At 31.3% G+C, this 105,736-nt stretch overlaps 12 protein-coding genes across 20 annotated transcripts; 7 read left to right on the forward strand and 5 right to left on the reverse strand.

The window, feature by feature from the left end:
* The first annotated feature begins 2,256 nt into the window (after positions 1–2,256).
* LOC109799803 (remorin 1.4) lies at positions 2,257–6,326 on the forward strand. 2 transcript variants are annotated; one of them, XM_020360439.3, is made up of 6 exons: positions 2,284–2,434; positions 3,624–3,692; positions 5,433–5,477; positions 5,560–5,647; positions 5,803–5,884; positions 5,983–6,326. In XM_020360439.3, exons 1-6 carry the CDS (start codon positions 2,371–2,373, stop codon positions 6,181–6,183), a joined length of 549 nt encoding a protein of 182 aa, XP_020216028.1. In that variant the 5' UTR covers positions 2,284–2,370; the 3' UTR covers positions 6,184–6,326. The 2 variants fall into 2 exon arrangements, with proteins under 2 accessions (XP_029127768.1, XP_020216028.1); XM_029271935.2 differs by lacking the exon at positions 3,624–3,692 and having other exon boundaries at positions 2,257–2,434.
* Positions 6,327–7,013: 687 nt separating this feature from the next.
* LOC109801214 (LIM domain-containing protein WLIM2b) lies at positions 7,014–9,032 on the forward strand. The gene is made up of 5 exons (XM_020362229.3): positions 7,014–7,316; positions 7,691–7,790; positions 7,897–7,919; positions 8,100–8,189; positions 8,279–9,032. Exons 1-5 carry the CDS (start codon positions 7,182–7,184, stop codon positions 8,660–8,662), a joined length of 732 nt encoding a protein of 243 aa, XP_020217818.1. The 5' UTR covers positions 7,014–7,181; the 3' UTR covers positions 8,663–9,032.
* Positions 9,033–10,924: 1,892 nt separating this feature from the next.
* Positions 10,925–17,388, forward strand: LOC109800869 (Nucleic acid-binding, OB-fold-like protein). Its single transcript, XM_020361779.3, has 14 exons — positions 10,925–11,290; positions 11,388–12,014; positions 12,100–12,236; positions 12,325–12,445; positions 12,524–12,622; positions 12,740–13,039; positions 13,142–13,249; positions 13,357–13,428; positions 13,641–13,727; positions 14,449–14,520; positions 14,666–14,755; positions 15,671–15,778; positions 16,277–16,345; positions 16,946–17,388. Exons 1-14 carry the CDS (start codon positions 11,078–11,080, stop codon positions 17,018–17,020), a joined length of 2,178 nt encoding a protein of 725 aa, XP_020217368.2. The 5' UTR covers positions 10,925–11,077; the 3' UTR covers positions 17,021–17,388.
* A 3,115-nt stretch (positions 17,389–20,503) lies between these two features.
* Positions 20,504–24,833, forward strand: TET10 (tetraspanin10). 2 transcript variants are annotated; one of them, XM_020362004.3, is made up of 11 exons: positions 20,517–20,829; positions 21,707–21,819; positions 21,914–21,968; positions 22,075–22,130; positions 23,039–23,086; positions 23,307–23,355; positions 23,443–23,526; positions 23,607–23,674; positions 24,042–24,167; positions 24,263–24,338; positions 24,510–24,833. In XM_020362004.3, exons 1-11 carry the CDS (start codon positions 20,776–20,778, stop codon positions 24,573–24,575), a joined length of 795 nt encoding a protein of 264 aa, XP_020217593.1. In that variant the 5' UTR covers positions 20,517–20,775; the 3' UTR covers positions 24,576–24,833. The 2 variants fall into 2 exon arrangements, with proteins under 2 accessions (XP_020217595.1, XP_020217593.1); XM_020362006.3 differs by lacking the exons at positions 24,263–24,338; positions 24,510–24,833 and having other exon boundaries at positions 20,504–20,829; positions 23,607–23,678.
* Positions 24,834–25,268: 435 nt separating this feature from the next.
* On the forward strand, positions 25,269–29,617 carry LOC109801244 (DEA(D/H)-box RNA helicase family protein). Of its 2 annotated transcripts, XM_020362264.3 has the most exons (10): positions 25,272–26,146; positions 26,501–26,607; positions 26,805–26,860; positions 26,947–27,171; positions 27,376–27,582; positions 27,673–27,759; positions 27,974–28,069; positions 28,148–28,363; positions 28,669–28,851; positions 29,085–29,617. In XM_020362264.3, exons 1-10 carry the CDS (start codon positions 25,416–25,418, stop codon positions 29,313–29,315), a joined length of 2,139 nt encoding a protein of 712 aa, XP_020217853.2. In that variant the 5' UTR covers positions 25,272–25,415; the 3' UTR covers positions 29,316–29,617. The 2 variants fall into 2 exon arrangements, with proteins under 2 accessions (XP_082925249.1, XP_020217853.2); XM_083069123.1 differs by lacking the exon at positions 26,947–27,171 and having other exon boundaries at positions 25,269–26,146.
* Positions 29,618–34,935: 5,318 nt separating this feature from the next.
* On the reverse strand, positions 34,936–37,944 carry LOC109801464 (Stress responsive alpha-beta barrel domain protein). 2 transcript variants are annotated; one of them, XM_020362537.3, is made up of 10 exons: positions 37,738–37,943; positions 37,562–37,664; positions 37,355–37,482; positions 37,082–37,221; positions 36,900–36,968; positions 36,485–36,623; positions 36,122–36,184; positions 35,987–36,030; positions 35,214–35,315; positions 34,936–35,137 (listed from the first exon to the last, which is right to left on the reverse strand). In XM_020362537.3, the coding sequence occupies exons 1-9, from the start codon at positions 37,826–37,828 to the stop codon at positions 35,229–35,231; spliced, it is 864 nt and encodes a 287-aa protein (XP_020218126.2). In that variant the 5' UTR covers positions 37,829–37,943; the 3' UTR covers positions 34,936–35,137; positions 35,214–35,228. The 2 variants fall into 2 exon arrangements, with proteins under 2 accessions (XP_020218126.2, XP_020218127.2); XM_020362538.3 differs by lacking the exon at positions 35,214–35,315 and having other exon boundaries at positions 37,738–37,944.
* A 688-nt stretch (positions 37,945–38,632) lies between these two features.
* LOC109799827 (transcription initiation factor IIE subunit beta) lies at positions 38,633–41,963 on the reverse strand. 2 transcript variants are annotated; one of them, XM_020360462.2, is made up of 5 exons: positions 41,875–41,963; positions 41,427–41,735; positions 40,303–40,434; positions 40,093–40,209; positions 38,633–39,265 (listed from the first exon to the last, which is right to left on the reverse strand). In XM_020360462.2, the coding sequence occupies exons 2-5, from the start codon at positions 41,667–41,669 to the stop codon at positions 38,924–38,926; spliced, it is 834 nt and encodes a 277-aa protein (XP_020216051.1). In that variant the 5' UTR covers positions 41,670–41,735; positions 41,875–41,963; the 3' UTR covers positions 38,633–38,923. The 2 variants fall into 2 exon arrangements, with proteins under 2 accessions (XP_020216051.1, XP_020216052.1); XM_020360463.2 differs by having other exon boundaries at positions 41,427–41,669; positions 41,875–41,931.
* Positions 41,964–51,825: 9,862 nt separating this feature from the next.
* On the forward strand, positions 51,826–59,797 carry LOC109801417 (uncharacterized). Of its 4 annotated transcripts, none has more exons than XM_020362478.3 (8): positions 51,826–52,047; positions 52,421–52,819; positions 52,923–53,024; positions 54,175–54,534; positions 55,146–55,241; positions 56,110–56,244; positions 56,652–56,715; positions 56,856–59,797. In XM_020362478.3, the coding sequence occupies exons 2-8, from the start codon at positions 52,736–52,738 to the stop codon at positions 59,504–59,506; spliced, it is 3,492 nt and encodes a 1,163-aa protein (XP_020218067.1). In that variant the 5' UTR covers positions 51,826–52,047; positions 52,421–52,735; the 3' UTR covers positions 59,507–59,797. The 4 variants fall into 4 exon arrangements, with proteins under 4 accessions (XP_020218067.1, XP_020218068.1, XP_020218064.1 ...); XM_020362479.3 differs by having other exon boundaries at positions 52,506–52,819; XM_020362475.3 differs by having other exon boundaries at positions 52,620–52,819.
* Positions 59,798–61,384: 1,587 nt separating this feature from the next.
* On the reverse strand, positions 61,385–63,245 carry LOC109799921 (elicitor-responsive protein 3). The gene is made up of 5 exons (XM_020360579.3): positions 63,099–63,245; positions 62,936–63,001; positions 62,651–62,777; positions 62,443–62,557; positions 61,385–61,545 (listed from the first exon to the last, which is right to left on the reverse strand). Exons 1-5 carry the CDS (start codon positions 63,163–63,165, stop codon positions 61,480–61,482), a joined length of 441 nt encoding a protein of 146 aa, XP_020216168.1. The 5' UTR covers positions 63,166–63,245; the 3' UTR covers positions 61,385–61,479.
* Positions 63,246–69,818: 6,573 nt separating this feature from the next.
* On the reverse strand, positions 69,819–70,702 carry LOC109801239 (protein P21). Its single transcript, XM_083069125.1, has one exon. It carries the CDS (start codon positions 70,651–70,653, stop codon positions 69,985–69,987), a length of 669 nt encoding a protein of 222 aa, XP_082925251.1. The 5' UTR covers positions 70,654–70,702; the 3' UTR covers positions 69,819–69,984.
* Positions 70,703–85,654: 14,952 nt separating this feature from the next.
* Positions 85,655–88,446, forward strand: UGE1 (UDP-D-glucose/UDP-D-galactose 4-epimerase 1). Its single transcript, XM_020381491.3, has 8 exons — positions 85,655–85,965; positions 86,043–86,178; positions 86,460–86,561; positions 86,685–86,912; positions 87,330–87,411; positions 87,557–87,639; positions 87,809–87,900; positions 88,133–88,446. Exons 1-8 carry the CDS (start codon positions 85,721–85,723, stop codon positions 88,215–88,217), a joined length of 1,053 nt encoding a protein of 350 aa, XP_020237080.1. The 5' UTR covers positions 85,655–85,720; the 3' UTR covers positions 88,218–88,446.
* Positions 88,447–104,343: 15,897 nt separating this feature from the next.
* On the reverse strand, positions 104,344–105,177 carry LOC109816458 (protein P21). Its single transcript, XM_020381488.3, has one exon. It carries the CDS (start codon positions 105,151–105,153, stop codon positions 104,485–104,487), a length of 669 nt encoding a protein of 222 aa, XP_020237077.1. The 5' UTR covers positions 105,154–105,177; the 3' UTR covers positions 104,344–104,484.
* Positions 105,178–105,736: the final 559 nt, after the last annotated feature.

The following is a 105,736-nucleotide window of genomic DNA, read 5'->3' on the forward strand; positions in this document are numbered from 1 at the left end:
TAATTCTTTCTTTTTTTAACGCCAAACTTCGTTGCGAATGGATTTACATCTTCGACTGCACAAATTCTAACCTTTCAAAAGATTTATTTTTCTATCTATTTAATCCCCTTCAGGCTTCAGATTAGAATTACATTGCATATACAGTTACTATAAAACAATGGATTGTGTTTTACAATGTGCCCAATTCCCAAATTTACTTGTTTATGGCTCATTGTCGGTGTGAGTGTGAGACTCATACGCTTGTCTATGACAAAATAAACATTAATTTAAACATTTTCTCACTATTAGTGTCTCCTTTGTTACTCATGTCATGACATGTCTGAAACCTGAGACGCATGTTAGTGTCTCGTTTGGATGGTGGGGACTTTTAACATATGCCTTATTATGGGAAACCATTAGGGAAACCTTTGTCATCCGTTAGACATATCTATTCAAAAAACTAAAGTATATATTGAAAATAAAACACTAATTTATTGTATATATAATTAAAAAAAGAGGATGAATTAAGCTTGGGAAGCTATTACAAAACTTTTATCGAAGACGTGAAAGATACGATTCTAGAGTATTGTTTACTAGGTTAATTTGATAACTACCGAAGATAGTAAACACTCTAATACCTAATTTTTGCGACAATATGGCACGACATATAAGATATGCAAAATTCATAAATAAAGTAAATTACTCATATTAGAAAGAGGCCTAGAGAATGATGCATATGGGATTTATCCTGATTTGGTGACCTTAACACCAACCATTCTTGACCTTTATCGGTCCTAAGTAAAGTTGGAGGTTTTCTTCTACACTTAGTTTAATTTATAGAAATTATTAGGATTGTGCTAGTGGTGGAAGGTTAAGGTAATATGCACGAATCTTAAGTTCTAATTCTAATATTATTATTATAATTTTTATGAATAATAAATAAAGAAACAAATTTGAAACTTTTACCTAACATATAGGTCACTGTAAAAAAATTTGGACATTATTTATTAAGTTGGTATAAGAGTACAAAAAAATTCATATACAAATTTAATTCAAGATACAACCTCTATATGCTTCATCAAAAGAAATAGGACATTGTTAAAGGCTGAAAATAGGGATGTTAATGGGATGAATCGAGTACGAGTTTCATGATATTCGTTCTATTTCTGTATCCGTATCCAGCAGATATGAAATTTTCATCCTATCTCTATCCCCATCGGGTATTGGGTATACCGTACCCGTAAAAAATTAATTATTTTTTTTTGCAAAAAAATACATAATATTTTTAGCTTATTTTTCTATTATATTATAATTATAATTAGGTTATTTGTCTATTTCATATTTTAATCAAAAGACTTTTTAATAATTAAACAACTACAAATGTTTTGCATCATAATAAATAATCACACATTAAATATTAAAATTCTTTAAAATAATCAAATCAGGAATAGATATTAAACTGGGGATGAAGATGGTGGTGAGACGGGATGGATAAGTATATACCCATACCCGGTCAAATCGGGTATTTTTGTCAAAATCGGGACAAGTTTACGTATTATTCACGGATATATATTTATTTGTCATCCCTAACTGAAAGCCTCAATAATTTAAAAAAGTCCTCATTAGTAAACAAAAAATTACTATTAAAATACCATATTATAACTAAATTAAATTGTATGATTAAATTAGATTGATAATCTATGTTTTTAAGATGATAGCAAAATTTGCTTTAATGATTCTTATTCTTAGACCACTATTGCATTATCCTTAAATTTTTAATCTTACAAACTTCACATATCCATTTTATAAAATTGAATTAGATAGATTTATTATTCACAAATCAACGTTTTTTTTTTCTTGAAAAAGGAATGTTAACACCGTGATCATTCATTCACCAAAATACAAAATATGGTGGTTATTTTTTATTTATAAGATATAGATATTATTTATTAATTGTAATTCGGTTTAGCGAAAGCTGTTGGGGTGGGGGAAGAGATAGGTTGGCATTGTCAATAAGTATTAATTATTATTTTCACAATTCCCTTCCCTTCATTCATCTCATATGCTATAGTTCATTGCATAGAATATTGTTTGGAAAATGTTGCACGAAAGTATTCCAGGTCCTGGCCATCACTTAATACCAAGAATACAGAATAGATATGCACCAACAGATATATATAGTAAAATTATGCGAGAGAATTATAGGACAAGAGAATGTGTGTGGGCCCCACTTGAAAGATTACCCACGTCTCTTACGTATACCAGCGAGATCATATCATTCATGAACACCTTGTTATAGCCAACAAAGAGTGTTGTTGCTATATATATATATATATATGTTCTGAGTTTCATAGAATAAATGTGTTTAGTGTGTACTCCGTTGTTGCAGAAATGGAGAACGCAGAGAGTTCAAGCGGTGTTAGACTGGAGCGTGCCATTTCTCCGCGCGATCTAAGTAAGTTTCTCTCGCTTATCCACTCAACCAAAACTCTTACTAACATTTTCAACTTAATTAATCTCATCATTAACTAAATCATCATACTCAATAACTATTATCAACATGCACTACTTTTCATCTCATTCCATCAAAGTATTAAATAAAACCTTAAATTTATGGAATTTTGTATCTTTTAATAAATTTTTATTTAATAAAAAAGTGTTAAAAAGTATGTTGTTAAACTTATTTATAATATACAAGTGTACATATACAATATTTGTTACACTCTTAATTATAGGCCGAGTATTTGCAATATCAAAACTGAGACATATTGTATTATATTATATTATATATATATATATACTATTTAATCGAGACATTTGTATTTCTATTTATTTTTTATATAAAAAACTTTGCAAATAATTATGTAATATACAATTATATACTAAAACTTTTCATTTGCAACAAAGTGTAATATATAATAATTTAATAGAAATTTTATTTAAAATATAAAATATATTCAGATTAAAAATGAAGATTAAAAACAATTCTATTATATATATATATATATATATATATATATATATATATATATATTAATGCAAGGATTAGTTCTCGTTAGGATATATCCGAAGTTCACTCAAAATATTAATATTTATAATGCGATATTAAATATTTATATCTCAAGTAAATTGTTGAAAATATATATATTACTTTAAATTTATTTCGGTCTTTCGCATATTTTAAAATTTTGCTTCACTATTTCAATATTTCATAGTTATTTTACTTTGATTAAAATTTATAACAATTATTTCATTCTAAATATTGTTATTTTATCCTTATTATTACATTTATATTTTAAAATTTTACGTATTATATTATATACTTATTAACTATGTAGTACACGGATCACCAATTCACCATGCTAGCATAACACATATTCACTCTAACCATGGTTAAATTAATTTACTTTGAGTAATTTTTAATTAATTTTGTTTCTGTCTCTTTTTTTTTAAGCTTGGGTTGTCTTTAAACTAATTAAATAAAAATGTTTTTATATAATATAAATTTCATCGTATGGTAACGTTAATTAATTAACATTTATGAGTGAAAATACTTTTATTTACTCAGACAATCTCAGTCAATCTTTCTTATTTTTATCCCTTACGAAACTTTAATTTCTTTTTTTCATGTTTCTACTTTCTAGGTTTGTTCGCCATATGGAATCAATTTCGTAGTTTCTTAGTGATTTTGTCCAAAAAGGTCATAAAGAAAGGTGAGTTATGTTTAGGTTTTAAAAGTCAAATTTGATTAAAACGAGGGGAACAGAGAAGAGGGCACATAAAATTAAAGTAAAAAAATTAAATTAAATTAAACATGAGAAAATCTTTTTACTACTTCATAAAGAAGATATTAAATAAAAAATGAATATATTTAATTAATGTTTTAAACTATAAAATGTGGTTTTGACATAATGTGTACAAAGAAAATCTCTTGAAAATATAAAATATATTTAATACTTATCTTATAAAAAAAATAGGAAGAATAATATTAATATATATATATATATATATATATATATATATATATTGAGGGGATTTAGAATTATTCAATTAAACACTAATGTGGTTAGGGATGAGAAGTTCGGTACCTGACTTGAAACTGAAAAAATCAAAGAAAAAAAAGAAGATAAACAGATCGATAGATTCGAATGAATTACCAATTTAAACAAGTTAAAAAATAATTTAATATGCGTAATTTTGATCATCTTGATTTTATTTTTTTTTGGATCTATAGATATCCAAACTTGACTAGAAAGGAGGAAGGAGTTGGATTAGTATAGTTGGAAAGGATTAGATTGGGAAATGAAGAAGATTGTGAACTAGAATGAATGAAATAACATATGCTTATATTTGTTTAAATGCAGGTTTCTTTATATATATATATATATATATATATATATATATATATATATATATATATATATATATCAAAGCTTAAAATTTATTAATTGATTCCACCTATTTTATTATAGGCCCAATCTAAAGTAAATCATTCAACCCAAATCATAATTGAACCAATCCGAATCTAACCTAAATAAAAAATTTAACGGTTGGTTACAGGTCAATTTTTTTAGTTCTATTTTTGTTAGATTAGATTTTTTAGGTTTGGATCCATCTGAATCCGCCTAATGATCAATCCTAAATGTGGTTTTATTTTTCTTTCTATAAATGTGGTTTTATTTTTCTTTCTCTCTTATCTTTTTTAAACTTTTCAACCAAATAAATAGTTTTTTCTCTCCCTCAAAGTCACACACTATCTCTCTCTCTCTCTCATTTTTTTCCCTCTTCAATCAAAATATTAAGTAAAAAAAATCAATTATTTACCTATAAGAATGTTGATAATTGAATAACTCGATAGATTCAATTATTATCCACCAAAATAATTTGTTTTGCTTTTAAGCAATTTAGTTATATTTTAATAATTTATCTATATTTACAAATACCCATTTAATAATTTTTTAACATATGTTAATTGGTTTATATTAAAGTTAACAAATGTCTTTTTTATTAGTTAGGATTTGGGTAACCATTGGTCTCATGACACATGTCCTATATATATAATTACTCTCCAACATATTATTTTGGAGAATAATAATTAATAATTATTGATGAAAAATTAATAATTAATATTTCAACCCATCTATAATTTTTTAAAAAAAAAATCTATAACTAAAATTGATGGCTGTTTTTTATTTTATTTTTTATTAATAACTAAAATTACTTAACTTTCTAAAATGAGTCGCTTATTTTTTAAGAATCAAATCCTTAGTTTTCAAAGTTACTTGTAAGAGGATTTAAATTTACTTTTTTGACTTCCAAATCATCTGATTTTTGTTATCTATATTTCAAATTACATTGATAAGGCATCCATGATTTTGCATGCGTTTCTTTCAGTAACGCGACTCTAATTACTCAAACCATTGTGTGATTGTGTTTCCTTATTGAGGTTGCAGTTCCTACTCTTACTAGGACGGATACAAAGGATTCAGTTGACAGAGGTTATTTTCTAAAACTTCTGCATTTAGTCAAGTATAACTATTTTAAGAGATAAGCAAGTAACCCATATATAGTTTTCATCAGATGCTGTGCTTGCAAGAGTTGAATCAGAGAAAAAACAGGCTTTAATTAAAGCATGGGAAGAAAGTGAGAAGACAAAAGCAGAGAACAGGTAAATTAAAAAAAAAATTTTAAAATCACATAGTTTGTTAACTTTGTTTTAAACCATTGCTATTCCAAGAGCTTTATTATTACCAAATAATAACTTGCTAAATTCCATTATCTATTTTGAGTGCTAAGCTTGATAAATGTGAAACTGTCACACAGGGCATATAAGAGGCACAATGCAGTTGTATTGTGGGAAAATAGTAAGAAAGCATCTGCTGAGGCAAATCTCAAGAGAATTGAGGTCACAATGTCTTCACTTAATGCATCAATGTGAGTGTTTTTTGGACGTCAGTTATATGAATGACCCTAATGTTACATGAAACCTTTGTGTGTTAACAGGAGAAATTGGACAGAAACAAGGCCAAGTGTGTTGAAAAAATGCAAAATAAAGTGGCTGAAATTCATCGTACGGCAGAAGAAAAAAGGGCAATGATAGAAGCTTACAAGGGGGAAGAATTTCTGGAAATAGAGGAGAAAGCTGTCAAGCTTCGTACCCGTGGCCATACGCCCAGGAAATTCCTTCCATGCTTTGGCAGTTAAAGGATTTTCACACCAAATTATCATTGCCTTTCTTTTTTGTTGTTAAACGTTTAAAATTTTATGTGTTGCTTATCTGTAATAAGAGACGCACATTCATATTTGCATATTAAATGCATATAACAAAAACTCACTGGTTAATCGAATGAATTGGTATAACTAAAAAAAAACTTATATTATATTATATATATTACATTTGTCAAATATTATTGTGTACGTGTAAGTCTATATATAAGAAAATATCATTAAGAAAAGCCTTATTAAAAGAAAAGAGGAAGAACCATTAGTTGAGCCAATAAGCCTAGAAGGAGATTATGTCTTTAACATAATTAGGAAATATGGTATGATTAATATTTCTTCTAATCAATCCATATATTTATCTTATTTATAGAAAAATGTTATATTTTTTATTTATCATATTATAAGTATATGAAGTATTTATTCTCTTTATTTATAACTGATCTCCCATAAAAAAATAATTAAAAAATCTCTTATTTTGATCTTTTACAATTTTTTTCTTGTTTATAAAATTTAAACCCAAAATACCTTGGATAAATTTAGTCTTGTTAAAAAAGTTAGTTATGGCTATCAATGAATGAAATTTGTTGCCTTTGTGGTGAAAAGATTATTTTTGTTTAACCCTCTTAAATTAAGAGTTGGAAGGAACAAATTTAGTGAAGGATTTGGTCAGAGATGCATATGCGTAATAGAATTGGAGGCCTATACTTAGAGAAGGGAATTAGTGTCCAAAAGAAATTAAAGGTTCTTCTCCACACATTCCAGCCCTTTGGCACGGGACAACAACTACAAAAGGGCGTCGAAGAATGATAGCAGAATCAGATTTCCTTTGGTGTGTTTAGCTGAATCCTCTTCACCACCATATCTTGCGTGCTAGCTAGCTTAATTCCAATTCCCAACAGAAGCAAATTCTGTTGTCGATAATACATTTCGACTAGCTAGTACGAAAAAAGACAAAATAAAAATTATATCATAAAAAATAAATGGCATTCAGCGGGACCCAACAGAAATGCAAGGCTTGTGATAAAACTGTTCACTTCGTCGAAGGTGTAACCACCGATGGGACCACTTATCACAAGAATTGCTTCAGGTGCAGCCATTGCAATGGCCTTCTCGCAGTACGTCAATAACTTTTTTTCATTTCTGTTTACATTTACAATAACATAGATAACTTTATCATTTAAATATCTTGTCAGTTGTCACATATGACAAATTATTTGTCATAGGAAATTAACCCCCTAAACAATTATTCTAAATGCATGTTATGGTAAAAATCACATCCATTTAACACAAATTAAGTTTGATTATCGAAGGATTAGTTTTTGATTGTGAAATTTGGAGCCTTATTTCAAAGACTGTTTGATTTCTAATTCAACGTGAAAAAAATCATATTTAATGTCGAATCAACAAAATATTGTTTATTTTATTTCTTATTCGAATGTCAAAAAGAGTCCCAAATATGTACTAAATCTTAATGTGCTTTTCATAATAGATAAGCAACTACTCATCCGCCGAAGGAGTCTTGTACTGCAAGGTACACTATGAGCAGCTTTTCAGGGAAACTGGTTCCTACCCTAGAAGATCCCAATCCTGTAAGATCCCTTTTTTTTTTACTCTTCTTCACAAAACTAGAATAAAAGGTTGTTTTGTGATATTTTTTGAGGCTAATCATGATCTTGTTTCATAATTTTCAACCAGTTGGAAAGCCCCCAAACGAGCTGGTATGCATTCTACCCAAACGATACACCTTTTACATGTTTGTCAAAATAATTCAGTTACTCAATTTTATGTCACATGAAAATTGATTAGAATCATGAACATGTTGTAATACTTGGTACTACTAGACTATCAAATAATTTCTCGGGTTTATATTGTTTGATGACTTGTTTTATTAACTACAGACTAAGAATCCAAGCAAACTTTCTGCCTTCTTCTCTGGGACACAAGAGAAATGTTCAAAATGCAAGAAAACCGTATATCCATTGGAAAAGGTTTGAAAGAGAAATGAAATTAGTTCTTTGTGGTTGTCACCCATGCATGGTTTAACTTGTTTGGTGATTTTGTGAATTGGATTGTGTAGTTGACAGTGGAAGGTGAGTTTTACCACAAATCATGCTTTAGATGTGCACATGGAGGATGTTTCTTGACCCCTTCAACCTATGCTGCTCTTGATGGATATCTCTACTGCAAGCCACACTTCTCTCAGCTGTTCAAGGAGAAGGGCAGCTACAGTTATCTGTCCAAGCAAGCTTCACTGAAGAAGAGTACTGAAATGCAGCAGAAGCAACAAGAACAACTAGAGGCTGTGAAGAAAACTGAGGAAGATCTTTCAGAATCAGAGGCAGAGGCAACAACTGAAAAGGAAGCTGAACAAGCTGAGGAACACTCTGAGCAAGAGGAAGAGAAAGAGCAAGAGAAGGAGCATGAGCATGAGCATGAGCATGAGAAGGAGGAGGAACACTGATTCTGCAAAGGGCCTTCTCTTGTGTTGTGTGTCTTTGCATCATTGGTATATCTTTTTGGCTACAATACAACCCCGTTAATTCGGGACATTTTGTTCGTGGAAGTTACTGATTCACTGGGTGGTGTGGTCTTGTGTCCCTTGGAAATATTCCCACAAAAGGGCTTTTATAGTATTATTCTTAATTGTGTTCCACTAAATTTGCAAACAGTATAGAGGTTAAGCATTTTTGTTCTTTTGGTTTGGGCATGTGGATGCCTTCATGAAGCCAACGTGCATGCATGCATGCATGCCCCACTCATTTCCGATGTACTTCTTTCTCTGTGTTAAGCAACAGAGATCAGAGTAGACCAACAAAATTTTATTATCTGAATTCATCATGACTTACAATACCAATCTCTTTTCTCTTTTATTTATATATATACACTTTACCCGATTAACTACCATAACTAGCGTCCACTTGATGTTACAGAAATTAACTACCAAATGAAAATCATCTTATATCTTGCACTCTGTAAAGAAGAACGTCATATCAAGACCAAGGTCCCACTTCTAAAATCCTAAAAAAAAAATTGAAATTCTTTTGTTTAAACAAATTATTTAGTCACACACAATTTTGGATACCAAGTTCTATTCTTATGAATGATAACAAAAAAAGGAATTTATTTAAGAATCAATCCATAAAATTAAATCTATAAAAAATATAACAATAATAATGATATATATAAGAGTGTATAATAAGAACTAAGATTGAGTGATTTTTTTATGTGTAGAATTGAACATTAATAAAGAGATTTATAACATTCACGTACGTGTTCAATCATAAGGATGAGTGATTATTTTATTTATAATAATTGATTTTTAAATGGGTGTTACCCATCAAAAGATTATTTTAAACTTTTTAAAATTACAAATTGAGCAAAAAAAAACACAATAAATAATAAATTACACACTAAATAATAAAAGTTACAAATTATAAACAATAAAAGTTTTTTTTTTCACTAAATTTGTAATTTCTGCGAGCCTATAACTTTTATTACTTTGTCTAACGTTTATAATGAAATATGTAATATAAAGAGAGAAAATACTTTTGTTTTTGGTATAAAAAAAAAAGAGTTAATTATTCATACACTGCCGGTATAAAGTTCTTTTATAATGACAACCAATCATATCTTTTATATTATTTTATGAATTAATTACCTATGCACGGCTAATGTAAAGTTTTTTTACACTGACAACCAATCATATCTTTTAATAGTGACATGTCAGTTGCTTATTTAATGAAATAATAATAAAATAAGCAATTTTAAAAGATATGATTGATTATCAGTGTAAAAAACTTTACACTTACACTAGCAGTGTAAGGATGATTAACTCTTATTTTATTTTATTATTATTTTATTAAATAAGCAACTGATATGACACTACTAAAAAATATGATTAGTTATCCGTGTAAAAAAATTTTACGCTGCCATGTATAGATGATTAACCCAAAAAAAATTGTATAACATTACAAACTCATTTTAAAAAAAGTAGTTTGATACTTGCATATTAAATAGAGTACCGAATTGAATCTCGACAGCTTATTATCGTTTTCATAATATCGTTGTTCAAAAAATTAAATAAAATAATATATTTCAATATATTCTCAATCTATTTCTTAAAGTTGAACAAACAAATTATAGAAAAATATACAGTTCAATACAAAAACATAATTTTTACTACCTGTATACACAAATTATACTAGGGAAAGCATAAGTTTCCAAGAAAGCATAAGTTTCCAAAGGGGACGTCGCAAATATTATTCATACATCATATTTTTATAACTTTTTCATAAATCCAATTTTTTGTGTGTAGGGTTTTGGATTTATTTTTACTCACAATTTTTCTTTCTTGTTTCTTATCTCTCTTGTTTACTTAAAAATTACTGATCTTGTTGGCTGCTGTTTTAGTTATACAATAATTTAGATTTAGATTACACTAAAATATTGATTTAATTACTCAATTCTCTTCTCCCGTGAATTAATGTCCAATCGTAATTGGGAGTGTTATCTTGTTCATAATCACATTCAGTGCGAGCTTTGATGCCAAATTAGCCTCTTGAACACTTATTTATGTTTCTGTCCCTTTGTAACAAAAATATACAAAATTGCTTAAAATGAATGTAATATAAAAAGTTATAGAATTAAGAGAGTTTTAATTTGAGTTTTTGTACAAAATTATTCATTATTGATTTAAAAAAGAGGGTAGAAGGCACGTGACTATGGTCCATGGGGATAACCCTTTTGGTTCTGTTCCCCATTCTTGGCTATCCAGTTTCTTACTCTCTACTCTCTACTCTCTGTGACTCTGAGAAGACAACTAAGAATCAAACCCTTCTCAATTCTGATTATAATAATATCTGAAATTCAGAGGAAAATGGGGTCTCTTCCTATCACCGGTAAACCATTCTTCACCCAGCTCCATTGCTTTTCATCAAACAGAACCATTTCTCTGAATCAGAGACTCAAGGTCTCCGCCTCACGATCACGAGAAGGAGACGAAGAACCCCCTAAGCTCGACAGCTACGACCTCATGGAACTCAAGTTCGGTCGCTTACTCGGAGAGGACCCCAAACTCACCCTTGCCAAGGTATAACACTAATTATGGTTGTTAATTGGTTAAGAAAGGCTAACCCTTGTTAATTGGTTCCATACACCATTATCATGATTCTTGTTACTTGTTTTAGATAATGGGAAGAAAGGCTAACCCTGATGCTTCTTATCTTGACATTGAGAAAGCCTTTTATAAGAGGCGTGGTAAAGTTGTGGAAGTGGAGGAAGTTCCCTTTGAAGGAGGGAAGCCATCAAGGAAATTGGATGACCTTGGTTTGGTGCGTCCTGTTCCTGTTAAGGGGTTCCAATTCAAATCTGATGATAAAAAACCTGCATTGGAGATTAAGAAACCCGTCAGACCCGAATATACCAAAGGGAGTGCTGGGAAAAGCAGTGTTCCCAATGTTATTCTCCGAAAGCCGACCGTGTTTAAGGAGGATGGCGATGAGGGCACGCTGTCGGGGTTGAGAATGAGGCCCAACCTGTCGCTGAAAATGGGGGATGAGCAAGTTAAGGAGAAGTTTAGTGACATGACACTGTTGAGGAAGCCTGGGCCAATGGTTCCCAAGAATACCGATGCCATCCGAGAGCCTACTTCTAGTGTGGATGACCAGGGGAAGGATGATGGTGAGTTGGAGATGTGGAATGAAGAGCCAGGTGGTGAAATTGGTGGCTTTACATTGTTGGAACGCCCGCACAAACCAACTGCGGAAAAAGAAGAAGAGAAGTTTCGAGAAGTGAAGGCCGTGGTACCAAATGATGTAGGTGCTAATCTATGTTGCTACTTGCGATTAGAAGTTAGTGAGGAAGGCTAGTTTTTAAATAATTTTATGCTTGATTAATTAGGAACTGGAGCAACATGAGCAGAGAGAGCTGGAGTTCCATGAGGAGCCTACTGATTTGAGTCAATTGTCTGATTTAAAGTCAGTTGATTCTAGTGTGGAGTTGTCTGTGGAAGCTTCGTTACAGGCAAAGCCAAAAAGGTATGTGAAAATAGTTTTATGGTTTACTTTATAGTTTATGTCTGCAATTCCAGTTTTAGTTCATTACTTGAATGTATTTCTTTTATAGATTAGATCAATTTGTGAAACAAACCTCGAAATTTGTTGGAGAAGAGGATGCTTCCCTTAATCTTGGAGATAACACAAGCAATGACAGCTTAGCGAATGTTGCTGATGAGTCAGATTTCCAGGTAAGATTACATGGATTATACAAGTTGTTATTTATTTAACCAATTTTATGTTAACCTTTGTGCTCTTTAATTTTGTAGGAAGGCGAAGATGCTGATTGGACCAGGGCAGAAGATTTGATTAAGACCAGAGATAGAGAATATGTGGAACTAGTTAGCTGCAATACCAAAGGTTTCATTGTAAGTATTTAGAAAGTGGTATGAAGGACTTTCATTTGTAAATAAAATAAGTTTCTTAGTCTTTGATAAAAAATAAAAAAAAATATTCCTTCTGAAGTCGATTAAACCATTTTACAGGTTTCTTTTGGTTCCTTGGTAGGATTTCTGCCATACCGTAATCTTGCTTCCAAGTGGAAGTTCTTAGCTTTTGAGTCATGGTTAAAACAGAAGGGCTTGGATCCATCAAAGTACAAGCAAAACTCAGGCACTATTACAAGTTTTGATGCTGAAAATAAGAATTTTTCTCCTGATTCTCCTTCATATAGGGAGACTGATGGTAAAGTTGAAGACAAAGTTTCACCAGATATGAAATTGGAAGATCTTCTAAGGATTTATGACCAAGAGAAAATCAAGTTCTTATCATCATTTATTGGGCAGGTTTGGTATTCAAAACATAAATGCACTGCCCAAATATATTACTGAAGTTTTACCATGTTTGAATCTAAATATTAATATATCTATCTATTCTTTGTTTTGCAGAAAATTAAAGCAAATGTGTTAGTGGCAGACAGAAAAATTAGAAAGCTCATATTCTCTCTAAGACCAAAAGAGAAGGAAGAATTAGTTGAGAAAAAGAGAAATCTCATGGTAAATACTTTAGTAACAATAAACTTTCTTGAATTAGAGTGAAGCATGTGATGTTGATTGAATGCAATAAAGTGGTCTTCTGATTTGTTTTCTGTTTCTTACTGCAGTCTAGACTTCAAGTTGGGGATATAGTGAAATGCCGTGTCCAGAAAATAGCTTACTTTGGAATTTTTGTTGAGGTATTCAAAGCATTTGATGTCAATATTATGGAATTCAGTTTTACAAACATTTAGCTTACATCATTTATTCTAGTGGAAGTGCCTTGTTGAGCCTATGCTTGTCCTCTGTATTGAGCTAAGCACCCGGATACCTTTGCTCTTTCATGGAATCATAGTTCAGACTTCATAGTGGTGGTAAAAAAATTCTAAATATTGGTGTGTTATTAATGTAGGTTGAAGGAATTTCTGCATTAATACATCAGTCAGAATTATCATGGGATGCCACTTTGAACCCAGCATCGTATTTTAAGATTGGTCAGGTATTTTCCTTCACGACAGTGTGATGAATTAATAAAGTGAAGAATAATTTTCAACAACTAAACAATTAATAATGATGTGAGCCTCAACCAATTTGTTTACTTTTTTTCTATGATTTGTTTTTCTTCCATGTTTGTGACTTTGATGTCTATTTTTTATGCTTCCAACATAGATGGTGTCATGAATAAACTGTCCAAAAGCTTAAGTTGTTCAGTGAAAGTACAGTGGTGGGGATGGTAGAGGTAGGAAAAGAGTGCACAGTAGAATTGAGAGGGAGGGACCAGGCCAGGCTTCCTGCAAGTCTTCATCATCATTTTGTTTATTTTCATTTTTGCTACTTAATCTTTCCTGTATTTCTCTCATTTCACTTGTATATTCTCTTCTGATATCAGTAATTTTTCCTAGTGCACCAGACATTTATATTTACCTTTAACCCACCGCATGCAAGAGCCCTTTAGGCTTGAAACATGTTCATATTGCACATCTCTGAACAACCTTGTTCTGAAATTTAACTTAAATGTAACAAAATAATGGCAACAATGATTGAACTCTTGACCACGTGATTGCAGAGGCTCTAATACCATGTCACCAACCAACTATTTCAAAAGCTTAAGTTATTGGATGAATTACATGAGTGTTTTTATATTTAATAGATGGAATTGATTGAGTACCCATGATATTTGCAGTCTTTATATTTATTTTTAAGTTTACTTTTTGTTCCAGGTTCTAGAGGCAAAAGTTTACCAATTAAACTTTGCTCTTGAGCGCATATTTTTATCATTAAAGGAGGTCATGGTAATTTATCTATGTTGTTATTCACTTTTTCTAGTATTTCCTTTGATCAGGGGAGAATTGTGGAGATTATTTTGACAAAGTCCACTTAGATTAAGCAGTGTATATACACTATGTGATTTAACAAATTATTATTTTCTTATGACAGCCTGATCCATTAATGAATGCCCTAGAGGCTATAGTTGGGGATCATGACCCTTTAGATGGGAGATTGGAAGCAGCTCAAGCAGATGTAGAGGTAATCTATATCTGAGAAAGTAGAAGTCACTTTAATTACCAGCAAAAATTATAAAAAAAATATGCCCATTATATTGATTGAATAATCGCATTGCTGTTAGACTTTATTTCTCAATATTGTTGATATTATAGTGTATATAAATCTCCCTATGAATTTTTACTTTATGCCACTGTTTGTGTTCTGGACTTCTGGTCAGTATGTGAATATTTTTTATCTGGAAGGATGAAGTGTAGGTTGACCTTGGTAGAGAAGATTACTGAATAACAAGCAGCCTGACTGAATATGGTCATTACTGCTGATGGTAATAATAATTTTGTGAGTCTTTATGTGGGAATAAGAATCAAATGGAGTTCAAACTACAACTAAAGAATGTGGAGTAATGGTAAAGTTGACTCCCTTGAGATTTGGCGGTAATAATGGGTGGGTATTGCATTAACCAGGGGTGTGCTGAGACTCATACCCATTTTGCCTTGAGTTTTGGTCCTGATCAGGCAAAATGAGAATATTTGTATAGACTAGGTTCCATGCTGGTACGCGAGCAAGAAAAATGCATAGAAACTTTCTCTTATGACTTTCAAATTGAATCAATCAAGCAGACTGTAGTTTTATTTTTGATTTCAGAGTGTGCAAGGTTTCAATGTCTAGATTGAGTTATCGCAAGTTATGTTCTATAGCATTATTTTCTACCCGATGATAAATCCATTGGCCAATTGGTTATGCCTGCTTTCCTGTCATTGCCTAATATTTTCATTCCAATCATTCGCTGGATTTATATTTCAATTTATGATGTGGCAGAGAAAGAATTCTTCTTTCCATACAATGGATCATCAATAAGTATGTTAAATTTATTTTATTGTCCGGTTGGATTATTGGTTTGACATGACTAATCATCAAATTATGCTCATTTTTGGACAGTGGTCTGAAGTAGAATCTCTTATCGAAGAATTGCAAAAGATTGAGGGAGTCCAGTCTGTTTCAAAAGGCCGTTTTTTCAGAAGCCCTGGTTTAGCTCCAACTTTTCAGGTATGTACACGTTTATTCAACCTCTGCATAATGTTCTTTAGTATTTGCTTGAATGAGTATTAGCTCATTATTTGTTCTGTCAGAACTCCCTATAAGTCAGCAATATATTATGCATTATAGATTTTTCATATTGTTTGTGAAAGGCTAATCAGGGTTCGAACTAATCAGCTTTCAGAGAATTTTCTTACGACTTTCTTATAACATTTTTAGTTGAAAATGTAATAATGCTGACTACAATTCAGCTAGAAAATTGTTGTCAAAAAAATCCCGTTTGGTTTCCATTTTCATTTTCCTTTGATTATGTGATTACTTGTTCTTGTTTTGAGCAACCACTGCTTGTTTACTAGACATTCCTATATACACCGACAAACTAAGTTCTCCCAAACCTCTTGTTTATCAATTTTATTTTGGTTTATCATTTGTTTCGCGTGCACAATTTAATAATTATTGGTAAACCAAGTTTTTGATTCATCTGTATGGAAACCAACTTTGTTCCAGGTTTATATGGCATCCATCTTTGAGAATCAGTATAAGTTACTTGCTCGATCTGGAAATAAAATACAAGAGGTAATGCTATAGATTCTGTTTTACTTTCTAGGTAACCCAGGTAATGCTATAGATCCTGTTTAAATTTCTAGGTAGACAAATTGTGGTATCATTCAAAAAATGTCTTCCCTTCCACTAATAATCCTTTTCTTCTTGAACCATTCAAGATGATTTTTCGCAAGTTATGTATACTTAATAAAATTGCTTTGGGACAGGTCATTTTCCTTCATGGTTTATAATTTCCGCACTTACCTGCTATTTACTCATTTGTGCCATTGTAAAAGCTTGAAACAGTTTCTTTTGATTGTTCTATAGAATACACTATTGTATTGTAGTTTGCAAACCATGGTTTGACCCAATGGAAAACCAACGTAACCTTTCTTTTTCACTTCCATTCAAACCATGGTTTGAGAACCAAAATCATGTTCAAATGCAACCCAACTATGGTCTCACCAAACAGTGGGTTTGCATATTTGTATTATTGTTGTATATGCTCTTTGATTTTTTTTTCTTTCTTTTATACCTATTCGTCTAAATGTAGAGGATTACTTGTCGAAATCACATATTGTTATACTCATTCATAGTATAATCTAACCCTGATCACTAAATCATGTTGGGCAGGTGATAGTTGAAACTTCCTTAGATAAAGAAAGGATGAAATCAGCTGTTATGACATGTGCAAACAGAGTGGAATAATTGTGGATTGTGACGGTAAGCCTTTTGTTGCTTGCGTTTTGGTGATTGTACATTCGTTCGGGAAGTGCAGGCTGCAATTTAAGGAGCATTTCAAGTTAATTTAGACAAGAGGATTGGGAGGATCAAAATTTTCTTTGTTGTAAAAAAGCAATATAATAAAGGCATATTTCTACCTTTTGAGGGGGGAGGTATTGGGCGTTAGAGGGAGGGGTTACATATGAAGGACATGTAAAAATAACACGAATCCTTTCTCTTGGGTCAAGTGATGCCATTTCTTGTTTTTGTGCACCGCGAGCACTTGAAAAATTGTTGATAATCGAGGTTGGTTAAATTAGTTTATTAAACAGATTGATACCATTCCTGGACAACCATTGCATATAGTAAATCACTTTTGGTAATTTACACGCGTTAAGACTTAAAACTAAGGCTAACAATGTGCTAGCATGGCTCTAGCTTGAACTTAGCAAAGAAATGCTCATTTTGTGAGCTTGAGTTCAGTTCACTTTAAGCTCACAAGCTACTAGATACAAGAAAATGAATTGACTCAATTTAACCCTATTTAAATGATGATGCAGGGTATTATAATTTTGATTAGAATGGATTTACTTAGGATTATTTCTTGTAAGGCCCAATTGAGAGCAATGACCATTGAGTAGCAAAATGGACTGACTCATGATTTTTACCCACTTCGTTTTCGAAATTCCGACTCATTTATTTTTCTTTGTGAAATTTCTGTTTGATCCATTTCTTTACACCTCTATTCCTTTTTCCCCACTCTCCTGGCAGCTCCTTATCTATTTTAAACATTTTCACTTTCTCTTCTACAAGTATTGCTCTGTCTTGTCCTCCATTATCTTCTCCATGAGTTCTAACATTTGCATTGCTTCTATTTTAGGCAATTTTTTTTGTGTGGATATGAATAGAAACTAGTTTTTGTCACATTAAAAGCAACAAATAAAAGAATTAAAAATTTTATTTGACTAACCAAATTCAACAACTTTGAAAAAGTACAAGAACTAATTTATAATTTTAGTCATATAAAAAACTTGAGTAAAAGTTATCAAATATTGGAACCAAATTATGAAGTTTTATTTTCCTTCCACTCGCTTTGTATCAATACGTGAAATCGTGAACATTGAACCCTAAAAAAATTTTGGGACCACCATAAAAGATTAAAAAAAAAAAAACAAGAAGTTATTGCTATTCTTTGAATTTAGTAACGAGTTTTTCAGGTAAAAATTACTTATAAATAGACATATTTAACAATTTAAAAAATTGGAAGAGACCTACGGATAGTATTCAACCCAGATTTTTTTAATATTAGTCATCAACAAAGTCAGAGTATATTTTACATCATTCATATAGTAATAAAAAAAATTAAAATGTTAATACCATAATTTTTTATTATTATAAAAATATGTGCATCATATCAAATAATATGAATTTAATGCGAGAAATTTTTCATTACCTAAGTTTAGTTAAAATAATAAAATAGGTATAATATTACTTACATTATCCGAAAGATAATAAGTAAGAAATCATAATTATTGATTAGAAAATTAATTATCAAAAATTGTAATAAAATCAAATTTATATGAGATAAAATATATAATTAATTATAACATTTATTAATTTTTAATTAACAAATTTATCTTTTAGGAGGTGTTTGATGCATATATTTTTTATATATATATTTCTAGGAAACCAATATTGGAAAAGTCAATTTTCTACATTTTTGGTGTTTAATTTTCTAGGAATTAAGAATTATTTATTGGGAATGGTTTCTAGCTATGTTTTCACAAAATTATTCTCTTGAACATAGTTTTAAAAACCGGACCGGTCATCGAACCGGTTAAGGTACTGGGTCAGTGGGTCAAAAATTGAACCGGTGGGTCATTAGTTGAACTGCATGACTCGATTTTTATTTATTTTTATTAAAAAGTATTCATATTAAATATATTTTATACTTATAAATTTTAATAAATTCATATCTTATTTTAAATTTTAATTTTTCTATCTTATTCAAAATTATTTTTATTTTTATTTTGTAAAAAAATACATAAAAAAATTACATGTTAAACGGTATATTAATATAAATTAAAAATATAAATAATATGTACATATATAATATGCTTGCAATTAATATCAGAAAATAATATATGTAATATTTACATAGATATTGCATTATTAAATATATAATTTAAAATTAATAATATACTATAAAAGTTATTTAAGTTGTATATATTGCAAACAAATATATTAGAACAAGTAGTCATTGTTATATTTAATAAGACTCATTGCTTTTTCATTAAGAGATTCAATTTTCATTATTATTTTTGTGATTTATGGTCCCTTAAAATTTTTTTTTAAAAAAAAAAAAGTGGTTGAATCGGTTTGACCCACCGGTTCACCGGTTGAACCGAAAAATTGACCGGTTCAATCCGGTTTGAAACGGATCGACTGCATAACCGATCCAACTTCATATTCGAATCGGCTGGACCACCGGTTCTCGGTCCGACCGGCCGGGTCGATCCGGGTTTTAAAACACTACTCTTGAGAGGAAATGAAAATTTAAGATTTCTGAGTTAAAATAAAATGTTATGTTATCTTTATTTTTGTATTTAATACAATAAAAATATTTTACTCTTAAGTAAGATTTATAAACATTTTTAAAATCATTTATAATTAACTAAAGAAATTTAATTATTTTTAAGAATCATTACTCCAAGATTAATGATTCTTATTAATTATGATTGTCAAGTAAATGTATCAAACACCATCTTAAAGTGTAATAAAGACAAAGTCTTATGAAATTACATTACATGCCACTGTATTTTCACCGCACATATTTCATTTTCTTTGAAAGCGAAATTATGTTTTTATTTTATTTTTTCAATTTTTAACCTTTTTTAGAATATTTTAAAAAGACATTTTTTTTAAATTAAAACATACAAATTTTTATTTTCAAGGAAAATAAAAACAGAAACAACAATACCTAAGAGCCACTTATATTTCCCTTATTTCAAAAAATAAAATAAAATGAGTGAACTCAAATTGTAATATTACTTATCCGTCTTACTCACTCGATCAATTATTGGGATTTAAAAATTATTTTTAACTACTGTCCAAAATTATCCTCTTTAGAACAATGACTTCGATACTAGCTAACAAAACTGAATTATGTCTTAAAAGGAAAATATGAGATAATGAATCGTTTACACTTTGTTGTGGTTAAACATCACCATGGGTTAACGTTGTAGAACCCAAATGTCAGGATCAGGAATTCGAATCCTGCCTTGTGTATGCAGCCGCGTTAAATCTTAGGATCAGCTTAAAGTGTCACCAACATAACGAGAAAAGTGGGTTAACGTTGTACTGGGAATGTGTGTGACCACAAGTTGGACCCTGGTTTGCATTCTCCATAACTAAAGACACCTCATTTTCATTTTTATTTTATTTTAATTTTAAATGACAGCTTTCTATAATAGTGTACGTAGCATCGGGTATCGTGTCGTAAGGTGTTGGATTTCGTAGCGTACAGCGTGCAACGCATCTTCATCGCACACAATGCACCCCCATCTCCTTCCTTAATCCTCATCGCATATCTTCATTCCATTCGCTTCCCTTTTAGTAACCGTCTTTATTTCCAGAACTGCTACAAACAAAACGCTATTCTTTCGAATAAATTTAACATTTAAAGTTGAACACAGAATATTCAGACATTTCAACTTCAAGTTTTCCCTCTTCTGAACAAAATGGGAGTAGGAACTAGCACCTTTGTTACTAGATGGATCAACTTTCTCACCATGGTAATGCTGTTTGCTTTCTACTTTTTTTTTTCTTTCAATTTTGGGTTTTTCAGTTCATTTATTTTTCTTCTTCTATCTTTGGGTTTTTTGGTTGGTGTCATTTTCGTCTTACTTTTACTTTTTCTAATGTCTTGTGTTCACTTCACGTGTTTTTGGCTATTGTTCTTGCGTACCCCACTTTAGTTTTCACTTGAAAATGTTTCAAAGATACGATTTTTAGTTGCCAACTTTGCTTGTTATCAGTCATCACTTCCTTTCTGGATGGTTATTGTGTACTAAAGATGGAAAACAGAAGATAAGAACTGGGACTCGGGGTGTGTTTGCTTTCTATTTAAAAAAAAAACTGTTTTTAGTTTTCAAAATGCAGCTAAACAATGTTGCTCGTACTACTTGTGGAAGGTGGCGCAAGCCACAAAGTAGCGTGTGAAATTGATGGAGAGTTTGAATAAGATAAAATAAATAAATAAATAAAAACAGAAGATAAGAATCGGGACTCATGGGTGTGTTTGATTTCTATTTTCAAAAAATGCTTTTTTGTTTTCAAAATGCAAATAAACAAGGTTTAGATAACCGATGAGGCAACGCACAAAGCAAAGTTGGAATTGAGGGAGAGGTTGAGTAAGATGAAAACAAAAGATGAGAAAACATCTCCCATTGTTTCTGTTTTTTGGTTTTTGAAAACTTATTTCGCTAAAAAAATTTCATAACTTAATAGATTTTAGCTAAGAAATTGATTGCTGAATAATGTGGAAATGTTGTAGAAACCAGATTTTAAAACCAAAAGTGAGAACAAAATAAGACATTATGATGTTTTTTTTTTCTTTTTATTTTTGAATTTTGTGATTGTTGATGTTGTTTCCATGATCTCCTTGTGCAGCTTTTGGCCATTGCTGTGATAATTTTTGGAGTATGGATGAGCACTCATCATGATGGCTGCCGAAAGTCTCTCACTCTGCCTGTGATAGGCCTCGGAGCAGTTATTTTCTTAATGTCAGCTTTGCATTCTTTATGATTTAGATGCCGTTTTTTTCTTCAATATTTTCGGCTAGTACATTGCCTTCTACCATGTTTCTGTGTTGTACAGATCTGTAGTTGGCTTTTTGGGTGCTCTGAAAAACATCTCCATATTGTTATGGGTTGTATCCTTATTCCTTATTACATACATTATTTTTAATATGTTTACATCTGATAAAGAAAGAAAGAAAGAAATTTTGGATTGTATCATCCTTGACATTATACTTGCAGTATCTGATCGCACTGTTCTTTGTCTTGGTGGGAATCCTGGTCTTCACAGTATTGGTGTAAGTATGCAGATTGTTTGACAGTGTGAATTGTATAGTTTTTTTTTTTTTTTTTTTTGTAAATACAATCTGTCTCTGCCATGTTTATGTTTAGAGTCTAATATACTGGTTGTAAAAAGAAGTCTGGGAGAGTTTGTTGGTCTGTTCATTAAGCCAATTAGGAGTTGATGTGGCTGCTCTGTTTATTGAATTTGCTAGCTTGGCAGTCCATGGTATTGGTACTGATATGCAAAACGAGTCCTTATTTGGTGTTTTAACAGCAAGAGTTTATTATGTATAATTTATTAGATATTTTTTATCAGTATCATTTTCAATTACTGGTTTTGAATAAGAAACTGTGAAAACTATAGATTATAATATTTTGATTTTAAATAAGGTATGTTGACTGAATTTTTATAACTGAAATGCATTAGAACATGCATTAAAGACATGGCGAGTTAAAAAACTGTTGCTCTAGCAGCTATGTCTCCTGAATTCCTGATGATTTGATATTTTAAGATGGATATCCTCCCTGGTTTGTTCCTCTCAATGAGTCACGTTTCAAAACTATTTATTCATCTTTAGTGTGCTTCACTGCTTCCTTGTGTTTGGTTGTCAATGAGTACCACCTCATGCTATCTAAATTCCAAATTGATTTTCTTAGTTATTTACCTTCGATGCAAAGGAAAAATGTGCCCATGACTTGAAGTCATAAATTATTATGTGGTGGATTGTGGAGGAACAGTGATGAATTAGGCATGAAAATATATGCCCTTATTTTATTTTTTGTTTTAATATCTATGTTGGCATATTAGAAAAAGAGGTGAATTTATGTTTTGTCAAATTAATATTGATATCCAATCAATAATCAATTTCTTTGATTTTGGATATTCATTTGGATCTTATGTAATCTTCTGCCATTGTGTCAGGTTCATCGTGACTAATAATGGATCAGGTCACAGTGTGACTGGCTTGAGGTAAGGACTAAGTAGTCAAGTATTTCATTTATGTAGTCATGTAGACATTACAGTGGTCCTTCATATTTGAAGCGGTGTCGGTGTGGATTTATGATATTTACGGTGGCTCACACACTGCAGATGACTACTTGACTATAAGAGGAATGAATGAGTAGTTAATGCTTTTTTCTTATTCTAGTTCTTGACAACATGGTGTGATGACAGCTTCTTGTCTGCTTAGGTACAAGGAGTATCAACTTCAAGATTTTAGTTCTTGGTTTCATAAAGAGGTAACACTCTTGTCAGACAAAGAGAACTGTTGGTGCACAATAACATTTTGACATCCACTAGCTTGATGTTTTTCTTTGTTCTTTTAGTTAAACAATTCTCATAACTGGGAGAGATTGAAGGTTTGTCTAGTCAAATCTGATGACTGCAATAACCTATCCAAAAAATACAAGGTGTGTGGCCTATACTATTCTACTGAATTTAATTTTCTTATCTTCTACACACAACACTTTCCTATCTTCCTATTATGCAGACTCTTAAACAATATAAATCAGCTAAATTGACGCCAATTGAGGCTGGCTGCTGTCGACCACCTTCCCAGTAGGTTCAGTTCTCGGGCTCTTTCTTTATAAGTTGAGTTTATTTGAATAAACACTTTTAAAAAATAAAATAAATTTTTACGTAGCTTATACATAAGCTAATTTGAAGAAATTCTCTCATATTAACTTTTCTAAAAACTTATTTATAACTTATGTATAAGTTAATATTAGTTTATGAAGAAGCTTATTTCACTTTTCTTTTTTGTTTTTTTCTTCTAAAAGTGTTTTTAGAGAAATTTATTCAATCAGGTCTTATAATAGTTATTCAAAAATGCATTTCAATAGAGTATTATAGTTTATTTTTTCAGATAAGAAAATCAGTGCACCTATATGATATTGTTTTAAGTTGCGGTTTTAATGTGACTTAGATGTGGATATCCTGCTGTAAATGCATCCTACTATGACTTGACATTTCATCCAGTAAGTCAAAACAATGACTGCAAACGGTACAAAAATTCTCGGGCCATCAAATGCTATGATTGTGACTCTTGCAAGTAAGCATGCACATGCACATGCTCCATTTCTGTTTTTGTAAATGAGGAAATTGTTTCACTGCCAATGATTGTTTTTACCTCGATCTTGATTCCAGGGCTGGTGTGGCACAATACATGAAAACCGAGTGGAGAGTTGTTGCAATATTTAATGTTGTTCTATTCGTTGTCTTGGTAAGACAAACATTCTTTTCCTTTTCTAAGATTACAACAATCAAATAAGGTGTTCAATCCACCCTTGTTTTTCAATGAATAATTGAGATTTTAAACAACAAACATGTTAAAAGAATTTGTTAAGGTTATTGATGCCTTGATTCTATGTAACTTTGTTTTGTGCAATGCCAGTCGATTATATACTTTGTGGGATGCTGTGCAAGACGAAATGCTGCCAGGAACCATTCTAAAGCTTGAAGGCACCCATCATCAAATGTTTTTGAAATTATTGAAGAGGAGATCAATGTGTGGGGGCTAACTGGATTGTGGTTTATGGGACCTCTAGGTGATGAGTTGTGTAATCTTTGTGAACATCATGACTTGAATTGTTAATATCTTTAATGTCATTATTTGATTTGATGTGAATAGAAAATCCAAAATTAGCAAACTTACGATTACGATGACATGAAAATGTTTAGCAATATCTACAAGCTACACATTCAGGTTTTGTTAATACTACTATCTTTATCATTTTATTGCGCTGATATTTTTTATTTGCACTAAGCACGGTCTCAAAGTTGAAAGGTTGTAATGTTAGAAAAATGTTAAAAATTACATTATTTTAATAATTGATTATTATTATTATAATCAATTGTAATTAAAATGAAATTTTGTTTAAGTAAGCTGAAAAAGATGTTTAATTCTATTCAAATATAGCAAAAATGTTAATTTTATGAAATAAATCAGTTTTAAATGAAAATATATAATACTTTTTTCAAAAAAAAAAATTATATAATAAAGAAGTTGAAATGAGATGTTATAATAATCTCTCTTAAACTTCTTTCTATATATACCATTTAATTCATGTTACCGATCAATATGAGATCTATAACAAATATTGCAATATCACCTTACATAGTAAGTTGATGTAAATTAAATAACATAACACGAATAATGTGACAGATGCGTAATGTGTGCAATCTCACTAAACACAATTTGGGGAAAAGAAAAACTAAAAATGGTGTTATGAATTATTATTATTGAATGACGTTAATATAGTCTCCTAGTAATTTGTAAAACCCTTGTCTTGGAAGAGCAATGTGGGGTTGGATGCTCGGAGAAGGGAGCAGTGCAGCGCGGGAGGCGGTGTGCAGCTGGAAATGGGTGGCGGTCCGCAGCATGGGCGGCGGTCCTCGCACCTTCCCCGGCGGCGTGAACAAGTGGAAGTGGAAGCGCATGCACGAGAAGCTCGCCAGAGACAAACAGAAGCGTCTCATCCAGCAAGAGAAGCAGCTCTACGAGGCTCGCATCCGCTCCCACATCCGCTCCGCCCTCTCCCCCGACCACCGCTCCGCCGCCGCCGCCACCCACCGCCCCCTCTCCCCCACCGACCAAGTGAAGGCCCTCGCCGACCGCTTCCTCAGGCACGGCGCCCAAGACCTCTGGAACGACCGCGACGGCCCCCTCACCCCGACTCCGAACCTCGGTGTCCCCACCAAGCATTCCAGGGGTTACTGCTCTGTTCCCGAGGTTGGGAACGGGAACAAGCGTGTTGGGGGTCCAAAGTTTAGGTTTTGGCGAAAGGGTAGTGATGATTCCTCCACTGAGAGCGAGAGTGAGAGTGAGGGTGAGGTGGAATTCGGTTCGAAGATGGGTGGCAGTGCTTCCTTGGGGGAGTATGATGTCAAGAGAGAGAGGAGGGTTGTGCCCAAGCCATCTCAAGAGGTTGAGTTTATTAAGTATGAGCTTTTTAAGAGGAAGTTGAGCAAGATTGAGGACCAACAGGGTGAGGAGCAACAAAGCAATGAAAGCATCCTCAGCGACACGAGGTATTCCTTCACTAACATGGATTCTCTTTTTTAAGGCTTGCAGTAGGAAATGGATTCGCCATTCACTTATAGGCTTTTGGGAGGGTGGTGATGAAAATTATAAAGGGTATGGATGGACGGATACAAGGTTTTAAATTGGGGTCGTGGTTTTATGATTCTTGATATTGCCGGAAGTTATGGATGAATGTGATATTACAATTGTGGTTGTGGAGACCCCAAAAACCTTGATGTTGGGGCAGAAATCGGATTTTTTTTTTTTTTTTTTTTTGTAAAACCTAGGATGGATGTGCATGCTTGGATATTTTGTGTAACAGCAGTGTTGCAAATGGTGATTTAGTTGTTTTGTTTTTGTAGATTTGATGAGTGTGGTATCTCACCGCTAACGGTCAAGGCACTTTCTTCAGCTGGTTATGTTCATATGACACGGGTACAAGAGGCTAGCCTCCCTATTTGCCTTGAGGGTATGTTTGCCTCTTTCTTTCATTGGATTTCCACAACTTAGGTTTTTTTTTTTTATGTTATCACTTGTTAGGTGTTAGTTAATCTTACAAAAGTTGATGCCTTATAGTACTTTTGCTTGTTATTGCTGTTCTGCTATTAGTCTAAGATAACTGTTGAATTTGATTTTCATGATGTTTTTAGTTATGTTACATTACAGGCATGGATGCTTCAGTCAAAGCTAAAACTGGCACAGGAAAAAGTGTTGCTTTTTTGGTACACCCTAGTTCTTTTATGTTCTTTTAACACACTTTCATCCTGTTTTGAATTTGTTTTCTATCAATGATGTTGAGTGCAAACAGCTTCCTGCTATTGAAACAGTTCTGAAAGCTATGAGTAACAATAAGCCTCAACGGGTGCCTCCAATATATGTTCTTATTCTCTGCCCTACCAGAGAACTTGCTAGTCAAATTGCCGCTGTAGCAAAGGTTTTGCTGAAATATCACGATGGCATTGGGGTGCAGACTCTTGTTGGAGGCATAAGATTTAAAGTTGACCAAAAACGCCTTGAATCAGATCCATGCCAGGTTGTGTAATAGATAAAAATATTTGTCTCCACCATGTGGCTTCAGGCCAAGTGTAAAGTGTTTCTTTGGTGGGCAAGGGAAGGGGGGAAGAGGAAAAATGAAAGAAAAATAATAGATGTTACTGATTTTTTGGATCAAAATTTAAAATGATTGCCCAAAGTAGAAACATAATGTTTACTGTATTTCTTGTGTCAATTTTTGCAGATACTTGTTGCTACACCTGGTAGGTTGCTGGATCATATTGAGAATAAGTCTGGAATATCTCTGCGGTTAATGGGCTTGCAGATGCTTGTACTTGATGAAGCTGATCATTTACTAGACCTGGGATTTAGAAAGGATGTAGAAAAAATTGTTGATTGTTTGCCCCGTCAAAGGCAATCTTTATTGTTTTCTGCAACCATACCAAAGGAGGTTAGGTTAGGTTTTTATTTTTATATTTAATTTTTAACCTCCAGTTCTCTATTCTGTCAACAGTGTTACTGATTCTTAAATAATATTCAGGTCCGTCGCGTATCTCAGCTTGTTTTGAAAAGGGAACACAAATATGTTGATACAGTTGGAATGGGTTGTGTAGAAACTCCTGTTGAGGCAAGTTACCGTAACTATTGTCATACTCTTTTAAGTTGCAAAAGTAAAATACATATTCAATTGACTTCTTGAGCCATCGGCTATACATTTTTTCTTGCAGGGTTGTTATTCTTATAATTCTTGTACATTTTTCTAAACTGTTTGTGTTTTAATGAATGTATCAAAATTTTCCAGTGAGATGCATTAATGCTTATTCTGGTTTGCTGTGTCACAGGTGAAGCAATCTTATCTTATTGCTCCTCATGAGTCACATTTACAATTAGTGCACCATATTCTGAAGGAGCATATCATGCAAACACCAGATTATAAGGTTAATACATTTGCTGTTTCAGAGTTCAAATTGCTTTGTTGTATAATTTATGGTTCTGACCAGTAGATTTGCATTCAGGTTATTGTATTCTGTATAACTGGGATGGTCACATCACTTGTGTATAACCTTCTTCGGGAAATGAAAATGAATGTTAGGGAGATACATTCCCGTAAACCTCAGCTCTATCGAACTCGTATATCAGATGAGTTTAGGGAATCCAAACAATTGATTCTTGTCTCGTCTGATGTTTCATCACGGGGAATGAATTATCCTGATGTTACCTTAGTCCTACAGGTATCTTACATCTTTAATGTGCTTCCTCAGTTCCACTTATATTTTTCTGTACATGAAATGTGTTGAAAATTTTCTTTCTACTTTTTGTTTGTTTGTGATGATGGTAAATAAGTACTAGTGAAACAAAGTTCCTTACGAGACTGGGAATTGTTTCTTGCTGAAAGTATCATGTAAAAGGTGGATTTTAAGCCAATAATTCTATCAAGAACTACTTATTTGCCCCATGCACCAAACGTTTGTGTTGAATCCAGGTGGTTATAATGGGGACTACACTTTTTATTAATCGTATCTGTTGTGGAATCCAGGTAGGAATTCCTGCTGACCGTGAACAATACATACATCGTCTTGGAAGAACAGGTCGGGAAGGCAAAGAAGGGGATGGCATATTGTTGATTGCTCCATGGGAAGAGTATTTTTTAAATGAAATCAAGAATCTACCTCTACAGAAATTCCCCTTACCAGATGTAGATCCACAAGCAAAGCTTAAGGTACATAATTTCTTGCCGTTCTAATGTCTACAAAATTTGATTTATATGGTGTATATAGATATTTTGATCCTCAAAATTCTTCTCATGTCCTGGCATATATAATTGTAGAGAAAGAATGTAAAGGTTGCATAGATTTACCACGTTTATGTTGTGCTTGTGCATGGCTTTGCTACGGCTGCTATCCAGGATATACATAGTTAGTTACCTACAATTGTTGTCTATGATCCTTGCAGATTGAGAACTCAATGGCAAAGATTGATAATGACATCAAAGAAGCAGCTTATCATGCTTGGCTTGGTTATTATAATTCCATTAGGGAAATTGGAAGGGAAAAGACAACTATAGCTGAGCTGGCAAACCGATTTTCTGAATCAATTGGTTTGCAAAGGCCTCCTGCTCTCTTCCGAAAAACTGCATTAAAAATGGGTTTGAAAGACATTCCTGGCATTAGAATTCGTAGATAATGAGTCAGCAGTTAGCACACATAGGTATAATGAGGAGATGCAAGCATGCATGGGACAAGGAAGTGTGGAGAAGGGAAACATACTCGATTTTGATTTTGCTAGGTCTTTGAATTCTTTTTTCATGATTACTCAATTGTTAGCGCTTAAATCCTGTATTTAATTGTAGTAAGCAATGTGTAACACCCAGGAACTATAGCAATATCGTCATCTATTGACGACTGGCTTAATTTAGAATATAGAAAAGAAAATAGAAAACGTGATTTTATGTTTATTGGAAATGAAATTGCATGTCTTCTGGTACAGATGAATGTTTGATGTTGATCAAGCATGCAAATCACAGATATTAAGTTCTTGAGAGCGTTTGGTGCACGATTGTGGAATAGAATGATTTGTCTTGCATTAAAATTTAAAACTGCTTCTAACATTTGAGGGCGTTAAATACGTCTCACAGATATTCATTTTGGATGGACATCTTGCTAAAACATTATCGTATTTAAAGATTGAACACTATTTTGTTTTACAATGAACTGACATGGGTCTGAATAGCAAGTCTGTCAAAAAAACAAGTTATGAATAGCAAGTGGCTAGCTGGCGAGAGGATGTGAAGAGTTTTTTGCACATGAAACTCAAAGCATTGATAATATTATTACATGCATTTGATCTAAACTAAGATTCTATTTTCAAAATAAATATATACAGTTCTTTCCTGTACTGCTGCAGATAGGTTCTAATATGTTGCTAGAAAAATATTTCTCGATGCATTACTACGATGGGTTATTGAACTTACCATTAATATCAGGATTAAGTTTTGACAAACTAACACTTTTAATAATTTTCTGTAAATGATAAATTTTACCAATGTTTATAGTAAATTGTGCAATAAATATTACATTTAAAGTTTACAAAAGAGCATTTTTAGTGAGCCCATTTGTTGAGATTCACTTTCTAACTGTATTTATCAGTTTTAAAACAAATTCTACCCAATAAGCGAGTCTCCTGTAATGGGATCATTCGTTTACGAGGAATATAATATCTCTCTATCACTTCAATCGGCTATAATTAATTGAAAAAGATAAATTTTAGTGTTAGAAGGACTGTTAGAATTGCTAGCATTCTTCATCGAGCAAGATATCTTTAACATAAACAATACGTAGTATTCGGCTAGAGAGAAGTGAAAAAGGAGGGAAAAAAAAGATTTTTTTTTAATTAACTTTTGTTGTTTGGTTCAATTTTTAGGAGAAGGAAAGAGCAAAATCTCTCCATATCTAAGTTTAATTCTTTAATATTGAGAGATTTGGATGAGAGAAGAGGAAATTTAAAATAATGAATTTATTGTTTAAAATATTCATTCTTATGTTATTCAAGTTAAAATTATAAAGATATAAAGGAAAAATAGTTATTAAAATCTCTCATCTTTTCGTATAAATCAAACATGACAAGAACCACTTCTCATTCTCCAGCCCTTCTTTACCAAATAGGCTTTCTAGCCTCTCTCTTCCCCTTTCCTCATTTGTACCAACCATACCTTCAGTCTCTTTTACTCAATCACATGTATTTAAAGTTTGAGAAAATAGGTCATGCACTAATAGTCTAATCTAGTCTTATAATATAATTTAATCACGTCTAATCTAGTTTTATAATATAATTTAATCACAAAACACTGCATATGATTTATCTGTTGTCTTTTACAATAAATAATTAAAAATTCATACTAACAGTGAATTATAATTACTTTATTATGTTAAAATATTTAACATTGCTAATATATAACTATTAAACTCGTTTTTACTTCAAATAAATATTTTTCATTTAATTAATTATTAATCAAAGATTTACTTTTCTTAGTTTCATTAGTTAATATTCAAATTTCAACACTAAATATGATGAAATCTCTGTAAATCACTAGTAAAACAATATTTTATTAACTAATTCATTTTTAGGATTTCACAAAATTAAATATTTTAAACACATTTTTGTGTATAAAAATAATCTTAAACCACTTAAATGAATTTATTAAGTATTTTATAATTTAAATTATAATATTTTATTTGTATTTAAAAGCACCGTAGAATTCATAAGATATTTCGTTGTTTCACACATTACCCGAGTGTGAGGTAGTTTTCTTCTAAATAGAGATTGTCCACATCAATGACAGAAAAAGAATGTTAAATAATCTGTTTTGACGTTAGTTCTGCATCCCTACAAGCACTGTTATGGTGGCCATTGTATTGTTCCACACGAAAACACCTTGACCTAGATAACCGCGGCCATATTAAACCGATCTTGGGTCCACCTTGTTAATCACGAGTCATATTGGTATCCTATTAGGACGCAACAATAGACATGTAACAGCTTACCATAATCACAATCGAATTCAACCTGCGCGCCATTAAAAAGTAGTCTAAGATGTGATCATGGTGCTTCAGGGAAAGGCTAACTAATTAACAAAAATAAAATGGCATTTTGTATATATCAAGTATTTAAGTCGTTCATATCGCGCAAATTAAGCAAGATAATCAAACTGACTGCTTTTCCCTCATAACCCTAAAAAAATAAAAATAAAAAAGAAACTGACTATTGATTCGAATCTATCGTAATTGCCTACTTGTTTTTCGATTAACAAATAAAATAAGTTCTTCATCTTGGATCTATTGCACGACCAAAAATTGTTTGGACGAAACTCTTGTTCTCACCCTTTTATTTTCATTTTCTTTTGATGCAGTTGTTCAGTCCCATTAAGCGCGCATTATATAATTAATGCATTAAAAATATAGTTAAAATAAAAAAGAACTCGTAAAATTGAAGTACTCCTATTAAATATTATGGTACAAAATAGGAGAGAAGCAAGTGATAAATTATATACTGTTTGGATTTTGTTAACGATCTTCAAAACTGCAACCAATAAATACGCGCTAAATTTGCGATACGTGTTCCTTCCCGTGAAAGAGGCTCTCAAGTTTCCTCTGATTAGGTAGTGACCTTTAGCGCTTGATAATTAATAGAGGTGATCTATAAATGTTACAATGAACTTTGAACATATTCAATACATGTAGATAACGCGCACCACTGCTAGGCTTGATTCTAACTTCCTAGTAGTCGGTGCAGGTTTATACACCCATCAAAGAAACAGATGGTTGAGAATGACACAAGTTTAATTTACTCATTATTTTGTTTGTTTGTTTGTATAATTTTTAATTTAATGCAAATTGAAATTCTAGCTCCAATAAGTCCAGTCAATTAGAACAGGCGCCAAATTGGGGTCCCATTCATGTAGTTTTAGCCACAACCTTATGTGCAAAATAGTTGCTACGCTCTTAGTTACATATGAATACGATGCCTATTGATAATACCAGATAAGGACTCTCAACGTAACAAGTGTAAAAAAAAACTTGCACAATGAAAAAACTTGGTAAGAATGTACTATCTACTGTAAAACAATTTGAGATAATGAATTCAAAAATCCATTATCTTTTGATTCCTTATCAGGGACCCCATTCTTCAACAGTTTATAATTGACAATATGAAGTGACTTTGAAGAGGAAGAGCAGCCACACAGCTGCCTTGGCATCAAAACTATACGATGATTTTGGCGTTGACTGAAAGAGGTAACTAAGGAAACCTATAGAAGGCATCACGAATTGAGAAATACTTAAATATCCATCTGATTATCACTAATAATAGAGTAGAGGCCAGGACACATGAGGAAATACAAATTTCGAATCGAAAAATGGGCACCAGCACTACCTGTCATTCTAATCCAGGCACACGGTGTATATGGAAGCACGCACAAGTCTTCGCAATTATTATCACACAATTAAATTATCAAAACTCTAAATTGATAGAAAAGTCAACGGTCTCATCCTTTTTCTAAGCAGTATTTTTAGTTGGCACTCCACCAGAGTAAAAGGACCAAAGAAGACTCTACCTTTCTGGGACAATACAATTTAAAAGCTCAGCTTTCATTCATCAGAAGCTCAAGTTTAATGCAGCAGTATCTAATTGTATACTCCCAACTATTCGCAAAGCTATCTGAATCATGAGAGTGAAATTCCAACATGACCTGAATCCAAATACGTGAACACTACAACTGCCAAAAGAAGCACAACTGCTTAATCCTCGTTCTGTTTTGTCAACTAGTTTAGACAATGGCCTGACAGCTAATCCATTTATGATCAATGGGCAGTTTGGCCATTTCATTAAAATTAATTTGTTTTGGCTCTATCTTCTCTACCGCTTCGCTGATCTCATATAAAGGGACTATAACTCGTCCTGCATAAATAAACTACGTTGAGCCCCATCTCTTTACTACTGTGTTAATTGGCATTTTAAGTCTGTCTCAACTCACAAGCCTGCAGTGATGGCAGTTCAATATTCAAGGCTCTCACTTCTGATCTTAATGATTATACTGACGATTAGCCAGCTCTCAAGTTGCTGCGAGGCCAGCAGATGGATGAGTAAAGAAATCAAGCAAACAGAAAAAAGCAACTTTTCTCAGCAGTTCTCAATCTCATGGCATTTCTATACAAAGACACAACAGGGACCTAGCACAAAGGAGGTCCACCCAATTTATGGAGTTTCTCTACGAGATGTTCCAGGGGGTCCAAATCCCCTTCATAACTGATCAACTATCTTGCAATCTGCTACTTGTCAAGTTATACAACTTTTTACAGGCTTTTAGTGTAATATATTTTATTGTCCCATTAAAGATGTAGAATAGATAAAGTTTGGGAGAATCGTCATCCTAGTCTACTAAAGACACAAATTGTACTTTTACTCAATGGAAAATAAATGAAATATGAAGACATTTTCCCAAATTGAAGTTTATTCTTGAGAATTGCCAAACGTAAATTATGTTTAGAAGTTTACACCGTGACCTGTGTAATTCTGTAGTTGGGGCATCTGAAAGAATTGTAAGGAAAATATATGCAACACAGAAACTTCTGATAAAAATATGAAGGAAAAAAGGAACACAATAAGGTGACTGTTAAAAAAATGCCCACTCTAAATTTGATTTTTTTTCATGCTGAATATTTTATCAAGACTTTAGATTTTGGAAATTATCCCTAATTTCTTTCATTCAATTGCCTGTAAATAATATTAAAAACAGTTTAGTTAATAAGATTGGAAGACTTTGACAAGAAAGGCTAAACATAGCTGAGTGGTATATATGTTAAAAAGCAACACAAGTATATTTAATTAACAAGTCAACAAATAAAAGATAGTAATTGTAAAAGAATTAAAATGGTCCTCAAAATATGTCAAGTACAAGTATATTTACAAATTACTGACAAAAGTTGGCTTAATTATACCATTAGTGGCCTGTTGTTGTTCAAGGGTAAAAAGAAAATCTTTTAGTAAGGTTTCTGGAGAAAAAATAATGCATCCCCTGAATAGACTCTAAACTAGAGTCAAAATCACCCGTCGAAGCTTTCCCAACACAAGCAGGTTCATAACTCTTGTCATATTGGTTGAACTGATAATTATTAGTTTAGCATATTACCATAAAATCATTATTGCAATTATGCAATAATTTTTACAGGAAAAAAAAATAGTACCTTGTAGGCCTAATTTTGAAATTAAATAGCAATATTTTACCAAAGCAATATATAGATAGCAGGTCTAGGCAAACACATACAATTATTCACGTATACAGTAAACAATTCAAAATATCACAAAAACATGCGGACACTTTTACAGTTATACTATATTCAATTATTCATAATTTCTGGCAAAAGAACATCTAAGGTAAAATAAAAGGCAGGAAACAACCCTCATCCTTTTTTCTATAAAGAGGAAACCAAGCCGCATCTCTTGTTGAAAACCTGCGAACATTTGGCATAAAATAAGAGAAATATGTATCTCACATCCACATATGCCCAGTAAATAGTAAAAACATACCATAAATCGTCCTCACTACATAATTTCAGTTCCCACTGGATCAACAGAGAAATGAAGAGACAAAGATTTGTGGACAATAGGCTGGAACTTAGACAGCCATACCTGTTTTTCAAATCCAAAGATAACTTAGACTCTTGGTGTTCCTGTTATCCTCAAGGTATGGTTACAGTGGTAATAGTCCAGTTTTGTAAAACATATTTAATTTATATGAAAATATATTTTAATTTTGTTCATTAGATGTTCGTCTTAATAAGTTAATATGATCAAAATGAAAAATCTATAAGGATATCCTTGGAAGTGGGGTTTTGGAAGAACAAGGAAAGGAAGGGATTTTTTTTTAATTAAGAGAATTATATAATGCTTATTGAAATAAACAAAAGATTAGGACATTAAATTTATGTTCATCTTTCATTTTATTTCTTATTTTAAAAATTATTAAATTAGAGAATACTTATGAAAAGTTTGCACTCTCTTATCCCTCTAAAACCCCTTTTCCAACTATACTGAGTAAAAATGACAGTGACGACCAACAAATTAGAATTTTGCCTTTACCAAGAGAAAATGACAGCATGAATCCAAACAAAGTTTAGGATTTATATTGTTTACCGAAAAGGGATACATTTAGCAACATCTTCCATTTAAAATGTGGCATGAAGGTGAGGTTATAATCAGACACTAATGTACGTGCTACTTTAGATCAAAAGCAGTATGACAAAGACGAGCCTAAGTGTACAAATCTAAATGTGCAAGAAACAATAAATCAGGTCTCTTACATCTTTGTACTCTTTGCTGTTTACAAATATCTCAAATGCCTCAACTGCAAAAGAAATGTCATCATGCACCAGTACCAGTCAACAAGACCATGGTGAAAGAAAATGAGATGTTACAGACCATGAGATTAACATCACCTGAACGAAATCGTATCACAACTCCATGAGTATACTCCTTAGAGCTTGGACTAAGATTCAAACCTGGCAATCAAATAATAAGAACCCAGTTACAAAATCAAAACTCAGTGAAAAGTATATTCTTCATACTATAGCACATGAGATTCCCACTCCTACCAAGTGGGGTCAAGCAGAGAGGCTGTTTTCAAGATTTAAACCGGTCACCACCAGTCAGAACCTTACCATTTTGTCAAGGCTCGCCCTTATTTTTCATACTATTCTTTCACTAAAGTTTTGAACTATAGATAAGCCAACCAAGAAATTTAAAATTAAGTTAAAAACAAGGGAACAATTGTACAAGTGATGATGGAGCTGAAAACATACCTTGAGTAAATTGGACTACTAAGGAAGGAGATTCCAACATCATCAATGCCAGAGAGGCCAATGCATGTTCTGCTGGGTTACCCAATGCATCCTCATTAAATGATATCAGAAGCACAAACTCCAGTCCATGGTTGAACTCCTGGGCACAAAATTAATTAAAAGAAACCCCCAAAAAATATAACTGGAATCAGAAATAGGACATACCACAAAGAGACATGAACAAAAAAGTGGTCCATGAATCTAAAATACATAACAAATATCCAGAACATAGATGCATTTATGTCCATTTCCATTCAGAATTTGTAATGAGCATAGCATCTGTGGCCCTAGGTTACAATCAAATATGAATACGGACATTATTTAATGAACAGCGTTTAATTTATAGATCCAGAAGAAGAAAGTAACTTAGTCTAACCTCTCCTTTGCGAAATATAGAAAGCATTTCATCTGCCACTTCCGATTCATAATCCACATTAATTAATCCCTGAAACAGAAATCAAACGAGGGCCAAGTAAAACTGTTGACACACGGTGGTTCACTCATGAATTACCGAAAAATAAAGAAACAGAGAATCGGTGTTTACATGTTGGTGCATACATGGCAGTAAGTCATTACATGGTCCTTGAGAACCTTCAAGTAGAAGGGATTCTCGTAAAACTTTTCTAGATTTTCCTTCTTCTGAAACCGCATAAATAGAGCATGCGTGAAGCGCTCAGGATTTGGAGCAGAAACGCGCCCTAGAGGATCAACAAGAAGGACAGAAGGTCATCATCTTATGAAAAAAAAAGTGTTGCCGTCTCATTGGCAACAAAAACCTAAGACTATGATGCAGTTAGATAATGGATATTAATAGGATGTATGCGGCTCCACCTAATGAAATTGCAACAACACCGCCCATTTGGTACTGCGTTGTGTACAAATAATCGAGCATGTCGTTCTCTTCCTCTTCAGACAAATCCTGCTTTGCCTTGAGTAGACAAATGTGTTCCACAATTTTTCTAGATGAAATTGAAACGGTCATCGCCATATTCGTGAAAATTGGAAGATGAAAGTGTAACGAGGATAAATGAGAGAGACCTTTTCCTCTCGGAACCTAGGTTGGAGCTTCGCTCGTCCACGCCAGAGAGAACCGTTATCCTTTGATTCCTTCGCGCACTCTTGAATCGGTTCCAGTGGTAAGCTGGAAAAGGAATTCGAATTAATGCAGTAACGGTGATGTTGCGCTAAATCTAGATCAATGGAAACTCACTCACCGTGAAAAGAGAGAGAGGTTTGGGCGAATCGATGAGGAACACAAATAGAAATACAAGTGCTATAGCTTGAGCATTGCATGGCAAAACCCATTTTCTGCTTCTTTGCGCTTTGCTTCTTCGATAAAAGCGAGGGAGAGAGAGAGAGAGAGAGAGGTATATCACTAAACTAAAGCAACATATTCTCACGACAAAAATGGGTGGACTGGGAAAAACCAACGCCTTTCATTTAAATACCACGCAAAATTTGGCGCCTTACATTTTAAGTGAACTACGCTTTCTGTTGGAAACTGCCACACCTCTTCTTACTTACTGTATCATTTATTTTTTTATTTGCAACCTGTTTACACAACGTTCAAATTTACATTTCTTCCTTTCTATAATGCAACAATTTTAATTTTCTATAATTTTACAATCATCGCTATTACAGTTATTTACATACAACTTCACTGTCATTCTCTCAACAATTCACCATCCATTTTTATTTTCTTTCTGTTATCTCCCTAGTCCCTCCCTTTTTTTTTTCTTAAATCAACGGCTGACTGTGCGCCCACGTACATGAGCATGTTTTCCTTTCATTTTTCTCCAAGATTTATTTTCCAAAAAAGAAAATCAACGGATTGAATTATTTCATTAATCCTTTTTTTATGTCTGTTGTTTGCAAATCTTTTTAGTACTTTCACAGCTTGCTTTGAACTCAGGATTCTCAGACTCTTTCTGCAACCTCTAATTTACCTATCAAGTTATGCTGCAGTGTGATAATATTTATTACTGAGCATAGCCGTAATTAAGATCTACGTCTACATAGACAAAGCTTAATAGAATTGTTTCTGGCTTCCATTGGGGTAGGTTACAATCTCAAGTTGAACAAAGTGCAGCTTTTGTTTCACTTAATGAATTGAAAGAAAAGAAATTTGAACTTTCGATCTAGTATTTTTTGTATATAAAGTTACAAGATTTGGACATTAATTATAACATGGTTTTAATATACAAGGATTCACAAATTAATACGAGTTATTACACAGATCACAACAGTCCATTAGCTGCAGCCTTCATGTATAAAAATTGAAAACAAATAAGAGTAGGGCAGAGCAGCAAGAACTTCCTGAATATTTCTCACACTGCTAATCTAGTTTAGACTGACTGATAAGTTTCTATTTTAACTAATACAACACTAGTTGAGAGTTAATCAGGAACTGTTTAAATTCTGAAAAAGCTCTGGAAGATGGGCATTGGTCAGCTTCGTTCTCTTGCTGATTTCACTCTTCTTCTTCTTAGGCTTTGGCTTGGAAGAAATGCCTTGAATTTGTGCTGCACTCCTCCTCTTGGCAGTGTTAGTGGCAGGCTTCATTCCATTCTTTTGAAGATCCTTCTCTATATCAATCATATCACGAGGCAATTCAATACTCCGGAAAAGCTGTTTCAGATCATCATCCACCTTAATATGCACTTTGGGATCATTAGGGTAGGCAATGTCTTCCTGAGAATCAAAGTTGGACAGCAGCCAAATCTGCCCCGCAGCTTTCAAAGCCTAAAAACCGAAAGCTTTATAAGATCCTATTCCGTGAGAAACCAATTATTTGCGAGATTTTAACTCTTTAACTTCTACAAAAACATGGACTAGCACTAATAGTCACAAGTCATCCGATTAATGATGTCATATAACTACTTTATCAAATAATTGTATTCTTATTTACATAATTCAATAAAAATAAACCAAATATTCACTCTTCCATTTATATATCACTCTTCCATAAAAATAAACTAAATATTTAGGGTTTAGAGTTTATATAAATTCTTATTTACATAATTCAATAAAAATAAACTAAATGTTCACTCTTCCATTTATATCTCAGCATCATGTAAACCTCAATAAGAAAAGAGGATGATCTTTAAAAAGAAAAAGACAAAACAAATGCAGAGAAGTGAAAGGAGGAGAATTTCAATTGTTTTTTTCTACTACTAGCCATAATACCCCCTGCAGTAAGAACATTTGAAATTCTGCATGTTAACACAGCTTAAAATCTAATAAGTGAGAAAAAAGCAGGAAAGATTGCACCACATTCAAGCTAGCAACACCTTACACGGCAATATTTTGTAATGACTAATTAAAAAATAATTTTATTTACTCGGTACTATCCTTAATGCTATAATGGAAAATGTTAGGAGAAAGTGGCAAAATATATTTATAAAACGCACTAATGTGCATTCATGTTTCTCCAAAATACATTATGTACACAAGAGTCCCATATGTAAGAAATAAGAACAGACATATATCTAACGAAGTCACTGTAAATCAATGCCAAGAAATGTTCATTGTTAGGGGGGAAGTGGGGAACCTAATAAAAGTCATTTTACCTGCAAGTCTTCCATCACAGTCGGATACGCATCCTTTAGGTCAATAACAGCAAGACCCTCTGGATACTTTCGTATCAGATGTAGAAGCTCAGTTTTGTCCTTAAGACCATACTTTGACTATAGGCCAAAAGCAAACGGAAGAAGCATAAGTTATTTAGCAAAGGAACTTCTAAATATGAATGTTCAGGCATATGCATGAATAAAAGTAACCTTGTAAGAGAATCGTTGCCCATCATAGTTTACTTTCGGGTTTTTCCTCAAATTCTCAAAGACATCTTTGTTAGCCTTCATGTCAACATAGCACGCCTCATTTATCTGCTCTGGTGTCAAAGCTTGCCGTGTCTGTCAGCAAAGCAAACACATGCAAGAAATCAATATGGTCACAACAAATAAACTCCTGATGGTGGGTTTTCTTAGGTTGGTCATCCGTAAATGCAATAGTTACTTGAGGCATATGACAATCCCTAAACCTCGGAATAAGGCAACCCCCCAAACTTTTGTACGTGTGTGTGTGCAATTTCAACTTAAGAAAGGACAGGGATAGTCTGAAAGGTAGGTGTATCAATCACCATCTCAGATTCATTATCCACAAATTAACTTCAAGAAGCAAAAATCTCCTAGCCAGTGTTTTAGGAAAACAATTTTGAAATTTAGTACTGAAGGCTTTTTAGATAAATTTCTCAATAAACACTTATAGAATAAGAAAATAAGAAGATAAAGTGAATTAAACTTCTCCTAAAGTTAAAATTAACTTATGCACTTCAACTTTCATAGAAGCCCTCTCATCTAACTTCTCGAAAATTTGATTTTAACCTATGCATTAACAAAGATTAACTTTGGAAGAAGCTTAATTCATTTAACCTTATTAATTTATTCTCGTGTTTCTTATTTCTTTTTCATATAGGGCACTATTTAAATAGCTTTCCCCATAAACATTAATAGAAGAAAAAAATAAAAAGGCAAATGAATCGAGTTTCTACATAAGCTATAATAAACGTGTGCACTTCACTTTTATAAAAGCTCTTTCCATTTAACTTTTCCATAAACTAAGGTGTATAAAGTGGTTTTAATTTATGGAAAAACTTATTCTCTTCTCGTGTAAGCGCTTATGACAAAAATTTATCCAAACAAAGCCTAAGAGACTCTCGAAAATTTATCCAAACAGGGTGTGTTTCTAACAGCCGACCGCATGCAAGTGGCAAGCAAAATTCCTTTCCTATTTGTTCATCTCATGCATATCTCTCACTAGTACAGTAGTATCATATAAAACGGGTAATAAAACTGCGAACTCGATTAAGCAAGGAGCAATATATTTGCGCAATTTGTATAAGTACCTCTAGAAGGAGGTCAATAACACGCTTCATCTGAGCACCCACAGGGGATTTGCGTATGCTGTTAATATGCTGAAGCCTCTCGGTGTCGCTGGAAAACTTAACCGGAGGAACCGCATTTCTTCCGTTGGCCGAGGCGGAGGCAGATTTTTGGGCAGCGGCCTTGCTTGCTGCAATGCTCGACAGCGTGGTCTGGCACTTCTCTTGCTGCTTCTTGAACTTCTCTAGCCTCTCCTGCAACGCCATCTGAAGATCCAAACACGCACACGGTGGTTGCTCACTTTGAAATTCGAATTGGGCAAAACCCTAATCCTAATAGCGTGCAGTAAGGTAAGTAGTGAGTATTGAGTTTTGAATGCCCTAATTTTGCAAGGAAAGGAAAGTTGAAAAGAAGTAGCGATGGTGTGTAGCGAATTGCAGATAGCCAGGTGAGAAAGAGAGAGACGCTAACCTCAAATGGAAGCAAAGACTTTTGCGTTACTGAATGGGCTTTGGTTTGTGTAGAGACTGCGGCTATTTTAATTACGCTCTTGGTCAATGGAGTCAGGATAAATATGTTTTCTAAAATAATTCTCTCTATGTATAAATTAAAAATTATTATCTTAAATAAATTATTTTTTAAAACTTTAAAATGTAAATCGAATTTATTTTTAAATTAAAATTTATATCATAACATAAATTATTTATCATTAATTTAAAATATAATTTATATATTTAAAATATTTATTTATTACAAAATTTAATTACAAATAATTTATTTATTCAGGGTATTCATTTATTATAATTTCTAGTAATGTAAAAAAAATTATCTTGTACGTTTTACAATTTAAAATATTAATTAATATCAAAATTAATAAATATATTATTATTAATAGTTTTATATTCATATAGTGTGTTTGTTTCCTCGTAAATATTGAGTTGGGAATGTGATATTCTTATGTTTGTTTAGTGTTTTACAAAAATATTCTTGAATATGATTTAGTTTTGAGAAATTCGTCATGACTCACTTTATTTTAATTCTTATAGTGGAGGATAGAAAAGTTGTATTTCCATTAAAATATGAGAAGTTATATTAATACACTTTTCAATTTTTTTATTATAATTAATATAAAAATTTTAAATATTTTTTAAAATGTTAAAATCTCACCAAACATGTATTTAAAAATTCTCATAAATAACATTTCAATAATAATATTTTTAAAATTGTCATCTCTAAAAAAAATTAGTAACATACTTTAAAACAAACATCTCCTAATAACTATCACCATATATTAAAAAGGATGTCATAATTTTACATAAGGCTAACTTAATGTTCATCATTAATATTATTTATACTCATATCAGTCATTATTAATATATTCCATGAATTTATAAGAAACATATCTAAACAAGTTCAATTCTCTAACTTCTAAAAACATTATCAAATTAAAAATTTAGTACGCATACCTAGGACAATGCTCTCAACTTTTAGATGTCCAACTCTAAACTACTTCATCTATTAGTTGCAAACGCAAATAAATGGAGAGGTGAAAAGGATGAAAAAATATAACTGAAAAGGGAAAATATGCATAAACAAACAAATAAAAGTGGAAATGGTGAAGATGGGAAAAACATATTATTTCGGTGTACTTAAAGATCTCTCATCATTTAGACTAAGGGTAACTTGTAAATATCATCTATTTTTAACCTATTGAACCATAATTTCAAAGAAAAAATTGTGATGACATAACAAGCATCAAAACAAACAATATATTGAACCTAATGATTCTAACGATGTCAGTAAATTTATGATCGAAACATTGGCGACAAAAGGAGGGCCTAGCTCACTCATACCCCTTAACCTCAAATAGAGAACTTGTTTTGATATGTTTAAAAGTATAGTATTGTTTATGAATCGAGACTAAAAATAGTTTATAAACAGATTTCCTCCTTAATCCATCAAGACACCTTTTAAAGGATAAAATTGCGATGATCAAACAAATACCAAAGTGAAGAATACCTCAAACATGGTGACCTTATTATCATCAACGAACTTACAATTGGAACATAAATGTTCTTACCATAATGTACTAAAATGGAACAGTTATTCTACAAGGTCTTCTTCTTTATTTGTCCTTAGATGTTAAATCAGGTTGTCTTCAATCTTCGTCCAAAATGTTTTAGAGGTACCTATGAAAAGAACTTTGATGATCAAGTTGGTATACTTTTGATTTTATAACATATCATATACATAACTTTTATTGACTAATCGCATTTTTTTTTTGTTTTCGCTAATTCCATAATTGCTGCAACTATACAAGAAGATTGACCGAGTTGGAAATCCAACTCAATATATTGATATTACAACTGAGCATATATGTTGATGTAATCAATACATGTAATATAAGGTGATTTAACCAAATTCTTAACAAGGTTTATATCTTCTCTCATAATTTTTGCAATCTAACTTTATGGTTGGTTAATATTAATCAGCTCGAATGACTTTAGTGGCCATGGATCAAACTCTATAATGGATGTCACAGATACCTTTATGGATCTCCTCAATCATGTAACGATCCGCCACGGTCTCTACACTTAGTGGAATCGCACTACAACTAGTTAACTAAGAGAATATTAAACTGGATAACACATACATACAGACATAAATATAAAGATCGAAATAATTAAGTTTCTGTATATAAAATATAGCACCATATATGTACAGTCATCCCAAAATATTCCTTAGTGCCGGTCAAGCACTGACAAAAAAAATGTTACCCAGAATGGTAACTCAAAACACGAGACTCAGCTCCTCGTCTCACAACGATCATCTCTACTCCCAAGCTATCCCTGACCTGCTCCCATACCAAGTATGATCATCGCAGTTCCACCACATGGAAAACAAAAGGGTAAGCTAGAATTCAAAGATCAATAATACAAGTACAGAATAAAAATCTATATTACACATGCATCTCAAATCCTGTCCCTAAGGAACCTTTCATCTCAATCAATCATTCATTCATCAAACATGAAGTCAAACACCACACTTCATCATATTAATAATCATGCAATGAATGCAACTCATGACAGATATGCATACATATCAATTATCTAATGCGTCGTCACGCATACACCTAGGAGATCTCCATAACAATAGAGCTGTACAAGTGACATTCCATCCTACCGAAACCACCCCAACCGTTTTCACGCCCAATGCGCCCGCTCGGTCACAGCTAAACAGGATATATAATCCTCACTCGGGTTTACTCGGATGATGTCACTTACACACTTGGAAGTCCAGATCCACCGTCAGGTATAACACAGCTGGGTACGGGCTTACCACGACCTTGGCATGCATTAACCAAGTCAATTGTGGAGTTCGCCCACCGACTATCCGCAAGGATCCACGCACCTTCCCGAGTACTTGGTTAAGGGAATAACCCTCGACCTCATACCCCGCTCCAACACTAGCTAAGGACTTAGAGGAGACTCGCCCAACCCAGTGGCCTATCTGAGCACCACTCTCCCAAATCCAGTGGCCTCCCAGAGCACCACTCTCATATATCAGTGGCCTATCCAAGCACCACTCTCAAGAGACTCTATGTGAGCTCTTCCAGTTCGAAATATTTTTCCTCTCCTCAAGTCCTAGGCTAGACTCATGCCATAGGCATCACATGCAATCATGCATCATACATCATAATGGTCTGCCCACCATCATGATCAACAACCATACACATGTCATAAGACATCACATGCAATAATGCATCATACATCATAAATGGTCTACCTACCATTATGATCAATACATACCATATGAACGTATCATATTCAAACATTCATATATATCATCACAAAGCATACATATGAATCACACCTCACCATACATCATATATCATACATACATGATCTAAAACTTCAACTTTAAACATGCATAAGCATCAATTCATTCATAAATATATTCAAGCACAGTGTCGTCAACTCGCGCCTGGCCTAACACCAACCCAAGAGCTCTAAGTTCTTCCACGCCTGACACGCTCAACCTGCGCCCGGCCTAAAACTATTCAGAGAGTTCAAAACTCTCATCCAAACTAACAAATTCAGCCACATGCAAACAATCTAGCTTCCCTTACCTGAAGATTGGCTCAGATAGCCAAAGACTGAACAAAAGTAGAATTTCCCCTCGAGGCTCAACTCGAAACTTCAATCCTCCCAAAACAAGCTTTCTAATCTGAATTTCAAGAAAAGACAGAAGGAGTTATTGATCTAGAGGAGAAAAGGAGTTAAACAGAGAAATTTGGGAGAGAAAGGAGCTCACTGACCCAGAGACCTTCTCTCTAAAACTTCTCTCTAGAACCAGAACTCCTCACGGCCCCCCCCCCTCACCCCTATTTATAGGCAATCCGGAGTGGCCAGAACGGCCCGTACCGATACCGGAACGGCCTGTTCTGAACTCCCATATCACACACAAAATTCACGCCCAGAACGGCCCGTTCTGAAATCAGAACGGCCCGTTCCGGGACTCATCCGGAATGGCCCGTTCTCCCTCTGGAACAGCCTGTTCTCCCTCCGGAACGGCCCGTTCTCCCTCTGGAACAGCCCGTTCTCCCTCCGGAACGGCCCATTCTCCCTCCGGAACGGCCCGTTCTCCTTCCTATAACAGCCCGTTCTCCTTGCCGGAACGGCCCGTTCTCAACTACAATATGTAGTTCAATTCAGTAGTGTGGAACGGCCCGTTCCAGTTTGGGAACGGCCCGTTCTGGGCTACTGAATCAGCCTTTTTTTTTTCTTTTTTTTTTTTACAATGTTACAAATCACACCGTGTTTGATCTTTTGTTAAACATCTAAGAAAAAGGATAAATGATACCTTTATTGAAAAGCTCATTTGTTTAAATGACAAAGTGACATTATTTAGTCTTGATCTTTTTAGTTACTAGTTTGTTTTCTAAAAGTAACCCATTGTTGAGATAATTTCAAATATTTATCATCCAACCTTTGTCCTCAACCTTGCCATCCAATATTGTTTTGATTTTAAAACTTGGAATTGTAATAGTTTTTTGGATGGTCATCTTGTGTTGACTAAGACATTTGGTGTTGGCCAATTTAGACAAAAGTTTGGCCTTGTAGATTTTATCTAGAGAAATATGCTAAATCTTAAAGTCATTAAAGTAAGAAATTAACTAAGAGACTAGATGATAATACCTTTGAAGATGAGGTTCCTTTATTTGACAAGTTCCTCTGACTTGTTATGTGATCAATTATGAGTCATTACAACTTTTCCAAATTTTTGACTCCAACATCTTTCGCCAACCTTAACTATGCCAATAATACTTTGTATTTTACTTGATTATTGGTGACTCTGAATTTGAACTTTATAGCTTGTTCCAACATGATATCTTTAGGTCTTCCAATAATAATATATGTTCAATTGCCCCTAATATTAGATGAACCATCAACATGTAGAATCCATCATTGTTCCTTCTATTCCGGTACTAGAGTCAACTTGGTAATAAAGTCGACTAAACATTGAGTTGTCCTTTACTTTCATACCTTATTCCATACTTAAACAACTATGTTAACAATGTTATCATATGACATGTCAGTTATGGCTTTGAGTATTTGTTTGATTGGATAATCAGTTTTAACTATAATTTGATGGCTTTGAAAATAAGGACAAAGATGAAGATGCCAAGATAAAGTTAAAATGAAAATGCAATTTGGTATCTCATTTTTGTATCCTACAAAACATGACTTATAAAATAAATAAGAACTTGCCTTTTACCATTTTCTTGGTGCATTGCATATGTGGAATCTTTTGAGCTTCAAGTGGATTGAGCAAATTTGTGATTTTGCCAAGTGCAGAAAACACCATCATGCCAGGTGCAAACTTCATGGCATTGGGCGTGATTTGGGTTAAGGGTTATTTGCCTCATCGACACAGGGCACGAGATTGATAATGTCAAACATGAGTAGAGGAAAGTTCTTTAACTTGGTTACATCGGATGTGAGTTGAATGGCATCAAGTGTAAGAGTCTTAAAGCTTTTTATCTTGGTGACATTAGACCCTAATTGAGTGTCACCATGCGTGATCGAAACAAAGACTTTTTGCTTAGATGACGTTCGATGCTAGTGTGGTGACGTCGAGTGTAAGTTAGACAAAGGTTATCTACCTAAAATGAGGTCCAACATAGATTTTGGCTACGCCAAGCATGAGAGCAACATGGACTCTCTGCTTCATCCATGCCAAGCACAGGTAGATTACTGTCGGGTATGGACGAGTCAAAGACTCTCTGTCTCATTTCATGACAAGCATAAGGAGAACGACATTGGGCATGGATTATTGTTTAATAAATATGTGTTGTTTTCTTACCCAAGTGTCAAACATATGTATGCTTGTTAGATCTATTATATGTTGTATGTTGCTTGTTCTTTATACATTAATCTAGGGATAATGTACATAAATGAATAAACTATAGGAATATAACACGAGTTGTATATTGTGAAGTGTTGAGTAGTTATGTTGGAAATGTCAAAGGCATGATGTTAAATTGTGTTGATCGACATAGAATTAGAAAAGATGTTGTTTCTAAAAGTTGAATATCTTATTGTAAGGATATGATGTTATGGTGTTCTACGAGCTTAGTTGTTAAAAAATCTTCTTACGAAATTTACCCTTAAAATGGATTATTGACTCACCTTTAAGATCTTAGTTGATGCCATATGTGAAAAAGGTCACAACATATTGTTTATAAGTAACCATAGTTCAAGGGTCAGGTTGAGCTATACTGATTATAAAGTGACCAATGTTGATCCATATGGGCCCAAATTGAACTATACATGTATAAAGTGACCAAATTAGAGTAAGGTACAAGGTCGAAGGCCAAAATCTCTAACTAAGTATTAGAAGGGACGCAATATTTAGAAAGTAGTCTACAAACTACTCTCATAAGAGACTTAGTTATGCATGCTAATGTCGTGGTAGACCCACATCCAAACTGTCTTACCCTAACAAGAATACTAAATTTTCTTAGATTAAGTGACGAAATTCAAGAAACCATGTTATTGTGGATTTTTACCCAAATTGGTATTTGATCTTGCTTGATTGAAAAGATTGTGTTGTTGTTGGTTCAATAGTGTAAAGACATTTAAACTGTCCAATAGTGAAAAGATTGTGCACGTGTTGTTGAGTTTATGACTGGTGTTGTGCATATGCTATGTTGTGTGTTGCTTAAGTTGACTAATGTGTTACACTATTTATATGGCATGTTGATGGGTTGATGCTTATATGATAATATTGTATGTTGGTAAGTTGCAAGATGATGATGTGTGAAAACAAGTTTAGTTGTTAAAGTGGGTAATGTAGTCATTTTTTCTTATATACTTACTATATTCTTTAAATAATAACCCTTACATGTTTTCTTATGCTTGGATTGCGATGGTTATATTAATATGGGAGCATGACAAGAATATGTTGGAGGTAGTGTTGTTTGAGGCCATGTTGGCGATGATGTTGGTGACCCTTTGAGCTACTTTGATGAAGTTGGTGTGGCATATTACTTAATTGACAACCTAGGTTTATATACATTATAGTTCTAGGATTATTTTGTGTGCGTGTAGAACATGATGTAGTTCCATGAGGGGAAACATTTGTAAATTTTCAATTGGCTTCCCCTTACTCTTATACATATATTATACATGTTTATTCAAAATTGTTTGTATTTTGACCTTATAAAACTAAATATATGTTTTCTTTTTACTACTAGTAGTTAGATCCTTAAATGTAATGATCATAGTAGATCGTTGCACAATTTCTTCTTCTAGTATTAATATTTAAACCATAAGTTCATTGATATTATTAGCAACATCACATTCTAAATATTGTTTATTTCGGTATTTATAGAATCGTCACAATTTTATTATCGAAAAAACATATCGATATATTAAAGAAAAAATATTTATAAATTATTTTTAATTCTGATTCCAAAAAAACAAATTATGCCTTTTAAGCATTAAAAAAAAACTTATCATCTCTAAATAAGACAATACAATAAATGAAATAGATAAAAAATACCGGTGTTCTTTCGATGTCGAGGGAGAAAATGCAAATGAGGAGAACCTTGTTACGTGTGGAAGAAAAAAAGGAAGAGAACTAGAGAAGTGTTTTTCTTTGTCCCTTCTATTAATTGCACCGAGTAGTTTGCAGGTAAAATTTCGAAAAGTCAATGCTTTTGTGTAAGGAATAGCAGAAAGCGACAAAAATAAACATGTGAATGAAAAAAAAATAAAATAGAGAGAATAATTGGTTTCGGTAATCAAAGGAAAAAGTGTTCTATATACCAACACATGAAAGCTTAGGACTTGGTTTTATTGAATAGTTAAATGATGAAATATATTGCATCTAATTTGATATAATAACATGAAGAAACTCTAAAACATATTAATTTCCTGGTAAATGGTAACAAACTATTTAAATTATTAAATATATCAACGGCGAAAATTAATATTTAATCAGCACACTTGACCAGTTGATGAAATTGTAACTGTTTATTTTGGAAGGCTTGTTAGTTGTTATAGTTTAAACGAATTACGTAATACTCACTAAGATTTTGTTTTTAGAACTACTCGCTAAGATTGTTAAACCATGTTGAAGTGTTTAATCTCATCACTGCTGTAATTTTAGGTAATTATTATTCAACTACAGGCTTGTATCTTGTAGAAATTTTGAGGACGAAGAAATTATTTGATATATAATGCAATTAAATATTAATATTTCTTCATAAGAGAAATTATAGCTATAAACGAAAATTTGAAAAATATCCGTGATCATTGTAATTATTTTTTTTTTTCGTCCCTGGAGTATCTACCGCCAACAACAGTGACTAATCTCCTCGCTACATTGGAGGCACCTCAAAGGGTGGGATAGCTGGTCCCAAGATTTAACGCGGCTGCATACACAAGGCAGGATTCGATCATTGTAATTATTTTGATACATTTATATTATTTATATTATATATATATATTTTATTTCTTTTCACCGAAACAGTCGTATTAATATTAGTGGGAAAAAACTCCGTAGCTCATTAATCGTAAAAAACTTAAAAAAATATTATAAAATAAAATAAAAAAGTACGGTTAGCTTGAGAATAGTCGAATAAAGTAATACTGTAAAAAAAAAAAAAAGTTGAAGAAAGTAGTTAAAACTTACAAGATTAAAGACCTAAAAGAATATGAAGAAAAAAAAATGATATTGTCTTCTTTTCTAGGTGTTAAAAAAAATGAAAAAGATATTTCACCTAAAAAAATATATATATCTTTGTTAGTTGTTATAAATTTATCTCTCTTCTATCTATTTTGTCATTCTTGTGTCATTTTTTTTATATCTATAATGTTATTAAAGGAAATTATTTTATTTAATGTCCGTATTTTTAAAATTTTTTATTTATACAGTTACTATTTTATAAATTATATATTTTTAAAACTTCACTCCACAATTACTTATATTTTTAATAACCACCTACTGAATTATAATTTACATTGTTTATCATCTTTTAAAAATAATTCAGGAAGATACAGATATCTTTTGTACCCGTAAATAGAAATTAGAGATATAATTTGTATTTGAAACTACGTCACGTGAATGGATACATATAAAAAAAAATATTTATAATTTCTGCATTTATCATTAATTCTAATTCTAATGTAATTTTTAAATTTAACGTAAATAAATAATTTACGTTAAATAAATAACGTCATTCCAGGCATGTATGTTCATAATTGGCAAGCCGGCCGCTACATATCTTTTTAAATCACACTATTTGGATTTTGGCAATAGGACTTCACTTTTTATTATAAAGATTAAAATAATTTTTTTTAAAATTATAAGAACTAATATAATAATTTTAAATTTAATAGATAAAAATAAATTTATCATAAATTTAAGAGATTAAAAATATATTTAAATCTTTATTTATTTTCTCAATATTTTTTTTTATTGAATAACACTACTTGGCAACATGATTTCTCTTTTAATTTATCTGCCTACATGAATGAGCCATATCGTTTCTTATCATTATTTAATTGCCGTGTTTCGTTGCCCTTTTTCATTGTTGTCCATTGCACTCGGTGTATATATAATTTAAATATAATTTTTTTAATATTCTTACTATACTTGACATTCATCGGTGACGAATTTGTATGCATGCAGCATTATACTTTTTTTATAATCATAGATTAATTAAGAATTAATAATCATTACAACGTTGAGTTTGTTTTTGATTTGAGAGATTTAGAAAAAAAGAAAATATACAAGTGTGGGTGTGAGATAAGAGATGAGATGCGTGAGGGAACGAGTAACTGACCTAACCTAACGCACAGAACAGTGGTCTGGTGGCGAGTTAATAAGAATTAAAATAAATGTTTATTTTGGGGAGAAACAAAAAGTGTGTAGTGTATGTGTTGCATTTCAATCTTTCATTGAATAGAACACGTGGGTTGGAGGCGGAGTCGTGGACTGGACTGAGATTAAATATTCGCACAGTGATAAAAGCATCAAAACCAATCCCCAAACTCTCTTATCTCGCTTCGCCTTCGCAATTTCATTTCCCTCTTCCAACATCCGCCGGATCCTCCAATTCTTCTTTCTATTAGGGTAACTACTACCAACTAATTTTATCTTTATTACCTTATTTTTTAGTTTTTCCTTTCATTTTTACTTCTTGTGCACCTTTAATTGATATTGTTGTTATTTTATTTTCTTTTGATTTGTTGGGGGTGGATGGGTTTTTAGTCAAAATCAATGCATTTCTTGTGTCTAGATTCATTTCTATTACTTTTGCGTCCTTTCTCTTTCTGTTTGTTTCTCACCCTAGGGCCAAAGATTGTGGTTTGCTGAAGTATGTTTTTGCTTTCGTTTTTCTCTTTATATAAGGAATTTGATCTTCAATTTGGTGGGGGAAATACTTCCTAACCAGGCGACTCTAATTTGCTTGTCTGGTGACCGTGTTTCATTGTTCAATGTTCAGATGTGTTTCTTCATTGGGTCATACCGATGGAGCTGTTTTTCCTTTTAATGACCTGTGAGAGTTTTTTGTGTTTCGGGGGGTGCAGCGCTGATGGGGAAAATCCAGTTTAGATTAAATTGGAGGGCTAGTTGTGGTTCCTAATATGTTTGTTGCATGTTATTTCTCCCTGATGGTGTAATGAAACGAGTTGGTATGCAAGTTTTTTGGCAGATGAAGTGAGTTATTGGAATAAGGAAAGTCAGGGAGACGTGTGGTGCTTAAACAGTTTTTGCGAGTTTGTTTTATCTTTTTGATGACATAAACCGCGTTCTGACAATGGAAAGTCCCACCGTTGAAAAGTCTGAAGAAACCAATAGACAAATTGACAGTAGTAACACAAAATCCAATTCTAAACAACAGGTGGGTATAAATTTTGCAGATGTTTTTGGTTGGGATATTTCTTTCCCCTACTTTGCTAAAAGCCTTTATCACTTATCACTTGGTTCATTTGTGGCAATTTCAGAGTATAGATAAAGCTAATGAACGTCCTGAATGGTTACCTGATGGCTGGAACATGGAAGTCAGAACCCGTAAAAGTGGTGTACATATGGGATCTGGATATAAGGTGTAGATAGATTCTCTTAATTTGGATTTACTGTTTTAGACCGATACTGTCTTTAGTTAGATTGTTGTTTAGTTTCCGTCATTCCTGTAGTAAGTTCTTATTATTCCTTAAACACCTGCTTGCTGTTAGTCAGGTAGTAACTGCTGCCACTAATGTATGTTTGACATTACCAGTCTATAACTTGCACTGTTCTCAAGTTTCTTGACTTGAATCATGAGTAATTTCTTATTTTGTAGAATTGTCTGTAGCAGAAGTTTACTTTAAAAATATTAAATCTACTTCTTAATAACATTCAGGATTTCAATGTATGGTAGATACATTACTGTTGTTTTCCCCATCTGTCTGGCTTGTGACAGTTGTCTTAAATTGGTGAACTGGATTTTGGGTCACATATTTTGAGACCATGTTCAAATTATTTTGCAATGGTTATGTATCAGATATGATACTTATACGATATGGTGTTACCATTATTCTAAAAATATCTAGAATACAATACATGGAGGATACATATCTAGATATGTATAAAAATTCTTAAATCATAAAAGATATATAATTGCAGTTTTGCAAATCTAAATTAAGAACATACTTCTTGTCTTTGCATTACTGAAATGAAAATAAAAATTATAAATCATTGTCATCATAAATCACTTCCTATTGACTACAAATGAGAATAATGTTAATCTCATTCCTTTCTTGAGATCATCCAAAAAGAGGAAAATTTTCATTTGATGGTTTTTTAAGGGATGATGCTTTGTTTTTGTATTATACATGCTTTCATAACTTTTTTTAAAGGCTTGGATACTTTACACATATGTTTTCATGTATCGGTAATGTATACAAGAGTATCGTATTGGTATTGAATACATATTGAATACAAATATGTGATGTAAATGAAAGTATTGGTGCTTTATATGAGGTATTTTATTTTCTCTTGCTTTGTTTTTAGACAATTAATTTTCAGGCATATTAATTACAATGTTGCTCTCTGTTTTTTTACTTATCCTGTTATCCTCAATTAATCGCAGATTAAAAGGTTAAAGTAAGCATTTCGTGTAAAACTTCTGGATGCATTTATTGTCATTTATCTATCAACAATTCAACACTAGTAATGCAACTTATCCCTCACTATAAAACTGTTTTCATGTTGCAGTGTTACATTGATCCATTGAAAGGATACAAATTCTTCTCCAAACCGGAGGTGCTACGATATCTCGAAACTGTAAAGGACAATAGTTGCACTTCCAAAAAGGGGAAGAAAAGCAGTAACATACATTCTCCAAGTGACAATGATTGCACTTCCAAGAAGGAGAAGAAAAGCAGTAACATACATTCTCCAGAAGACAATGGTTGCTCTTCCAAGAAGGAGAAAAAATCCAGTAACATGCATTCTCCAAACAACAACAGTTGTGCTTCCAAGAAGGAGAAGAAATGCAGTAACATGGATTCTCCATATGACAACAGTTGCACTTCCAAGGAGAAGAAATGCAGTAATGTGGATTCTCCAACCGATGTTTGTATCTCTATATCCCTTTTATCTTGAATTTCATTTTCTTTTCTGTTTGTTATTAATGAATGTCATCATCAGATTGATGGTTATTTCTTATTATCATCCATTAATCTGTCATATGATGTGCAATCAAAATTATTTGCAACTGTTTATGGCATCTGAAACCAAAACCACACTAAATGGAAGGGCATTTATTTATTATTGAGTAGAAAGGGCCATGGTACAAAAGCTTACTTGAAATTACTACGACCACAATGAGCAAAAAAATTGTAGATTAAATCATGAAAGAATGTGACCCACATTACAAAAGTGACGTTCAGAAAATTAAAATGGAAGCCTTGGGTTAAGGCCTTATTTTTATGCATTAGTTTCTCTGTACATCTACTTCCCCAGGTTGCATAATTTTTTTTCTTCATATTTTGTGATTTTTTTGTATTTGGGTTGTGTGCTCTAACACGTACACTTTTACAAACAAAAGGCATGGAAAGTTTACAAATAAAATGTGATAGGTTTGTAAAAGAGATTATTGGATGAACCTTTATTTAGTCCATTGAATATTTTTATAAATTCACCGTTTGCATATATTTAATTTTCCAAGTTTTTCTCTGTTTTAGGTTGTGGTTGAGAAGTCTATTGCGGAGGATTTACCACCTGGATGGGTAAAAGAATTAAAGATTAGGAAGAATGGGAATGGCATTCGGAAAGATCCGGTATGAAATTTTTTACTTGATCTTTGGTAGGGGTTCATTCTTTACTTGTCCATTCATAAGGATCGCTTTTTTTACTAATTATAAAAAGGCTAAATTGCACTTTTGGTGCTCTTGCAATATCAAATCCCCAGTTTTGGTCCCCCAATTTTATAAAATCCGCTATTTTGATTTCTCATTGAATGTTGATCTGATGATCATTAAAATTATAACGATGGTCATGATTTGACATTGAGTAGATGACATGATAATTAATATTAATATTCAATAAAATTTAGGCTAAATTTCACTTTTAATTTCAATTTTTATCTCATGAAAGTGATAAAATGAGATGGAAATGAAATAAAAACAAGAACTAAAAGTGCAATTTAGTCTAAGTATTATTATTAATTTTTATGTCATTTACCTTATGTCAAGTCATAACTAACGTTATAATTTTAACGATTATGAAATAAAAATGAGAATTAAATGTGAAATTTAGCCTAAATTTTATTACATATTAATTATCATGTCATTTACTTTCATGTCAAGTTATGGTCAACATTACAATTTTAACTGTGATCAACTGATGAATATTCAATAGAGGACTAAAATTGGGATTTTATAATATGAAGAGACTAAAATTGCAGGTTGGCTATTACAGGAGGCTAAAAGTGCAATTTGGCCTTATTAAAAAAATGATGGATACTTACGTAATGTTACATTTTTTTTTGCTTCAAATTGAGAGATACCTTTTTAAAGTAGTGTTTACTATTCCCTTTTGGAGAAGTGGGCTGCAAATATTATATGGCGTGCTTTATTTAGTAATATGCTACATTAACAAGCTTTCGGGAAGTTGATGCTTATACAAATTATGATTGGGTTCCAACAGTTTTATATAGATCCAGTGAGTGGATACGTATTCCGTTCTAAGAAGGATGTACTGCGCTATCTTGAATCTGGTGATATTCATTCATGTGCGTATAAGCCAAGTAGAAGACAAATCCAAGATGAAGACAACTTAACTGTAAGATATTTTTGCATGACTATAATCTTACTATTGTTGTTTTTATTGAGTATTCTCCTTACCTATTAGTTTTTACTCCAAACTGTTAAATGATTTTGGGGATTAATTACATCAGGTTTGAGATTCACTGAAAATTCAAGAATATTAAGAATCTTCTTTTTAATGACAACTATGCATCTGCTGGAGTAGCTAATAATGACTTTCTTTATTATGATTTGCCTACTCGCATAGTATCCTTTATAGATTTTGGTTGGCATTAGTTGTGTAAAATCCTAGAATGATGGGTATCCCTGATCACTCATAAAGAATAATCTTAACGTGGGCCTCCCAATGATTCATCTTTCATGCTTGCATATGAGAATTCAAATTGAATAATTTCATAATTCTTCTGTTTTTGTTCAATCTAGCCTCCAACCGATGCCAGGAAACAGAAACTGAAGCAATCTCCTCCCAAACAACAGATTTCTGCAGGTAAGAAGCCATGTCTTACATTTATTTAGGTAGGAATGGTTTATTCAATTTTGCTACAAGTTCATCCAACTCAGTGGGATGAAGAATATACCAATTACACCTTATGCCCATTACTGTTTGGTTTGAACTTTTTACTGCAGCCACAGAAATACATGATAAAAGCTGCTTAGAATCGCCAGATGCTGACAGCTCAAGGAAAGGGCAAACTGCAAATGTTCCATCTGGAATGATGGTTGCTTCAGTTCCCATGGCTGAATCCATTGTAAAGATGCATTCACTAGAGGATGGATCTGCGTACTCTTCTGAAATGAAAAAAACATCTGACCCAGGTAGCTCAGCACTTCTGAAAAATGACTCCTTGAAAGAATCAGAAAAAGTACTTTCTGCAGATGACGTGCAAGAGAAGGAGCATGTTGTGAATATGATAGAGAATGATATTCAAAAGAATTGCAGTAACCATAGCATATCCAGAAATAGGAAGGAGTTCAATGTGGGACACCGGTCGTCACCAAGACTTGCTGGAAGTAAACCTGTCCAGTTGGCCAACAATGTGATCAGTGAACAGACTCTTCAGGTTCGAAAAAGAAACTTGAGGAAAAGTAGAAATACTCTAGATGTTATCTCTGAAGAGCAAACAGTTTCTAAAGAACAACCACATCAGCAAGAAACAGATAAAATAGAAGACAATAAGCCAGAAATTCGAATTAGCTCAAACAAATCAAGTAATAAGAAAGAGCACCACCTTCCTCGTCGGGCTTCAAAACGATTAGCTGGAATTGAGCATCAGTCAATGAACTCCATATCCTGTGAAGAAGCTCCCAAATATAGAAGTAAAAGGTCTAAGGATGAGGTCAAAGGGGAATTGCAGCAAAGTGAGGGTGGGAACTCAGCAAATAAAAGAAAAAAATCAGAACCTCTGCTGGAGAAACGTGAAAATGAAGAAGTGGATGATGAGAAATCAGAACCTCCGCTGTCCTTTGCATTTCACTACTCTTGGTCTGACCCCAGCTTGGAATCTGCAATCAATACCCTCACTGGTGTGTTACCACCAGTTGATAGTAGACCTACTACGGTCTCTGAAACCGATAATCAAAAAACTTTGGTTGGAAATGTTATGGGAAGTGCCACAACAGTCCCTGAAACTGATAATCAAAAAACTTTGGTTGGCAATGTTATGGGAAGAAGTGTCACTACAGTCCCTGAAACTGATATTCAAAAAAATTTGGTAGACAATGTTATGGAAAGAAGCAACGCCATGGTCCCTGAAATTGATATTAAAAAAACTTTGGTTGACGATGTTATAGGAAGAAGCACCGCTACACTCCCTGAAACTGATATTCAAAAAACTTTGGTTGACAATGTTAAAGGAAGAAGTACTGCAACAGTCCCTGAAACTGATATTCAAAAAAATTTGGTTGACAATGTTACAGGAAGAAGCACTGCTACAGTCCCTGAAACTGATGTTCAAAAAACATCAATTGATAATGTTACAGAAAAAAACAGGGACAGTGAAAACAATTTGCTTGATACTGTTACAGGAAGCAGAGACAGAAACTCCCAGGTACGATCAAATAAACCCAAGAGAAAGAAAGAGGTCAAAGTACCTATGCGGTTATCAAAGCGTCTTGCTGGCCTTGAACCCGAGGTGCTGCCGGCTGAAAGAGCTCTTGAATATTCCTCTAGAAAATCATGCAAAGAAGAACCAACCGTGGCTGCTACTTCAACTAATGGAGTGTCAGACCATCTTGATGCTGGGGAAGAAACCAAGCTTGCTCTTCAGGCTTCTGACAGTTTGAAAACCGAAGTACTGGGAGAATCATCAAACAAGAGTGAGAAGTCACGTGATACCCTAACTGGTCACAAGAAACAATTGCAGAAAGTTGAAGCAGAAAATATTGGTGATGAGAGATCAGAGCAACGGCTCCCGTTACCATTTGGGGGCTCTTGGTCAGATCCATGCCTCGAATTTGCAATCAAGACTCTCACTGGTGCTTTGCCGGTTGATTCTGGTGCCGACAATATGCCACTTTTCCCTCCCGGCTTTGATAATCCACCATATAAGAAATCACATGGTAGTGCGGTTAAAAGCACTAATCAAGAAGCTTGTGATAACTCAAAACAATCCCCAAACAATAAAGAGCTTAATATGGTCAGCCAACCTGAGTTGAGGATCGGCCCCACCTCTTATGAAATTGCTCCTAAGTTTACAACTAGAGAGTCTTGTGTTGATCAAGGCAATATAATAAGGAATTTGGATGAAGAACCTTGTCACACCGGAAACATAACACAACCTGTGTATCATTCTAGGAATATAAACACACTATCACATGAAGAGCCATTAAAGCAAAATGGGCAGGTTGTAGAGGGTGGATTGGTTTCAACAGAGCAACTATTTCAACCTGGAACTGTAAACCATGACAATTCTGAATTACAGTATTGTGCTCCATTTATGAATTCTTGGTCAGACCCATGCTTAGAATTTGCATTTAAGACTCTTACAGGCGTGATACCGGTTGAGGAAAATTTAACACTTCAAGGATGTTTCCAGGAGCCTGCTAACTATAATGAACGAAGGGACAGTGGTTCAATGTTGCCAGATTTCGGATCTTCGAGCTTTTCTCATAGTGATTTCTCATTTCTCCATGATACAGGGGTTAAGTCCATGCCGGGGCAGCAGTCATCAATGAGCTCTTCATTCCTACCGGTGGAAAAAACGAGCCTGCAAGGTTTTGCAGGAGTTGATCCTCAAACACACTTTTCTCAGTGCAACAATAATTTTCAAAGAAGGTAAGCTAGTTAAATATTTGTTGCTACCTCCAGGATAACTGCTATTAGTATCCGATTAAACTTTTGTAGACTGCAAAATGTTTGTCATTAAGCATCCTTTTATTTTCCCGGTGACATTTGTAAATACATTGTGAACATAAGGTCTCGCTTAGTGTTTTGCTTTGTTTGTTGAGAAAGATCTAGGTAAGCAAAGGAAGGAGGTACAGGAACCCAACCGTTGTTGTGACAATGCTATCTAACTAATGTAGTTTGTATCTCTAGTTATTATTTAGTTCAAGTAGATTATTATTTCTTATTTTCTTTCCCTTCATAAAAGGCATAAACTCACAATTATGTTTGAATTAGCTTAGCTTATTTTCAGAATTTCTTTTTTGTTTCTCGAGAGCTTTTGATTTTTTTTATAAAATTATTATACCAGCCCATAGTTGAACTATTAAAAAAGATTATTTCTCAATATTAAACCATTTCTAAACATGAAAAAAAATGATTGTATTTAAATATGGTTTAATTACCCTTTTAGTCTTTATGGTAAAAAAATCCAATTTTAGTCTTTGTACTTCCCATTTTTGTTCCCTTTTATACCTACTGTTATTCATATTGTACAAAATTACATAGTAAATACCTTGTAACGAAAAATGCAAGCACTTATTGGCGAGATTTTTTTTTTTGTATTGTTGAATTTGATTTAAAAAAAGTTTAATTATTCTTTTAGTTCTATGATCTCATAAATTTCATTATTTTGTCTTTATAGTTAAAATCATTTTATTTTAATTCTTATACATACTATTTTTAATTTTTTAGTTTTTGTTGTCTATTTATATGAGAACTAAAAGATAAAGTTTATGCAACTATAAGAATTAAAAAAGTATACATAGAGACTAAACTGAAATATTTTTAATTAAAATGGTTAAAAAAAAAGTTCATAAAATTATTATAATTTAAGGTAATTAAACTTTTAAAAAATATCTACTTCATCCTACTAGTTTCAGTTTCAAGCAACTTATATAAAATCATTTTTTCAATGAAAGAAATGAGGTATAAAAAAATATGATAAAAGGGAATTTTGGATAATTCTAAGTGAATAAGAGCATATTATGGATATTGAAATTGGTTGATACAGGTACGACATCAAGCTTTTAATTATGGCCGAAAGATCCTGCCTACTATAATTTGGACATGAATTTCTGGCCTCCAATATAGTCGTGCTATGTTTGGATGAAATGAAAATAGGAAGAAGAAAGGAATGAAAATAATGTGGTTTTCTTTTTTCTTGTAAATAAGCAAAGAAAGAAAAATTTTGTGATCACCATATTAAAATTTCTTTCTTTTTAATTAGGAAAGAAAATATAGATATTTACATTTTAAATCCAAACCTTTTAAATATATAATTTGGAATTTTAAAATTCCAATCTATGTCTATCCATGTTTGAGAGTAATAGAGCGAATAAGACAAATTTTTAAAAAAAAAAAAATCTATAATCTTACTCTAATTGTAGTGTTTTTTTTGGTATTTCATCACGATAAATTTTTCAATAAACTTTTTTGAACTAGAACTAGAAAAAAAAAGAAGCAATTTCAATAATAGTGTTTATTAGTAATAAATTGAAAATGGGGCGTGGTGAAGCGGTAACGCAACGGCTTTTGGTCCCACTATTCGAAGATTCAAATTCTTCCATCTCAGATGATTTCTATTTATGATGTATGTTATATTTGAATACAAATTTTATATCAAGATAAATTTTTTTTTAAATTATTCGTTAGCAAGTTTTAAAAGTCACATAAAAAACAATGCTATAAGGAGTGGTTTCAAGTTTCTACATTATTTGACCTGATTTTGGTGTTGGATTTGATTCAAGGATGTAATTCCAAAGTGCACTTAATCGACTATAAAAGTGAAAATTCTCTTGAATTAATATGAAGATAGTGACTGATACAGTAGTAATACTCAAGACTCCGAAATGCTATAAACAAAGACAATCAAATTTTATAACCAGACTCCTTCCATCCCCCAAAATTTTCCTCTAAACTGCGTTCACTGCGATCCTGCATCAAGAACCCCAAAGAACAACCTTAAATTATAGACTCAAATGTAAACAATGGTATGAAGTTGAAGATTTTAATATAGTATTAATTAATTATTATACACAATAAAATTTAATTAGATAAACTTTTGTTGTAAGGCAATCTTATAGTCAGACATTTACTATATTACTCATTTACAGAATTTTGTTATACTTTAAAATCATTTATTTAAAAATTAGCAAATAATTTTAAAATTTTATTTAAAAATATAAATTTAATCTATTTAGAAGAACTTTTTAATTACGAACTAGTTAAATTGCTAAACTTTAACATAATTATACTTTTTTACATAACAGTAATAGTTAACAACTAAACGTATGATACTTTTTAATATATAAAAGTTATAATACATACAAATTGAATAAAACTAAAATTGCCCGTACATTTGTGTGATTATAATTATAAACCTACTGGTATATTTATTTCTTGAAGGATGTTAAGAAAAGAGATTATAATTACTTTCTTGATATCGCTGACTGACAAAAAATTTTAGATAACAAAAATATTCCATAAAAGTAGCAATTAAAATGAGAGTAAGGAAATATATTTTAAAAGTGAGTATAACATTAATCTCAACCCATCTCAATGATATTTTACATAGTTTTAGATAACATAAAAAAAAATCACATATAATCTATATAATAATAAGTTTTGAATCATCCGTAAATTTTTTAAACTTATCATAGTTAATTTGTAATTAGTTGGTTTTAACTTTTGTTTATTGTCATTATTTAAGGGTGAGGATGACACTCTACTCTACTCTCTCTCTCACACATATATATATATATATGATTGATTGTATAAAATGAGAGTTGTATATATAATGAAGATAGAAATAAAAATAAGAAAAGACAGTACCTGACGTTTAAAAGTGAGGCCAACTTTAATTTCCCCACAATATTTGTCATCCTTGACAACATTGTATGACGTAGGTGGGATGTTTCCTTCACTAAACAATGGATCTAGTGGAATCCTGTAAATTATATATATTTATATATAATATATAAACCAAAGTTGTGATAATTAAATAAGAAGAAAAATATGCACTGGAGAAATTAATACTCACTTAGCTTCTCCAACAAAATCATGAGCCGTGGTGGAATCACTGTCCATGATCTTCAATATGAGATTGGAAAAACCTTCAGACACGTTGAACACAAAATTCTCGTTCCATTCTGGAGAACTTCCTTGACCTGAATTCATTCATATAATAAATAAATATGCATTCGTTCTGCATGATTTAAATGAATGAAAGGAATTACGGTAACATTTTCAGTTTCCAAGCCAGATATTGAATTGAACACAATTATATGTATGATCTTGTGATGAATTAATTAATTATTATATGTACCTGATGCAACGCTGCTTTTTTGCTCCTGTGTGCGACATATGAGGATCACATAAGGGTCCATGTTACCTGCTCCATCAGATCATAGTGTGTATTTATAGAAAAGATTAAAATTAATGGTGGAATTGGATTCTTTGATATTATGTGTGTGCAAATAAGAACTTACAAAGATAATCAGTGTTCTCAAGACCCTTGGCATTAACCAGAAAAACTTCAAGGCTTCCCTGAGGCATGTTGAATGAGACGTAAATGGAACCAAAAATGAAATGTGATGAGAAAGCTGAGACACTAAAATTGGTTTTTATTGTGTTGATTAATTAGAGGAGTGAAACAACACAATTATCGGTTTCCGAGAGAAATGACAGTCCACTCGTATTCTTAACTATTTTTTTAATTATATTTTCATTCTCTCTTTCTTCTCCCAATATTTTTATCATTATTTTAATATTTTTGTTTTATGTTTTTTAAAATATCAAAATGAACACACAAAACAATTTAAGCAAGGATGATGTGGGCCCACTCCTCTGTCCAGGTTCTTCAAGGACAGGATGATGCCCTTCAACCCCAATAGTAATACCTTTACCTATTCGGTTTAACAATAATTAAAAATTAATTGGAATCATAATCATGTAATACTTTCTCCTCTCTTTCATGCACTATGGCTACTAAATAAATGAAACAATGTTGTGTGTCTCTTCTTCATAAATTCCTTTATTATTTCTTTTAATATGAAAGTATTTAATACTTTTTATTTAATAAATAAAATAACTTATTGTACCGTCCAGGTCAAAATCTGACTTGGCCTTCTACTCGGCATTAACCCGACTGGGTCCTCGGTATGGACCCAGTCGGTCGGAATCCGACCAGATTCGTTTCCCTTTAACCCCGCGCCATCATGATAAGAAACGGTTAGAGAAATCCCTTCATTCTGGGGGCCCAAGAGGCCCATGAACGATATCATAAAACCCAAAACCCTAGAGTCGAAGAGACAGATTACACTTTTGAATGCTCTGGCTTTGAGGTTCGCCATAGGACGAAACCCTAGCGCACCCTTTGGCCGGAACATTTTGGCGCCCACCGTGGGGCTACGGTAAAACTCTTCCTACGCCCCAAGTCACAAGAAAAAACCTACACTCTACTATGGAGAGAGGCAGCACATCCAACCACGACCCACAACACCCTACCATGGAGGAGATGATGACGTCGATCAATGACTTGAGAGAGGAGCGTGACCCAGAGAGAGAGAAGGAAAGGAAGTTTCCCGCACAAAAACAGAGTGGGCTCTGTGTTTTCGTCGGTGTGAGGTCTTGCACCGTTGGATCGAGCTGATTTTGGACTGTAGGTTCCAAAAGTGTGGTTCTTCATTCTGACTGTTCGGATTATTAACCGGAGGCCTGGTTTGGGAGAAAACACTTCATATCAGTAGGTGAAAGTTTTCCAGCGCAAAACAGGACTGGTACTGTGTTTTAATCGGTGTGAAGTCGTTCACCGTTGGATCGGGCTGATTTTTGGACTATAGGTTCCAAAAGTGTGGTTCTTCATTCTGACCGTTCGGATTATTAACCGGAGGCCTGGTTTGGGAGAAAACAGCTTCATATCAGTAGGTGAAAGTTTTCCAGCGCAAAACAGGACTGGTACTGTGTTTTAATCGGTGTGAAGTCGTTCACCGTTGGATCGGGCTGATTTTTGGACTATAGGTTCAGGAAGTGAGGTTCTTCATTCTGACCGTTCGGATTATTAACCGGAGGCCTGTTTTGGGAGAAAACAGCTTCATATCAGTAGGTGAAAGTTTTCTAGCGCAAAACAGGACTGGTACTGTGTTTTAATCGGTGTGAAGTCGTTCACCGTTGGATCGGGCTGATTTTTGGACTATAGGTTCAGGAACTGAGGTTCTTCATTCCGACCGTTCGGATCGTCAATCTGAGATCTGGTTTGTCAAAGAACAGCTTCGTATCAGCAGGTGGAACCGTTTGACGGGAAACAGGATATTAGTCAGCATCTAATGGACTTTCGTGCCCAGATGTTAATTCGTGGAGGAAGCATGGGAGTCTGCTGCGAGGGTTTTATGCTAAAAAGGTTTTTAATGAGGTACCATCAAATAATAAAAATCATTATTTTCAAATTGATTCTGACTTGTAGGCAAACTCGTGATTAGTCGGTTAAATTCTGATTGGATAACTCGAAGAACTCGTGATTGTCGGCAATAGTCCGGCTGGGCGAGTATAAATAACTCGATTGATGAAATTCGTGATTGTCGGCAAAAGTCCGGCTGGGCGAGTATAAATAACTCGATTGATGAAACTCGTGATTGTCGGCAAAAGTCCGGCTGGGCGAGTATAAATAACTCGATTGATGAAACTCGTGATTGTCGGCAAAAGTCCGGCTGAGCGAGTATAAATAACTCGAAGAACTCGTGATTGTCGGCAATAGTCTGGCTGGGCGAGTATAAATAACTCGATTGATGAAACTCGTGATTGTCGGCAATAGTCTGGCTGGGCGAGTATAAATAACTCGATTGATGAAACTCGTGATTGTCGGCAAAAGTCCGGCTGGGCGAGTATAAATAACTCGAAGAACTCGTGATTGTCGGCAATAGTCCGGCTGGGCGAGTATAAATAACTCGATTGATGAAACTCGTGATTGTCGGCAAAAGTCCGGCTGGGCGAGTATAAATAACTCGAACAACTCGTGATTGTCGGCAATAGTCCGGCTGGGCGAGTATAAATAACTGGATTGATAAAACTCGTGATTGTCGGCAATAGTCCGACTGGACGAGTATAAATAACTCGATTGATGAAACTCGTGATTGTCAGCAAAAGTCCGGCTGGGCAAGTATAAATAACTCGAAGAACTCGTGATTGTCGGCAATAGTCTGGCTGGGCGAGTATAAATAACTCGAAGACCAAACTCGTGATTGTCGGCAAAAGTCCGGCTGGGCGAGTATAAATAACTCGAAGAACTCGTGATTGTCGGCAATAGTCCGGCTGGGCGAGTATAAATAACTCGAAGACCAAACTCGTGATTGTCGGCAAAAGTCCGGCTGGGCAAGTATAAATAACTCGAAGAACTAAACTCGTGATTGTCGGCAAAAGTCCGGCCGGGCAAGAATAAGACCAAAGTTTATGATTCAAGTTGATTCTTAACTTGATACACGTTACCCATCATTCATAATCGGAATTTTGACGATTTTAGACAAACAAATCGGAAATCAGGCCGATCCATTCATATAAATACGGCTCAATTTGACTTGACAAAATGTTATTCATCTTTCTCGCAAGAATTTTGGTGATCCAAGACCTACATGTCGGGTTAAGGATGACTCTTCTGTTAGAAACCTAAGATCATTATTTAATTCAGGATTTGGACGATAGCTTAGAACAGGGTTCACTCTTCAAATCTACATTCGTGTCGGCATCTAGCCGACCATAGGGTTGAGTTTCTATTGAATCACATACTCCCCATATTATTGCAAGTCGGCACTTTGCCGATCTTATGGTTAAGTTTTTCCAAACAAATGATATTTGCCACGTTATTGCTAGTCGTCATTGGGGCGATCATATGAATAAATTTCATCCAAACTTAGAAAGATTGTCCAATATCCGGACTGGCATTTGGGGAGAACCCTTTGTTGACTTTCATTAATAACGTAGAATTTTTTCCTCTCAATACTTATAATCGGCAATTGGCCGATTATAAGGATAAATCTTTCCAAACTCTAGAAAATTTCTTCAATATGTTGAGTCGGCAATTTGCCGATTACACGGTTAAAGATCATTATTTTATTGCTCAATATTCCACGTTGAAGTAATGATCGAAATCTTGACAATAACGTCATTCAAGGGTGGCGTCCGACTTAGATTTGTTTGTTCCTTCTCATTAAACTGGAATTGGACAGATTATTTGGCTCAAGTAAGCTTTTCAATTTAGAATTATCTATCCCCTTTTCCTTATTCGGATTTTAGCCGAGCATTTTGTTCCCAGAATAACATCCAACTTACAATTTCGTCCCACTGAAATTATTTATTTATTTTGGCGAACCGTGGTTATCTCTTTGGTATCTGGCCGACAACTTTTATATTATAAATAATTGCCAACGGAGTGAATCTTTCGTTGTCATGCTAATTCGGAATTGTGTGGATACATGGGGAGTGAGTCGGTGTTTGCCTGACTCCTTACTTACAATATCACGAGTTCGTGACTAAAAGAGTTTTTTCACTAATTTTTTAAGAACCGCGTATGAAACCTTCGGGTAGGCGACCGCCTCGTGCAAAAATCGATTTTACCTATTCTGTAGTCGTGTTTGGCCGTTGGTCTCGCGAAATCAATTTTAATTTAGAAAATGTAAACTTGTTCAGTAATCGGAATTTGGCCAACTCATTTGCAAAACCATTTTCAACATAGAGAAAATATTCACTTTTTATAGTAATCGAAATTTGGCCGATTCTTTTGCAACTCCAATTTTTAGCTTAGAAAAATTTTCACTTGACGTTTGCACCATCGTCATAATCTGTTTTTCAGCACACAATCATTCAACTCGCAGCAAAATAGCAACAACTAGAAGTCATATCAAATAGTTGACGAGGGATAGGTCGGTAATGGCTTAGCTGACTCCCTTTCTACCATAAGCCTTCTCGCCTTACACGCTTAAGGCTGGAGGGCAAGTGTACCGTCCAGGTAAAAATCCGACTTGACCTTCTGCTCGGCTAATACCTGACTAGGTTACCAGGCTACAAGCCTTTTCGCCTTATAGGCTCAAGGCTGGAAGGCAAGTGTACCGTCCAGGTCAAAATCCGACTTGGCCTTCTACTCGGCATTAACCCGACTGGGTCCTCGGTATGGACCCAGTCGGTCGGAATCCGACCAGATTCGTTTCCCTTTAACCCCGCGCCATCATGATAAGAAACGGTTAGAGAAATCCCTTCATTCTGGGGGCCCAAGAGGCCCATGAACGATATCATAAAACCCAAAACCCTAGAGTCGAAGAGACAAATTACACTTTTGAATGCTCTGGCTTTGAGGTTCGCCATAGGACAAAACCCTAGCGCACCCTTTGGCCGGAACACTTATAAAAATTTTCTCTGCTTAATTATGCATTTTTGTGTATGTCATTTCCAATAGCTACCTCATCCAATCAAGATTCAAGAGACTACCAGCTAGCTCATCCAGTCAAGATTCAAGAGTCTGTTTGTCACGGTCCTCCCTCATCCATGCATTATAATAAGTTTTAAAAGCTATATGTTTTGATTTAAGTTTTCATTTCTCCCATCACTGTTTCTGAGCTGCTATGCAGATTTCATGAAGAAATACCTAAGTTTGAACTTAATTTAGACATTAATTAACTCTTGCTTGATTAAATCATTTATCAGCTCTATTTATTTTACTTCTATGCACCCTGGATGTTATTATTGCTATACCTTAGCTAGCAATAATCGCACAACAAGAAAGTAGCTAAATTTTTTTAACTTGTAGACATAGCCAAGTGGAGAAAGGGATAGAGTCTTTTGTAAAATTTAATTTAATACAAGTTACAAACTATAGATATGTATGTGGATACGATGTGACAAAAAGCTAGTCACGCACTCAAGTCTTCTCTACTAGTGTTGTAGTGTTGCACATCCACTCAGGAAGGTCAAACCACTCGAAAAGTCCTTCCATACTTGTGTAATTTTTTCAATCCTTTTTTTCTATATACAATCATGATCACACTCAAATAGCGTTCAATTGAGTTATTTAGTAAAACACGTTACGATGGTTGCCATGAAATACCTATGAGCTGAGCTGGATATGATAATTTCTCAACTCCTAAACAGGAGTTTCTATTCACACCCACATTTTTTTCTTTGCATCTCATGCTATATATATGTATAAAATATCATTTGCGTTGGGACATGTGGATTATAATTTTGCATTGCACAAGACAAATCTCACGCCTGTATTATATTTATACGGTCCTACATGTGGATGCCATGAATCATGTTCCTTTAAATGGTTATGGCCTTGTATCGGATTGCCCATTAAATCATGCATCATCAGAAAACAGATGGAGCACCGCATCAGTTTTTGACGGAACAATATCCGGACAGATGGATCACTAAGTAATTTATGATTTAGTCGATATTTGATAGTGTAAAATCTACACTAAAATTACATCACAAATAAACTTTAGAGAATTTCTACGGTACCTTGTATAAAAGAAGGGTACCGATACTATTGATGATGTGTCACCTATGTGTAAATCCAAGTCATTTATAATTTTTTAATTATTTAAAATTCACATTTACGTCAGGTAAATGGTTAATATGAAGTTCACGTTCGCCTTTGTTTATCGCTGCCATTTCCTTCATGTTCGCCTTTGTTCCAGATCCTCCAGATCCCTTCCTTTCATGTTAATCCCCGAATGTGAGTAGTTTCGCTGGTGATTCTGATTCTGATTGGGATTTGTTTCGTTTCCGTGTTTGGTGGCGGCGTGCATTGCGATTGTGCTAGTGATAACTCTGTGGAGATTGCGGGGTCTTTCACCGAGGGAGTGAGGGATGGGTGGTTGTTTATCGAGTGGGTGAAATGGATCTTCCTTTTTGCTGGCGATGACGAGGGCGTGGATGGAGTTGGGTTTCATGCTGACGATGGCGTACTTGCTGTGTTCTTCGACGGTTTCGAAAGCAAGGTGGCCAATAAGTAAGCAAATGATGTTATGCTGAGCCAATCAGAATCAGAATCAGAATCACCAGCAAAACTACTCACATTCGGGAATTAACATGAAAGGAAGGGATCTGGAGGATCTTGGAACAAAGGCGAATATGAAGGGGCGAGGGAGAGGTGGGAGACGGAGGGGAGAGGAGATCGTATAATTATAAAAATATTAATAAAAACTTAAAAATAAATAATGTAAAAATTTAAATATAAAATAATTTTTATTTAAAAGACGTACCAAAATCTCTCATTTATTATGGTCCAGGAACAACCCCCTAAACTTTATTCTAAGAAACACAGCGTTATTCATATATTTTTTTATTGAGTAGCAAGGAAGAGGAAAAGAGGGTTGTTTTCAAGTTTCAAGGGCAAAAGACAACCCTATAGTTAGTGCCACCCTTGCATGTAAAAGTGCTGGTGGCATCGTCCTTGGGATAACTATAAGCATCGGAGCACCTATCCTTGAAGAATTTGGAGTAAGTAGTGGGTCCACAGTTACCGGAATTGCAACAATAGTTGTCGGTTTTGAAGACAGTACATGGGTTGTTACAGCCCCCTTGAGTCTTAAGCTGAGTGGGACACTGTCGATTAATGTCGGCAGTGCATTTTATGCCACGTGTGCAGCCGTTGGAGGTAGGGCTGAAGTCCATGGGAACGTTGAAACCGTCGACGAGGGAGATGTCGAAGAAGTCCAAGTTGTTGTACTGGTTCAGCGCGTATTCCGCTAGGGTGTTGGGAGGTGTACCGTATGCTTTACACTCCAAGACGCCCCCGCAGTCACCGGTCTGGCAATGCCCGCGGCCCGAACCGTCGAAGTTGCATCCCGTTCGGGCCCAGATGCGGGCCCCTTTCGTTCCTGCCGCCACGTCAAGGGCCCATGACTGCCCCGAGTTCAGCCTCCTTCCTCCTCCGGGCACGGCCGCGGCCCACACTGGGTAGGAGCATCGGTTTGTGATGTCAAACCTTGCGGCGTAGGCAGAGGTTAAGAAACATAGAGCGAGGGCAACAAGCATGTATTTTGTGATTGTCATTTTAACAAGAGAAATATGAGAGAGCAGTGTTTTGTGTGAAGAAATAAGGATGGTAGCACTTGTTTATATATATAGCTGGCTCACTTCATCCGAGAAAATTAACGTATCACCCACAGTGATTTCGCGGAAAATTCAAAACCTCATTGTCAAATTGACAGTGACGTCGTTCTTAGTACACCATTGAACGTCATTTCATTATTTTCACATCATTTTTATATATGTATGTTGAGATATAACTTATAAATCTTTATATATATATATATATATATATAACAATATTGTTTCTTACTACTGTCCTTCACCTATTATTTTTATCAATTACTTGTATTTGATATTTTGTCTTTCTATTTTTCAAATAATAATTTCATTTGAATATTATTTTTTTTATTCCATTTCACTTTTATTTTGGATTTCAAATTAAAAACTACGTATCTCTGAAAGTATAAATATTTATGAATTTATGAAAGTATGAATTTTATTTTGAAAAAAATGATGAATTTTTTTGGGAGTTGCTACGGTACCCTCAAAGATCGAGGGGTTCCAATACATTTTTCTATGTAAACTCATAAAATTTTTTAAAAAAATTAATTTAATTATAAAATGAATAATCTAAATTATATTTATAAAATAAAAAGTAAGATAAAATTATAAAAATTAAAATTATAAGATTTCAATAATATTATAAAATATTAAAAAAAAGAAAAATTAATAAATAGTAAAAATAAAAAATTATTAAAATTACAATATAGAAATTCAAAAATTTATGACAAAAAGACAAAAAAAAAATACTTAAAAAATTATTAAAATTAAAATATAGAAATTCAAAAAATTTAAGTGAAAAAATAAAAATAAACTTAAAAAATTATTAAAATTAAATTATTTAAATATATAATAATATTATTGCAAATAAATTAGAATATATAAAATAAAAAATAAAATAACTAAATAATTTAAAAATTGAAAGAATAAAATATTATAAATATTATTTAAATAAATTATTAAAAATATAAAATATTAAAAACTGTACCGGTACCCTCTCAAATAAGATGGGTACCATAGAATTTCTCTTTTTAAAAATATCAACAGACAATTTCAAAAGCAATAACTGTTAAAATTCATTATTCTAATGGTATAAAATGATATTCTAAAAACTTAAACCTACGTTATTTTATCTTCAATTAAAATCCTCTGAGATTATGTAAGAGTAACTTTTCCCAATTGAAAATGCTACCTATATGAACTATCTCTTCTGCAAGGGCGTTTTAACGTAATCACCTAGCCTGGTCCATTGATAATTTTTATATGGAAGAGTCGTTCTAGTGGGTAATATGCGTTGAATTTCGTTGGTGAAAAATCATTTGTTATTTTTGTTTAAAGAACATTTGTTATTGTTACCTTGATCAACAGTTAGTTTGTTTTTTTATAATAGGTGTTATGAAACTTAAGATGCTTGATCAATGATGTGGTAAATATGCTTGATCAAACTTTAAGATTAATTACAAATTCTGGTTGTGCCAAAAAAAAGACTTTAATGTCTAAGTTAGTGGGTGTTTAAAATGTTTGAATACATCCTTGAGAAAAATGTATGAATGTGAAATGGAAGTATATATGAGTGAAAAAATGTTACTCTTAAAGATTTTGGTCATTTAAATACATATAATACCTTTTATTATCATGTAATAATCAAACGTTACTTTATGCAAGAGGATCGTAGAAGAATGTGTCTAACAGTCTGAGTGTTTTTCAACATATAAGAATACTCTATTCGATCCAGACAAATACTATCCAAGTCTTTGTGAGTTGAGAATGTATCTTTATATGTAATTGATCATCGATGAATTTATGACATGAAAATTTGGTATTATATGAAGAAAAAAAACTACATATTTTCCTGACATAACATAAAGATAGAGTGAGAATTTTGTCTTTAAATAGAAAAGGATGTATATTAGGTCTTTATTATTAAAATATGATATTTTTTATTTTGCATATATATTCATGTGCCATTTTTACTTTATAAAAATTAATAATATATTAGGTCTTTATTTTTGTTAAAAGACATAAAACTTAAATTTCAGGGGTTTTACTTTTGAGTGAGTTGGGTCACACCTTCCTAAAGGGTCTTAGTCTTTTGTGCATGATGAGTTTTGCACTGTGCAAGCTGTTTGGAAACTAATTAGAATGACGGATTACGGGAACTCCGTGAGAATACTGATGGGTTTCAACTAAAATTACTCAAGGGGGGCTTTAGCTTAGCAAAAATAAGGTTGGGGAGAAAAATGGATATTGACAAAATAATGTGATGTAAAAGAAGAAGAAAAAAAAAAAAAAGAACTTAAGATAGAAAAATAAACCAAGAAAGTAAGTAAATGCTTATAATTTTTGAAGATTACGTTCAAACATGGTTTGGACCGTGATTGTAGCAAGATATATATTTGCTAAGGGTCAGAATTTTCATGCCTGCATTCATGAAAGAGCCTCTCCTCGTCATCATTCTCCAAGTTCATTATTTTCTTATTGGCAAAAATGTATCAACCTTTACGAGAGAAGAAAATTCAACTCAGTGGAAGAAAATAAAATTCAACAAAATGTATGAGTTGTTAATAAAATAATAATCCACTATACGCGGAAATACGCAAATATTCATGTCTTAGGACCGGCAACCAAAGCAAGCACGTTTCAACACGTATGACATGACCTATAATGGTCATAAAACAATAGTTAATTAATCTTTCTATAGCTACCCTACTCTATACAAATCGTGTGCAATTTACATGAGTGACCAGGAAAATAATACGAGCATTAATTATACAACATGGATAATGTGTTAGAGTTTACTATTCTTCAAAATGTAGATAATAGTATTGTAGATCTCCAATTTATTATTGTATTTACTAACAAAAATCCAATAGTAATCAGATCTACGGTATAATAGTTTAAAAAAAAAATACTTATAGTTATAAAAAAAAATGCTTAACTAGACTTGGTCTTTATTATAAGAAAAAAATATATATGCATATTAAAAAAATTATTTATATGCATTAAATTTTATTATTTTTTATAATATTCTTTCTAAATTGTCTTTATTATAAATGTTAAAAAAAAAGTAGTGTTACTAAAAAATTATACATCAGAATAGTGATATTTTAAGGAAAGTAGTTAAAATTTGTTTATATTTAAGAATAATAAATATATTTTCTCTATAATAAAGAACATAGGAATCATGTACTTATTAATCAAGTGGATAGTGATAGGCACAAAAGTGGATTTCTCAAAAATTAAAAACAATAACAGAACTCGAGTACATTCTCCGATTATAATTGGAGTTTTATCTCGATAATATGCATAATTATATATTTATGAGATTTGCATTAAACACACTTGCATAATATCAAAACAAAACTCCAACTACGATTGTAGAATAATACCAATTACACCTAAGAAATTGTACCAAAATTTTGTCCTTAAAACAATCAAACAACCTAAGTATTAAATGATATTCAAACAATTTAAAAACTCGTGATGTAATTTCAACTTTCATCACTAAATCAACTTTAATAGTTTTTACTATACACAATATGAAAAATTATTTTTATTTAACAATTTTAATATCAATGCATGTATATTAAATGCAGTTATCTTACGTAATAGTGTTTATAAAAGTTATTACTTGATAAAAGCATGTTTAGAGATTCTTTTAACTTGTTGTCTAATTAATTTTTTTAATCATATTTGCATATAAATTAAATACTAATATTTTTAAAATAAATTATCAATAATTAAAAATAATCTTATGTCGTAATATAAATTACTTATTTTAAATACAAAATATAATTTATATATTTAAAATTACTTATTTATACAAATTTTAAATACAATTTATATACTTAAATACATTATTTATAAAAAATATAATTTGTAAAATTCACATGTTTAATTATAAGTTAAGAGATGTACTTTTATATATATATATATATATATATATATATATATATATATATATATATATATATATATATAATAAAGGAGATTCACTTATTCTAAGAATAAGTTTTAGTAAATTTACTAAACTTAACAGCTCGTGTTTAATATCAAATTTCAACGATCAAACCACTAAATTAAAAGTTTTAAATACATATATTAAATGTATAAATTTTTTAAAAAATTTAAAAATAGTTGATATCACGTTTCATTAATTCAAATTATACGTTGATTTGAATTTATATAACAAAGTATTATATGATTTTTAATTTTTTAAAAAACTTATAAACTTTATTTATTAAAAAAAACTTTTAATTTAACATTAAATAATTAAAACTTAATGTAAAATATAAATTATTAAGTGAAGTAACACATACACATACACATATATATACACTGTATTTTAGCTTTATCAGTAGACAATGTGAAATTTTGATTTTTTTTCAATACTACTCTTATCTCTTCTTTTTTTGTTAGTGTGTTATTGGTGCAAGCATCTATTGATTTTTTCAATATCCAATTTTCGTTCCAGAAATTTGACTAATTATTTTTATTGAAATCTCAAATCAATAACTTATTTTAAAAAAAAAATCAATACTCTTATCTCTTCTTTTTTGTCAATGTACTATTGATGTAAACATCTATTAATTTTTTCAATATCCGATTTCCCTCTAGAAATTTGACTATCATTTTTATTGAAATCTCAAACTCAAAAACTTATTTAAAAATTTTCATCCACCTACTTTTACTGGGACCAATAATATTTTTCTTTTGTTTGCAATAAATATACATTTCAGTCAATAATTAAAGACTAATTCATTTTAAAACATAAAATCTAGGGAAATAAATATTTACAACAAAGTCTTCTTTATATGCAAATCAAATAATTAAACCCCATAATAACATGATTAAAGAATTTAGTTATCCGACTATTATGCTGGACCTAGTGACATGTTATTAATCTTTCTTCTTTGTTAATTACAAAATATTAAATATTTTATATTTAAAACATTAGTCATTTACTTCTATTTATTAATTATTTCTTAAAATCTCGAGTTATTATAATCATATTATGAAAATATTTTTAAAAAAATTATGAATACATAATTGGATTTCATCATTAAAAAAGTCAGTGGATCGGTGTAGTCAGTAAAAATGATTTCGTTAATTTTAATCTTAAGTATTAATGTACAAAATATTTTTTATTAAAATTAAAATAATTATCTTTTAAATATTTTTCATATAATAAAATGTATTGTTCCTAAGAAAAAGAAATAATAGTTTCATTTTTAATACCAATATTGAGAATAAATATTGTTGGACAACAAGTCCGGTGGAAACTTATTAGTTACTACCGTGTATAAAAATAACGGAAAGTGATAGGGATCCGACATTCATATTGGGATTTAAGTACATACATAATCCGCAAATTCGAATTTAATTCTATACATTTTAGTAACTTTTTTTTTGTTTTGTTTTGGTGATACTTTATATCCTTGAATGTAAAAAATAAAATAAAATTTTTATATCTGTTATAATTTCTAATATTTGTCTATGTATAATTATTAAAAACACGAAGTGTCTCAGCCCTTCTAGTTGATATAATGAGTTTATGTCATTTTTTTATATTTGGGCTAAATTTAATTTAACTCAATTAAAAATTGACATTATACAAATTTGGTATTGATTTTTTTTTACTCATAACTCAACCTAATTCAAACATATAACAACAACAATAACAATAACAATAATATATATATATATATACACACACGATAACTATATAATACGATAACCTAATTTGATATACACATTTTTAAGTTTATTTTATTATTAAATTTTTAAATGATAAAAAATATTAAAAATTAGTTACTCTTATAAATACAAGACTTAAATTAAAGATTTGAGATTTGAGGACCAAACACAATAATAGTTCATCTAACAAACATTAATAATTCTTATAAATTTTGATCAAATAAGATATAGAGACACCTTGAGGTTTAAGAACCAAATACAACACTAGTTCATTTAACAAATATTAATAATTCTTAAGCATATTTATTAAATAAAATATAAAGGCATAAAGTATTTTGATCCTATTAATAATAATAATAATAATAATAATAATAAGTTAGTGTGGTCATTTGTTCAAGACAACACTATTTGTCACTTTTATTTAGTAATAGGTATGATATTTTTGGATTGATAACATTGTAACAATATAACATATTTATTTTGAAATTTATTTTGTATTAATGTAATAAATTAACAAATTTATTTTAAAATTTAGTTTGAATCATTATTTGCTTTTATTAATTAATAATATTATATTTATAACAAGATATTAAATGATTTACATATATTATAAAATATTTAAATTTTTATATAAAAAAAATAAATTTAATTATGTTGATCTCATTAATATAATTCAATCAAATTTATTTATAATTGAGTTAAATTTTTTAAATAAAAAAAAACATAAATCTGACTCGATTCAACCTATTAAATTTTAATCAAACTAAATAACAAATTCATTTAAACTTAAACCAATTGAACCCGCTTCCACCCTTTCACTCATTCATCCTAACCTCTAGAAGACTAGAAATGGTGAGTACTACCTGGAAGCTTCATTGGCTATTGAAACTGAATGCATCGCTTGGTCACAACTCGCAGTCGCACATGTAAACGTAAAAGTCTCAATTTTCATTATTTTTAAATAGTAGGCAATGGCCTAGGGCAAGGGCAAAGAAAAGTGAACCAAAACAAATCATTTACTATATCTCTCACTAGCTTGATGTCAGTTTAGGCCTTAAGAAATTCGGCTGTTGATTAGATTAAATTATTTTATTAACTTAACTACACTATTCAAACTAAATATTTTAATTAAATTGATTTTATTAACTCTTTTTTTTTTTTTTTTTACTTTGAAATTTAAGCCAAATAAATTATAATTGGCTTACTTTTAAATAATACTTTTGTCTTAATTTTTCAATTTGCAATTTTGATCTTTTTTCTTAAAAAAATTCATGTAATTCTTAAAACTAGTATTTAGTATGTGTATTTAACAAATTAGACATAACTAAATATTTTAATAAATTATGTATACAAATAAATATTGAATTTGAAATATAGTTATATTTAAAATTTATATAAATATATAATTTTAAATATATACGTTATATTTTAGATTTATAGTAAATAATTTATATGGAAATATAATATTAATTTAATTATTGATAAACATTTTATAATATTAAATTTAATTTATAAATAATTATAATAAATAGATATTAAATTAAATAACAAGTTATGAGAATCACAGCAGAAAAACACCTAAAATCATTTTCATTGAAGAAAAACCCTTCAAAATAGTATTGTGTGAAATAATAATCGTATTTAATGTATAAAAGTGAAGGATTACGTATTTTCAAGTCTCCAATAAAGGAGGAGTATTTGAGAAGAGGGAAATAGAAGAAAAAATTTCCTCTAATATGAGAAAAAGAAAAAGTGCATGAAAATATCAGTTGTCAGTGACTTGTCGTGGTTCTTCTATATTCTTTTAAGTGGAAGCACAAAAAGGAACTGAAAAAGTAATTTGTTTTTACTTAAATTCTGATATTCCTTTTCTAAGAGCCCATCAAACGTTCAGGATCAGGACCCAAACAAACTTCTTCTGAGACCTGAGTTTATACATCCTTTCAAGTTTTGGCCCGAATTGTAATGGACCCGAAACGTGGGCTTTCAAATTTTGATATTTACACTTGTTTATACCACTTTTTTTATATATATATATATATAAAAGTAATATACATTTTATTTTTATACCTTATTTTCGTTATTCTTTAAACCTTAATTTTTTTTATCCCTATCACTATTACTCTATAAATTCCATCATTCTTGAGTTTTTCCTCTTATATCCATCATCATTATTCTTTAAATTTTTTACATTTATTTTCATCCACTTTTTTTTTATCTATCAATAATATTTTTTTTCTTCATAATTTCATTGACTTCCAAATAAATATTGTGATACGTGATAAATCCATCATAATGTACCTGGGTTTTTCTATCAAATGAATATACAGTTCATTTTCATCGATTACATGTTGTTGCTTTATTTTCTTATACATAGTTCTAAAAATTAATTTTTAAAACAGGAAAATTTTCCAAAATGTTTATCATAGTTTTTTTTTTTTTACAACTTTGATTTAAAAAAAAATTGTATTTCAACATGCAATACCATATTATTATAATGTTCAAGAAGATAAATATATCAATTGGTGGAGTGTGTGAAAAAGGAAGAAGTGTATGTTAAGGGAAGAAGGTGGATAGCAAAAGAGGGGAAAGCGTGGTGAAAGAGAAAGTCAATGGTTTTAATAAAAAAATTACTAATATGTAGATATAAATTTTTACATCTTAAAATTAATTGTATTTATAAGCAAACATAGAATAAATGTAATTTTATTGATTTTAGAGACAACAAAATGGATTCAGTCAGAGATGGGATGAAACATGTCCTTAAAGATGTGTCATAAGCAACAGCAATTACCAATTGGTAGGCATCTTAATACGAATGCCGATACTAGGAAGTGTTGGTTTCCGTGCCCGGAGGGCCCATCCACTTATTATAAAAACTTATCTTATAAAAAACATAACATAAGACGAAAACACTTTATACTCTCTCGATTCCATTATTATTTTGAGTCATCCAAAAATGTGTTCTCTTTGTGAATTCAAATCGTGCAGGACTGTTACCTCTGGACAAACACAACTCATGGCAGCCAAATGGTGTCGGGTCATAACCTTTCGTATCAGATGTCTGTTGGATACATTACAATTACAATTACTACAATTACATGTTGTTCCACATTTCAATGCACTCTCATTGCCAATTAATTTTAATTTACATTACATCCAACCCTGGGATGTCGTTATCAGAGGGAAATATTGGGAGAAGCACCATCAAATAAAATTAAGTAATCTCTGCTTTTAATTATAGATATCAAACAAACAAACTACAGTTCCATTCCATGCAAGTCTGCATCCCAAGTTCCAATCATGTAGACAAATGCTGTTGCATATCTAAGTTGTTTCACTTGGCTGGGGGAGCTTTGCGTTCACGGAAGAACATCTAAGGATACTACACTTTGTTTATATACCAAGAACAATAAAATCCCATATTACCCTATCTTTGACCCATCGTCTTTATTCACCTCAACTTCACCATTTATTTACAATTGCTAATCGAATCACTTATGTTACTGTTGAAACTCGATTCACTACTTCTCAATGATACATGGGACAAAATGTTAAGATTTGTCTTTCATAAAATTATTATTTGTGGGATCAACTCATAATAATATGATTTATAAGATTATTATTGGCAATAAATAATATTAATCCATAATTTACACAATCACGTCAACAAATAAGAGGTTCTCTTCTAGAACATAGTTACAGTATATTAGACTATCTGATAAAAAAATAATTTTTTTTAATAAGGCTTAAAAATAAAGATTGCTTTGCAAAAGAAATATTGAATTATTATTTTAAATATTGAGATTTTAAGATTAAATTTTATAAAAATAAATATTAATCAATTTTTAAATATTTAACAGTTTTAAAGAATAATAATAGATCATATTTAATAATTAAGATATAGGATAAAAATAAAAAATATATAGGTAAAAAAAATAATAAACATTAAAAAATTTAAATTATTATTTTTAAAAAAAAATTAAAATTTTACTATTTTAACAAATATCACAAATGCTAAGATTTAAATTATTTTATAAATTCTCTATCCAAACAAAACATTTCATCACAAAATATTTGAAATTCTTAAAAAAAAAAATTCATTTATATTTTCCTATCCTAATACACTTTAATGGTATGTTTGGATGAGGAATTTTACAAATTCAAGGAATTTTAAATTTTTGGTATTTGAATTACTTTGATTTCAATTTCTATCATTTTTAAAATATTTTTTTTAGATAAGTTAATTCAAATTTTTTAAATTTTAAATTGTTAAGTTGGATATAATAATTTGATTCTACCATGGCAAAATTGATTTTAAAAATATATTTATATGTTGAAATTTTTGTATTAAATTTTATAAAAATAAATATTAGTTAATTTTTAAATATTTAATAAATTTAAAATTTAATATTAGATAATATTTAATAATTTTAAAAGTATTTTTGAATATTTAATAATTAAAAACATGAAGAGGTAAGAGATAAGATAAAATATATAAGTGAAATAAGAAGAAAAAAAATATGAGAAATTTCAAATTCTTACTTTTTTTTGAAGAATTTTAAATTCTACTATTTCAAAGAATTTCACAAATGTTTGAATTTCAAATTCTTTATAAATTCTCCATCCAAACAAGGTATTTCATTTCAAAGAATTTGAAATTTTTCAAATAAATGAATTAATCCATTTAAATTCTTCATCCAAACATACTATAAGAGTAATTTACGATTTTACTTAACTTTTTGTACAATTCAAGGATGCATCTCCGGTATTTAAAGATAATATTTTTGAGTTATAACTTTTGTCTCCTTTGAAATTCTATTTTGATTCTAGTGCACCTATATTTTATCAATTATGCTTAATTTTTGTCCTTTTTTTAACTAGTTTATTTTATTTTTTTTATCACTTTTCATTTCTAATAAATGTTTTGTACTATCTATTTCTTAATATATACATATATATATATAATAAATATTTTTATTTTTATTTTTTAAATAAACTATTCTCACTAACCCAAGATTTTAGGTCCATCACTAATGAGATAGGTGTTATATAATCCACTTGTATCATGCTAGAATATATAATTTAATAACTTGGAAGTTGAAACAAATACCTGCTAAAATGTTAAATTAAGTCATTAAGATAGTTAGCCAGATTTTTCAATTAAAGTTAGTATTTAACAAAATTAGTAAATACTTCTTATTAAATAATCAATATTTATATATTAAATACAAACTTATATCTTATACAATAAAATTTTTAGGAGTTTTCGCTTAAAAGAGAAGGTTTTAAAATATTTTTTTATTATTATTTTATATAATTTTATTTTAGTTATAATAATTATTCATAAATTAAATTTTAACTATATATTAAACATAAACTTCTATCTTATGCAATAACATTTTTAGAATTTTTTAATAAAAAGAAAATTTTTGAGATTTTTAAACTTTTTATCTAATTTAATTTTATTTATTATAATTATTTATAAATTAAAATATAATATTTCAAAAAAAATTATCAACGATAAAAAATAATATTTATTACAATATAAAATATTTATCTAAAATTTAAAATATCATTATATATTTGAAAATATTTATTTATACAAATTATAAATATAATTTATATATTCAAATATAATATTCATTTATAAATAAAATTTACTATAAATTTTAGTTATATATAATAAATATTTAACTTTTAAATTGTACAAGTTAAAATTTTGATTGATTATATTTAATATATTAACTTAAATATTTGAAAATATTTTTATAATTAAAAACTAAGTTTGTTTTATTTTTAAATATGGTCTCATGAACTCATGCTCCGTCTTGTTTTTGCCCCCAAGTCCACAACTCGTGAAAGCCTACAATTAAGTTGTTTCAACCTTATCCGAAAATATGTTTAACCATCTCATCGGTGACAATCAATTAATTTTATGAATAATTTATATTATCACATAAAATTATTTATATATATATATATATATATAACTTATTTTAAAAAATTTATTTAAAATAAAAATAAAAAATAAAAATAATTAAAAATTTATAAAAATATAAAACAATATCGTTATAAAGAAATATCTAATACAATTTTACCAATGATATTTTATTTTATATATAAATAAATATATAATAGGTTTTTATCAAGGATTTACAACATTTATAACATATAAAAAATGAGATTGTTTTATTTGGTGTATATATTTTTTAGATAATTTTATCTTAAAAAATTTAAATAATAAAAATAATATTAAAATTTAATCATTTTTACAAAAATAAAACTCAAACTCAAGACCTTTAAATTTAAAGATCAAATACAATACCAATTAATTTATAATATTAATAAGTTTTAAATATTTTGATTATATAAAATATAGAAGTCTGAAATGTTTAGACCCCATTAACTATCAATAAAGGTAATACACATTTTTTATTTATACATTTTATGTATAAATAAAATGTATATTTTTTCTTTCTTTATTTAATTTATATTTTTTCCTACTAATATTTTAATATGTGTAATATACAAATCAAACGCTTATTATATATAACTAAAACTTATAATAAATTATATATAAAAATAAATACTATGTTTAAAAATATAAAATATATTTAAATTTTATATAAATAAATATTTTAAATATATATAATTTTTATATTTTAGTGACTTTATTTTCTTGCAACTAAAATGATTTTTTTTAATAAATATAATTTTCAAATATCATATTTTTTCTGTTAATATTTTTGCAAGATACAACATTTGATAAGATTTTTCTTGCAACTAAAATGATTTTTCTGTTAAAAAAATTAGATAAGATACAACATTAATTATCTATTTAAACTTAATATCTATTTTATTAAGCTTTTGGATTTTTTATCTTTTAAACTTTAAATGTAAAGTACACATGATCTTTTAAATAGTTTTTTTTTATTTTTTATTTTTATATAAATAAGTATTTATAATAATATAAATTATAATTATGATTCATGATAAAATAATTTATATTGTAACATTAAATTATTTTTTTTATTGATAATTTAATTTAAAATTTAATTCTTAAATAATTATGATAAATAAACATCAAATTAGATTCAAAGTTAAGATAATTTCTATAAAAAAATTGTTGAAGAAATTTTTTAAAAATACTATTATTCAAAATAGTTATCCATATTTAATATATAGCAATTGATTTATTTTTCAGACATTTTACATCTTTTAAATAACTATCCAAAAGTAATTACATTACTTATTAATTAATAACTATTTACATATATTTATTATTGATTAATTTATAAAAAAAACTATTAATACTCAATCTTAAAAATATTAATTATGTGTTTTTTTTTACGATGGGTTATAAATATACCGGTGTAACTTTTATCAAGTGTTACACCACTCAATAACTATATATTAAATGTGAATTTTGTAAAATCAACCGTTAGATTGAAAGTTCATATCACTTTATAGGTGTATATCAAATTTTGTTAAAATTAAACAATAATTTGAAGGTGATCAAAGTGTTCATATTTTAGTATATTTTGAAAATGAATATATTACGTCAATTTTATTTTATAAAAATGAAGTATCAAATCATCTTTGATTAAAATTAGATTTTGTATATATGATCTAAGAGATATGAACTTTTAATTTAATGGCTGAATTTACAAAATTCGCATTTAATATAAAATTATTGAATGGTATAACACTTAGTAAAAGTTACACCGATATTATTATAACCTCTCTTTTTTTTTTTTACAACTATTAATAGAGAATTATAAAAATGCATTTTTTCTTTTACAGCTACTTTGAATTTATCTATAAACTTTGATGTAAAATATAATTGATTTTTATTGAAAAAAAAAAATTATTTAATGTTCTTAATTTAAAAATATCTATATAGTAATAAATGAAAATACTATCTATTATAAATGTGATTAAAGATATATTAAAAAATATAATGTATATATTTATATAAAATTGTAAAAATTAAATATTTTTAATAAATTTGTAATATATGTAAAATTAGTTTGATTTGCTTATATATAAATTTAGAACATTATTAATAGTGATTCTTAAATACGTTATATATTTTTTAAATATTAACCTTTTTATATTAAATACGAATTTTTATATTACGTAATAATATTTTTAAGAATTTTTCTTTAATGAGAATGTCTGTATATATTTTTTTTATCTTTTATTTAATTTAATTTTTATTTATTATAATTATTTATTAATTTAATAATAATATTTTAAAATAATTTATCAATAACAAATATTTTTTTAAATTATTTATCATAAATTTAAAATATAATTTATATGTTTAAAAAAATTTATATATACTTATTTCAAATATAATTTATATATTTAAATATTGTATTTTTCTGTTATTTATTACAAATTTTAATTATATTATATATAATAAACATGTATGTACATTATGAGAGGGATTCAATTACTCTAGGGTAAGTCTATTTAGACTTAGCATGTTCAATGACTCATGTTTTACATCAAATTTCAATGATCTAACCGTTAAATTTAAAGTTTTTAATGTATAGATCAATTTTGTAAATTTTTAGAAAATATAAAAATTATTTGATATTTCATTTCAATAAATCAAATAAATGTATAAAATAATTTTATGATTATCTGTCAATTTGAATTAATGAAATGAAATATTAAATAATTTTTAAATTTTTTAAAAATTTACAAACTTAAATTTATGCATTAAGAACTTTAAATTTAATAATTAAATTATAAAAATTTAATGTAAAAACATGAATTATTGAATAAAATAAAATTAAATAAACTTATTTTTAGAATAAATAAATCCCTATTGGTACATTATTAAAATACTAATTAATAATAAATCTTAAAAAAATTAATTATGTGCCTTTCTTATAGATATGAATAGATAACACAGTATTATAAGCATTAATTATGTTGTTTTAATAGTGAACCAATTTTAAGTAATTAATGAAAAAGTAAATTTATAAGTGAGTAATTAATAGGAGTAACAAAATAATGATGAGATAGAGAAAAGACGGCAATATTACCGAAAAGAAGTTTGGAGAAGATGAGGATGAGGCGAGATTCGGCAATCACGCGCATGAGGTGACGTTCCGTGGCAAACCAATCCGAAAGGCCCAATCCTGTGTGGGACCCACGCGCAAAACAGCGAAAAAAAAAAACAAAAAAAACAGAAGGGCGCGCGCGAAAGTAACAAACCGAAACGGATTAACGCTTATCCCAAATCAAATTCCATTATCTCTCTCACTTTAAATTCTCCTCCCTCTCTCTCTCTCTCACTCTCGCTATCCCCACAATGGTCTCCTCCTCCCAAAAGATTCTGGTCACCGGTGGCGCCGGTTTCATAGGCACCCACACCGTCGTCCAGCTTCTCAATGGCGGCTTCACCGTTTCCATAATCGACAACTTCGACAATTCCGTCATGGAAGCGGTCGACCGGGTACGGGAAGTTGTAGGTCCCCACCTTTCTCAGAATCTCCAATTCACCCAGGGCGATCTCAGGAATAAGGATGACTTGGAGAGACTCTTCTCCAAAACAAAGTGCGTATACGGATTTTCCTTTTCCTTTTTTTTTTTTTTTGGTTTTCTTATAATATATAATATATTTTTTGAAATAGATTTGATGCGGTGATTCACTTCGCTGGCCTCAAAGCAGTAGCGGAAAGCGTTGCGAAGCCGCGTCGCTATTTTGATTTTAATTTAGTTGGTACTATCAATCTCTATGAGGTTATGGCAAAGTATAATTGTAAAAAGGTTTGTCTCTCACCCACATTTTATCATGCTCTAATTACTTCAATTGTAGTCCTATAATATGTTGAGAATTTTAGATTGGCTTCGGTATTTGAAGTAACCAAAATTACATTGGCCATTATATATTCGTCTTTCACTTTCATTTCATTTTTTGTAGATTAGTTTGTACTTTACTTTGTGTTACAAAGAAGGAAACAGCATCAGACTCTCACCTTTTCTTTTTCTCTTTTGATAGCATAGAATAAGTATATTGGTTAACACGTGTTTTCGGTGTTTCTGCACAGCTGGTTTTCTCATCATCGGCAACCGTTTATGGCCAGCCTGAAAAGATACCATGTGAGGAGGATTTCAAGTTGCAAGCTATGAATCCCTATGGACGGACCAAGGTAAACATCACTTTTTTTTTTTTTTTCTTTTTTCCCTTTTGTTGTTGGTACTTTGGGGTTTCTAATTCAATAATTTATAAGTTTCACTGGCTTGTCTCTGATTGACGTTTCAATTGATTGAAGCTTTTCCTGGAAGAAATCGCCCGAGATATTCAGAAAGCTGAGCCAGAATGGAGGATCATATTACTGAGATACTTTAACCCGGTTGGGGCTCATGAAAGTGGTAAACTCGGTGAAGACCCAAAGGGTATCCCGAATAACCTCATGCCATATATTCAGCAAGTAGCTGTTGGAAGATTGCCTGAACTCAACGTATATGGTCATGACTATCCCACTAGAGATGGCTCTGCGGTTCGTAAATTTCATGCATATTCTGCCATTTATTCTTTCCTTTTCTTTACATCATATGTACATGACATGTTTTGATAAACTTCACTGAAAAAACTTTTACGGAAAAAAAAAATAGTTAAAATTAATTTCTGCACAAAATAAAAAATAAAAAAAAAAGATTTTTGGAGAAGTTAATATAAATAGTTTAAGAAAATTAATTTATGCATAGATTGATTTTAATTTATTAAAAAATTTATTTTAATTTTTCTTCATATGTACTTTTCGATATGTTTATTTTAAGTTTTAACATTCCATACTCCATGATAGGACATTAGGGGAAAATGTGACAGTTGGACTAAGTAAACAACAGCATAGACATGTTTTTTTTACCCCTGCAAAAATGCTAATCCTGTTTTCTTTTTCCTTATTCAAAATAAGATCCGGGACTATATCCATGTGATGGACTTAGCAGATGGTCATATTGCAGCCTTGAGAAAGCTCTTCACAACGGAAAACATAGGTGAGTTATTCTTTTCCTTCTCTAATTCACTTCAATATATATTGGACAAATCTGTGTCAATTGTATTTGTACAAGTATTTTGATGTTTATAGGTTTATTGTTTTTCTGTGTGCGCTAAAGTAAAATGTGATATATTGTTGTTCAGGTTGTACTGCTTACAATCTGGGAACTGGTCGTGGAACATCTGTGCTTGAAATGGTTGCAGCATTTGAAAAGGCTTCTGGCAAGGTAATTGTCTCTTCCTGATGTACATCGAAAATGAAAATTGTGGAATGGTGTAAGAATGCCAAATTTTTATATCAATGAAAATCAATTCCTTTTTGTATATAAACATGCACATGAATGAAATAATCCCGTCTGAAGTCTTCTCTTTTTCATTTGGAAATCAAATCTTCAGAAAATTCCGATAAAGTTGTGTCCAAAAAGACCGGGAGATGCTACGGAAGTTTATGCATCTACAGAGAAAGCTGAGAAAGAACTTGGTTGGAAGTAAGTACTTTAGTCCTTTGGGTGCTATCATGGTCAAATCGGTAATCATTTGGGTTTTTGACAAGCAAATTTTGTTGACTGAAAAATCAAGAGTCTCAAATTTCAAATACTAGCATACTATGCTTCAATAAACTTGTATATCTGATAAACAAGACGTAGGGATCTTTCATTTTACCTTGAATTTTATGTTTTTTTTTTTTTGCTTTGTATTATTAATTTGGCTCCTTTACAGGGCAAAATATGGTGTGGAGGAGATGTGCAGGGACCAATGGAATTGGGCAAAGAACAATCCTTGGGGTTACACAGGGAAGCCTTGAATTTTCTTGGGAAATATACCTATCTTCTATGAGTGTTCTCAATTATCTTGGGAAATATACCAATCTTCTATGAGTGTTCTCTACACAAAATAGGCTTTTCTTTATAGAAAACTTTTATATGTTGGATGATTTGTTTAGGCATTGTACAAGAGAATAAAAAATTGGCAGCATTTGAAGAAGTAAAGCTATGTATTAAACAATATTTTTAAATTAGACCGTCTTTTATATAGAGTTCATCCACTCAATATTTGAATTGAAATTGATAAATGCATAAAATATCAAAATTGATTTAATTGTTGGAAAATTGAAAATAAAAATATATTTTTTTAACTTTGGATTTTTTAAAACTGAATTAAATTTTATTTTGTATTATTAGTAATTTTGTTTTCTTATTGAAGCGCTTTTGTTACTTTTAATATAGTTAGAATATTTATTTAAGAAAATTTTTAGTTTAGAGAAATATTAATTGTATGGTTTTAGTATTTAATTTTTTGTTTTTTTTAAAAGAACCCAAATTATAGTTATGTATCAATTGAATTGTTAGTGGGTATTGAGCTGGCAACAACTAATTTAAATATTTATTATTAGTTGGTAAATTAATAATAAATAAATTATCATATAAGAATGAAAATACTGTGAATGAAACTGAATTAATATGGAGTAGATTTAATCTGATATTACATTTAAATTAAATGAAACTACATTTTGTTTTTATGTTTGATGTTTGCTAGAATGACAAAAAATTTGATCTAAATCAACGACACATTTTTTGAAAGATAGCACGTCAAATGCCCTTTCTTCTTGGTCGAGAAGCGACCTTCAACTTTGGATGCTGCCATTTAATTGAGACGATAAGGGCCCAACCCACGTACTTGAAGGGCTTAGGGCGGACTGTAGAGAACACTCAATAGAACTAACCTAGTAGTGGTGGAAATTTAGTTATTGTAGATAAGATCTTACGTTGAATGCATTCTAATCTTATTTATTTGTACAATAGGAGAAAAAAAAAGTATCAATGGATTACGGGCCTTTTTAAAAATATCTTACAGAAACACTTTTATGAGAAAAATAGGAAGAATTTTTTTTTAAAAAAAATTATGAGCTAAGATTATTTAATGCAAGAGTTAAAAATAAGATTTTGAAGAAGTTAATAGAATATAACTTCTACAAATTAACTTATAAAAAAATTAATTTTAACTTGTGAAGAAGTTCATTTCACGTTCTCTTCCAAAAGTGTTTATAAATAAGTTTATCTAGACAAACCTTACATATATTATGTTAAAGTTTATATAATATTTTTCACTTGTAAGTTTTTTTTTTTTTTTTTACAAAAACAACTTAAAAGCTATGATCAAATTTTAGCTTTAGTTTTTTTTTTTAGTTTTAAAATATTTGAAAATTTTCTATCCTATTAAAATTAGTTAAGAGTGTATTAATATTAGTTGATACAACTCATACAAGTGGTAGTGATTTGTATTACTTAACTAAGTTTTTCAAGATTCACATCTTAGTCTTGGATATGGAATAGACTATATTGAGAGAATAATACTTACACTATGTGCACTCATGGTCTCATGGTCTTGAATTGAGATTAATCACTTCTTTTGATGGTTTATTCTTCATACCAATACCAATACCAATAGATTTGGTACAATAATAATGATAATTGTGGTGATGATGTTAATGTTAATGGTAGTAGTAGCGATATTGATGGTGATAGTAATAGTTGTGGTAGTATCATTATTAGTGGTAGCGACAAATATAGTTATTGACAAATGCAGCAGGAAATTGTTTTAACTAAAAGTTAGATTTAAAAATACTTATTTTTTTTGTTTTGAAAATATGTAATAGTGTTTTGACGTTGATTTAAAAAAATTATTTTAACTTCATTTTTGCTCACACATATTTTATTTAAAAATTGCATTTGAAAATCAAAAATCAAATCTCGCAATCACCCGAATAAAGTCTACATTCATATATTATTCATTGAGTTATATAGGTGGAACTTTAGTTTTATGATGTATTTGAGTTATATATAATGTTTTTATAGTTATAGGTGGAACTTTAGTTAACTATTTTTGCTAAACATGTTTTATTTAAAAATTGCATTTGAAAATCAAAAATCAAATCTCACAACCACCCAAATAAAGCCTACATTCATATTTTATTCCTTGAGTTATATAGGTGGAACTTTAGTTTTATGATGTATTTGAGTTATATAGTATTTTTATAGTTACCCTTTTGGGTTTGAGTGTGATCTAACTTTAAAACAGAAATGTAAGAGGCATTAGACTTGCAACTAATTTGGTTGTGAGAATCCTTTACCTCTTCACTTTATAGCCGCCCTTTTGGATTTGAGTGTGGTTCCCTCGAGACATTGTCATCTACAACCAAACTAGTAAAAAGTTTAGTGCCTCTTACATCTTTACTTTAAAGTTTTTTTTTTTATATTCTTTCTAATTCTTTTTAAGTTTTCTTATATATATATATATATATATATATATATATATATATATTACATTTTCCATCTGTATGATTGAGTTTTGAAAGGATTCATTCATTTGAAGTCACTAGGAGCAACAAACTCAAATCTTGAGGTTAATTTATGGTATAAGTAGTCAATTTTAATGTGTATTGTGCAATCCCACCCTCAATTTAAGTATAAAAAAAAACATTACCTTTACTCAAATTTTGAGGTTCTTTCTTGTCTTAGGTTTGACTTGCTATCTTTTGTTTTGACTTATTTTTTGATGAAAATGTTTACATGTGCTTACTACTTACAATGTCCATTTGCTACATATATGTTGCAAGATTTTAACTGTTTAAGTTATTGTCTTCAAAATTGAAATCGTGCAACTTTTGTTGCAATGTTTGATGTATTAATGTTATGATAAAATCGTATTTGATGTAGAATTATAACTTTAGGAAAGATAGTAGACACTAAATTTTTTTTATTATTATAAAAAGAACAAAACTACAAAGAATAATTCTCAATGAATTCTTTATCTCTTACAATGTTCTCAGAGGATTGTTTTCACTCTTTTGTTTGATTTGATTTGTCATAATCCTATGCACCTATTTATATTAGTATACAAGCAACACAAATCTTTCGTTATGAATGGTTTATATTAATTAAACTATTAATTTAATCAATGATTTATAACTATTTAATATATATATATATATATATATATATATATATATATATATATATATATAAATGAATATAAGTCATACATAACAGTTAAGGTGTGTGTAAAGCCCGATTCTAACGCCTAATTTATATAATAATAATTATATATTTTCTTATATAATATTTTCACAATTATATCGTTAACAATACTTTTTTTTAAATAAAGATAAAGATAAAGAACAATCATATTTTGTGAATTTAATACATGATATATCGTTCTAAAATATTTACAATAATGTATTATTTTACACAATATATTTTTCTTTCACTTTTATTACAATATTTACATTGATAGTGAAAATAAATTTACAAAAATTGTAATAGATTCATCAAATAGCCTCCACATTCCAATTCCTTCCAAGGAATACCACAGCTATATCAACTGCAAAATGATCTGGAATCCAAAGTAGATCCATCTATTTTGTAATATATTTAATTTATAAAAAACAAAGAAAAGAGAGGAGTAAGAACAATATCCAATAAATACAATAATTCAAAAGAATAAACAGAATTATTTGTAATCAATATTAAACGTATATATATGTATATATATAAATATAAATATATATACAACTCATATTAGATTTTCATGATACAATAAAATTTGAATTATACTTGTAGTGACTAGTCAGGATAAATGAGCATCATCATAACATCAACCAATAAAAGGATATTTCACCTTAATCAACAATAAGATATTTCACCTTCATTTCTTTACTCATTTAAATCCCCAAGGTCAAACTTCCAGCTACAAATAATTCAAACTTTATCTTCTATGGCCATAGAATATTTATCTTCATAAATACGTGAAGAAATAACAACAAAACGAGTCCAAGATATCACAACTATAACATAGTTGATTATAAATATATTTACAATAAATATATCCATGTAAAAAGAATATATGAAGAATACCAATGATATAAATAAAAATGACCATCATTATAAAATAATGAAACAATATAAAAGATGAACACCTTAATAATTATTATAGACAAAAATAATCAAAGGTTAAGCAAATAAATGAGGTTAGGGACACCTCACTAAATAAATATACATAAAAAAATAACATAAATAAATAAAAATAGGAGTAGATAAAATTTTAAAGAGATAAGGTTCTCCTCCCCCTTACCTGGATAAGTAGGAACTAAAACTTGAGCAGAACCTCCCCCCTCTGGATTCCCTCTTTCTTTCCCTCTTTCTTTCTCTCTCTCTCTCTCTCTCTCTCTCTTTCTCTTTCTCTCTCTAAATTTCCACTTCTGGCTGTATGATTTTTTTCACAGCCCCCTGCCTCCTATTTATAGGCAATCTGACGCACCCGGAACGGCCCGTACTGATTTCGGAACGGCCCGTTCCGGAACGTTCAAATATGCGTAAAATTCTCAACTGGAACGGCCCGTTCTAATATCGGAACGGCCCGTTTTCAAAAAGCAGAACGGCCCGTTCTGAAACCAGAACGGCCCGTTCTGAAACCAGAATGACCCGTTCTCAATCTCAGCAGAACGGCCCGTTCTCCCTCCAGAACGACCCGTTCTCCTTGTTGGAACGGCCTGTTCTGGGCCCGTTCTCAACTTGAAATTTTAGTATATTTTTATTGCTTGGAACGGCCCGTTCCAATTTTGGAACAGCCCGTTCCAAGTTACCCTTTTACCCCTCAAACTTTAATAAAATTGCAAAAATGCCATTAATAATAAAATTACAAAAATACCCTTATTCCTTTATTAAAATTACAAAATGCCATTAATTACAAAAGTACCTTTTTAAAAAAATTGGGGTGTTACAGTGTGTATGCATGAAAGTGTACCTAAGATAATTGTGCTTCTATTAAGACCTAATCTCTCTGAAAATTTTTGTATTTGTTAGAGCTTGTGTTTTCTAGATTTACATTTCAAGGTTTAAATTATGGAAAGAAATGAAATATCTTTTTTAATCCATAAGAAGATTATAAAGATATGACGAGAATTGAACCTACATCATAAATCATGACTTGATAGAAACATCCTTACTTAAAATTTTTTTCAAAAGAAATATGATAAATATTAAAAATTATCATATTAATCTTTATAATTATAATTAAGAAAATTTATGTAAATATGATTTACTATTTTAATTTATTTTTTACCATTAAAATACAGTAAGAAATATATTAAAAAATTAGTCTTGGACCATTTTAATTACAGTTAAAAAGAAGGTTTAATGTAATAATTTTATAGATTTCGAACTACTAGGCATAAACATGAAAAAAAATTAGGAGAAAATAAATTGCCAAAATTGTTAGGTCCAATATAGCTATATCCAATTCAGCCCAACCGAACAATCCAAAATTCGAATATCTGGAACCCGAAAGTCCAAAACAATAAAACCTAGTTAATTTAAATATATACAATTATTCAAAAATTAAGAGACAAACAACTAAATAAACTTTTGAAATTTAAACGTAAACAAAAAATTGTCAATACATTTATTTAATTTTATTTAGCTTTGATTGACTTTTTTTATATAAAATTTTAAATGACTTTAGGATTTAATTTTAAATAAATTTAAAACGAATTAAAAACACCTTATTAAAAAAAGTGTACTCAACACAATTTCATTAGCTGAAATCTAAAATATTATTATCTATATTTCAAACTAAGAAATATTTATAGTATATCATTCTTATCTCTAATACAAGGTCCAATAACATTCATATCATTCTTGTATTTATAGTTTACTTTAAAATTGAATTTAGTTTTATATAATGTTTTTAGAGGAATTTATAAAAACGGTCATTTAAAAAGTTTGAAATAACAAAAGATGTTAATTATATATATATATATATTAAATTATCCTCTACCTTTTTTTTTGAACAACAAAGAAGTAAAATGTATATAATATTGGTACAAGGGGTACCATATCCCATGTACAAGATTTTGTGGCTATTAAGAATAGTACACTTTACCCTCTGTAGATTCCTAAATCAAATTAACCATACCTTCCTTAGTCTAGGTAATTTACTAACCTTTGACCCTAAGTATATAACATACTTGGATTACGTGAGGCAAACCACAACAGATAATGTCCAGCAAGCTCATGGTAGTTTTGCCACAACATGCTTCGTACCAGAAGGTTGTGATCGGCGTGGCACTACGTGTGAAATCTTGTTAACTCGTGTCATTACCATAGATCATTTCACCATGACAGCTACCATTATCCTTCGGCACTAACACTGAATGTTGGGTCTCATCATCAATTACCCAGGATGCCCTCAACACCATGACCAGCCCCGCAATCTACCTCACATACATTGCTACAGATTATATCCAATGCCACCATTCCTAATTATCACCATCCAACCTGGCGTGTTACTAGTAGGCTCCTTACCCGAGTAAGCAGAGGCCTGTATTCAGCTGCCATTGAGTGAAGGAATAAGAAAATGATTTGTTAAAAGCTGACAGCCAAGACCATGAGAACATTAGCACCTGTTGTCCCAGCTTATGACCATCGAATTGACCTTGTTCAAAGACACACTGATTTCTCATTTTCCATGTACACCAACACATTGCAGCCCACCACACCCACCATCTTTCTGTTTGTTCTTTAGAGGATATTATGGAGGGTGGAGCCGAGAAATTAGTAAATGCGGTGTGGCACAGGGGTGACGGGCTCCATAATAGCTGCAACCATTGTTTCCACACTCTGTCCACATAGCAGCACGAGAATATGACATGATGAATTGTTTCTAGTGCGTCATTACAAAACGGGCAGTGTTGTTGCTCTGCTTGTAATGCGACATTCCTGTTCAATAATTGTTCCTTCGTGGGTAAAGCGTTCAAGAACAGTCTCCATATGAAGATTTTAACTTTTGGTGGGATTTTGATTTTCCATACGACAGATGTGAACCTTATCTGCTGGGTTCCTAGTGCCTGTGTTAGTAGAGCGTTATATGCGGACTTTACGGTGAATACCCCAGTCCCGTCAAGCATCCACTCCCATCTATCTGTCCTATCTTCCTTTAGAATTGCAACCTCTAAGATTTCCTTTAGTTCCTTGACATACTCTGATTCCCAAGTGAACCATGATCTACGCCAATCCAATCTCCAATGCCACCTCCCAGTGCTCCATTCCCCCATGTCAGCAACCAGACTATATTGTTGTGTCGAGACCGAGAAAATTCTACTAAATCTCACTGCGAGTGGCTCATGAGTTGCCCACGGATCAAACCAAAAACTAGTTGTTTGTCCATTCCCAATTTTCCAAGCAACTGCATCCATAAACCAATTATTACCCCTTTCCCCACCTGATGCCAACAATATATCACGCCACCATAGCGACATTCTATTATCCACTGAACAATCCTCAATAGCAGCCCTTAAGCCATATTTGGAAATCATAATTCTTTCCCACAATGAATTTGGCTCATGGTATATTTTCCATCTCCATTTCGCAAGCAAAGCATCATTAAACAAATCCAATCTTTTAATTCCCAATCCTCCCTCCTTCTTGGGCATGGTAACTTTGTTCCACGAGACCCACGCCATTTTTGACTCCTCTCTCTTGGCCCCCCACAAGAAATTCCTCTGCAACTTGGTAAGTTGCTTAATCACCAATTTCGGCATCCTGTAAAATGACATGAAGTACAACGGTAGAGATGTGAGGACAAAATTAATCAAACATACTCTTCCCGCGATAGATAAAGAACTAGTTCTACCTAATATGAAGTTGGACGTGGATTTTAACATATTAGGTGAGAAATGTTAGATTTTGGACTCTCTTCTTATGTGAAGAATAAGCCTAAATTGTATAAGTTCATGTCTCATTTAACCAAGTAGAGAGGGATCAAATTAGGGTAGAAAGAGTGACTCAATTTGAGAAAACGGCAGCAAAATACAGATAGGAGAGAAAAGAAAGTTACGGGTCACAATTAGAGATTCATAATAGGTTCATAATACACAATGTTTCATATTTAACGGTTTGATCGTTGAAAGAAAGTTTGGAGTGGGAGTAAAGTGTCTCGCATAACATCTTTATTTTGGGGTTTTTTTATCTTCTTATTTATCAATTGTAAGAAATTGTGCTTAGTTTTGTCTTGGTTGATTGTAGGCACTATTTGATGCGTTATTTGGAGACTCTCTTGTACTCTTTGTTGATCATAGTGAAGTTTTTATTTGATTTGAACGACTCATGATTTTTATCCTTACATCGAGGAATTTTTTATATTAAAAATATTTGTGTCTCTTGTGCATTTGGATTGTCTATTTTTGTTCTATTTTGTTAATGCACCTTGTAGATTCTTGCAAGTAGGAGATTTAATTTCCTATGCATTATTACTCTTTCTCAATTAGTTGTTGTTATTGTTTTGGACTTTCCACTATCATGAGGTCCTAATGGGTCTCCACCTTGGTCATGTCGGATGCGGTTTGGATGACACTAGGCGTGAGTGAGGCAAAGAGAACTTCCTACCTCAATGGCATTGAACGCGAGGTATGTTGCACTAGGTGCGAGATGCTTGAATGATTTGTTGGTGTTTCGGTGGACTTGTATGATGAACATGAGTGGACTATTTTATCCTATTACATGTATGATGATTGTTTTATATGTGTTGATTGGATATGACATATATAAATGATTGTATGGTGTTGGGTGATGGTGAGCATATGTATATATGCTATATATTTGTATGGTGTTGTTGATCACTATATCACTAGTACATAATGTGTATTCTACGTCGGTTATTTTAGGGTTTTTATGTCGCAAAAAACTCTGACGTTAAAGCGGGCCGACGTAAATTTACGTCGGACATTCCCAAGAACCTACTTAAAATTGTGATGACAAACATCTAGAACGGCCCGTTCTGCAACTAGAATGGCCCGTTCTGCTTGTAGTCATTTGTGTATTTATTGTCCATCTGGAACGACCCGTTCTAAACCAGAATGGCCCGTTCCAGATGGACAATTTACACACAAAGATTGCAACAGGAACAGACTGTTCTGGTTGTAGAATGGGTCGTTCTAGATGTAATAAAGCATGCCCATTTCAACCAGTAGTACATGCACAGCGGTTAACAACCCAAATAAGAAAGAAGAAAGGCACATAGAGCTTGCATTAATTCATAAACAAGAAAGAAAAGAGGCACATAGATTTTCAGGAAAAACCCTAAAGGTGAGATCTAAGCGGGTGGTTGGGGTGAAGTCCGCGAGCGATGCAGTGCCACATTTTCGAGTGAGTGCTTTGTTCTCTACTCGCCTTTGGTGCTTTCATGGAAATACAACCATCGCCGCCACCACTCCACCACTCTTTTGGTGCTTTCATTTTCGAGTGAGTCAGTCCGTGAGCGAGATAAAGTGTTTGTGCCAAAGCAGAAGTGGTACTCTAAATAGATTTTCATGTGAGTCATTTTCGCGCTTCTTTTATTACGTCGGACTTGGTAGGGTCCGACGTAAAAGAGTTAAAAAAAATTACAAAAATGTCACTGCATCTTTTTTACGTCAATTTTTGGTATGTTCGATGATAAAGAGGTGACGTAAAAGACCCATTTTCTACTAGTGTATGTATTGCCTGAATGTGATGTATATAAATGATGTATTGTGAGGTGTGGATGCTGAAAATACAACATGACATTAAGGTATGTTGACTAACTTAGGTTTTGAGGAGAGGAAAAATGTTTTGAAAATTGAAAATTCTACATAGGGAATCTTGAAGTGATGCTCAGATAAACCATCGTTGGAAAACTTTCCTTGAGTAGGTGTATCTCTTGAAGTGAGTTTTGAAGTGAGTTGATGTCTCCTTTAGGTCCTTAGTGGTTGAGTAAGGTAGGAGGTCGAGGGTTACAACCTTTAACCAAGTACTTGGGAATGTTGCGTGATTCCTTGAAGGTAATTAGTAAGCGAATTTCATATGTGACTTGGTAATGCATATCAATGTTGTGGTTAGCCTATACCTAATTGTACTATTTCTAACGATAGAACCAGACTTTCTTAGTGTAAGTGACAATACTCAAGAAATCATAGGAGGGGTTGGTATCCCATTTTGCTATGATCAAGTCGGTGCTTTGAGTGCAAAAATGACTGGGTTGATTTAGTAGGATAGAGTCACTTAGATTGCTCAAGTTATTAAGAGATCTTTGTAGGTGGATACGTGATGACACATTGGTCGAGACATTTGCAGATGTATGTTGTCGTGTGGTTATGTGCATTGTTGAATGTCATGCTTAACATGGTGTGAATGAGATACATGTTTGCTTTGAGATGTTTGCCTTTCATGTATGTTTTTCTATGATGTTGTAGGTTATAGAATTGTTTTCTACACTTATATGTTTTTGAACTTTATCTTACCTTCTATTTCTATCATGGTTTGGATTACAATGATCATATGTTGTATGAGAGAAAATTAAAATTATGCTAGAGGAGTTGTTGCTGCTTCGAGGTTGGTGATGCTTTTTGGTTGGTGTTGGTGCTACTATGGTAGTTTGTATAGTTGTGCTCAACTGATATAAGACATAAGATTACTTTGAGATTACTAGATACATTTATATAAATTTTTTATGTTAGTATAGGCACTCTACTTTTATATTCATATTCAATATATGTATAATATATCCTGTCCTTTAATCTTATATGTTCTAGTACTTTAATTTACACTGCTAATAATAGTAATTATGTTTAATGTGACGATCAAGACGAATCGTGACATATAACACACATAAAGATAAATATTTTCATCTTTATATTTTCAAAAATATCAAAAGATTACTTGAAACAAACTGAACCTAAATAACTTATTTAGTTATATATACCACAAATTCGAATAATCATAGTTAAATTTTATTCTATATTTAAAATGAGAACTAACAATATAATTTCTAACATATTTTTTTTTAAAAATAACTCATTATAATTAGTTAAAATTTATTAAAAATTATAAAATTAAAAAAAAAAAAGTAAAAGAAGCATTAAATAAAGTGTACGTTGAACCAATAAAAACGAATGTGGTATTGTCACTTAAAAGTTAAAATTCCTCCGGAAAATATCAAAGGAAAACGGGTGATTAATTGAATATCAATTTCGAAGCATTGATGGCGTGAAACAAGGGCACATGCCTTACTTTCTTGATGAATAGAACAAAGAAGATTCAGAGTCTCAAAGCTTAATAACAAGAATTCCACACCTTGCATTTATTATTTCCAAAATAATCATAAATTGATTCTGATATTAAACTTTAAAATTGAATTAAACATCTAATTTAATCATTCACATCACGTAAAAAAAGAAGGAAGATCTCTCGCTAAAGAGGAATTCGAAGTTGATATAAAATATTAAATATACGAGAGAAAGACTATTCCAGGCAAACCGACTTGATAATGTGAAAAACTGACAATTTGAAGGAGGCTGACAAAGTGACCATTCATAGACGACCTCCATTTTTTAGTCTTGACACCAATGTTTATGTAATATTTTTATATTTACTAACAGAAATAATGGCACTATGTAATTTCGTTAAAATAAAATAAATACATAGGCAATTAATATCATAAAGTAAGCGGTTAGTATATATCTAGAGTAAACAATTAACTTAATTATTGTACACATTCTTTTATCAATTTTATCCTTAAGAAGTCTATATGTAAAAAAAATTAAAATATAGTAGATGGATATATATATATATATATATATATATATATAAATGGAAAATAGACACGAAAAAAATATATTTTTACATATTATTATAGATTATAGATGCAATATTGTTTCATTCAATTTCAAAAAAAAATTGTGAAATATTTCCAAACTATAAACCTTGACTTTATCAATATATTCTAACACCTATCTGCTGGCAAAGGCAATTTAGTTTAGTCCTGGGTGATTTGAAAAGTTATCACACTTCACATCATCATTATTGTTTTCTTTGAACTAGTGGTCAGTGACTCTTCAAATATGTATCCTATTGTATTATATCTATATCATGGGTTTCGAACTAAGTCTTGATCTAAAAGTAAAAGGTTGTAATTACAAATATACAACATCCCCGTATTTAAAAGGAAGCAACTAAATTCTTAAATTCATACGAATAGAAATATTATATATATAAAAAGTTTCATTATAAAAATAATATATATATGTGACTTTATATATATATAAGTATTAAATTATTTAACATATAATTAAATAAATTTATATATATAATTTTAGTATTAATTTTGGATGAGATTGAATAATATATATTGTGGTTACTATAGTCTATATATATATAGGTTTTAATAATATATTGTACCTTCTAGGTCTCCAATTGACCAATCAAGTCGAGTAGAGGATTTTTGCGTTGTTGACACTCGAACTTAGAGGACTGTGTACTCTCTAGGTCCCTAATTGACCGATCTGGCTTAGCAAAGGCTTTTCGCGTTGTTGACGTAAAGAGCCTGGAACATTATGTGCCCTCTAGGTCTCCAATTGACCAAGTAGGCCACGTACCCTTCAAATCACCATCCGACCGAGCAGATCGAATTTCAAGGTTATTCACGGGTTTCATAACAAATGGATTCCCTTGGGACTAATCAAGGTTGTGATTCCCGTGATTTTTGCACAAATTCGATTACGATTATAAATGTGATTCATAGACTCATATTATGGAAAGAATATCTGTGTGCAATTTAAGGGATTGAAATCGGAGGAAAAGAATTGTATTCTTGATATGACACTCATATATAATGAGGAAAGGGCTTGATGAAAGCTATATTTTTTACTCACTCTTAAATGTTTTAGGTTAGGACGATGATTAAGTTCTCTTACGATTCACAATACTGAGGATTCTCTGACTGCTATCCCTTTATTAGAACATATACCAACATATATTGTATCTATATTGGTAAAAATAATTTTTAGTGACAAGTATTGTATCATTATAGGATATGTGTCACTATATAATAATAAATTTTTCATAATGAAAAAATGGAAATTGATTAAATTGTTAGGACATATTTACATAAATTTTTCTATAAACACTTATAAATAGAAATTTTAAAATAAAATATTTATTTTTTATAAATTAAAATTAACTTGTTTTAAATCATGATGAAATTTATTTCACCTTTTTTTGCTTATTCTCTTCTCCGAGAGGTTTTTAGATAAATTTATTAAAAATGTACATTTAACTAGCTAGTTTGAAATAATAATAAAAAATATTTTCAGTTTTTCTTAAATTGAATTAAATTTTATTATTTAATGTTACTTTTGTTATTGAGACACTTTTGTAATGTTTAATATAATTTGGACAATTAAAAATTGTTAGAACAAGCAGTTTGATTTTTGAGTTTCTTAACTAAGGATTGGAGTTAAATATCTAATTTGGGTATAAAATATTAAATATACGAGAGAAAGACTATTCCAGGGAGACCGACTTGATAATATGAAAAACCGACAATTTGAAGGAGGCTGACAAAGTGACAATTCATCGACGACCTCCATTTTTTAGTCTTGACACCAATGTTTATGTAATATTTTTATATTTCCTAACAGAAATAATGACACTATGTAATTTCGTTAAAATAAAATAAATGCATAGGCAATTAATATCATAAAGAAAGCGGTTAGTATATATCTAGAGTAAACAATTAACTTATTGTACACATTCTTTTATCGATTTTATCCTTAATATTATAGATGAGATGTTGTTTCATTCAATTCAAAAAAAAAAATTGTGAAATATTTCCAAACTATAAACCTTGACTTTATCAATATATTGTAACACCTATCCGCTGGCAAAGGCAATCTAGTTTTGTCCTGGGTGATTTGAAAAGTTATCACACTTCACATCATCATTATTGTTTTCATTGAACTAGTGGTTAATTAGTGACTCTTCAAATATATATCCTATTCTATTATATCTATATATCATGGGTTTCGAACTAAATCTTGATCTAAAAGTAAAAGGTAGTAATTACAAATTAATATACAACATCCCCGTATTTAAAAGGAAGTAACTAAAATCTTAAATTCATACGAATATAAATATTATATATAAAAAGTTTCATTATAAAAATATAATATATATGTCTATATATATATATATAAGTACAAAATTATTTGACATATATTAAATATATAATTTTAATATTAATTTTGGATGAGATTGAATAATATATATTGTGGTTACTATAGTTTATACATATATTTTTTAATAATATATTGTACATTCTAGGTCTCCGATTGACCGATCAAGTCAAGTAGATGCTCTTTGCGTTGTTGAAACTCGAACTTGGAGGACCGTATACCTTCTAAGTTCTCAATTGACCAATCAGGCTGAGCAAAGACTTTTTGCGTTGTTGACGTGAAGAGCCTGGAACATTATGTGCCCTCTAGGTCTTCAATTGACCAAGCAGGCCGAACCAAGGCTCCTTATATTGTTAACAAAGGAGCTTAGAGGGCTACGTACCCTTCAAATCACCATTTGACAGAGCAGATCAAATTTTAAGGTTACTCATAGGTTTCATAATGAATGGATTCCCTTGGGACTAATCAAAGTGATTCCCGTGATTCTTGCACAAATTCGGTTACAATTATAAATGTGATTGATATACTCATTATGGGAAGAATATTCATGTGCATTTCAAGGGATTGAGATCAGAGAAAAAGATTCATATTCTTGATATGACACTCATATATAAAAAGGAAAGGGCTTTACGAAAGCTAGATTTTTTACTCATCCTTAAATGTTTTAGGTTAGGATAATGACTATAGGTTCTCTTAGAATTCACATTATAAAGGATTCTTCGACTGTTATCCTTTATTAGAACATATATCAACATATATTGTATCTATAGTATAAATAAAATTAATTTTTAGTGACAAGAATTGTATAATTAATTATAGGATATGTGTTATTATATGACATATTTTTCATAGTGAAAAATGAAAATTGATTAAATTGTTAGGAATTGTTTAAATAAAATTTTCTATAATCACTTATAAATAGAAAATTTAATATAAAATATTTTTTTATAAATTAAAATTAACTTATCCATTAGTTAGTTTTAAATCATGAAGAAATTTATTTCACCTTTTTTTGCTTATTCTCTTCTCCGAGAGGTTTTTAGATAAATTTATTAAAAATGAACATTTAACTAGCTACTTTGAAATAATAATAAAAAATATTTTCAGTTTTTCTTAAATTGAATTAAATTTTATCATATACTATTAATGTTACTTTTGTTATTGAGACACTTTTACAATGTTTAATATAATTTGGATAATTAAAATTTGTTAGGAGAAGCAGTTTGATTCTTGAGTTTCTTAACTAAAGATTGAAGTTAGATATCTAATTTGGGTATGGAATCATAACTGAAATCATTACTTTATTCCTAGATGGACCAATTCTTTGGAAAGGAGTTATGCTTCTTCATTAATTACTTTTTTATATATAATTTTGAAATTGTTAAGAAAATTTTAGCAGTTAAGAGAAATATTAGATGATTTATCGTTTGCCTCTAGAGAAGCAAAAGTTATATGCATTATTGAATATTTGAATTGTTAGGGTGAGTATTGAGTAGGCAAAAACTAGTAATTTATTATAACAAATAAATTATCATTTAAAAATGAAAATAACGTGAATATAATATTTTACATATTTTAGCATGAGAAAATATAAAATAAGAAACTGATTTATATAGCTTAATTTAATTAAATAGGAGATCATTTGGTTTGATATTGTATTAAAAATAAAAATAATGAAACTATAATTTATTTTTATGTTTGATGAATGAAATGCTTTACAAAAGAATCTAAACTAAACGACAATGACTCGAGTATTATAATAATATTTGACTCCACGTACTTAAAAGAACGAGGTTATTCGCTAACAATAATGGCACAACTTTGGTCTTCAATTTATTATATAGAATGAGAATTTAAGAAGAAAAAGAAAATGATAGAGATTGGAATAATTAAAATGGGGGCACTGAAGTTTAATATAATATGGATACCCATAAATTATTTTAAAGTTATTATGTTTTTCAAAATTTATTTATAATAGTAGAGGAGCACGCAAAGTGCAGAAGACTTATATTTATAGTGCATGCATGTAGTGGTTGGATAGTTAAAGTGTTCAAGGGCAAAAGAGAACCCTATAGTTGGTACCACCGGGGCAAGTGAAGGTGCTTGTAGCATCGTCCTTAGGGTAACTATAAGCTTGGGGGCACCTATCCTTAAAGAATTTCGACAAAGGAGTGGGCCCACAGTTACCGGAATTGCAACAGTAATTGTCGGTTTTGTAGACAGTACATGGGTTGTTGCAACCCCCTGGAGCCTTGAGCTCGTTCGGACACTTTCCATTAATGTCAGCACTGCATCTGATGCCTTTTGTGCACCCGTTCGAGGTTGGGCTGAAGTCCATCGGAACGTTGAAACCGTCCACTAAGGAGATGTCGAAGAAGTCCAAATTGTTGAACCCGTTCAGCCCGAATTCCGCCAGCGTGTTCGGAGCTGCACCGTACGCTTGGCACTGGAGCAGGCCCCCGCAGTCACCGGTCTGGCAATGACCGCGGCCCGAACCGTCGAAGCTGCATCCCGTTCGGGCCCAGATGCGGGCCCCCTTCGTTCCTGCCGCCACGTCAATGGCCCACGACTCGCCCGAGTTTAATTGCCTGCCACCGCCAGGCACAGCCGCGGCCCACACAGTGTACTGGCATTGGTTTTTTATGTCAAACCTTGCTGCATGCGAGCAAGCAGTGAGGCATACAGCCAAAGTAAAGAACAAGAGCTTTGAGAGACTCATTTTAGGAATACAAGTGAATATGTTTTGTGGATGCCAACAAGTGTTTATATAGACCCCTTCCTCCAACAAAATTTTATATATCTACTTATATCATATTTTTACTAATAAATACATTCATAGATCTATTATGTATGGCGAGTGATTTTTAATATGACGAATCGCTAATTAATATGATATTTTTGGTAACCAATGTATTGATAGATTTATTATGTCTTCCTGTTTTAGGATACACACTTCAATTATCTTCGTTGTGACGGGTCGGTTCTTCGGTCTCAGTCTTCTTGTTCCAATCCGGATGGTCCCAAGGAGAGAAAAAGGGGGGTGTGCCTGCAAAGACACTCCGAAGCTCAAGTTAGTGCTCGGCATAATAAATGCGGTAGTTCAGAATTAATTATATTCCTCGTTGGGGTCCTATTTATAGTAGTTCTTATTGGACTGCAATTAGGGACTGGGCCCCGGAAAATTAGGGGTCTAATCCTGTGCATTATGTTAATTAATCTCTCCGTAACCATCTAGATGATATCGACATACTCGGCCGACTCCGCCGACCCGTTTCACCTCATGTAGGGGTAGTCGGCGGGTT

The sequence above is a fragment of the Cajanus cajan genome, chromosome 2 (genome assembly GCF_000230855.2).
Source record: "Cajanus cajan strain Asha chromosome 2, NIPB_CcT2T_4, whole genome shotgun sequence".
Taxonomy (NCBI): Eukaryota; Viridiplantae; Streptophyta; class Magnoliopsida; order Fabales; family Fabaceae; genus Cajanus; species Cajanus cajan.

Bases quoted from the DNA above. Each gene is read 5' to 3' on its own strand.
- LOC109799803 (XM_020360439.3), top strand. From the start codon at position 2,371: ATGGAGAACGCAGAGAGTTCAAGCGGTGTTAGACTGGAGCGTGCCATT. The intron at 3,693-5,432 runs GTGAGTTATGTT...TTGAGGTTGCAG, and splicing joins CAAAAAGGTCATAAAGAAAG to TTCCTACTCTTACTAGGACG. The intron at 5,885-5,982 runs GTCACAATGTCT...GTGTGTTAACAG, and splicing joins CAAATCTCAAGAGAATTGAG to GAGAAATTGGACAGAAACAA.
- LOC109801214 (XM_020362229.3), top strand. From the start codon at position 7,182: ATGGCATTCAGCGGGACCCAACAGAAATGCAAGGCTTGTGATAAAACT. The intron at 7,920-8,099 runs GTATGCATTCTA...TATTAACTACAG, and splicing joins GAAAGCCCCCAAACGAGCTG to ACTAAGAATCCAAGCAAACT. The intron at 8,190-8,278 runs GTTTGAAAGAGA...TGGATTGTGTAG, and splicing joins CCGTATATCCATTGGAAAAG to TTGACAGTGGAAGGTGAGTT.
- LOC109800869 (XM_020361779.3), top strand. From the start codon at position 11,078: ATGGGGTCTCTTCCTATCACCGGTAAACCATTCTTCACCCAGCTCCAT. The intron at 12,237-12,324 runs GTATGTGAAAAT...TTTCTTTTATAG, and splicing joins TTACAGGCAAAGCCAAAAAG to ATTAGATCAATTTGTGAAAC. The intron at 15,779-16,276 runs GTATGTACACGT...ACTTTGTTCCAG, and splicing joins GTTTAGCTCCAACTTTTCAG to GTTTATATGGCATCCATCTT.
- TET10 (XM_020362004.3), top strand. From the start codon at position 20,776: ATGGGAGTAGGAACTAGCACCTTTGTTACTAGATGGATCAACTTTCTC. The intron at 23,087-23,306 runs GTAAGGACTAAG...TTGTCTGCTTAG, and splicing joins CACAGTGTGACTGGCTTGAG to GTACAAGGAGTATCAACTTC. The intron at 23,356-23,442 runs GTAACACTCTTG...TTGTTCTTTTAG, and splicing joins GTTCTTGGTTTCATAAAGAG to TTAAACAATTCTCATAACTG.
- LOC109801244 (XM_020362264.3), top strand. From the start codon at position 25,416: ATGTGGGGTTGGATGCTCGGAGAAGGGAGCAGTGCAGCGCGGGAGGCG. The intron at 26,608-26,804 runs GTATGTTTGCCT...GTTACATTACAG, and splicing joins CCTCCCTATTTGCCTTGAGG to GCATGGATGCTTCAGTCAAA. The intron at 28,852-29,084 runs GTACATAATTTC...TGATCCTTGCAG, and splicing joins ATCCACAAGCAAAGCTTAAG to ATTGAGAACTCAATGGCAAA.
- LOC109801464 (XM_020362537.3), bottom strand. From the start codon at position 37,828: ATGGGTTTTGCCATGCAATGCTCAAGCTATAGCACTTGTATTTCTATT. The intron at 36,969-37,081 runs GTATGCACCAAC...TTTCTGTTTCAG, and splicing joins ATGTAATGACTTACTGCCAT to GGATTAATTAATGTGGATTA. The intron at 36,624-36,899 runs GTTAGACTAAGT...TTTTGTGCCCAG, and splicing joins CTATATTTCGCAAAGGAGAG to GAGTTCAACCATGGACTGGA.
- LOC109799827 (XM_020360462.2), bottom strand. From the start codon at position 41,669: ATGGCGTTGCAGGAGAGGCTAGAGAAGTTCAAGAAGCAGCAAGAGAAG. The intron at 40,210-40,302 runs GTTACTTTTATT...TTTGGCCTATAG, and splicing joins GGCAACGATTCTCTTACAAG to TCAAAGTATGGTCTTAAGGA. The intron at 39,266-40,092 runs GTAAAATGACTT...TTCGGTTTTTAG, and splicing joins CTGTGATGGAAGACTTGCAG to GCTTTGAAAGCTGCGGGGCA.
- LOC109801417 (XM_020362478.3), top strand. From the start codon at position 52,736: ATGGAAAGTCCCACCGTTGAAAAGTCTGAAGAAACCAATAGACAAATT. The intron at 53,025-54,174 runs GTGTAGATAGAT...TTCATGTTGCAG, and splicing joins ATATGGGATCTGGATATAAG to TGTTACATTGATCCATTGAA. The intron at 56,245-56,651 runs GTAAGATATTTT...TGTTCAATCTAG, and splicing joins AAGATGAAGACAACTTAACT to CCTCCAACCGATGCCAGGAA.
- LOC109799921 (XM_020360579.3), bottom strand. From the start codon at position 63,165: ATGCCTCAGGGAAGCCTTGAAGTTTTTCTGGTTAATGCCAAGGGTCTT. The intron at 63,002-63,098 runs GTAAGTTCTTAT...CTGATGGAGCAG, and splicing joins TGAGAACACTGATTATCTTT to GTAACATGGACCCTTATGTG. The intron at 61,546-62,442 runs GTACTGTCTTTT...TTCTTGATGCAG, and splicing joins GCCTCACTTTTAAACGTCAG to GATCGCAGTGAACGCAGTTT.
- LOC109801239 (XM_083069125.1), bottom strand. From the start codon at position 70,653: ATGACAATCACAAAATACATGCTTGTTGCCCTCGCTCTATGTTTCTTA.
- UGE1 (XM_020381491.3), top strand. From the start codon at position 85,721: ATGGTCTCCTCCTCCCAAAAGATTCTGGTCACCGGTGGCGCCGGTTTC. The intron at 86,179-86,459 runs GTTTGTCTCTCA...GTTTCTGCACAG, and splicing joins CAAAGTATAATTGTAAAAAG to CTGGTTTTCTCATCATCGGC. The intron at 86,562-86,684 runs GTAAACATCACT...AATTGATTGAAG, and splicing joins ATCCCTATGGACGGACCAAG to CTTTTCCTGGAAGAAATCGC.
- LOC109816458 (XM_020381488.3), bottom strand. From the start codon at position 105,153: ATGAGTCTCTCAAAGCTCTTGTTCTTTACTTTGGCTGTATGCCTCACT.